Genomic DNA, 144,179 nt, shown 5'->3' on the forward strand with positions numbered 1-144,179 from the left:
AACACATAAATTACACAGCTATCTGATCATTTAACTGAGAGAGACAAACATTTATTTTACTACATCAGCGACAGATGTTTACGTAATTACACCGTTGGATAGCTTCACACTTACGAAATTGTATTTTGTCTGTACTTTGTGAACCGTTCATAATTTTTCGGAACCATTGTGATACTATGAGAGCTTTGAATGATGTATTTGGTATGGGATCATGATTTTTAAAGTACGTTTGATGCAGATGACACTATTGAAATGAACAGAGAATTTTTTTTTAGGTTTTGAAATTATTGGAGGAAGCTACGACGATTTTGAGATTTGACAGAGGTGTTATGATGTTATTATTACGATGACGATGTGTATTATGCTGTTGAGGTGTGTTTATGATCAATAAGCTCATGCTATATGAGGAATTTATTATGATGAAACATTGAAGAATTGTCAACGAATATGTATATGTGTAATAAGGTAAGGAATAATGAGTAGTGGCTAGGAACTAAACGAAAATTTTTTGGACACTGTTATATTTGTAGGATTTTGATTCTACAGATTTGTAACGCAAATATTTCGACCTGTGAAATTTTATTTGTATCAAACTGTCACTGTAATGGAAACTGATGTCATAAATATTTCGGTAAGGAAGTTAGGTCACTGTAAGCACCCAGCTGCACGAAAGTCGCCTGGGAAAAAGCCATTAGTGTGTGCCTTTCAGAGGCACAGGTGGAGAAAAAAAAGAGGCCATTATCCTCGCTATTGACATTCCTTTGTAGAAAGCATCGCAAATACGACAAGCTCATTACTTGGAAACATATTGTACTTTGTTCTACTTACTGAAATGCTTATGAACTGATGGGAAATATGCCTACATCTGCACACCTGATTATGACAAGTGTCTTTCTACGAGAGTTGAGAGAATTTCTACTAACTTATGAAATGCCACATGACTATTGACTTATATTTTTATGCTTCGCTTTAGATAGTTGCTTATTTCATTTGATATCTGGTTTCCAGCTGTGTTACAGCATTGGTTTTTTAAAATAAAATTAAATGCATTTGCTAATGTGAACACTTTCTGTCAACAGATCTATTAAATAATAATTTTATGATCCACATTCTTCGAAAAAGGAGCACTTGGAAAGGAAAGAACAACAAGAAGGGCCTAACAACAGTAACTGCATATATAATTTTCTTTTCAAGTACTTGCTATTTGATATAATCCATTATGGAGTCGAGGTAGCAGTTGTCGTTATACTGGTTATCACATTTAGTATTCAACCGCGATTTTTATATATATTTTAACAACGCGTTTCGAGAGACAATGCTCTCATCATCAGGTTGTAAAATCTATGTCGCGAAATTAAACGTACTAAAAAGACAAAATACCATCACCAATAGTTGGTGGGTCCATAGAGTAAAAAAGAATTAAAAGTATATTGGACTGTGGGTCCTCGTCTTACATTAAAGTTGTTGACGCAGGTCGATGGCCGTCCCATAGCTACCAAATATGCTGTCGACTGCGCCGGCTCGGGTGCTGTTGTGGACTAACGTGCCTAGGTGTTGTGGCGTGGTTACCGCCGTGTGCTTGACGGTAACGCTATGCTATTGGGCGCCTCATTTCCTTACTGCATTGGTCTGCCATCGTTAGCCTCTCGCAACTCCGTCATTGACATGCTACAAGTTTTAAGTCGCATGCCTGCCCTAAAATAATTCTAAAAACCCGCTAAAAAATCTCATTTCTTTAAAGTTATCTTGTGCATTTAGGATATTGCTTTGTTTCTTTTCATGGATAGCTATCTCGAATTCCTCTAGTAAGTCAAGTTTCCTCCCTTTCTTTTCTACATGCAATATTTCTACGTTGTCTTCTATGCTATTAAGGGGATGGCCTGTTTCATATATATGGTTCGCAACAGCTGATTTGTCATAATTTCCTAACCTGAACGCATCTTTATGTTCTTTATACCGGATCGCGAATGATCTTCCTGTCTGCCCTATATATTTTGCATCACACGTTCTGCACTGAATCTTATAAACTCCCGATCTTTCAAACTTATTTCTCTTCTCGCCAATATCGTGCTTAAGGCTATACCTCACTAGGTTATTAGTCTGAAAGGCTATTTTGACATCGTATGGCTTAAAAATATTTGATATCTTTTGTGAGACTTTTCCGTAGTATGGCACCGTGATAATTTTCGCTTTCTCTCCATCAGGTTTATTCTTTTTGCGCTTATTACATTTTCGTAACAGTTTTTTAACTATATCTATTCTGTAACCGTTATTCTTCGCTATTCTCTTAACGGTGTTAATTTCAGTCTCCCTATCTTTTTCACTCATAGGTATATTGACTGCCCTATGCACGAGACTACGGAAAGCAGCTTCTTTATACGCCTGCGGATGGCATGAATCATTCGGGATCACGGCATCAGTTGTAAAATGTGATAACCAGTATAACGACAACTGCTACCTCGACTCCATAATGGATTATATCAAATCGTTAGTGTCAGGCGAGACATTGAGGTTAGTGTATAAATACAAAAATTTAAGACGTAAGTTATTAAAAACTGCCGCAAACATAAACTTTAATAAAGAATGTGTTAAGAATCATGTTATCCCGAATTATGTGAAGTTGAAACTTTGTGATTGCAAGTCATGGGCGGGACGACTAGCTGTTGAAAAAGCAAAAAAGTTTTGGATACGCGCAGAAATTAAACATCTGTATAAAAAGAAAGACTTAATTAAAAAACAAATAATTCAAGCAGAGACTAAGGTCAAGGAAATATTACCAATGAACGTATGGGAAGAGGTTACATGTAGTCTTCACAAAATACTACAGAAGGAGTTTATAAAGAAAAAAGAAAAACAAGATAAAAAACTTCGTAAATTAAATAATAACACGCGCGAAGTCGAAAAAGATCAACAACAAAGGCTTTCGTCTTTTGACTTTTACCCACGGGTGGTTAACAAAACGGATATTACATTTGATAATACAGAAGTAGAAATGTTAAATAAGGCATTAAAGTTTAATATTGAGCCGTCATTTAACAAGAAGGTCGCGAAAGAAGTAATTGCCCTCACTAAAATGACAACAGAAATTGATAAATTAAATAATAATGAAACAGGCCATGTCGGTCATAAGCTACATAAAATAGTAAAAAATGAATTAAATAAGAGAAATAGTGTTAAACATAAGACTAGAGCAGACCGACTAACTGTCGATTCTATAAATAAAAAGCTTAATGAAGCGAAAGCTATTGCCACGAAAGCGGATAAGGGGAATACGGTCGTAATATTAAAAGAGGAGGAGTACGTTTCGAAAACCTTAGCGTTTTTTGTCGAAAATAGCATTACAGAAATTCCGAAAGACATAACAGCCAATTTACAAACTAAACTAAAAAATGTTCTTAAACGCACGCACTTCCTGCTGACAGAAGCCGAAAAAAGAAGATGTGTTATCATGAATCCAACGGCCCCCAAATTAAGATCACAGGTGAAGATACATAAAGATCTGCATCCGGTTCGTCCGATTGTTAACGGTCGAAATAGTCCAGCATATAAAATAACGAAAATGTTGGACCAAATTCTGAAAAAGACTTACGTGTATAATAATAATTATTCAGTGCGTGGTAGTATGACATTGATAGGTGAAATTAAAGATACGCCAGTCACCGACACTTCCCGTTTGGTTTCGTTGGATGGTAAAAACTTATACTCCAGTGTTCCGGTTAACGAAACTATAGAAATCATTAAGAGAAATTTCCTGAAATACGGTAAAATTTCAACGCAAGAGACAATTGAATTTATTGAACTCCTACAGCTCATTACAAGTTTTAATTATTTTACGTTTAATAACAAATTTTATATTCAGGACGATGGGTTAGCCATGGGGTCCAGCATTTCAGGAACTATGGCGGACATTTTTATGAATGACCTTGAAGATAAAGTTCTAAATTCTGACGAAAACATTACGGATAAAATTGTTTATTACAAACGTTATATTGACGACACTCTGTTACTTGTTGATGGTTCCAGTGAGGACATTGAGGAAATAGTAAAAAAGTTCAACGACGCACATAATAAAATAAAATTTACCGTGGAGTACGAAACTGACAATTGTCTACAGTTCCTGGACCTGAATATAAAAAAGCAGGGCAACAAACATGCGTTTTCCGTTTATAGAAAACAAACTACAACTGATGCCGTGATCCCGAATGATTCATGCCATCCGCAGGCGTATAAAGAAGCTGCTTTCCGTAGTCTCGTGCATAGGGCAGTCAATATACCTATGAGTGAAAAAGATAGGGAGACTGAAATTAACACCGTTAAGAGAATAGCGAAGAATAACGGTTACAGAATAGATATAGTTAAAAAACTGTTACGAAAATGTAATAAGCGCAAAAAGAATAAACCTGATGGAGAGAAAGCGAAAATTATCACGATGCCATACTACGGAAAAGTCTCACAAAAGATAGCAAATATTTTTAAGCCATACGATGTCAAAATAGCCTTTCAGACTAATAACCTAGTGAGGTATAGCCTTAAGCACGATATTGGCGAGAAGAGAAATAAGTTTGAAAGATCGGGAGTTTATAAGATTCAGTGCAGAACGTGTGATGCAAAATATATAGGGCAGACAGGAAGATCATTCGCGATCCGGTATAAAGAACATAAAGATGCGTTCAGGTTAGGAAATTATGACAAATCAGCTGTTGCGAACCATATATATGAAACAGGCCATCCCCTTAATAGCATAGAAGACAACGTAGAAATATTGCATGTAGAAAAGAAAGGGAGGAAACTTGACTTACTAGAGGAATTCGAGATAGCTATCCATGAAAAGAAACAAAGCAATATCCTAAATGCACAAGATAACTTTAAAGAAATGAGATTTTTTAGCGGGTTTTTAGAATTATTTTAGGGCAGGCATGCGACTTAAAACTTGTAGCATGTCAATGACGGAGTTGCGAGAGGCTAACGATGGCAGACCAATGCAGTAAGGAAATGAGGCGCCCAATAGCATAGCGTTACCGTCAAGCACACGGCGGTAACCACGCCACAACACCTAGGCACGTTAGTCCACAACAGCACCCGAGCCGGCGCAGTCGACAGCATATTTGGTAGCTATGGGACGGCCATCGACCTGCGTCAACAACTTTAATGTAAGACGAGGACCCACAGTCCAATATACTTTTAATTCTTTTTTACTCTATGGACCCACCAACTATTGGTGATGGTATTTTGTCTTTTTAGTACGTTTAATTTCGCGACATAGATTTTACAACCTGATGATGAGAGCATTGTCTCTCGAAACGCGTTGTTAAAATATATATAAAAATCGCGGTTGAATGCTAAATGTGATAACAAGTACTTGCTAATTTTTAATGTAGAGTAAGTTGTGGTGCACCACTTTAATGACAGACATTAAAATGTGAATAGACATTTTCCTTATGTGCATTGTTGTCTTTAGTGTACTATTTTTTCTGCTTGTGGGTTTGTCATGTTTAGGTATAAGTTATAGCTTTTGCTGCTGTTGTTTGCCAGGCATAGTGTTACTGAATTTGACTTTGTATTACTCTGTTACGCCAGTTTTACTACGGATTTATTTTTCTTGTTTGCTGCACATTGCCTTATATTAGTTGTAATATTGCAATTGCTTTCCTAATTTATATATACTGCTGCTTGCTTTGTCATTGCTGTTTGTGTTAATTTGTTATGTGCTGCTGCATTTCCTTGTCCCTTGGTATATATATCTGAGCTCCGTAGATTTAAGTTAGCATAAGAGGGGGTAGACTATATAAGAAACTAACTATGATGAATTGGAAGAAATGCATTGAGAAGCTATAACAGAATTGTTTGGCCAAAAAAGTATTGTACAATGAGAAATAATTATTTTGAAAGAAATATGAATAGAATACAAAAAAATGGTTCAAATGGCTCTGAGCACTATGGGACTCGACTGCTGTGGTCATAAGTCCCCTAGAACTTAGAACTACTTAAACCTAACTAACCTAAGGACAGCACACAACACCCAGCCATCACGAGGCAGAGAAAATCCCTGACCCCGCCGGGAATCGAACCCGGGAACCCGGGCGTGGGAAGCGCGAACGCTACCGCACGACCACGAGATGCGGGCAATAGAATACAGAAAGGAGGTATAGATAGGACTTTTTGGAAATAATGAAGAACGAATGGAGATCTCCAAGAGGTAAAGAAGGTTTTGTTTGCAAAATGCTGCAGTAAAACAAACCCTGTCCTTTCCTTGTGTTATCCCACTATGTGTTTGTGTACCCTTGTGTATTTGTGTTCTTCCTGTCTTTATGTGTTTATCTGATAAGAGATATGTTGTAGAATTTTTCTAATAATTTGTTATTTACTTTGTAAAGATGTTTAGACATTATTTATTCTGTTTTGTTTTAATGCTCATGTGTGAAGTTGATGTTTCAAAAGTTATTCTGATCTTTTATTTTTGTACTTATATCATAATTCTTGTAACACTGATGTATATATTAGTTCGATTCTTTTGTAAAGCCTGTATTGCTACAAATGTTATCTGTATTGTTATGTTCTTTAATTATGTATTTTGTACCTTTGTTATTGTATTCTCATGTTATAATATTGTAATTGACACCAGTTCATCAAATTAAGTAACTTGTAAGTTACATTTCACTGCACACGTTTCTGTTGGTCATAGTATATGCACAATATGTGAAAAAAAGAGGACTGTTAGTGTTTGGACATGTGTTAATAATTCAGCAAGGGACTGATTAACAGCATTGCTGGTTCTGAGGACAATTCCAAAAACTTTGTGAGTGCAAAAGTGGTGGTTTATGGACCTGCTATATTGTCTGCAAGACTTCTAAGGACAATTCCAAAAACTTTGTGAGTGCACAAGTGGTGGTTTAAGGACCTGCTACATTGTCTGCAAGACTTCTAAGGACAGTTCCAAAAACATTGTGTGGGCACAAGTGGTGGTTTATGGACTTGCTATATTCTCCGCAAGACTCTTCGATGGTGATTGTGCACCTGCACAGTCGCAACAGATGGCTGCTGGCCGTCTCTACAAGGACTACAGTGGGTCTGCATCTTTGATGGCCCACCAATACCATTATTTCGACAAGGACTACAGTGGGTCTGCATCTTTGATGGCCCACCAATACCATTATTTCGACAAGGACTACAATGGGTCTGCATCTTTGATGGCCCTCCAATACCATTATTTCTACAAGGACTGCAGTGGGTCTGCATCTCTGATGGCCCACCAATACCATACTCTCTACCAGGACTACAGTGGGTCTGCTCTGTGATGACCTACCTACCCATATTCTTCGACTTCGACTGACTCTGTGGTGGGTTTGCTCTGTTGTGGCCCATTACCTGTCTGCATGTCAATAGTCAGCACTGTCTTTCCGTTGGAAGGACAACACTACTTCTTCAAGACTGCATGGAAATCCACTACTTCTGTGTGCAATTTCTTTTACTAATGAGACTTTGTGAAAAAAAAAACTGTAATTACTATTATGATGAATGATCAGGACTGTCTTTATGGAGCTTTTGACCAACATAGTATTGATACGTGTGTGCATTTGAATTCTTTGTTATTGTAATTATGAAAAATTTTTTCAAATCTGTATTGGCCACTGCCCAAAACAATTTGTAAAAATTTTTGTGGGGAGCATGGTGGCTATGTAAGTAGGCTGTTTAGGTTTTTTTATTGGTAACGCCACGTAGCGCTCTGTATGAAAATCACTGGCTGTGCTGTGTGCAGTCTGTGGCTGGTTTGCATTGTTGTTTGCTATTGTAGTGTTGGGCAGCTGGATGTTAACAGCGCATAGCGTTGCGAAGTTGGAGGTGAGCCGCCAGCAGTGGTGGATGTGGGGAAGTGAGATGGCGGATTTTTGAGAGCGGATGATCTGGACGTGTGTCCATCAGAAACAGTACATTTTTAAGAATGGATGTCATGAATTGCTATATATATTATGACTTTTGAACACTATTAAGGTAAATACATTGTTTGTTCACTATCAAAATCTTTCATTTGCTAACTATGCCAATCAGTGGAGTAGTTAGTGCCTTCAGTAGTTTGAATCTTTTAATTAGCTGGCAGTAGTGGCGCTCGCTGTATTGCAGTAGTTCGAGTAACGAAGATTTTTGTGAGGTAAGTGATTTGTGAAAGGTATAGGTTAATGTTAGTCAGGGCCATTCTTTTGTAGGGATTATTGAAAGTCAGATTGCATTGCGCTAAAAATATTGTGTGTCAGTTTAGTGTTGATCAGAATAGGTAAAGAGCGAAATGTCTGAGTACGTTCAGTTCTGCTCAACTGTTTGAAAATCAAATAATGTAAGAGGTTTATCAGCACAGTAATTCATTAATTTTTCTAAGGGGACGTTTCAAGTCACCCTGGTGACAAACACTTTTCTCCCAACAAGAGAGACCAATGTTCAAGAAAGGAAATAGGAGTAATCCATTGAATTACAGACCCATATCACTGACCTCAATTTGCAGTAGGATTTTGGAACATATACTGTACCCAAACATTATGAATCACCTTGAAGAAAATGACTTATTGATACATAACCAACACGGATTCAGAAAATATCGTTCTTATGCAACACAGCTAGCTCTTTATTCCCCTGAAGTAATGAGTGCTGTCGACAAGGGATCTCAGAACGATTCCATATTCCTAGATTTCCAGAAGGCTTTTGATACCGTTCCAAATGAGCGACTATTAATCAAATTGCGTGCATATGGAGTATCGACTCAGTTGTGAGACTGGATTCGTTATTTCCTCTCAGAGAGGTCAGAGTTCGTAGTGGTAGATGGTAAATCATCGAGTAGAACAGAAATGATATCTGGCGTTCCACAAGGTAGTGTAATAGGCCCTCTGTTATTCGTGATTTACATAAATGATCTTGGTGACAATCTGAGCAGCCCCCTCAGATTCTTTGCAGAGGACGCTGTAATTTACTGTCTAGTAAAATCATCAGACGATTAATTTCAAATGCAAAATGATCTAGAGAGAATTTCTGTATGGTGCGAAAAGTGGCAATTGGCACTAAACAAAGAAAAGTACGAGGTCATCCACAAGGGTACTAAAAGAAATCCGATAAATTTTGGGTATACGATAAATCGCACAGATCTAAGGGCTGTCAGTTCGACTAAATACCCAGGAATTACAATTAAGAGCAACTTAAACTGGAAAGACCACATAGATAATATTGTGGAGAAGGCGAAACAAAGACTGCGCTTTGTTGGCAGAACACTTAGAAGATGCGACAAACCCACTAAAGAGACAGCCTACATTACACTTGTCCTTCCTCTGCTGGAATATTGCTGCGAGGTGTGGGATCCTTACCAGGTAGGATTGACGGAGGACATTGAAGAAGTGCAAAGAAGGGCAGCCTGTTTCGTTTTATCGCGCAATAGGGGTGAGAGTGTCACTAATATGATACGCGAGTTGGGGTGGCAGTCACTGAAACATAGGCGGTTTTCTTTGCGGCAGGATCTATTTACGAAATTTCAATCACCAACTTTCTCTTCCTAATGCGAAAATATTTTGTTGTCACCCACCTGCGTAGGGAGAAATGATCATCATAATAAAGTAAGGGAAATCAGAGCTCGAACGGAAAGATTAGGTGTTCCTTTTCCCACGCAACATTCGAGGGTGGAATGGAAGAGAAGTAGTATGAAAATGGTTCGATGAACCCTCTGCCAGGCACTTAAGTGTGAATTGCAGAGTAACCATGCAGATGTAGATGTAGATGTACCCTTCGTTGACGGAGGCACAACCTTAACTCTGTTTGCACCGTTTTCTCGCTATCAAAGTGAAGACCTCATAGTTGTTCTTTCAGTTTTGGAAACAGATGGAAATCGGACTGGGCCAATTTAGGACTGTATGGAGGATGAACGATGCCGATGTCGTGACGCTGGTGTGGAGTGTGCACTGTCGTGCTGAAGGAAAGGGTGTTCCGTTTGTGGACGAACTTTTCAAATTCGAAACTCAATTACAGCACGCTGTTTGTCACGCACCGACGTAGTTCCATTAAACACCGCCGTGTTAAACATCTGGAGCCCTCTAGCGACAGACCGTGGCAAATAACTAGACATGAAGAATAAAGATATAGAATGTTAATAACATTTATCTTAGCCAAAAAGCTTCAAAAATGTTCACGTAAGAAATTCTGAGGCGCGCGCTCGTATATCTTCCCCTCTCTTCGCAAAGGGCAGACCTCTTCCCTCTCTGCCAAGCTAATATTTGAGTTAAGAGGCTTAGCTGTCACTTATATGTCACTTGTAGCGAGCCTTGCCTCATTAGCAATGTTATGTGAAAGATAGTGTACTGCCTGTTCCACTCCACTGATTATAACCATAGTAAGCAGCATTAGTGGCGTAGAAGTAGAGTTCAAACCTTTGTTCAGCGTGGAGAAGGTTCCTACTTGATGATTCTAGTTTGACGGACTGATGGCCGTATGTACTACCTCTCTGGGTACCACCCGTACTTGTTCCTGAGGAAGGCGCTCAAATTTATGAATAAGTGTAGTGAAGCAATTATTCAACAAACTGTTGTCCTTGGTAGCAGTCAATAAACAAAGTGTATCATCAAACAGATTTGATTTCAACTGTTAGGTCTGCGTTACTCCCTTCCGGCCACAATTATTGCTGAAGTTGCAAACGGTATATGAGGGCGTTCTGAGAAGTAAGGCCTCCGAAATTTTATATTGTAACCTCAAAGCTTTTCAGATAAAACGAACGTTATTAACATTCTACATCTTTGCTCTTCATGTTGACATATCTGCAGTCCTTTGCCGCTAGAGCGCTCAGAGTTTCAGCGTATAACATTGTGGTGTGTGATGTACCTACGTCGGCGCATGAGAAAAAGGTACTCCCTATGTAGTATCAACGACAAACTAAACACACAGGTACATAGTACCTTACTGTGTACCTACATGTTTAGTTTGACGTTGATAATACATCAGAATATTTTATGGTCTGAAGATGGCAGTAGCCGAAACCGGTAATAGTGAAGTGTAAAAGTCTTTGTGATCAAGATGGACCTGTAAAATCGAGAGGTGAGATTGTGGCTGCATCAACAAAGTGAAACGTTCTACAGCGATGGAATCAACAAACTGGTCTATCGTTCGGAGAAATGTGTTCGTCGCCAGGGTGACTGAGAAAAAAATACTTAGACATGAAGAATAAGTTTGTAAAATGTTAAAACGTTCGTTTTATTTAAAAAGCTTTAAGAGTCTTCACAAAAATAGTTCAGAGGTATTACTTTTCAGTACGCCCTCGTATTTTACAACTTAACTGACAAGAATACTCCGAAATTATGCAGATCTGAAAGTGGTAATAAGTTTCCTATTTATTGAATGTTTTCTGCAAGCCAGAAATTGGAAAGCTCACGAAGAATTTCTCTCATTTTCTGAACGGTATTCATTAATTCGGGGCCTATAGTATCGAGGACATAGAGTGTTTTTAGTTCTCCTGAACAGACTGCATCTATTCATCAAGAATGTACACACTATCTCCGTAATGAAGCTGAAGTTCGACAGACTATAAATAGTGGGATAGAGAAATGATTTTATTTCATTTGAGTGGTAGGGGACTCATTTTGTTCTCGTTTCATCGTGCGACCTCACCAGTCTTGTTACCACTTCAATTTCGTCCTCTAATTCCCTTTTCGTGGTTGCAGAAACTCTGATGGGAAGCGAAATGCTGTGCAAAATTCAATTTGTACCCTAGTTTGTGATTTAGGTGGACAGCGCGGCCTGGATATTCCAGATGTGCTCTTCGTTGTCACGGCGCTCTAACGTTATCCGGCAATGGAAATCCACTGTACAGAACGCACGCCTGGAATCGCTTATTTCGCATCCCACTACACTTTATCCCTTTTGTAACGTCAAGAAGCTGACAGTTTCATACTCGATAAGAATATTACATTCAGTTTATCAAAAGCGAACGACAACTTGCAGCCAGACTACAAGTAGATCGCGAATGAACATAGCGAATCTACAAGTACATTTACACAGACGGAATCGTGGTATAGAGTCGAATTTAAAGACTTCCATCTTGTTCAGTAGGACTATGTTTTATGGAAGGCAGGTTAAAAGTTAAACTTAACAAAATTTATAATTATATATCGCTAGGTGTTTACACTGATACCTAATTAGTCTAAGTTCATAGACCTTGGGTTGAGATTGTTAAAAAATTAAATACAGGATGTCCTCTCCCTGTTTAAGCTTAGAAAATCGTTCAGGGACTGTTTTTGCATGTTTTCACTTATAACGAGTATGAACCTGCAAGGATGGTTATCCTAATAGCATTAAAAGAATATAATATTTCATTTCTCTTGGTGTACAAGGCACATAGAATAAAAAATTAAAAAGCCGTTTCAGTTTAGAACACTTTTTTTTACTAAAGAAAAGTACACTTTACCATTTTTGTTGCATTGAGTGTCAATAACAGTGCTTCTTTCATGTGTGAAAATGAGACGATGGTCTATTATTACAGTTAGAAGTAGTAAAATAACCGTTAAATACGTTACAACCCCGCATACCTTGTAATTCTTGTGTAATTTCAAATTTCCACAGTGGCCAATGTGCCCCTGACGTAAGAAATCGATGGCACATGTTCTATGGCAGTGGTTCCCAACCAGGGGGTAAATACCTCCTGAGGGGTAAAATGAAATTTTCTGAGAGGTAAAAACTAAACGATTCGACTCTGTTTTAGTCACAACACAAAATTATTTTCGAAACATCATTACTGCGTAATTTGGTAAGACTCTAAAAGTTACCAGTAATCACTTTTTCTCAGTAGCATTAATGAGGTGCCTTGTGATGACTGGGTGTTGTGTGCTGTCCTTAGGTTAGTTAGGTTTAAGTAGTTCTAAGTTCTAGTGGACTGATGACCATAGATGTTAAGTCCCATAGCGCTCAGAGCCATTTGAATCATTAATGAGGTGAAGGTTCCAGGTTCCTCACATAGTCCACACACTAGACACGTATCTTGTACTTTGTCCCGTACCTAGGTGATGATAAAAGTGCAACATATACGTAACAAATGCTAAATACCTCAGGAAAATTTCTTCTCCGACTTGTAGACAGTACTTGCAGTAGTCTCGAAATTGCTTCATTACGCGCTTCGAAACAGATAAATGAATTCCAGAATGAGATTTTCACTCTGCAGCGGAGTGTGCGCTGATATGAAACTTCCTGGCAGATTAAAACTGTGTGCCCGACCGAGACTCGAACTCGGGACCTTTGCCTTTCGCGGGCAAGTGCTCTACCAACTGAGCTACCGAAGCACGACTCTCATTCTGGAAACATCCCCCAGGCTGTGGCTAAGCCATGTCTCCGCATATCCTTTCTTTCAGGAGTGCTAGTTCTGCAAGGTTCGCAGGAGAGCTTCTGTAAAGTTTGGAAGGTAGGAGACGAGGAACTGGCAGAAGTAAAGCTGTGAGTACCGAGCGTGAGTCGTGCTTCGGTAGCTCAGTTGGTAGAGCACTTGCCCGCGAAAGGCAAAGGTCCCGAGTTCGAGTCTCGGTCGGGCACACAGTTTTAATCTGCCAGGAAGTTTCAGATAAATGAATTAATTTACAGGACGATACAGTAGTAACTACATAAGGGCTACTATAGTGCTCTACACAGTATTATTGTTATTATTATTATTATTATTAGTGGCTGTGGTCAGAGACAGCATAAAGTCTTGCAATTCCTGCCTGTTCATAAGTAAGGAGTGAAGCAATAAAGGGATTTACGAACAGGAAGTATAGTGCACCTATTTTAATCTGTTTGATTTTAAATAGGGTTGTAGTGTGGAGATCATGCAAGTACCGCAATAGAGAGAAGAATGCAGGCGAAGTGTTTTTTGTAACTACTGTCTACATTCACCGTGGGTTGTTAACTTTCTTATCTGAGAAGGAGTTACGGTTATCACTTGCGATGCACCGTGAATTCCTTCTTCATTCACTCTAACACACACACACATGCACACGCACACAAAGACAAACTAAATATCATTCATCTTTCATCATTTTAAAAATAAGTGTTCCAAGAAAAGTCTTTCATTCTACAGTTTAGTTAGGTGCTAAATTAAATTTTATGATAATGTGGGGAGGGGGTGCAGCGGTAATAGCTAATGTCTGATTGCACTCAGGGGTAATAGTCTGAAAAATGTTGGGAACCGCTGTTCTCCTGTTCTAGAGTGATTCCTGTGCTTGAATTATTTTTCTTAGAAGAAACCCCTGTGTGAGAATGCACAATGTAAAAATGGGAAATGATATAATTTCATAAATAAACCGCTCAAATAGTATGATGTAAGTGTAAGTTCTGTCTTATAAACTGAGTTGTTGATTTTTAGCTATTCCGAACAGACGATACGTAACGTTTATTGCATACGAAACTCATCATGGTAACTGGGTACAAAACTGTCTAATAGACTCTCTGAGAATTAGCTCTAACTCAGATAAAGACGGCTCGCTGTAGCTATACTTTTTGTTGCCTCAGAAGAACTTACGGAAGAAGTATGAATGGAGTGCCAATGCTAAAATGAAATGTGGTGTGTTTATTGGACAAACTCCACAACGGCTGGGGCTTTACTACGAACGATTGTTTACAAACATATTAGCACTGGTATTGGTAATTGATTTTAGTCACGCGACGGCAAGAACCACCGCAAAATTTTTAGAACATTTGGGAATTCGGCAAAATATAATAGATCTCGCATATGACGCATTATGGTGGTACTGAAGGATTTACTAAGTTTGCCGAAGTAGCAAGCAGAAATATAAAGGGATTTTTCTGGATTACAAGACACAGTGGCGTCCTTCATAATGACACAGTAGACGGCTTGATCACACTAGAGAGCCTATACGTATATAGGCTCTCTAGGTCAAACGAACAAACAACTTAGGCGAAACCCAAAATGATAGGATCTCTTACAAGTAAATTCTGCATGTATTTAATCGTCAAGCGATAATCGACTGGCAGACGTAACTGAAATGGAACACAGTCTCAAAAGGAGCGCACTGTGGCCGGTTACTATCTGGAATAGCTTTATCTCCCTGGTTTCTGATTTGAATAGAAGCAGACAATTCATAACTACATTTACGCTGCGAGTGTAGCAGGGAATGCCCCAGAGAAGAGCAATAGGAACCTTCTCATTCGCTACGTGCGTAATGTTTCTGACAGACAGGGTGACCAGCAGTCTGCAGGTGTTTGCTGATGACGCTGCGGCGTACGGGCAAGTGTCGTTGTTGTGTAACTGTACGAGGATACAAGACGACTTACACGAAATTATTTCTATCTGTTGGGATAAGTGCCAATTTGCTCCAAATGTATAAAAATGTAAGTTAAAGTAGACGAGTAGGGGAAATAATCCCGAAATGTTCGAATACAGCATTATTAGCGTGCTGTTTGACACGGTCACGGCGATTAAATAACTAAGCGTAACGTTGCAAAGCGATATGAAATGGAACGAGCACGTACGGACGGTTGTAGGGAAGGCGAACAGTCGATCTGGGGTTATTGGGAGGATTTTAGAGAAGTGTGGATCATCTGTAAAGAGGACCGCATATACACTGAAGCGCCAAAGAAACTGGTATTGGTTTCCGTATTCAAATACAGAGACATGTAAACAGGCAGAACATGGCGCTGCGCTCGGCAACGCCTGTATAAGACAAAAAGTCTCTGGCGCATTTCTTAGATCGCTTACTGCTGCTAACATGGCAGGTTATCAAGATTTAAGTTTTGAACGTCGTGTTGTAGTCGGCACACGAGAGATGGGATACAGAGTCTCCAAGGTAGCGATGAAGTGAGGGTTTTTCCGTGCGACCAGTTCACTTGTGTGCCATGAATATCAGGAATGATGTAAAACATCAAAACTTCGACATGCTGCGGTCGGAATAAGATCCTGCAAGAACGTGTCCAACGACGGCTGAAGAGAATCGTTCAACGTGACAGAAGTGCAACCCTTCAGCAAATTGCTGCAGGTTTAAATGCTGGCCATCAATAAGTGTTAGCGTGCGAACCATTCAGCGAAACATCATTGACATGGGCTTTCGGAGCCGAATGCCCACTCGTGTACCATTGATAACTATTCGACACAAAGCTTTACGCCTCACGTGGGCCTGCGAACACCAACATTGGACAGTTGATGAATGGAAACATGTTGCTTGGTCGAATGAGTCTCGTTTCAAATTGTATCGCGCGAATGAACTTGTACGGGTATGGAGACAACCTTATGAATCCATGGACCCTGCATTTCAGCAGCTGGTGAAGACTCTGTAACGGTGTCGGGGGTGTGCAGTTGGAGTGATATGGGACCCCTGATACGTCTAGACACGACTTTGACAGGTGACACGTACGTTAGCATCCTGTTTAATCACCTACACCCGTTCATGTCCATTGTGCATTCCGACGGGCTTGGGCAATTCCAGCAGGACGATGCGACACTCCACACGTCCAGAGCCGACTCCAGGAACACTCTTCTGAGTTTAAACACTTCCGCTGGCCACCAAACTCGCCAGATATGAACATTATTGAGCATATCCGGGATGCCTTTCAACGTGCTGTTCTCCACCAAATCGTACTCTTACGGATTTATGGACACCCTGGCAGGATTCATGGTGTTAGTTCCGTCCACCACAGCTTCAGACATTAGTCGAGTCCGTGCCATTCCGTGTTGCAGCAATTCTGCATGCTCACAGAGGCTCTACAGTTTACACGATATTAGGCATGTGTACCAGTTTCTTTGGCTCTTAGTGTAGAACATTAGTGTGACCCACTGCTCAGTACTGTTAGAGTGTCTGGGATCCGCACAAAATCGGATTAAAGGGAGCCGTGGAAGCAGTTCCGAAGTCTGCTGATAGATTTATTACCGACATGTTAGATCTAGCCCGCATCTCGTGGTCGTGCGGTAGCGTTCTCGCTTCCCACGCCCGGGTTCCCGGGTTCGATTCCCGGCGGGGTCAGGGATTTTCTCTGCCTCGTGATGGCTGGGTGTTGTGTGCTGTCCTTAGGTTAGTTAGGTTTAAGTAGTTCTAAGTTCTAGGGGACTTATGACCACAGCAGTTGAGTCCCATAGTGCTCAGAGCCATTTTTTTGTTAGATCTACACATAATTATTACAGAGATGCTTCGTGAACTGAAACTCAAATGTGTCCCTGGACGGAAGACGACGTCCTTTTCCGCAGAATTGTTCTACTGCCGACAACGTGCATTTCACGTACGGACCACAAAGATAAGAGAAGAGGAATCAGGGCTAGTAAGGATGCATATAGATAGCCGTTTTTCTTCGTTCTACTTGCTACTTGGGCAGGATAGGAAAAGACTAATGATAGAAGTACAAGTTACCATCCGCCGTGCACCTTACGATGGCTTGTGGAGTATGTATATATAAGGGGCAGTCAAATGAAAACGAGAAAGATGCAAATAAGTAAGTAGAGTGTTTATTGTTTCAAAAGTCATTCGCCGTAACTGTTTGCCATAACTGTTGATACATTTATCCCACTGCGACACGACACGTTCAGCGCCTTCATGGAATAATATTTGTGGTTGCCAAATGAACCATGATTGTACCCAGACGCGCACCTCTTCGTCCGAAACAAATCGAAGGCCACTGTGCTTGTGACGGCAACTGACAGATCTAACGATTTGGAATTATTGTATATGAACCATTAGATTGTGATAGACCTGTTAAACTTGTAAATATATTGCAAGCTACGTATAAGATCGAAACAAAGTAAAATACCTGTGAGTCAATAATAGATTGTGATAGCAATTATAGTGAATGATTAAAAAAAGCAAAAAGCCGTTACAGTAAAATCTGTACGAAACGAGTTGAGTTTCTGTAATACAGCAAACAATTTAGATTTTCCATGGAAGTCGCGAAAATAGTGGTCAGTCCAACTGTAACACACCAACAGAGTGCCTAATAAATTTGTCGCATGACTAGCTCTGTAACCATAATGTAACTGTGATGTAACTTCTATCATATGTACCTTTTATTATTTTATTAATGGTGTCATATAATTAAATGTCGAAGATCTGATTCAAATGAGCTAATTAAAAAAGAATGCTGTAATCATGATGTAGTAAAAACGCCGGCCTTTTCAGAGAAGTTCACTACTGCATACAGCCAAGGAACACGTTTGAAATCAGGAATAATGGCGCTGGGCGCGTGAATGCGGAGTCGGGCAGAAGTAGACGCCGGAGACGATATGCTAGAGACAAGTGGTCGAGTGTTGACGCGGTGAGAGGGATTGTAGCGAGTAAACAGCAAGATTTTTTAATACACTCCTGGAAATTGAAATAAGAACACCGTGAATTCATTGTCCCAGGAAGGGGAAACTTTATTGACACATTCCTGGGGTCAGATACATCACATGATCACACTGACAGAACCACAGGCACATAGACACAGGCAACAGAGCATGCACAATGTCGGCACTAGTACAGTGTATATCCACCTTTCGCAGCAATGCAGGCTGCTATTCTCCCATGGAGACGATCGTAGAGATGCTGGATGTAGTCCTGTGGAACGGCTTGCCATGCCATTTCCACCTGGCGCCTCAGTTGGACCAGCGTTCGTGCTGGACGTGCAGACCGCGTGAGACGACGCTTCATCCAGTCCCAAACATGCTCAATGGGGGACAGATCCGGAGATCTTGCTGGCCAGGGTAGTTGACTTACACCTTCTCGAGCACGTTGGGTGGCACGGGATACATGCGGACGTGCATTGTCCTGTTGGAACAGCAAGTTCCCTTGCCGGTCTAGGAATGGTAGAACGATGGGTTCGATGACGGTTTGGATGTACCGTGCACTATTCAGTGTCCCCTCGACGATCACCAGTGGTGTACGGCCAGTGTAGGAGATCGCTCCCCACACCATGATGCCGGGTGTTGGCCCTGTGTGCCTCGGTCGTATGCAGTCCTGATTGTGGCGCTCACCTGCACGGCGCCAAACACGCATACGACCATCATTGGCACCAAGGCAGAAGCGACTCTCATCGCTGAAGACGACACGTCTCCATTCGTCCCTCCATTCACGCCTGTCGCGACACCACTGGAGGCGGGCTGCACGATGTTGGGGCGTGAGCGGAAGACGGCCTAACGGTGTGCGGGACCGTAGCCCAGCTTCATGGAGACGGTTGCGAATGGTCCTCGCCGATACCCCAGGAGCAACAGTGTCCCTAATTTGCTGGGAAGTGGCGGTGCGGTCCCCTACGGCACTGCGTAGGATCCTACGGTCTTGGCGTGCATCCGTGCGTCGCTGCGGTCCGGTCCCAGGTCGACGGGCACGTGCACCTTCCGCCGACCACTGGCGACAACATCGATGTACTGTGGAGACCTCACGCCCCACGTGTTGAGCAATTCGGCGGTACGTCCACCCGGCCTCCCGCATGCCCACTATACGCCCTCGCTCAAAGTCCGTCAACTGCACATACGGTTCACGTCCACGCTGTCGCGGCATGCTACCAGTGTTAAAGACTGCGATGGAGCTCCGTATGCCACGGCAAACTGGCTGACACTGACGGCGGCGGTGCACAAATGCTGCGCAGCTAGCGCCATTCGACGGCCAACACCGCGGTTCCTGGTGTGTCCGCTGTGCCGTGCGTGTGATCATTGCTTGTACAGCCCTCTCGCAGTGTCCGGAGCAAGTATGGTGGGTCTGACACACCGGTGTCAATGTGTTCTTTTTTCCATTTCCAGGAGTGTATATGGCCAGGCATTTTATGTTATTGTAGATGGCCATAGTACACTGTCATCAAGAGAAATTAATATTCAAGTAGAGTACTGCGGGTCCAAACTTGTTACATGGAGCGACAAGAAAGAAGAATCTGTTGCCATACATTGTCGACGAATAATGCCTTACATCGCACCAGCAGAAACCCATGAAAATAAGGTGCGACCAGTTTCATCTTTGTATTGTACAAGGGTAGCCAGCGTATTAGTTTTTCCTAACTGAATAATAGTTAGTTTAGTGTCCGCCTGCTTAGCTGGGTGCTAACGTGCTCGCCTCCCATGGAAGCGGGCTCGGGTTCGATTCCCGGCCGGGTTGGAGATATTCTCCGCTCGGGGACTGGGTGTTGAGGTGACCTCATCATCATTTCATCCCCATCACCGGCGCGCAAGTCGCCCAATGTGGCGTCGAATGAAATAAGACTTGCATTTGGCGGCCGGACTTCCCCGAATAGGGGCCTCCCGGCTAACGGCGCCATACACTCATTTCATTTCCAGTGAGTTTAGTGTAGCAACTGTTTTAGTATAAATTAACTTTAATCGATCATTCACCTAACAGGGTCCTATCATGTCACCATTATTGATTCCCAGAATACCACCAGTGAAACAATAATAAGATATTGAAAGTGATGATATTTAATTTCGGTAATTAATATAAAGCGCAATTTATAAAACTGAGAACTAACCTAAACTAACAGCGGTGAACTTTGTGGCTTGATAGAACAAATTAGTTAAAGAATAATGACTAGGCTAAAAGCATAATTTTAATGAATGTTGACAAAATATTACTTCAGAATAATAAGTTTCATGTTTTTTTTGTGTGCACTGCAGACTTTGCTCACACTTGCAAATTACGTAACAGTGTAGTGAAAATTTACTCAATCTTCGCTGAATGTAACGTACGAACGTTCCAGAAATAACTCACTATAGTAGAAAACAAGCGTTTACGAACATCTGCGTTTCTAAAAGCACTAACTGCTGTAACGCAAAGCTACTCATTAAGTGAACTATTTTACAAACAGTTAACTGTTACGTGCCTTTGCTCAGTACAAATTATTTCGGTGGTTTTCTAATTAATTGGTAGTATTAGCCGTGTTTATACATCTGAGCCCAAGTAAGTGATTTTGTTTCCTTTCTCGTCTGATTTCAGTTTAGTGATTAGTTCTTAATTACAGTCCATAAACAATCAATAAATCCAAACCGACATCTCACGTAAGTCACATCCAATGAAAATCTGTAATGCAACCATCTGTGTGGCGTGCTTATAATTATGTATTGTTTATATTTTACGACAATTAATATGTAAAAAATGCACCACATGTAATGAAAGCATGAAAACCGTCTGAAGATGAATCATAACGATTCTAAACCGGTAACGGTACCCTTTGAATAAATAAACTGAAAATAAATTTATGGCTGGTTGCTGTCTCAGCACCATCAACTCTACAGTAATTTTTGCTCACACTGTGAGCTGGCGATCCTTCTTAAGTAATTTGCAATCTAAAGTTAAAACAAATTCAGTTCATTTACCGCAAACTTCACTAACTGTTTCTTATTTTTACCTTTTCTGTAATTTTTTTTTATCATTATCATGCGAAAAAGTTCGCTCGATGACGATTCAGTCGTAACTGTGTCTGTACTTATCCGGATTCTCGTTATTCTTCGGCACCGATGCCTTTCCTTCAAAAATCTTAATTAACCTTACATGTGGGCCAGTTATACAATATGAGGAAATTCATCTGCCAGAGCACCAGTTGTCAATAGTCGACCAGACGTAGTGTTTGGCCCACTTGATGCGTGATTTCATCGGTCATCACACTGTGCTACGGTCTCCGTTCTTCATCACGCACGTATTTACGGCTGGTTTTGTAAATCCCGGTACCATTGTCATTTTCTTCTGTCACAACACCAGAGCCAAAAACTAGGCAGAGACACTGATAAATTTAACCAACTGTAGATATATATGAAACTAGAATCTGTCTCCGAAAGAACAGATACCGTTGATGACCGTGCAACTTGTCTAGAATGAAATGATAATTAAATCGACACCCTAATTGCAAACACGCGTCGATATACATAATTCTTTCTGGAATACACTCCTGGAAATGGAAAAAAGAACACATTGACACCGGTGTGTCAGACCCACCATACTTGCTCCGGACACTGCGAGAGGGCTGTACAAGCAATGATCACACGCACGGTACAGCGGACACACCAGGAACCGCGGTGTTGGCCGTCGAATGGCGCTAGCTGCGCAGCATTTGTGCACCGCCGCCGTCAGTGTCAGCCAGTTTGCCGTGGCATACGGAGCTCCATCGCAGTCTTTAACACTGGTAGCATGCCGCGACAGCGTGGACGTGAACCGTATGTGCAGTTGACGGACTTTGAGCGAGGGCGTATAGTGGGCATGCGGGAGGCCGGGTGGACGTACCGCCGAATTGCTCAACACGTGGGGCGTGAGGTCTCCACAGTACATCGATGTTGTCGCCAGTGGTCGGCGGAAGGTGCACGTGCCCGTCGACCTGGGACCGGACCGCAGCGACGCACGGATGCACGCCAAGACCGTAGGATCCTACGCAGTGCCGTAGGGGACCGCATCGCCACTTCCCAGCAAATTAGGGACACTGTTGCTCCTGGGGTATCGGCGAGGACCATTCGCAACCGTCTCCATGAAGCTGGGCTACGGTCCCGCACACCGTTAGGCCGTCTTCCGCTCACGCCCCAACATCGTGCAGCCCGCCTCCAGTGGTGTCGCGACAGGCGTGAATGGAGGGACGAATGGAGACGTGTCGTCTTCAGCGATGAGAGTCGCTTCTGCCTTGGTGCCAATGATGGTCGTATGCGTGTTTGGCGCCGTGCAGGTGAGCGCCACAATCAGGACTGCATACGACCGAGGCACACAGGGCCAACACCCGGCATCATGGTGTGGGGAGCGATCTCCTACACTGGCCGTACACCACTGGTGATCGTCGAGGGGACACTGAATAGTGCACGGTACATTCAAACCGTCATCGAACCCATCGTTCTACCATTCCTAGACCGGCAAGGGAACTTGCTGTTCCAACAGGACAATGCACGTCCGCATGTATCCCGTGCCACCCAACGTGCTCTAGAAGGTGTAAGTCAACTACCCTGGCCAGCAAGATCTCCGGATCTGTCCCCCATTGAGCATGTTTGGGACTGGATGAAGCGTCGTCTCACGCGGTCTGCACGTCCAGCACGAACGCTGGTCCAACTGAGGCGCCAGGTGGAAATGGCATGGCAAGCCGTTCCACAGGACTACATCCAGCATCTCTACGATCGTCTCCATGGGAGAATAGCAGCCTGCATTGCTGCGAAAGGTGGATATACACTGTACTAGTGCCGACATTGTGCATGCTCTGTTGCCTGTGTCTATGTGCCTGTGGTTCTGTCAGTGTGATCATGTGATGTATCTGACCCCAGGAATGTGTCAATAAAGTTTCCCCTTCCTGGGACAATGAAATCACGGTGTTCTTATTTCAATTTCCAGGAGTGTATGTAGTTAAAATATGGCTACCCGGCCATTGACCTTGTGCGAAAACCGCACGCTATGTCCCAACTCGTACGGGACTTGGTAGATTAATCTGCCACAAGTAATTAGTGTGATGGGCAAACATCTATTAGGCGCACTACGAATTTACTGGTGTGGACTTGTTGGGAATGTGGGTCTCTCGGGGAGCGTGCAAGGGATGAGTCCCTGCAGGCACACTATCCTCTGTGCCCTCGGTGGCTCTGATGGATAGAGCGTCTGCCATGTAAGCAGGAGATCCCGGGTTCGAGTCCCGGTCGGGGCACGCATTTTCAACATGTCCCCAATGATGTATATCAACGCCTGTCTGCAGCCAGGGTGTCGATTTAATTATCACTTCAACTGTAGATACCTTAGCGCACAAAAATTAAGTAACATCACTCACTTTGCAGCTCTCTGGATAATAAATACAGACAATCACTATACTGAAAGATCAGAGACAACGAAACCAACCCATAAAAGTTGAAACTATCGGGTACAGCAGCAAACCGAGGCTGCGGCGTACTGTAAACCATGGGCGGAATCTTCCCAAGCTGTGGCCCGTTTACGAGACAGCGCTTCTATTGTGCCAGGAATCTCAGTGCTTGATACCCCACAAGGGCTTCATGGTGCGTTAGAGCTGCCGCCACTGCAAATAAAACAATGGGTTCAGAAATTGTCGGCAAGCGTGCCACGCCATCCCTGTGAAATACCCGCATTTGCATTGTTAACCGTTCTGCCCTATTAACGCGACGCCAACATCTGACTTTCGTATGCAAATTTCGCGCGATCCACTTTGATGAAAAACTCATGAAAGACTTACAAACATCCACGTTTTTTTTTATATATGCAGACTATGATTTTAGTTGTATAATCTGCATGACATATAGGTCCACCTCCGCAGCTCGGGAAGGCTAGTCGACTTTATAACATCTCTTTTCCGCCATTTTCAAGTATTTAAGTGATTGTCTAATATGATTCTTAAACTGTTTTTTACATGGTATTGGCATAAATCTTCCATATTCTGTATAAGTTTTGGTGACGTCCATACGATTGTATGCTCATAGCTAGTCTGACTGAGCTGAGAATGTTAAAGATCAGTTTCTTCCCTTAACCTGTCCCTCAAGGAGACGATTTCCTCGTGTACAGTAATATATAAAAAATTATCCCAAAAACTTGCTGATATCCTTCATAAAGTGCTATTTATGCTTCTGTAAAGATTGGAGCACATGTAATTCAAAGTGTAGTTTTTCATTTATTCATGTTTTAAGAAGTTAGAATGTCTTTAAAAAATTTTCGTCATGTTCAAATTAATTCTTTCTGGTACTTTAGTCCGTAACACAATCTTCTAGGGTATTTCTTTAACATTAGCATAATTGCAATGATCAAAGTATTTTTGTTTAATTCATTTCATGCATAACATGTGTGCATGAATAGTACACGTACTTATTATGTATTTGGAATGTTTAACATTGTTTCTTCAATAAATGTTTAAGAAAAAAACAAGTGGTCAGCGTGTCTGACTACTATGCGGCGGACCGGGGTTCGATTACCGTTGCTCTTAGGGCTGTTTTTCTTGGCCGGAGGAATGGAATGGGTGCACTCAGGCTCGTGATGCCAACTGAGAAGCTACTTGATTAGGAATTAAAGACTCTAAGGTCAAGAAATCCGACAATGATCGGGAGAGCAGTATGCGAACTCCATGACCCTTCACACCGCATCCAAAGGACGCCATGGACGCAGGATGACACGGCGATCGGTCGGTGCCGAATGGTCCGCCTAGACGTGGGGGCGGAGCTTCACTTGCCTGCTATATGTCTTCTAACCATCAACGTTCGTTTCGAAAAAAAACAAAGGCCCAACAAATTGAGTTATAAGGTTATCACGGTAGCCTCAACCTCTGACACTCCCCTTCTTCCTCGTGCTACGACAAAATATAGTCCTGTCGCCCCTACTAGAAAACTACTCCCAACCAAAAACTTCTAATTAATGCAAGGTTCAGTCCTCGTCACTGTTATTTACATACTTAATAAAAGCTTTAAAGACAGAACTGAGGGTTTCGATTAATTACCTGTTCTTTCAGAACAGTTAATATCTTCATATAGTTAAAGGCTACCCGGCCATTGACCTTCTTCTGTGCGAATGCGCTCACTTTGCCCCAACTCTTACGGGAATCGTCGCCTTAGCTGGCGCGAGTAATGAGTGAATGGGCAAATATCCTTGAGGAACATTACGAATGTAGGTTGTGGACAGCTGGGAATGTGGGTCTCACGGGAGGCGTGCACGGGATAAGTCCCTGCTGTCGCGCTATCCTCTGTGCCCTCGGTGGCTCAGATGGGTTGCCGGCACTGTAGCTCAGCGCGTTCGGTCAGAGAGCTGGTTGGCCTCTGTAATAATAAAAAAAACTGACTGGATGATCAACAAACGAACTTGAACGGATGTCATGTGACGTCTGCAACGTCCAAACACAACGATCAACAGAAAAAAAATGGATAGAGCGTCTGCCATGTACGCAGGAGATCCCGGGTTTGAGTCCCGGTGGGGTGCACATTTTCAACTGTCCCCATCAAGGTATATCACCAACACCTGTTGGCAGCTGAGGGCTTCGATTAATCATCATTACCGAACATTTTATTAGTTAGCGTTATAATGATCGCAGACTTACATTCGTATTTCGTGTGCTTTATTGAGGAGTACGAGGCGTCCACAGCCTCAACATGTTTTGAGAATGAAAACAAGATCCAGGTAGGCTATATTCTTTTTATTATCTATGTAAGTGGCCAATTTCAACCCGTGGTCATTTTCAAGCACGTATCTTAAGCTCCTAGCTTCATTTTACGTTATGATATATCGCTGGTACGTGTGAGAAGGGATATTGCGGAGACATGGCTTAGCCACAGCCTGGGGGATGTTTCCAGAATGAGTTGGTAGAGCACTTGCCCGCGAAAGGCAAAGGTCCCGAGTTCGAGTCTCGGTCCGGCACACAGTTTTAATCTGCCAGGAAGTTTCATATCAGCGCACACTCCGCTGCAGAGTGAAAATCTCATTCTGCAAACATCCCCCAGGCTGTGGCTAAGCCATGTCTACGCAATATCCTTTCTTTCAGGAGTGCTAGTTCTGCAAGTTTCGCAGGACAGCTTCTGTAAAGTTTGAAAGGTAGGAGACGAGATACTGGCAGAAGTAAAGCTGTGAGGACGGGGCGTGAGTCGTGCTTGGGTAGCTCAGTTGGTAGAGCACTTGCCCGCGAAAGGCAAAGGTCCCGAGTTCGAGTCTCGGTCCGGCACACAGTTTTAATCTGCCAGGAAGTTTCATATCAGCGGACACTTCGCTGCAGAGTGAAAATCTGATTCTGGAAGCGGTAATTTTTCTTGCCAGGTGGCCACGAACGGCCCAGTTACGTGTCCTGGGGGGTTAGTGACTGTAACGGTAGTTTACGTTTCCTCGCCTTGCCGCTGCTGTCCGGTAAGGCGCGTAGTTTTGACAGCTTTCTTTATTGTAGGCCGGTTGGTGTTTCTTCTGCTCTGGTGGTAGTGATTCCTTTCTCATTCTGGGCGCTCTAAGCACAGTATTCTGGGGACGTAGTGCAGACCGCCGGTTTCGGCTTTGGCGTATTGTTACATCGTTGCATTTGGTTTATCGGAAGTCAGTCGCTTCAGCAAGGTTACCATGAGTCATTCGTTAGACTGCCACTAGTCTGAGTTACCATCTTGTAAAGTGAATGCAACTATCTCATCTCTCGCGAAAGTGCCAGTCCAAAGGCATTCCAAAGTTTAATCTAAAAAAATAGAATAAAACACAAACCCCCTTCTGAACCGACATAATATAGTGGTATTCAAATGGTAGTCTGGCGCCAAGTTATCAAGGTAACGCTCCTTTCCTTCATAGTTCAATGCATGCACAACAGCTGGACGTATCCCAATCTTTGTCTTCATCTGCAGGTTTTACCCTCTGCAGCATATTCAGCTAGATAAAGAATGATGTAGGTAACCCTCTTAAGACTTACCAATTACAGACAAAAAGAATGGAACTCTTTAGTAAATGTACACCACAAGAGGCTAAGTTGTACTGCTGATCGCCGGCCGCGGTGGTCTCGCGGTTCTAGGCGCGCAGTCAGGAACCGTGCGACTGCTACGGTCGCAGGTTCGAATCCTGCCTCGGGCATGGATGTGTGTGATGTCCTTAGGTTAGTTAGGTTTAAGTAGTTCTAAGTTCTCGGGGACTGATGACCACAGCAGTTGAGTCCCATCGTGCTCAGAGCCATTTGAACCTTTTTTTTTTTTTTTTTTTTTTTTTGCACTCCTGATCAAGAGATTCAGCTTCTGAACATTAACAAGAACTTATTATATACGGAGAACCAGAATGAAAGTCTTCAGTAAATGTATGCCATGAGATATTGGGCTGTGTCTATGATCAAGGCACTGAGGTTCTGAACATTTCAGATTACCACTGGGTTAACCGAACAGAACTTACAGCCGCAGCTAAATACAAGACAACCTGCCCTCCACTCTGGATGCCTGGGCGTGCTCATTTCATTCCAGTTCGCACAACCCAGTAGAGGAAGCGCGGTTCTAAATCTGTTCCAAAACGCGTTCACCCTCTGTAGCCTTACGGCAAGGGCCTCCCCCAGTGATAGCACACTCAGGTAGGTGGTTGGCAAGGAGCTGTTCCCCTGGAAGACAACGGAATCGCGCCTTCCTGACGAAGAAGAATGTATCGGGATTCATCAAACCATGTAGCGCTCTGCCACTGTACCAACAACCAGTGTCGATGGTCACGTTTCCATTTCAGTCGTAGTTGCCACTGTAGTGGTGGTTACCATTGACACATGTATGAGTCGTCGGCTGCGGAGGCCCATCGTTAGGAGTGTTCGGTGCACTCTGTGCTGACAAGGGAACCTCCCCATCGCACCCCCCTCAGATTTAGTTATAAGTTGGCACAGTGGATAGGCCTTGATAAACTGAACACAGATCAATTGACAAAACAGGAAGAAGTTGTGTGGAACTGTGAAAAAATAAGCAAAATATACAAACTGAGTAGTTCATGGGCCACATAATGGACTATGTCTCTTGGAGAGCGCCGTGGTCCCGTGGTAGCGTGAGCAGCTGTGGAGCGAGAGGTCCTTGGTTCAAGTCTTCCCTCGACTGAAAGTTTTACTTTCTTTATTTTTGCATAGTTATTATCTGTCCGTTCGTTCATTGACATCTCTGTTCACTGTAATAAGTTTAGTGTCTGTGTTTTGCGACCGCATCGCAAAACCGTGCGATTAGTAGACGAAAGGACGTGCCTCTCCAATGGGAACAGAAAATTTTTGATCGCAAGGTCATAGGTCAACCGATTCCTCCACAGGAAAACACATCTGATATATTCTATACGACACTGGTGACGGCATGTGCGTCACATGACAGGAATATGTTGTCGACCCACCTAACTTGTACACTTGGCGAATGGGTAAAAGGATTCTTCTACCTTGCCCGATTTAGGTTTTCTTGTGGATGTGATGATCACTCCCAAAAAAGTGATGAAAACGTAAGAGTTTGTCACATAAACTGAAAATAAAAAAATAAACTTGTCACTCGTTGGAAGATTTGAAGCAAGGACCTTTCGCTCCGCAGCTGCTCACGTTACCACGAGACCACAGCGCTCCTGCGTTCCCATCGTCCATATTGTTGCCTATCTTCCCTTGAACTACTCAGTTTGTATATTTTGCTTATTTTTTCACAGTTCCACACAAGTTCTTCCTGATTTCTCAATTGATCTGTGTTCAGTTTTTCAAGGCCTATCCACTGTGCCAACTTATAACTAAATCTGAGGGGGGTGCGATGGGGAGGTTCCCTTGTGAGACACAATTGTACTCTGCCCAGCATTAACGTCTGGTGTTAGTCCCGCCACAGTTCGCGCCTGTCATGCTTTCACAGTCTTCCCCGCCTTCGACGTCCGACATCTGTCATAAGAAATGTAATGAGGAATAGTCGACCAACCTCATGGACGTCTGGACGTAGTTTCACCTTGGTTTCGCTGAAAAGACTCACCACAGCACTCCCCGAACACCCGACAAGTCGTGCAATTTCCAAAATGCCCGTGACAAGCATCCGGACCATTACAATCTGCACTCGGTCAAACTGAGACACATCGCTCGCCTTCCCCATTGTACACAAGGGCAGCAAGCTCACTCACATTAATTTTTTATGCATCGTGCGTGTTACTCGCCAGGTTAAGCTGCTAACGCCTGGATAGGTATATATCGAGAGTAGATCGATGGTTACAATTTTCGGGCTGATCAGTGTAGAAGACAACAGTAAATAAAAAGTAGCTGATCTGTCTGTGTCTAAATAATATGCCTTATCTGCTTGTAACGATTGAAAACGGAGAAACTAACACGAAGAATGGATTTCTTCAACCTTCGTTTTCACGCTTTAGCACCGTGTATTCGTAATGGCAGAACAGTGGTATGATTCCTGTTTACAAGATGATTTTTGAGCAAAGTTTCAAAACATTGGAATTATTAGGAGAATTCTGGTGATTTTCGTTTTCAACCACTTATCACTTTTCGAACAAAGCAACGAATGGTAGACGGACAAAGTTTTCTTCCATTTGTCCATTTAATTTAATTTTTGACTTGTATGTGTCTTGAAACTAAGAGAGTCAAAATTTTGAAGTCTTCGTTAAATTTCTATGTTTATTACAGGGCATGGAACCGAAAATCGGTTGTTTCATAAACCAGTTATTCTGAACAGTTTTAACAATCAGGTTACACTGGCGTGAAAAAAAATCAATACAACAAGATGCCGGTTGTTTCAGCGATAACCGCCATCCCCAGCTAAAAGACCGATTGGAGTTACATGTTCGTTGTTCTAGCCGGAAAACTTCCTATCTCTGCTGCGAAAGTCGTACTGAGCTCTTCAAGTGAACATGCTGTAAGGTGTCAGGCAAATCCAACACCTTCCATGAAAACCCTGACATGATAAGCAAATCCAGTAGTATGTCACATAGCTCCGAATAAATCGTGACATTAACCAAAGTAATACGAGTAACGCGTGAGCAAATGCAATACCACAGACTAACACAAGAATGCCTAAATGCATGTCATACCTTCCCACTGTGGGACAGACGCAGTTCCGAGGGGAGAAACGAGAACAGAAGCCGAGAGCAGAACCGTGTTAATCTGGAAGGCCCTACGATAAGGGACGGAAGGACACCCACGTCGCCAGCTAACTGCTATGACCACACCACCCGCAAGTTTTAGCGTGAGACTTTTTCGCGTCTCTGTTACGTCAAGACCACCCCCCAGCCAATGTTAAAAGCTAGAGCCCTCCAGAAGAACAGTATAGATCTTACGAAAACACAAAAAGGGCTACACCACCCGCAAGTTTTAGCGTGAGACTTTTTCGCGTATCTGTTACGTTAGGACCCCCCCCCCCCCCCGCCCATGTTAAGAGATAGAGCCCTCCAAGAGAACAGTATAGATGTTACGATAATGCTAAAAGGACCACACCAGCTGCAAGTTTTAGCGTGAGACTTTTTCGCGTCTCTGTTACGTTGCAAACTTTAAAAACATTGCCCCACCACGAAAAGTATAACGTTTCTCATTGGATAGACAGAATTTTTGTAGGCAGAGCTTAAGGTTAACATTGAGACCATGATTGGTCAGATGAAAACACAGCCAGATAGTTTTTTTTTTTAAACCAACTTCGGTAAATTGTAGTAAGGAGAAGTTAGGACGAGAGTTGCTTCCGAGAGGGCGAGCTGGATGGAGCTGCGCCAGCCGCCGCCCCCTGACGAACACCGACAAGGTAATGAACGCACGCGATGCCGCATTTTTGAGCACATAAGGCTTCACTCAGAACTGCAGAAGTCTCATCTGTTACATCCTCTTTTTGCGTAATACTAGTGTCGATCGTCAATTAAAGCTCATGGTGTTCACATTTGCCACTTGAAGTAAAAATCTGAAACGCGATGATTTTTCTGTTATATAGTTATTGAGAAGCCACATCAGCCACTGTAATTTACGACAAGTTAGATAAGTAATTAAAGATAATTGAGGGTCACTGTAGACCATTTTGATAGTTTTCTCTTTTGTGAAACTTAATTTAAACCTAGATTATAGATGTGATATGGCATAGGTCATCCTTCGATCCATTGTAGAACTTGGAAACCCATTCAGGGAATATTCGTTCACAGTTTTGTTGAACGCAGTTGGTTTTTACCATCCTGTATTAAAACATTTCCTTTTATCAATAGTGCAATTTATAAACGATGTTTTGTGAGTAGAATAAAATTTCTAATGGTAAACTTAACTGCTTTTTCGACGTTATTTTACCAGCTAACTAAAAATAGGAAAGCCTTGAACCCCTTCCACTAAATTTAGTTAGTATTAAGATTCCTTTACAGGGAGTGCAGTGGAGCTGACGCTGAAATCATTAAGTATTTGGTTATATCATCGTTAGTCTCACTGAACTCTTCTGAATTCTACATGTCATGTGTGGTCTGACGTCTCCTTACCAGCAACAGGTCCCAGGTTAAAACTAGTCAATTCCCTAAAAAACACGCTCAGAGCGTCGTTGTGCGAAAGTGGTAGGGAGACACGATATAGAACAAACAGACACCACGCAGAATGTTTAGAAAATGGCGACCCTGCCAGGATGGTAAAATACCATGAGTGAAGGTCGACCACATGCCCAACTAGGTCAGAAAAATATCCTGTTGAAAAATTTTCGTAGTAAAAAATTTTTTCTTAAAGTTATACATAGTCGAAAACAGTAGCTGCAGCGATAGATAGTAATAAATTATTCAATAGATAGACATTCTAGCAGAGACAACAGCATAATTAAGTTGTGCATTTTAATATTGTTAGAATTAAGTTTTCTCTCCAATGCAAGCGCACAGGTGGCGGATACATCGTTGACAAGTTGGTTCTGACCCAACAAGTAATTGAATGGTTTGTTAAGTCGTGTGTGCAAAAAGTTTATGAAACGCGTGAGATCGTATGAGCGCATGTTGACTCGAATTAGGGCGCGTGAATTGCTTTTAAAACAGAAAATAAGGGATTCGGAAAGATTAGCAATGGCAGATCGAGACGTTGACCGAATTGAGGTAGAGACCCTGCATGAAAATGGACAGAGAATAGAGGACAGTACAACAGACGATGCAGTATCGCGAGAAATAGGACATATAACGCACCATAACGAGGATAATGTACGTCAAGGCACAGAAAACCTAGGTCAGCATACGACAGAGGAGCAGGAAAGTAGAGAGACAGTCGATGAGGATTCTAACTTGCGTCTTGAATACGTAGAACCCATAGTACAAGTAATCAGAGCTCCCTCACCACGGAGTACAAGGAATTCGAGCAGAAACGTGTCACAGCACAGTTCAATGCAATCGGTTGCGAACCAACACTTGGGCGAAAACACAGAGTGTAGGACGTCAGAAGAAAACGCAATAGGACCCACCAATCTGGCAGAGTTATTACAATTAATTACGGAAACCATGACAAGACAAAATAAAGAAATTGCGAACCAAATTAAAATTCAGAATGCAGAAATGACGAAACAAATTGCAGAAACCACGAGACAAATGCGTGAGATTGAAGAACAAAACAAAAAAATTCAGTTACACCTAAGTCATATTGAAGACGAGGCAAAAGAATCTCGAGAAGTGATAGGAAACTTAATAACAGGTCACAATCAATTGTGAACAGACATTGACAAGGTACAAGTGGACGTACAAACATTGCGTAATGACATTCAGGACGAGATCAAAACATTACGTAACAACACCCAGGGAGAAGTCAAGAAACTAGAGAAACAGATAAACAAAATTACTAGACAAGCAGCAGGTACAGCGCGTGAAATTGTTGAAAACAGTGTGTTACACAAACGTATCACAAAAGCAGCGCTGAAAAGATATGATAACCGCATAGTCAAAATAGAAGCGCAAACGAAGCGACAGTTTCAGAAATTGCGAACAGAGTTGTTGCAAACCATTGATGAGCGTAGTGAACAGGATCGAACTAGCACAGAGTCTGCAACCACATCCGTATCTGTAACAGCACCGGAAAAACAAGCAATTAACGAAGATACTACGCATTTGCGATTCCAATCACAGGCGGAAAGTAACATACGTGAAATCAGACAGCCTGCACAGCAACATATACGTTTCGAAATTCTTGATGAACAAACGTCATCACAAACACATGCGGAACCACAAATGTATGTTTCAAGACAGTTTGGATCGTGCAATGAAGCAGCAAGGTTAGCCAGACAAGATACCGAACTAATGCCTGACAATGGAAAGCCAGGTCGCGAAGAGTACAGTGCAATGCATTCAGCTACACGTTCACAACCGATGGAAGAAAATTATTGCGTACCACTCCAGCGATACAACGCAAGGGTAGGCGAAAGTTACAGTGGACAATATCCAATGGATCTACCACAACCGGGAAGAACGACGGGAGAAATGATCAGAAACAAAAGTGGCGAAGAATCGCGAACTTCATATGGAACTATGACGAAGTACGACAACGAACATTTCCTCACAGTCAGAAAATTTCAACACTTTCGAGAAGGAAACCATTACATCCACGAACTTTTATTGATCAATTCCGAGTAGGATTACCAGAACACTGGACGCTAGCACACAAATTAGACTTTATATGTGCACACATGTCAGGAGCAGTCGCAGAAACCATGCAGAATGTTGCAGCGACATGCCGATCGTACGAAGATTTCAGGGAGAAGTTTCTCTCACGATATTGGTCCAGCGAAGCACAGAACAGAGTGAAGTACGAATTATTACAGAACCCATATTTTGAAAATTCAGGAGAGAAGAGTCCCGTAAAATTTTTCGAATTAATGGCAAAGAAAAATCAATGCTTAGATGTACCATACAGTGACGGAGAGTTGATTAAATTATTCGCGATGAAGCTACCATTGAAATACCAGCAACCATCAGTAGGTCGCGGAGGCAATGACTTCGAAGCGTTTAAAGGTATTCTAAGGGAACTAGAGTTCATATTTTCGGAAGATGACGCAAGAAAAAGACGAAGCGCACGTGAAAACGAAAGCAAAAAGCAATGGAATCCACAAGACACAGTACGAAGAAACAATAATTACGAACCAAGAAACGACAATAGATTTCAACAAAGAGCCGGTTATGGATTTAGAAGGGAATATGGCAATAACTCTAATTCACCCAGAAACGGCAACAACTATTACAGAGGGAATAACGACAACCGGAACGGGTACTGGAGAACCAATAGACCGACAAATTATCAACAAAGAAACCACTATCAACAAGCTGAACAAGAAAAGAGAATACACATAGAAGAGGTGGAGGTAAGACCACCAAACCCCGATAAACGTTCGAATTGACAGCTAAGCGCCCATGCCAAAGAGAATGACGCACCGACCCAGGACAATTGCAGCACCTTGAACAGAGAAGTAAATACCTTATCACGAGAAGAGAAGAAGGAAGAAACAAATCCACAGGGACCAGATGAAAACGAAGACAAGAAAATAACAATATAGGAGGAAAGTACGAAGGAATGAGTATTGCAGAGCTATTTGAGATGAAAACCAGGGAAAGCGAATTCAATGAGGATAATGCGCAGTCGACAAAAGTTGAAAATAAGTTACGAGTGGGCACACAACCCAATGTATATAATGAAGGAAGTTATGGAGCGATAATTAGAGCATTTAGATGCGATTATGTGGAAGTAGCGACGAAGAAGGAGAAGATAGACGAGGATGAGGAAAAAGTAGAGGATGCTGAAGAAAGCGTAAATGAAGGAAGAAATAGAGAAGAGGAAATAAAAGAGAGAGAAGTAGCAGTCGAAGCTTATCCTACAGAAAGTTCGAATTCACAAGGGAAATTCCTAAAAAGACTCATGTATGATTCAGTGGAGGATTCGTTGATGCAAGAAGAAAAAGAACAGAACCAACCCTTTCAAATTCAACCAATTGTGAAGGCCATGGTAAAGCATATCCCAGTCAATATTGCAATTGATAGCGGAACTGACTGCGATCTCAGAAAATTTATTCATGCAGTGTAATGCCAATGAGGAATTGCCAGTTCTGAAAACACGTAAGATTAAAGTAAGAGGTCCTATTAGAAACAATGCTGCGGAAGTTACGAGACAAACAAGGTTAACTCTTTCATGCCAAGTTCAAAAGATCGAAGCCAACTTCGTGATTATACCTAAACTAACTGTAGATTTGATTATAGGTGCAGATTTTTTAAATGAGAGACGAGCGATAATAGATATGGGGAAAGGTAGGGTAACATTCGGGAATGTCACACTTCTCTTTGAGCAAAAGCTAAAATTAGAAGAAATACCAGTTATAAACAAACAATTAAGAACGATGCGAGATAAAGAGGATGGAGAATTAGAATGGTATGCACAAAAGGGGGAATCGCCTCAACTCATGTTAGAAGTCCATAAAGAAATCGACGAAAAATTGCAAGAAGTTCAAGGTATTTCGGAACACAGTAAAAGAGAATTAGAGGGTATTTTACGAGATAAAGCAGAGGTATTTTTACCTAATACTGGCAGTATTAAACACTTTCAGTACAAGTTTGAAGATTAATTTTATTACTGGTAAATAATCAGCACAATATTTCAAGATTATGTTGCAGATAAGATCGTCAGGAGAAAGAAGAATGAAGAGAGAGGAAGGTGGGAAAAAGAAAGTAGTTTCAATAAAAACAAAAACAAAAATTACACCAATAGTACCATAGATTAAGGTGAAGGGATAAAGCGTAGATAGTCTAACAGCATGATATACTAAAGTGCTATACGCCACGACACTACACAAAAATAAAAAACGAATTTGAGGTTTCTTGTATAAGTTAAGACTCAAAATATCTTAGAATTGTAAAATGGAAAGGGCGCCGAAATTTGTAAAGCTTTTAAAAAGGCGCAAAATAATGTAGATACTAGACATATGTTAGATGATTATAAGTAAAACTTTTTGTAAGAACCATTGTTAAAACCCCAGCAAGGACGAGATGCAACAACCCACAAGTTGCAACGAGGGAAGTATCAAGAAAGAAAAGGACGTAATTAGCAAGACACGATTCCTACAAGGCAGAAGCGTCGAGAGAAGGGAAAGGACAGCGAGACCAACAGAAGGCCCTAGTAGAGTGGGCAATAAATTTAACCGCTAGGCGGAACACTGCTGGGACGGAACACCCTGCAGAGACGGGATGGGACGCCGAACGCCGAATGCCGGAAAGGTCTCCAAGCGCCCCCACTCAGCGGAGCGAGCAAAAAACGTCCCGACGAAAAGACCGCTTGGGCAAGCGACCACTGGCAAAAATTATGTGTAAAAGTCACACTACCGCTATTAAACAGCACGCTGATGCTCGAAACTGAAGAAAACGTCCACAAAGTAGAAATGACATGCCCAAACAATTTATCAAACTGTTACTAGGAGGAGAACTTCAAAGTGACTAGTTATCAATAAATATTTCCATATCCTGCCCAGAGAAGAAGCAAGTAAGAAGCAGAGAAAAAGCAGAAAGAACAGAAGTTGAAGATTCGGAAGATTGAGACCAAGAAAGAAGATGGGTGAAGAATAGACGACATACCTTCCCAAATCCGTATCCTATTGTAAACTAGTTGTCTGCGAAGTATTACAAAGAAAAAACGACCGCTTTCAACGACACGTAACGATGACTTTCACGCATACAAAGCCAGAAAACCACGAGATTCTGTACTCACAGCTCCATTCCATTATGGGACCTCCACAACAGCAACACACACTTGCAAAGCCAACAAGGAACGACGAACGAAGCTGTACATCAAATACTTGCCCATATCCGCTTCCGACGTCTAGTCACGCTAAGACCTCGGCGTGGGACATGCGCACTTCCTAGCGACCAATACCCTGTCGGGAGTAAAATCTGTGAAATGTAGGAGGATGGCATGAGCTGTCGACCTACGAGGCATGGCTTGAGTACTTCATTATGGTTACCTGTATTATCTGCGAAAAATCTGTGGTTACTGTCAACACTGTCAGCAAGCTTCTTAATATGCAGTATGAACTGCAAGGGTCCCTACGTAAAATATCCAGGGGCACACCTGAAGTTACTTGTACATGTGTCGATGTCTTCCATGCAAGATAACATACGTGTCCTCCCCACCAAGAAATCCTCTATATCGCAAATCTCACTTGATACCCCATACAATCATTGGATAATAAAAGTATGCATGATACTGAGTCAAATATCTTTCAGAGGCCACGCGGGGTAGCCGCGCGGTCTCCGGCGTATTGTCACGGTCCGCACGGCCCCTCCCGTCTGAGGTTAGAGTCCTCCTTCGGGCATGGGTGTGTGTGCTGCCCGTAGCGTAAGTTAGTTTAAGTTAGATTAAGTAGTACGTAAGCTTAGGTACCGATGACCTCAGCAGTTTGGTCCCATAAGACCTTAACACAAATTTCAATTTCAAACATTGGAGATCAAGAAATACGGCGCCTACATGATTGCCTTCATCAACGACTTTCAGTATGTCACTTGAGAACAGCGCGAATTGGGTTTCATACGATCTATGTTTTCGGAATCCATGCTGGTGGCCATTTAATGGGTCATTCTGTTTGCGATACATTATTTTGAGCTGAGATTCTAAAACAAATGGGTGTCAAGGATACTGGACTATAGTTATAAACACTCTATCTTCCCTCGAATTTCTTGCGTCATACAAGAGCCAGTGTTTTCATAATTTGGCAAATTTTGTATCTACATCTACAGCTACATCTACATCGATACTCCGGAAGCCACCGTACAGTGCATAGTGGACAGTACCCTGTACCACCACTAGTCATTTCCTTTACTGTTTCACTCGCAAATAGAAGGAGGAAGAAACAACTGTATTTTTTTTTCCTTTACTGTTAATGTCACACCTGATACAGGTAGGCCAGCAGTGGCATACTACGCCGTTCTTTGACCACAGATAAAACAAATGATACAAAAGAAGACAATCGCAGAACAGACATTGTGGATGTACAAACGTAGAAATACAAAATTAGAACACACGGAGCCCTTCACTGGCGCAGAGTCCAAAATAAAAATGTTCAGACACGTGGACACGCACAGAGATGACAGATGACACACGCGAACGTTGGAGCACAAACGATTAAACACTGGAACACTTGAGCACCAACACGACGGCACACACAAACACTAGGCGATGATCTCCGGCGCGCGAAAGTTCACTATACGTGTACGAGTCTGAGGACCCGCCAAAAGGGGAAAAAAGGGGGAGGAGGGAGAGGGGAGTGTGTAGATGCCAGTGGCAGAGGAAGCGGAATGGGGGAGGAAAGAAGGTAGGGGGAGAGGGAAGCCCATGGGGAGCAGGGAGGGAGGAAGGGAGGAGGGAGAGATGGGAGAGAGGGTGCCCTCAGGAAAAAACATGGGGTGCAGTAGAGGAGGATCAAAGTTGGTAGGTGGGGTAGATGGAAGGGATGAGGGCATCATCAGGGAGGGGGAGTTGGTGGAAGCCACCTTGGGTGAGGGTATGGAGAGTGGAGAGATGGAGAGCAGGTGGGATGGGGGAATGCAGGCGTAGCAGCGGACGGGGTTGGGAGAGGACGGGAAGACAAGCGGGTGAGGGGGATCAAGTTTGCAGGAGGTGTAGACGATCCATATCCGTTTGAGGAAGAGAAGGAGGTGCGGGAATGGAATAAGGTCATTAAGGATCCGCGTGGGGGAGGGGAGACAGATGCGATGGGCGAGGCAGAGCGCATGGCGTTCTAGGATTTGAAGGAATTTGCAAAAGGTAGGAGGGGCGGAGATCCAGGTGGGATGAGCATAGCAGAGGATAGGGCGGATAAGGGATTTATGGGTGTGGAGGACGGTGGAGGGGTCCAGACCCCATGCGCGGCGAGAAAGGAGCTTGAGGAGACGGAGTCGGGAGCGTGCCTTGGCTTGGATTGTACAGAGATGGGGGGTCCAGGAGAGACGACGGTCAAGGATGACGCCAAGTTACTTAAGGGTGAGATATAAGTCGAGGAGACGGAAAGAAGGGGTGGTTTTCCTACAATGATCGCCTGGGTCTTGGAAGGATTGACCTTGAGCAACCACTGGTTACACCAAGCGGTGAACCGGTCAAGATGGGATTGGAGAAGGTGTTGGGAGCATTGCAGGGTGGGGGCGAGGGCAAGGAAGGCGGTGCATCGGCGTACTGGAGAAGGTGGATGGGGGTTGAAGGCGGCGGCATGTCCACCGTATACAAAAGGTATAGAAGAGGGGAGAGGACAGAACCTTGGGGCACACCGGCGGAGGGGTAGAAGGTGTAGGAATCCGTGTTATGGATGGTGACATAAGAGAAACAACCGTCTATGTGCCTCAGTATGAGCTCTAATTTCTCATATCTTATCTTCGTGGTCCTTACGCACGAGCTATGTTGATGACAGTAGAATAGTGCTGCTATCAGCTTAAAATATCGGTTCTCAACAGTTCCTCGATAGTGTTCCTCAAAAAGAAGGTCGCCTTTTCTCCAGGGATTCCGACTGAGTTGCCGAAGTACCTCTTTAATATCTGCGTGTTGTTAGAATCTACCGGTTACAAAAACCAGGTGTGGAAGTATGAAACCGGGATTTTCCTATAGATGGTGCAAGCCGTCAGTGTAGAGCCTGTGAGACCACATCTGCAGCGCCATCTGCTTACTGTAGCGGCTGAAGACAAATGTCAACAAACAGTAACTCAAGTTCCATACATCGGTATCTGTTTCAAACCCCATAAACATGTCGAGTTTTGTGCCTACGAACTACGATTTTCTGTTATCATTTCAAGAAAACTGCTGCAGAACTGAATCGAATGCTTGTCGAAGCTTTCGACGAACATGATCTCGGAAAACACAGTGGTACGAGTGGTTCAAAAAATTCAAAAGATGATTTTGACGTGAGAAACGACGATTGCGAGAAACCACCGAACAAAGTTCCAAGACAACGAACTGCAAATCTTATTGGATGAAGATGATACTCAAACTCAATAGGAACTTGCGAAACAATTGAATGTGACGCAGAAAGCCTTTTCTATTCGATTGAAAGCTATAGGAAAGGTGCAGAAAGTAGGAAAGAGGGTTCCACATGCACTGAATGAAAGACAGTAGGGAAATCTAAAGACCACCTGTGAAATGCTGCTCGACAGATACAAAACAAATTTGTTTCTCCATCGAATACACACAGGTGATGAAAAATGGATCCTAAGCGTCGTAAATCATGGATGAATCCAGGTAAACCATCGACATCCACTGCAAGACCAAATCGCTTTGGAAAGAAGACAATGCTCTGTGTTTGGTGGGATCAGAAGGGCGTCATCTATTACGAGCTGCTAAAACCTGATGAAGCCGTTAACACTGATCGATACCAACAGGAAATGATCGATTTAAATCGAGCATTACGTGAAAAACGACCGGAATATGGAAAAGGCAACAGTGTGAAATTTCTCGATGATAATGCCCTATCACACACAGAGAAACGGATCAGCTATACGATCAAGGTTTTCAGTTGGGAAATAATAGGACATGCGGCTTATTCTCCATACTTGGCTCCGTCCGATTATCATCTGTTTGCATCAGTGGAATACGCTCTCGCTGAACAACGTTTCAATTCGTATGAAAATGTACGAAAATGGCTCGCTGACTGGTTCGCTTCAAAAGAAGAACTGTTTTTCACGTGGCATTCCTAGCCTACAGGAGAGGTGGGAGAAATGTATAAATAGCAATGAAGATTATTTCGAATAAAATATTGTTTATCAGTTTCAAACAACATACGTGTAATTATTGCAACCAAATTCCAGTTTCATACTTCTACACATAATATAGCAGCCCGTCTCTGAATTGGATCGATCTATTCCTTTAATCCGATCTGGTGCAAATCCCAAACGCTCGAGCAGTACTCAAGAATAGTTCCCAGCAGCGTCCTATATGCGTACGAATCACACTTTCCCAAAAGTCTCCCAATAAATGGAAGTCGACTATTCGCCTTCCCTTGATATGCTCGTTCCACTTCATGTCGCTTTGCAACGTTATGCCCAAATATTTAAACGACGTGAATGTGTCAAGCAAGACATACTAGTGCTGTATCCAAACATAACGGGTTTGTTTTTCCTACTCATGGGAATTATTTTACATTTTTCTAAATTTAGAGCTATCAGTCATTCCTTGCATCAACTGCTAGTTTGGCTAAGCCATCTTGTATCCTCCTGCAGTCACTCACCTTGGACATCTTCCCGTAAACCACAACATAATCAGCAAACAACCGCAGATTGCTGTCCATCCTGTCCGCCGATCAATTGGGGTCGTATTACTTTCCCTCTCGATACCCTTGTTTCTCATGAACGCTCGCCGTCAGCGAGAACTTTCTGGTTTCCATTACTTCAGAAGTCTTCGAACCACTCACCTATCTGGGATCCTATTCCACATGCTCGCACCTTCATTTACTGTCTGCGGTAGGGCACCTTGTCGAAAGCTTTCCAGAAATCTAGACATAAAGTCTTAAAGAAGAGTGCCCTTACTTTCGCCACAGTCGTCATTTAACCTAACGGGGGGATGTCGTGTGTCCCAACTGTCCGTATTTAATGTACTCAGTGCTTCGTTTTATCGTATGTATTTTCTGATGGGGAGATTGGGCACCAGCCTAGCATTTACCTAAAAGAGTGTGGAAAATAGCGTAAAAACCACTATCAGGTCAGCCAGTGCACCACACCGAGGGTCGTCCATCCGCCACGTCGATTCGATGCATATCTGACACACCTCCCTGGCTGACAAGCTCGCGGGCTGCGCTTTACGCTGTACGAGAAAGTTCAAATTTTAAGCAGACTTACATGACTAAATAAAACAATTGTTGTAATCGCCAAAACATTGTTATACTTTCATCCCATAACGTGTTCTGAGCATTTCCACCAAAACAAACTCAGAGTATCATTTCAAATCACACTCAATATGGACGTAACTTCTCTACTGATGTCTACTGGATCTGATGCTGGAAATATTGCGAAACCTCGTATAACGTTCAAAATGGTTCAAATGTCTCTGAGAACAATGGGACTCAACTGCTGAGGTCATCAGTCCCCTACAACTTAGAACTACTTAAACCTAACTAACCTAAGGACATCACACACATCCATGCCCGAGGCAGGATTCGAACCTGCGACCGTAGCGGTCGCGCGGCTCCAGACTGTAGCACCTAGAACCGCTCGGCCACTCCGGCCAGCTCGTATAACGTGAAAGTATTATAAAGTTATGGGTGTGTGGTGAAGTGGTGTGTTGATGTTACTTACACATAAAGCGCTTGAGCTCCTCAATTGTGTTCGACAAACTGAGCTAGAGATGCCTGGCGGCGTTGCGCTACGTGTCGACGTACGGATGGGAAAAATCGACCGGTTAAAACTGATATCAATAGTTTATCTGTGAATAACCGGTATTTTTTGGTATTTTTTCTGGTCTGGGTTATAACAGGTGTTTTACTTTTTACTGATAACGAAGAAAAAAATATTGTAATATCAATTTGCTATAGCAACAGTGCTAAAATTTTTCCTTTCTAAATAAAAATAGTTTTGAAAAAGGAGTACTTTCTATTCATAAAATCTGCCTTAGTGTGAAATCCGAAAATGCGAAAAGCGTCCAGTGCCACTTTCATAACAATCCCGACAGAAACTGGCAACAAACACATGGAGTAGGAATTGACACAGAATTGCTCCTGGGGTCGCCAGGCTTTGAGTACGCGCCTACCTTCAGTGTGCAAGACTTTCCCCTGCTGGTCTACACGGTAGTTTTTCGCTGTCATCGCCAGACATCGTCGTATTGTAGAACGCCACCAACCCTATTCTGGAAATGAGGTAGCAATGAAGTACAATGCTTCGTTTGCTTTAAGAGATTAAATATTTGTCTGCCATTCCCAGAAAGTAATATAAGAGGAAGGACAGTACGGTGACAGTAATAAATTGAAAACTTAACAGCAATTCATTCATAGTATACAAGAAAAATAGAATGTAGCTGATCTGCTGCCTTTGTCTATGTAATACGCCTTTACACGCTTGTTGCCCTAGAAAACGAACAAATTTACACGAAAAACGGAGTTCTCCAACCTCAGTTTTAACACCTTAATAATGACTATTCGTAATGCCCAAACAGTGGTATGATCCCTGATTACAACACGATTTTTTTACTCAATATTTCATAAAATTAGAATCAGTAGCAGTGCGTATTGCTGAAGATCCCCAATTATCTCATTTTTTTCTCCATTACTGTGGTGGCATGTCATTGGTTGCAGCTTAGACGAGAAATAATTCGTTGCAACAGGCACCATACTGGAGACTTATGGAGTGAAGGATGGCCCTATAACGATAACGATCCACCATGAGCCAATATAAAAAGAGAGAAAAATTTAAATACGTGGAAGAATAAATAACTGGAATGAACTGGACAGAGAGTGGCTAAAATGGATCCTGAACAACACGAGCAGAAAAGTGTATAATGGAAATAATGTATCAGTACACGTACGGTAATGATGAGACACTACAAGAAAAAAAGTGATGACTGTACGAGAGTGATCATGACATTTTACTAGTTGCGGACGTAAAGATTTGTTGCAGCTTCGTATCTTCAGTCGTACGCATTAGAGGACCCAAAGTAAAGTGCCACAACCCGTTGATAGAATGGAGTAGGTACGAGATGCAGTCGTTAAGTTTCCATTAACCCCCCCCCCCCCCCACCTCCCTCACCCCGTCCCCGGCCACGAAAACGTACTGGGTGGTGATAATTAAGTCCAGCTGCTCACCGAGGTCCTCTCTGAGCTGTAATTGTGATATGGCAGCGAACTTGCCAGTTATGCTAATGCGTTAATGTGATACCGATTTACGTTGGAAAAAAAAAATTAGTTCCAGCTGTGGCCACCGCGTGCAAATCAGGCTGCCATTCGGCAGCATGATATCCACACTCTAATTTGAACAGCCGTAACGTGAGTGAACAGTTTCCAACTAGAGAAGAGAGACTGCGTGCTGTTAGTGAAACTATTTTGTGTGATAGGCAGCAATTGCATTGCTGCATTGAGAGAGTATCACTGACTGCAAGGCCTAAGGAGAAGCCATTGTCATTAAGTTACTTAAGGGAAATTATAGTGAAGTTCCAAAAGATGGGTCTGGTTGATGTGACACCTGGAAGAGGAAGTCCTATCCAAGTTGAAGTGACTGATGAGGTTGCTGACCATGCAGCACGTGCCCCGGGTAGTGCTAGTGCTGCACGTTCTGAATTCGGTATTTGGCATGTATCGAGGTTGATGATATGTGGCCTGGTAATATTCTAAGGAGTTACAAGACACATTTGACACTACAGGTTGCAGTGAATACACAGAACTGCTGAATTTGGGCTAATGTTAAATCTCGTGTTGTGCACAAAGAGCCGATGCACTCGCGGTATGTGCAGTGTGATATGGATTCACAAGCACCTTTATTCTCGGTCCGCTCTCCTTTGAAGAGAATATACACAGATGACCTATCAAGCGACCGTGACGCCTGCACCTCATCGGGGCCTCCTTGTACTGCATGTGATTCCCGCCTTGGAAGAGCACATCTGTGTCGAAACCGCTATTTTCAAGCAAGATCGCTTGCCCAATGAAAGATCTGCTTATTACTACCTTCCACGAGGATGTTATTTCGAGAGGCTATCCAGATGCATGGCTTGAAAGATCACTTTGTAACGGTAACACCGACCACCTTCAACGGCAATCGATGCTAACGTTAGACCTCGGCAAGGAATTTTTGAGAAAGTTGTGACGGTGCGATAAACTAATGGGAATAGAACAATCAGACTGACATTCGTTTAAGAAACATTCCATCAGATTATAAGCAACAGTAAACAGGTGGGTCAGGAACGGACGTTCTCCCAGCACTAAAGTAAGTTCTAACATTACGTACACTAGTGGCCATTAAAATTGCTACACCAAGAAGAAATGCAGATGATAAACGTGTATTCATTGGACAAATATATTATACTAGAACTGACATGTGATTACATTTTCAGGCAATTTGGGTGCACAGATCCTGAGAAATCAGTACCCAGAACAACCACGTCAGCCAGTTGCTCGGCCACCATTGACCAGACGTTTTCAATTGGTGAGAGATCTGGAGAATGTGCTGGCCAGGGCAGCAGTCGAACATTTTCTGTATCCAAAAAGGCCCGTACAGGACCTGCAACATGCGGTCGTGCATTATCCTGCAAAAATGTAGAGTTTTGCAGGGATCGAATGAAGGGTAGAGCGACGGGTCGTAACACATCTGAAATGTAACTTCCACTGTTCAGAGTGCCGCCAATGCGAACAAGAGGTGACCGAGACATGTAACCAATGGCACCCCATACCATTACGCCGGGTGATACGCCAGTATGGCGATGACGAATACACGCTTCCAATGTGCGTTCACCACGATACGACCATCATGATGCTGTAAACAGAACCTGGATTCATCAGAAAAAAATGACATTTTGCCATTCGTGAACCCAGGTTCGTCGTTGAGTACACCATCGCAGGCGCTCCTGTCTGTGATGCAGCGTCAAGGGTAACCGCAGCCATGGTCTCCGAGCTGATTGTCCATGCTGCTGAAAACGTCGTCGAACTGTTCGTGCAGATGGTTGTTGTCTTGCAAACGTCCCCATCTGTTGACTCAGGGGTCGAGACGTGGCTGCACGATCCGTTACAGCCAGGAGGATAAGACGCCTGAAATCTCGACTACTAGTGAAACGAGTCCGTTGGGATCCAGCACGGCGTTCCGTATTACCTCCTGAACCTACCGATTCCATATTCTGCTAACAGTCATTGGATCTCGATCAACCGAGCAGCAATGTCGCGATACGATAAACCGCAATCGTGATAGGCTACAATCCAAACTTTATCAAAGTCGGAAACGTGATGGTACGCATTTCTCCTCCTTACACGAGGCATCACAACAACGTTTCAGCAGGCAACGCCGATCAACTCCTGTTTGTGTATAAGAAATCGGTTGGAAACTTTCCTCATGTCAGCACGTTGTAGGTGTCGCCACCGGTGCCAACCTTGAGTGAATGCTCTGAAAAGCTATTCATTTGCATATCAGAGCATCTTCTTCCTGTCGGTTAAATTTCGCGTCTGTAGCACCTCATCTTCGTGGTGTAGCAATTTTAATGGCCGGTAGTGTAGCAAAATAACTGATGACGGTCGAAGTAGAGAGGATATAAAATGTAGACTGGCAATGGCAAGGAAAGCGTTTCAGAAGAAGAGAAATTTGTTAACATCGGGTATAGATTTAAGTGTGAGGAAGTCGTTTCTGAAAGTATTTGTATGGAGTGTAGCCATGTACGGAAGTGAAACATGGACGATAACTAGTTTGGACAAGAAGAGAATAGAAGTTTTCGAAATGTGGTGCTACAGAAGAATGCTGGAGATTAAATGGGTAAATCACATAACTAATGAGGAAGTATTGAATAGGATTGGGGAGAAGAGAAGTTTGTGGTACAACTTGACAAGAAGTAGGGACCGGTTGGTAGGACATGTTCTGAGGCATCAAGGGATCACAAATTTAGCATTGGAGGGCAGCGTGGAGGATCAAAATCGTAGAGGGAGACCAAGAGATGAATACACTAAGCAGATTCGGAAGGATGTAGGTTGCAGTAAGTACTGGGAGATGAAGAAGCTTGCACAGGATAGAGTAGCATGGAGAGCTGCATCAAACCAGTCTCAGGAATGAAGACAACAACAACAAAGTGTGTTAATATCGGTCGCCAGCCTAATTAGGCATTCTTGTGTCAACCGATATAACAAAGCAGAAGGCAGTGCTAAGGCTGCCCTAACCTTCCTTGACACACACACATACACACACACACACACACACACACACACACACACACACACAAACATCTTTCTTTGTACCTGTTCACACTACAACAGCCGCGCGGAGTCTGCCGCGGTGTTTGAGTCGCTATGTCACGGACTGCCGCGGCCCCTCCTGCCGGAGGTTCGAGTCCTCCCTCGGGCATCGGTGTGTGTGTGTGTGTGTGTGTGTGTGTGTGTGTGTGTGTGAGTGAATGTGTGTGTTGTTCTTAGCATTAGTTTGATTACGTTAGTTTAACTAGTGTGTAAGTCTAGGGACCGATGACGCCAGCAGTTTAGTCCCTTAGGAATTCACATATACACATAAACACACACTACCCAGCAACCTAATCTTGCAAATAAATGTACTACTAACTTGAAAGTGAGACAAAGAAATGGCCAATGAGATAGCAAACAGAAACATATGCCTCTCAACAATACGTACCTTAAATGAACTAGATGCAACAGTTCATGCATCCAGTCATCCACAGACATGAAACTAGTGGCAATACTAAACAGGGAAGAGCATGAAATGATTGTAAGTTGAATCAGGGGGTCTGTTAATGATCATGTTCTCTAACATCACTGCTTAGTACAGGGTCTCTAAGCCTGTACAGTAACAATTAGCATTAGAATAGATAACACAGTAAATATTTTTTTCTTAAACTCGGCACGAAGGAATTAAACAGATTGAAAATCTAACTACACTGGCTCAGAAGGAGCCTTTGCTTTACTTCTTTAACTAACTAGTCTAGCACATGAAGGCCATTAATCTTTCATGGTTTGAAGAACCATGCTCATTAACAAAACTACACTCCTGGAAATGGAAAAAAGAACACATTGACACCGGTGTGTCAGACCCACCATACTTGCTCCGGACACTGCGAGAGGGTTGTACAAGCAATGATCACACGCACGGCACAGCGGACACACCAGGAACCGCGGTGTTGGCCGTCGAATGGCGCTAGCTGCGCAGCATTTGTGCACCGCCGCCGTCAGTGTCAGCCAGTTTGCCGTGGCATACGGAGCTCCATCGCAGTCTTTAACACTGGTAGCATGCCGCGACAGCGTGGACGTGAACCGTATGTGCAGTTGACGGACTTTGAGCGAGGGCGTATAGTGGGCATGCGGGAGGCCGGGTGGACGTACCGCCGAATTGCTCAACACGTGGGGCGTGAGGTCTCCACAGTACATCGATGTTGTCGCCAGTGGTCGGCGGATGGTGCATGTGCCCGTCGACCTGGGACCGGACCGCAGCGACGCACGGATGCACGCCAAGACCGTAGGATCCTACGCAGTGCCGTAAGGGACCGCACCGCCACTTCCCAGCAAATTAGGGACACTGTTGCTCCTGGGGTATCGGCGAGGACCATTCGCAACCGTCTCCATGAAGCTGGGCTACGGTCCCGCACACCGTTAGGCCGTCTTCCGCTCACGCCCCAACATCGTGCAGCCCGCCTCCAGTGGTGTCGCGACAGGCGTGAATGGAGGGACGAATGGAGACGTGTCGTCTTCAGCGATGGGAGTCGCTTCTGCCTTGGTGCCAATGATGGTCGTATGCGTGTTTGGCGCCGTGCAGGTGAGCGCCACAATCAGGACTGCATACGACCGAGGCACACAGGGCCAACACCCGGCATCATGGTGTGGGGAGCGATCTCCTACACTGGCCGTACACCACTGGTGATCGTCGAGGGGACACTGAATAGTGCACGGTACATCCAAACCGTCATCGAACCCATCGTTACCATTCCTAGACCGGCAAGGGAACTTGCTGTTCCAACAGGACAATGCACGTCCGCATGTATCCCGTGCCACCCAACGTGCTCTAGAAGGTCAACTACCCTGGCCAGCAAGATCTCCGGATCTGTCCCCCATTCAGCATGTTTGGGACTGGATGAAGCGTCGTCTCACGCGGTCTGCACGTCCAGCACGAACGCTGGTCCAACTGAGGCTCCAGGTGGAAATGGCATGGCAAGCCGTTCCACAGGACTACATCCAGCATCTCTACGATCGTCTCCATGGGAGAATAGCAGCCTGCATTGCTGCGAAAGGTGGATATACACTGTACTAGTGCCGACATTGTGCATGCTCTGTTGCCTGTGTCTATGTGCCTGTGGTTCTGTCAGTGTGATCATGTGATGTATCTGACCCCAGGAATGTGTCAATAAAGTTTCCCCTTCCTGGGACAATGAATTCACGGTGTCCTTATTTCAATTTCCAGGAGTGTATATAAACATACACTATGTGATAAAAAGTACCCAGACACCCCCAAAAACATACGTTTTCATATTAGGTGCATTGTGCTGACACCTACTGCCAGATATTACATATCAGCGACCTCACTAGTCATTACACATTGTGAGAGAGCAGGACGGGGCGCTCCGCGGAACTCACGGACTTCGAAAGTTGTCACGTGATTGGGTGTCACTTGTGTCACACGTCTGTACGAGAGATTTCCACACTCCTAAACCTCCCTAGGTCCACTGTTCGCGATGTAAAAGTGAGTGGAAACGTGAAGGGACACGTACAGCACAAAAGTGTACAGGCCGACCTCGTCTGTTGACTCACATAGACCGCCGCCAGTTGAAGAGGGCCGTAATGTATGACATCTATCCAGGCCATCACGCAGGAATTCCAGACTGCACCAGGATCCTCTGCAAGTACTATGACAGTTAGGTGGTAGGTGAGAAAACTTGGCCGGCCGCTGTGGCCGAGCGGTTCTAGGCGCTTCAGTCCGGAAACGTGCTGCTGCTACGGTCGCAGATTCGAATCCTGCCTCGGGCATGGATGTGTGTGATGTCCTTAGGTTATTTAGGTTTACGTAGTTCTAAGTCTATGGGACTGATGACCTCAGATGTTAAGTCCCACAGTGCTTAGAGCCTTCTGAAACATTTTGAGAAAACTTGGATTTCATGGTCGAGCGGCTGCTCATAAGCCACACATCACGTCAGTAAATGTCAACGACGCCTCGCTTGGTGTAAGGAGTGTAAACATTTGACGACTGAGCAGCGGAAAAACGTTGTGTGGAGTGACGAATCACGGTACATAATGTGGCGATCCGATGGCAGGGTGTGGCTATGACCGGCGAACGTCATCTGCCAGCGTGTGTAGTGCCAACAGTAAAATTCGGAGGCTGTGGTTTATGGTGTGGTCGTGTTTTTCATGGAGGGGGTTGCACCCTTTGTTGTTTTGCGTGGCACTGTCACAGCACAGGCCTACATTGATGTTTTAAGCACCTTCTTGCTTCCCACCGTTGAAGATCAATTCAGGGATGGCGATTGCATCCTTCAACACGATCCAGCACCTGTTGGTAACGTACGGCCTGTGGCGGAGTGGTTACACTACATTAACATGATTGTAATGGACTGGGCTGCACAGAGTCCTGACCTGAATCCTATAGAACACCTTTGGGATGTTTTGGAACGCCGACTTCATGCCAGGTCTCACCGACCGACATCGATCGATACCTCTCCTCAGTGCAGCACTCCGTGAAGAATGGGCTGCCTTTCCCGAAGAAACCTTCCAGCACCCGATTGAACGTATGCCTGCGAGAGTGTAAGCTCTCATCAAAGCTAAAGGTGGGCCAACACCATATTGAATTCCAGCATTACCGATGGGGTGTGCCACGAACTTGTAATTCATTTTCAGCCAGGTGTCCGGATAGCTTTGATCACATAGTGTATATGAGAAATGGTAAGTACTCTAATCAATAATTATTAATTAAGTAAAGCATTACAAACTATAATTCTTTAAGTAATAAATGTGCTTTCATAAGCAGTTTTTTAACCTACTCCAAATACAGTTGGCTGTGAAAATACCCACACAATATTACTTTCAATTTCAAACACCTTCATGAAATGAACACCTTCATGAAATGAACACTGATATAACTTGTAAATCTGATCAAAGTGCATAAACGCTACAATTAATAATCTTTTTCACTTCAGATCAATATAACTGTTCTTTTAACTAACAACTTTACTATTTTCAGCCAATTTATCAAGAAAAGCAAATTATTTAAGAAAATCACTGCAGACTGATTTAAAAATGCACTGTAAGTGAAATATTGGTCAAACTATAAAACTTAATTTCAAACACTATAACTCCACACATTAGAAAGCAATCACAACTATTTTTACAGCTGCCAAATAATTCTTTCCATAGTACATTAGGATACTTGGAATTAAATTCACTAGGATAGGTTTCCTGTCCAGGTTTTGTTTGTGATTTTGGATAATCAAGGGTGTAAGATAGTTTTTAGCGACACCACGATTATTATAAAATCAACCAAACTTCGCAAATACCTGGTCCATTTCCAGAGTACCAAATATAAACAATTTAGTGGAAGGCTGGTGGCACTGGTGGCGTAATTTACTGTGGCTGTTAACCTGGCGGCGATGCAGTCGTGGCAATACTGTTGGCCTCGCCCTGTTACAGATCTTCTTGGCGTCAGAATTATATTTTTACAGGGCCCAAACCATGCCATGGTAATAGTATCACGAAATGCAGCATCCGAGGCCCATAAATAGTACTCTTAAGCTCATCTGCCCTCAAAAAAACCACACCACTGTTCAGCCCACGCTCCTTTACCCGTCACAGAGTACGAGTTGCCACTTCCGCGCGAACCATACTTTTCCACTCCGCCAGGTTACGTCCGTAGCTGCGGGGCTTCTCCACATGTTTTACATTCAACCCTACGTTCCCTAACTATGGACCAAAGCATTTACAGTACATTATACACTCCTGGAAATGGAAAAAAGAACACATTGACACCGGAGTGTCAGACCCACCATACTTGCTCCGGACACTGCGAGAGGGCTGTACAAGCAATGATCACACGCACGGCACAGCGGACACACCAGGAACCGCGGTCTTGGCCGTCGAATGGCGCTAGCTGCGCAGCAGTTGTGCACCGCCGCCGTCAGTGTCAGCCAGTTTGCCGTGGCATACGGAGCTCCATCGCAGACTTTAACACTGGTAGCATGCCGCGACAGCGTGGACGTGAACCGTATGTGCAGTTGACGGACTTTGAGCGAGGGCGTATAGTGGGCATGCGGGAGGCCGGGTGGACGTACCGCCGAATTGCTCAACACGTGGGGCGTGAGGTCTCCACAGTACATCGATGTTGTCGCCAGTGGTCGGCGGAAGGTGCACGTGCCCGTCGACCTGGGACCGGACCGCAGCGACGCACGGATGCACGCCAAGACCGTAGGATCCTACGCAGTGCCGTAGGGGACCGCACCGCCACTTCCCAGCAAATTAGGGACACTGTTGCTCCTGGGGTATCGGCGAGGACCATTCGCAACCGTCTCCATGAAGCTGGGCTACGGTCCCGCACACCGTTAGGCCGTCTTCCGCTCACGCCCCAACATCGTGCAGCCCGCCTCCAGTGGTGTCGCGACAGGCGTGAATGGAGGGACGAATGGAGACGTGTCGTCTTCAGCGATGAGAGTCGCTTCTGCCTTGGTGCCAATGATGGTCGTATGCGTGTTTGGCGCCGTGCAGGTGAGCGCCACAATCAGGACTGCATACGACCGAGGCACACAGGGCCAACACCCGGCATCATGGTGTGGGGAGCGATCTTCTACACTGGCCGTACACCACTGGTGATCGTCGAGGGGACACTGAATAGTGCACGGTACATCCAAACCGTCATCGAACCCATCGTTCTACCATTCCTAGACCGGCAAGGGAACTTGCTGTTCCAACAGGACAATGCACGTCCGCATGTATCCCGTGCCACCCAACGTGCTCTAGAAGGTCAACTACCCTGGCCAGCAAGATCTCCGGATCTGTCCCCCATTGAGCATGTTTGGGACTGGATGAAGCGTCGTCTCACGCGGTCTGCACGTCCAGCACGAACGCTGGTCCAACTGAGGCGCCAGGTGGAAATGGCATGGCAAGCCGTTCCACAGGACTACATCCAGCATCTCTACGATCGTCTCCATGGGAGAATAGCAGCCTGCAATGCTGCGAAAGGTGGATATACACTGTACTAGTGCCGACATTGTGCATGGTCTGTTGTCTGTGTCTATGTGCCTGTGGTTCTGTCAGTGTGATCATGTGATGTATCTGACCCCAGGAATGTGTCAATAAAGTTTCCCCTTCCTGGGACAATGAATTCACGGTGTTCTTATTTCAATTTCCAGGAGTGTATAACAGTCATTCCAGTAGTTATTTAAATCCACAAGCACAGTTTAAACAACATCGTTAAAAAAGTTCACATAACTGAAATATGTATACATAGTCAAAGATTTTCCGTGACATATACAATACTCTAAATAAGCAACACTACAAATTGACATAGAAGTATTGATATAGATAAAAATAGATCGAAAATAGGTGTCACAATCTGATATGAATTCATTTGACTTTCGGGTCTGTTAATATCAAAAAGAACGTATTTACCAGAGACACTTCGGTCTCTATCTGATATTAAGGGCAGTATTCAGGAACACGCTGCTCAGATTCCACAGCAACTGCTGTGAGCAACTGTTGATCACGTCGTTTTACGGATGCAACACCTCGTCGATTTCTCCAGTGGTCATACTAAACAAATTGTGTAATTGGCAGTTAATAACATGACCAGCATGATGCCTTTCTGACTTGTTTGACCTTTTCTGCCCACACCCCGTTCCTAATTCGTTACATATGGAAACATTTCTACAGTCTTTCTTGCACTCACAGAGCCACATTTGTATCTGCTGATCAAAACTGTAATTAATTTTTTTCCAGCGTAAGTCGCTTGCGCATAAACGCATTAATATGACTACCACGTTTCACTGCCACACTACAGTGTAATTACAGCCAACACTTGAGCTCTGTGAGTAGCTGTACTTCAATTATAACCAACCGATATTTTAGTGCTTGGTAAAGAGGAGATAAACTGTGCCATTTTGCCTTGGCTCCCGTAGTAGCGGTACCTATAGTAAGAGCGAGGATTTCAGTGTGTTCCAGGACCGCCGACATGTACCTGAAAACAATCAAAACAATAATTACGCAACTTCATTTCTTTTCAAGGCAATAATTCAATTACTTCTGATGCTATGGAGACATTAACAATTGGAAGCTGTCAGGGGAACAAATTAAGGAAGAGGGAGTCCTGCAACCACACCAAAAGGGGGATCCATATTGCCCGTGCTATCTGAAGAGGGGCAGCGGCCTTTTCAGCAGTTGCAGGGGCAACAGTCTGGAGGACTGGCTGATCTGGCCTGGTAACATTAAGCGACATAGCCTTGCCGTGCTTGTACTGCGAACAGCTGAAAGCATGGGGAATTGACAGCCTTTGTTTACCCCTAGGGCATATAGCTGTGCAGTATGGATTAATGATGATGGCATTCTCTTGGGTAAAATATCCCGGAAGTAGAACAGTCGCCCATTCACATTTACGAACGGGTACTAGTCATGAGGATGTCGTCATCAGGGTAGTCTTTACATTATTCAATCTGTATTCTAATCAAACTTTGAAGGAAACCGAGGAGAAATTTGGAAAGGTAGTTATCTGCATATAGAAGAAATAAAAACTTTGAGGCTTGACGATGACATTGTAATTATTTCAGAGACCGCGAAGGACTTGGTAGAGTGGTTGAACGGAACGGATAAAGAGAATAATATTAACAAAGGTAAAACAAGGGTAAAGGGATGTAGCAGAATTAAATCAGGTGATGTAAAGGGAATTGCATACACACATACATTCAAACATAACCAGCGGTCACCTGTAGATCTCAGATACTTTCTTCACCTTTCTTCTGGCATACGGGCTACTTGACCTGCCCAGTGGATTCTTTTGCTTTTCGGCTTCTGTAGTATTGTCGCTTGTTGCATCAAGTGGTAGATTTCCTCATTCCTTCTCCTTCTCCTTTCTCCATTATCTAAGACTGGTCCCCATACCTTCCTTATTACTCTTCTTTCAAATGTTAATAGTTTTTTCTTTTCGTGTTTTGTCGTGCTCCAGGTTTCTGAGCCATGTTATAGATTCTCATCTTAGTATTCAGTGATACTGTTTTTGGGCGTCTCATGTATTTCATTCCCAATGCTATTCTTTCCTTCATGTCCATTTCGATGCTGTTGTTGGTAAACCAAGATCTCAAGTATTTGAACTGGTGAACTCTCCTGGACCTCATCTATCTCATAAAATTCTTGGTGTTCTTGCCTTCTTCCTAAATGCATGAACTCCGTTTTGTATTGACTCGCCTTTAGCCCTACCTTCTGTACGTAGTTCTCCATTTTCTTGTACATTTCCTTCAACTCATGGACTAACTTACTTATGAGTAATGTATCATCTGCATATGAGAGACTGTTGAAGTTCCCTCCATCTGGTTACACTCCCTAGCTACATGTCCTAGCTATATTTCCTTATTAGCCTACTTAGTCTAAGATGTCACTGAATAGAAAACATAAGAAGAGCATCCTCTTGTGTAGACATGTCTCAGTAACGAACCTTTCTGTCGTTACCCCTCGGAAATGCACTACTGCCCTTGATCCATCCACAGAATTCTGCACCATTCTCACCAGCTTCTCTGGGATTCAGAAGTCACGCAGTGGATTGTATAGGCTACTCCTGTGCATGCTGTCCTATGCACGCTGAAAAGCGAGGAACAGACTATAGATATTTTATCATACTCTCAGTGTTTTCAAATGATTGCCTTAGAATGGAAATGTGATCTGTTGTCGATCGGTGTGGTCGGAAACCATCTTTGTATTCCTGTATGTCGTTCTCTATAAATAGTTGTAATTTCCTGAGGATAATGATAGACAGTACCTTGTATGTTATATTCAGCAAGCTGATACATCTGTTTTTATCACATTCCATTTTTCTTCCCTTCTTGTACGAGGGTTGTTCAGAAAGTAAGTTCCGATCGGTCGCGAAATAGAAACCACTGGGAAAATCCGGTAAAGCTTTGCACAGATGTGTTGGTCAGTGTCTCTAGTATTCCCGTCGATCGTGTCGCGTCGCTCTTTCCAGTTTTGAGTGAACAGTGAGCACGTAAAGATGCGTAGGGAATAGCGGTTCCCGCCAAGTAATAAGGCCTGGTTTGAGATTTCGCCTGTGTCATGCAGCCCACATAACACAACTGTCGAGCAGTTCCTTCATCATGGCAATTCTCGGTCGCACACCGAAGGGGCAATGAAGACGCTCCTGCAGCGTTTCCGATGAGAAGTGTTTGATCACCTCCAATGCCGTCTGTAATTGGCTCCCTCTGAGTCTCATCTCTGCTCCCAAGAACCGCTGGCTATGAAGACAAAGTTTTTCCACAGACAACGATTGGAGCGTCGACTATGTAGAGAAGTAGGTGGAAGGTGTACATAACTGTTGCAAATAAAAGGTTTCTGATTTTCGCTGTGGTTTCCATTTCGCGACCGATCGGAATTTACTTTCCGGACAACCCTCGTATATCGGGCACATTACGACCAATTTCCATTCTTATGTCAATGTCGCATTCTTCCATACTGATTGGATCAGTTTATATATTTCTAACTGTAAGCTTTCACCTCCTGTTTTTGTTAACTGTCGTTTTATTCCGTCCTCCCCTGTGGCCTTCTTGTTTCGTAGTTTTTTTATTGCAATCTTTAAATCTTGTTAAAGCACTTTCCATTCTTCTCTAACTGTCCTTTCCTCCGTGGTGCCTGCAGGTAGTATCTCATGTGTGGAGTTAGATTAGAAAATGAGACAGTAAAAGCAGAAAAATAGCTGATGTTGGCCAAAGCAGAGTAGACGTCAAATGCAGACTGGGAATAGCAATAGAACCATTGCTTAGGAAGGGGAATTTGTTAATATGGAATATTTAAGTGTTAGGAAGTCTTTTCTGAAAGTAAGTGTCTGGAATGTAGTCCTGTACGGAAGTGACATGTGGAAGATAAGGTTTTCAGACAAAAAGAAAATAGTAGCTGTTGAAATGTTTAGATGGGCAGCGCAATTACTGACTCAAATGAGGGAAAAAAAGAAATACATGACACAAGTTGAATAAAAGAAGGGATCAGTTGATAGGACGTATCCTGAGGCATTAAGAACTCACCAATTTCGTAGTGGATGAAAGTGTGGGAGCGTAAATGTTGCAGACGGAAAAACAAGGTATGAATACAGTAAGCAGGTTCAAATAGATGTAGGTAGCGGTAGTTATGCAGAGATGAAGAGTCTTGCGCACGATAGAGTTGCGTGTACAGCTGCATAAAACAAGTGTTCGAAGAAGACCATCACAAAAATCATATAGCGAGCAAATATCGACATGAGAAGTATACTACAAAACAACTAACGCAACAGAACAAATCAAACTGAAAGTGTGTAAGATTTGCTGGTTAGAATATGTTTAGATACCGATAGAATAACGAAAAGAGTATGAGAGAAGAAGCACAGAAATACATCGACGAGACTGAGACATCGATCTGCAACAGAAGGAAACCAGGAAATAAGTACGCTATTCCATACATCAGTGCTCTGCAACAGAGAAGGTTACAGATATCACACTGACAAGCAAGAGAAACAAGACCCCAGAAAACCACCCAGAATGAAGGAGAGAATGATGAGGAAGCGGGAGCATGAGGGAGGGGAGGAAAGAAAACTACCAACGATGCAGGACACAAAGGGGCGTTACGAAAGAAGGAGAATTGTGTCAAAAGGTAGATTGGGCGGTAATTCACTAAATGGAAGACTAATAAAGTAAAGAAAACCACAAGAGACATTTCGAACGTGGCTTTAGCAGCCGAGCAAAGAAAACATTCTCAAGGGCGAAGAGATAACCGCATCCGCACGCCTCTTAGCCCCGCCGCTTCCCCTCTGCGACTCTCGCTTGTCTGCCGCTTGCCGCGCCGCCGTGGTAATTACTGGAACTAATACAGCGACAGAAAACTGATTACCGACCTCGGTGGCGGCAATCTGCGTGCGCCGAATGAGCTAGTTAGGCGCCGCGGCGTCGGCTTCGGCGACGCCGCGCCAGGCGTCGATGTGGCGCATCACAGGCCATCAACAGGTTTCTCCCCCCCCCCCCCCCCCCACACCCCTTTCCCTGTCACCGCTTACACCTTCGCTGTTGGTTTCGCACGTTGAGAGGGCACAGCAAACGTCGCTTCCCAGCTAAGCCCCTACACACGTTAAAGCCCCGACAACTTGGTTGTCTGCACCGCTGCCACTCGGCTCATCAAATTTGATAGCAAACTGATCCACGCTAATATGGCTGCGCTCATAACACGATTACTAATTGGGTCGTATAGTCTTCGATGCATTTCATGAGAAGATCACGTGAAGTAATTCTTCGTTGTATGTTCTTCACACTACGGCAAGTAAAAGAAGAGAGAGAGGGAGAGATAGAGATTGGGTGATATATAAGTGCGAATGATCAACCTCTATCCCTCAAAAATATTTATCTTCTTCATCCCTCCTCTGTGTTACCGCAGATGATGTCTCACTCATCTTATTGCTACTAAGACTGCGGTACACGCGAGGTGCCTTTTTGCTTCACCCGCCCTCAGTTGAATGTATAAATTCTAATAAATGTTCACCAACATGCAGTTGTTGCCCCCTGTGCAGAAAACAGCACGTACGTCGTGATTCCGTAATCTTGAAGCTGCAAGAAACACTTAGCGAGGAACTGTTGTTTTAGAAATGATTAAATTTCCAATCAGTTTTTTATACGGGATGCCACTCACACACGAGAAACTGCAAAATTACATTCCTGTTTGGACTCACAAATGATATTTATTCCTCAGAATTTCCGTAAATAGAATCACACTGTTCTCAACGATATGTCCAAATTACCATACACTGCTAATAAAGTCTTAACCTGACACTGACAGGGGCAGACTACAGGTCAGCCTTCCGACACTGTCGAACCAGCTCTGATTTACACACTAGGCATCGCTAAGTCTTAACTGATACCGCGGCAGACAACACGTCCGTCCTCCGAGAGTGCCGAACGAGCTCTGATCTTACAGCCGAACCACTTTGCCCACCCATCTAAGCCGGGCGCGAGCCGATGATCACCGAAGTGCTTCGTCTGCCTTTTCGTTTTGCAGTTGTTTATTATTCTGCTGGTTATTAATACTTGTGAAATAAAGGAATGATAGCACGCTATTGAGAGATGCTTTAATTTGAAATTCAAGTAAATACGCTGTTTAATTTTTCAAATTTTAATAATAGAAGATTACCATTTTGGCGCGCAATTTCCGAAGGCAGCAGACAATCGCGGAGAAGGACTACATTTTAGGCGGTCTTTCTCACGATACCATTACCGAACAAACCATTTGTCATCGGTACCTCACACCACATTACATTGTCTTGCCACAGCTGCCTTCTCAACTGCTGTAAAAAGAGCTTCTGGAATGATGGCTGCAAAGCCAGAAATATTACACCACCTCTCTCTCTATCTCTCCCTCTGTCTTTCTCTTTCTCTGAGCAGAACATAGGTTTATTCTATGATGATGTTAAGACTTTCAGCGATGATGGAGTAGGGTGAATTTGTTAATCTGAGGTAAGGGACCATGGTATATGTACAGGGTGAGTCACGTAAGACGTAACGCCCCTTACTGCTTTTGTTCCGTGAATGGTTACACATACCGAAACTCGATTTTCGGCTACTGTTAGAGCGTCGAGTTGCAAGTACTTTTTTGTTCATGTTTTTATCAACATAAATACTGAACAATTTACGTTTTCTAAATTGAAACTTTACACTTTTTTATAACAGCATTCAATAGCTACTGAGAAGACAATTACAGCGATACAGCGTTTGTTAATATTGACCTTGAAACCTGTCGTAAAAAATTCGCGAAATGCTCTAAAATGTGAGAGCAAGGTGGCCGGAATCGGTGTTAGCAGTGCTAACACAGCCAAGCAGAGCTCTCGTGCTACGTTGGGTCAGAATGGCAACATACAAAAATTGTTCAAATGGCTCTGAGCACTATGAGACTTCTGAGGTCATCAGTCCCCTAGAACTTAGACCTGCTTAAACCTAACTAACCTAAGGACATCACACACATCCATGCCCGAGGCAGGATTCGAACCTGCGACCGTAGCGGTCGCGCGGTTCCAGACTGTAGCGCCTAGAACCGCTCGGCCACTCCTGCCGACTGTCAACATATTTATCTGTTTACTTGCTTGCACGTCCGGCTGCTAATTTATACTCCAACATTCGTTGCGTGCAGACTTTTAGACCAATGAGAGAAACTTCTGTATCCTACTTTCATATGCTGAATGTAAACGGAATGCCGTAAAAACAGTACAGAGCTACTCGTATAAGGCTATCTATCCTGTCAGCCAATGTCTGACGCTCCAAGCAATTGCGAGAATTATGAAGACGCTAGTGAGGACAGGATATTGAAAGTCAAAAACAGGACACGAAATAAGAATGCAGTAGACATGGAACAAGAAACAGCTCATTTGGCTACGCTGCTAATGAATCCCCGCACAGTGGTATGAGACATATTGCTGAGGAATGTGGAATCAGCAAGACGACTCTCTTTCGCATCCTCCATCGACAGAATTTCCATCCCTACCATCTGTCACTTCATCAGCAACTCGACGACCGTGAGTTCGAACGTCGTACAGAATTTTGTCGGTTTACCCTTCAAAAATTGAGAGACGACCCTGCGTTTTTATAACGTGGTCTCTTTACCGTCGAAGCAATGTTTATTAACCACGCTAATGTATATATGCGTAACACGCACTACTGGGCAGCCGAAAATTCAAATTGTCTTCGTCAGGTGCAACAACAGCGGCCGTGGAGCGTAAACACATAGTGCAACACACCTGTATTGAATATTATAGAATTTATATTGGCAGGCTATGAAGGGGTTGCTTATTTTTGCTAGCAGGAATTTCTTTTATTCTTTTTGTTCCGGCCTGCTGTGATAGAACATCTTGGGCACATTCTTATTTTTTGGCGACGTAACCTTCTATGATTATTTTGCCCGTTCTTTGATTATGGTTTAGGCCCACATAAGTTTTCAGAACAATCTCTATACCGATTGAATTTATTATTTCCGCGTGTTGCTTTTCACCTGCGAACGGATAACGCAATAATATTTTGGGGGGCATTCAGAGAAAACTACGTGCTGTGAACTAATCTTGTGCCAAGAACTTTAGATCTGGGGGGCGTATTCATCAAATGCTGCTAATATGGCACTCTTTTCCGGCATGTTGAGAAATAAATTAGCGATAACGGAAATTGGCTTCAAACGACAAAATCTTTATTTTTGATTAATCTTTTACTTTTTCAGTAGTAATCTTTTTGCATTTAACAGAACATTCATGACATTTTTATAAGAGATCCTATGTATTTCTCACTTGAGAATTACAAGCCGCGTTGGCTTTAATCTGCATAGTCCTGTGGGGATGGGAAGATCTGGGGAGCACGCCGTCACTGCTCTATTTTAAAACACAGACATTCACTTGCACTAAATCCACAGGGACAAGTGAATGTCGACAGCACTTTTAGTCAGATTAATTGTATACACCTCGTGGCTGGCATCGAGCAGGATTTGCTGGCGGCATATTTTTAGCGTGAAGCGCTTGGAAACAAATCGACTCATCTTGCAAAATGCACAGTCGATACAGTTTTTTTTTTTTTTTTTTTTTTTGTAATTTAAAAATGTTCACCAAAAATAAAAATAAGAAGGCAAGCTGTAACTTTTAAGGTTTGGGTTGAGGTTTGAGGTTTGAATTTATAGACCGCGTGGTCGCGCCTAACGGAAATCACATTACTCTGTACCCGATTAAATGATCATTGCAAAAATAGCTACGAGAAAAACTGAGTTTAACAAATAACTAACCGTCACGCGGAGCTCTCCCGAGCAGCCCGGGGTGGTGGGGGAAGGCCCATAACCAACCTCTGATGGAAAAAGTTTAAATTTACACCTCTTTGGCTAAACCCTCCTGTTCCTGCTCTCTGCCTTCCACTGACACCGTTAAGGTTGGTAGAAGATTAAGAAACGCACCACTTCTCTGGTTCGGCTGCTACTACATTCAAATCAGTTACACATGACCACACACTTTAAGGAAGGGTGAAAGAACGGAAACAAGGACACAGGATGTGTACATAAGAATGAAAAAGAAAATACGTCGACCCATATTACTTCTACAGTCATGCTGTTGTTGGGGCTGGGATTATTTCACAGTTAATTAGTTGCATAAAAGATAGATTTAATTCTGATTTTGTATATCAGATAGTATGAAGATTTGTTTAAGCACTAATTTTAGTCATGTAACGACACCTATTGTGATGTTACAATGGTTTATTAGACGACGGGACCTTACTTCATCTCAGGCGCTCTATATGAACATGCGTACGCATACTTTCTGACGAACATTCTGCCGGTTCTTCTAGAAGAGGTACCACTGGATATTCGACAGTGTGGCTGCAACATGACGGTTGCCCAGCTCACTCGTCCCGCGTTGCAACTCAAATACTGAATCAGAACTTTCCTGAACGTTCGACAGTACGCAATTCTGTTGTAAAACGGCCTGCAAAGTCCCCCGATTCCACTCCTCTTGATTTCTTTCTGTGGGGAGCACTCAAAGATGCAGTCTGATGACGAAGCCCCAACTACTCCAGACGATATGTGTCGTCGAATCGCCAGTGCATGCTCTACCGTATCACCCAGTGTAATTACATCAGTTCTTTCGAACGGCGATTGAACATGTGCCTTTCGATCCAGGGTCAACAATGTTGAACGGATGCTTAAAAATGATAAAGTTATTATTTTGGAAAACAAAATTTATGTTATGTGATATGTGTGGTTACCAAAACATTGTTAGTAAATTATTTATTTCATTTACTTGTGTACGAGATTGTACTGCAATGTCATATAAGTCGACAGCTGGTGACACTGTTATTACGCGCATACGTTCAGCATTAAAACAACGTTTCGTTAGTAAGAATATTTATTTTGCGGTGTACAGATGGTCAAAAAAATTTCAAATGTGTGTGAAATCTTATGGGACTTAACTGCTAAGGTCATCAGTCCCTAAGCTTACACACTACTTAACCTAAATTATCCTAAGAAGGGAGGACTCGAACCTCCGCCGGGACCAGCCGCACAGTCCAAGACTGCAGTGCCTTAGACCGCTCGGCTAATCCCTCGCGGCCAGATGGTCACCAAGGTATTCATTATCAAATGTTAAGTTCAACGAATGTATGTCATATAATTTAGAGCAGTGCAAGTATAAACAGTTGTCGGAAAGCATGTACTTTACCTCTAAGAAGCACACAACCACGTACAGAAACAGATGAGACAAATCTTCCTTCTAACATTGAATTGAATACAGTAGCTGCTTTTTGCGGCGTATAAGACCTCTTTATTTTTGAAGAATGAACAGTTGAATTTTCTGTTTCAGGTCATGTAAAACTGGGAGGATGCACAAATATGAACTAGTTTTCATAAGCCTCTTTTAATACTCTAGATTCTAGCCTATGTCGTATTTCCATACACGACATTCTTAGGTGAACCTACATGTAGATCGTAACTTGGTTCAAGGGGAAATAAAGCTTTATTATCGTAGCGCGGAACTACCTTACGGTTTAAAACTACGCAGGCTGGACCGAGACGCCTGCTTGGCAGACGCTTCCGAGCACCGTTCTCTCACATTCAAGGGCATTTCTCGAAATTTTTTGGCAGGTTTCAACATCAGCAGTAACAAAAGCAATATCACAGTAATTTTCTTCACAGGAGCAACTGTAAGTAGTTATAAAGAGCACACGGTTCCATTTTTAAAAACCTACCTACACTACTGGCCATTACAACTTCTACATCAAGAAGAAATGCAGATGATAAACAGATATTCATTGGACGAATATATTATACTAGAACTGACATGTGATTACATTTTCACGAAATGCGGGTGCATAGACCCTGAGAAATCAGTACCCAGAACAACCACCTCTGGCCGTTATAACGGCCTTGATACGCCTGGGCATAGAGTCAAACAGAACTTGGATGGCGTGTACAAGTACATCTGCCCACGCAGCTTCAACACGATACCACAGTTCATCAAGAGTAGTTACTGGCGTATTGTGACGAGCCAGTCGCTCGGTCACCATTGACCAGACGTTTTCAATTCGTGAGAGATCTGGAGAATGTGCTGGCCAGGGCTGAGGCTGCAGTCGAACATTTTCTGCATCCAGAAAGGCCCGTACAGGACCTGCAACATGCGGTCGTGCATTATCCTGCTGAAATGTAGGGTTTCGCAGGGATCGAATGAAGGGTAGAGCACGGGTCGTAACACATCTGAAATGTAACGTCCACTGTTCAAAGTGCAGTAAATGCGAACAAGAGGTGACCGAGTCGTGAAACCAATGGCATCCCATACCATCACGCCGGGTGACACGCCAGTCTGGCGATGACGAATACACGCTTCCAATGTGCGTTCACCGCGATGTCGCCAAACACGGACGCGACCATCATGATGCTGTAAACAGAATCTGGATTCATCAGAAAAAATGACGTTTGGCCATTCGTGCACCCAGGTTCGTCGTTGAGTACACCATCGCAGGCGCTCCTGTCTGTGATGCAGCGTCAAGGGTAACCGCAGCCATGATCTCCGAGCTGATAGTCCATGGTGCTTCAAACGTCGTCGAACTGTTCGTGAAGATGGTTGTTGTCTTGAAAACGCCCTCATCTGTTGACTCAGGGATCGAGACGTGGCTGCACCATCCGTTACAGCCATGCGGATAAGATGCTTGTCATCTCGACTGCTATTGATACGAGGCCGTTGGGATCCAGCACGGCGTTCCGCATTACCCTCCTGAACCCACCGATTCCATATTCTGCTAACAACCATTGGATCTAGACCAACGCGAGCAGCAATGTCGCGATACGATGAACCGCAATCGCGATAGGCTGCAATCCGATCTTAATCAAAATCGGAAACGTGATGGTACGCATTTCTCCTCCTTACACGAGGCATCACAACAACGTTTCACCAGGCAATACCGGTCAACTGTTGTTTGTGTATGAGAAATCGATTGGAAACTTTCCTCAAGTCAGCACGTTGTAGGTGTCGCCACCGGCGCCAACCTTGTGTGAATGCTCTGAAAAGCTAGTCATTTGCATATCACAGCATCTTCTTCCTGTCGATTAAATTCCGCGTCTGTAGCACGTCACCTTAGTGGTGTAGCAATTTTAATGGCCAGTAGTGTATTTCAGTATCTCTGCTGATACCAGCGCTAAAAACACTAAAAAAACGAAAACCTACGTTCCCCTTGACTTTGTAACATTTGCCGGAAACCGCGTTTCGATACGCGTAACCGTTCATGAAATATATATATATACTATTAAGATACAGAACACAAGGTAACTGAAAGAAATAGAAAAGCGGAAAGAGAGAAACAGAGACAAACAGAAATGACGCTTTTATTGAATGGTAATAGTTTCGCTGTAGCCATCGCGATTTGATATGGTCCCTGAACATTACAAAAGGCGGGACGTGGCACTTAATAGGATGCGAGATTACCACGGTCGGCAAATCATACTCCGTAACGTGTTTCCATTCTGGCCACAAGGTTGGTAAGGAGAGCGTGAGGAAATTAGGTCCGGTTCTAGGCGCTTCAGTCCGGAACCGCGCTGCTGCTACGGTCGAAGGTTCGAATCCTGCCTCGGGAATGGATGTGTGTGATGTCCTTAGGTTAGTTACGTTTAAGTAGTTCTAAGTTCTAGGGGACTGATGACCTCAGATATTTAGTCCCATAGTGCTCAGAGCCATTTGAACCATTCCTCCACCACCGCGATTGACGACTGCCGAATAGTCATTGTTGTATGTTGACACCCTGCAGTACGTCTCCCCAAACCATCCCATAAGTGCTCAATGGAATTAGGTCGACGCAACAGGTAAGCCAGCCCATTCCCGAATATCTTCTCGTTCCAAAGGCTCCTCCACTGCGCTACTCGAGGCGGTCGCGCATTGTCATCCACAAAAACGATGTTGGGACGGAATGTACCCTCGGAAAGACACACATGGAGATAGAGTTCTGCGTCACAATAACGTTTTCAGATGAGTGTACCGTGTTCAAACGTCTGGAGGCCAGTACACCCGTGTTGCATTATCTCTCTACATACAATAGCACCTGGACCGTCAAAACGATCATGCTGGACAATCAGCAAGTCGCTAAAGTTAACAACGAGAAGGGCGCATGTCATTTAACTTTTATGTTGCTACCGCGGCTTTTAATTCTTGTATCGAATAGGTAGAATGTAGAAGAGTTGTCAAAATGCAGATTTTTTCCAATTCCTTATGAGTCTAAACCAACTTGCTAAAAACCTTTGTAGCAGAGTGCAGAACCTCATTCAGAATTTTAGACACAGCACCAGAGTCTACAGTGGATATTATTTTTTGACTTGTATTTTAGTTGTGTAAGCGATGCATGGAATGTGGTACGGAGGTGAGGAAGTGGAAGATAAGCAACATAAATTTATTCCAATACATTGTGGCGCCGTGGTACGGCAACCTTATTATGTGATTTATATTTTTTAAAAAGGCAGTCCCGGATTGCATAGTGTTCTTTATTGGTTCAAAAACAAGTTTCATCCGGGTAGAGCATCATCAGAGTATCTCGTACGATGTGGGCCATCAATCATACGAGGTTAGTGGTCTTATATTACGCTGCCATGACAGATGACCCACACCTTACGAGATAATCTGTTGATGCCCCACCCGTTTAAAACACGTCGTTTTTGAACCAATAAAGAACACTGAGCAACCAGGGGCTTTTTTTTTATATTAACAACATCAATATACTTTCTAATGTACGTGAAGGTTCGTTCAAGGCTAGATAGACTCCAAACCAAAGATATTCACGTAGAAATGAATATAAAACTAGAACTACGACAAAATGCCTAATGTAAGGAAGAATGTGTGCGAATATGTTCACGCTGAAAGATTACCAGCCAAAAAAATACCAGTCAGACTGGTAGATTCAAACGGAAGAGCAGAATAAACATCGGATAGCCTTCGTAGTAATGAGCCTACTCAGTAATGAGCCTCCTTCTAGGACCAGAACAGGTGATAAGATCTACAACGTTGAAGTAATGGTAAAGATAGTGATGGTAATTACGAGAGTCAAAATGAAAATAACAGTAAACGCTATCGGCAATGGTAATTCAATGTTAGTCTACAATATCTGTTTCAATAAATGCTTAGACGTAAATAATGCCGAAGTGTGATCTGACAATAATATAAAATTGTTTTGCGTAAATGAGATCAAATGATAATATGAAATTGTTTTGTGTATTTCAAACTGCCAAATAAATTTTTTGTATCATCACTCTTCTATCTGGTTTGAAGAGGTCTGCTACGACTCCCTGTCTCAGAGTATCACCCAACGTCCTCGATTATTTATCTTCCCCAACCGTTTTCGCCTGTTACTCCTCCTGCAATACAATGGTAGATATTCCCTGATGTCTTAACAGATGTCTAACATTCTATCCCTTCTTCATCTGTGTTTTTCGGATGTTCCTTTCCTCGCCGATTCTACGAAGAACCTGGTTATTTCTTATCTGTCCACTTAATTTTCAACATGCCTGTATAACACCAGCCTTAATTACTCGATTCTCTTCATTTTCGGTTTTTCCTCTTCCAAACAATGATGTGCTCCAGGCGTAAATTCTCAGTAATTTCTTTCTCAAATTAAGATCAATGTTTGATGGCAGGAGATATATTTTGGCCAGGAATGACCTCTATCCCTGTACTAGTTTTAGTTTGCTTCTTTGATTCGCCCGTCATCAGTTATTTTCCTTCCACGGTAGCAGAATTTCTTAACTCCGGCTTCTACGTGTTCCACAATTTCGATGTTAAGTTTATCGTTAGTTTAATTTGTACAATTCTTCATTACCTTTATCTTTTTTGGTTCACTCTCCGTCCAAATCCTGTGCTCACTTTAGTCAGTCTACAACACATGTCATTCTACCTCACTTTCACCGAGAACATCTAAGATATCGTTTCCGAAACACGGGTAGAAGTTCCCTAATCTCTCAGAGACACATATATACTACTTCTCTGATGAATCTTTCTTACTTCAAAGAACTACGTCTTGACTATCGACTAAGGCACTAAGAAACGTAGGCTGCCGTGTAGTGAGCAGCGTCCTTCGCAGTTCACTGCCCTGAGCAGCATGTGGCTTGTGGATACAGCCAGAGGATAGCTTGTTTGCTTGCTTACTTGGTGTTACGGCCTCGTGAACACCTGCATGTTAATTGCATTTGCATAGCCGATCTCACGTGAGAGGCTGTGCAGCCGGAATAACCTGGGAGAGTGGTATGCTAGCCGCTCAGTAAAGGCTGGACCGTCCAGGGGGCGCTACGCTAGCAGTAATCCTGTAACCGAACACTAGGGTTTCATAGAAAACTTCTTTCTCCCCTAGCAGTAACAGCCATGAAGTAACACCTTGACTCTCATATGTTTCACTTGTCTCCTGTGTCTCACTAGTTTTCACATTTCACTTTCAATTGATTACATTTACTAGCGAAAAGCAACGCGTTATTAAAAATGGAACTATGCGCACTCACGAAGGAAATTTTGCTTCACTCTGAACCTTTTTCTATTCGTTGTTGTTCGTATCCATCTGCACTTGGCAGTATCAAATTATACTGAAGAGCCAAAGCAACTGGAACACCTGCCTAATACCGTTAGGGCCCCCGTGAACAAGCAGAAATGCCGCAACACGATGTGGCATGGACTCGACTAATGTTTGAAGCAGTGCTGGACGGAACTGACACCATGAATCCTGCAGCCTGTCCAAAAATCCGTACGACCACGAAAGGGTGGAGATCTCTTCTGAACGTTGCAAGGCATCCCAGATATGCTCGTTAAGATTCAGTTTGGTAACCATCGGAAGTGTTTAAGCTCAGAAGACCGTTTCTGGAGCCACTCTGTAACAATTCTGGACGTGTAGGATGTCGCATTGTCCTGCTGGAATTGCCCAAATCCGTTGAAATCCACAATGGACATGAATGGATGCAGGTGATCAGGCAAGGGGAGCCGGAGGTGCCTATGCTGCCCATGTTAAAATCACTAAGTTTGAGGAACATTTATGAATAAACTACCAAATAGAAAAATTTGAATTTTTTTTTTTTTTTTTTACATTTAGAGTGGTTTAGTATTGCAGTTGTGACAGAGGGATTTTGGAGTATCTTTTCTAGTTTCCTTCCAATTATTTTTTTATTAATGACCCAAATTTTTTTACAAATAATTGCTTTATAATTAAACTGAAATGAAACTACTGAACATATTGCCAAATGGCTGTGTTACAATGTAAGTTTGACCACTAGGAGTGCTGTATAAAGATTTGAGTCGATTTTGAGAAAATGTTCCTTATATTCGAAAAATTCTAATTTACAGTAAATGACTATCAAAGTATCTCAATACATTCCTGCACTATAGGATGGATTATCAGGGTCTTCTTCTTCATCCTCCAAAAGCTTCCTCTTCTGTCTTCTTTTCTGGTCTGTTGTTCCATCATACTTCATATGCCTTTCTCTTCTTTCTGCTCCTCTTATCCTTTCTCTGTCAATATTTCTTAGTGCTCGTACACTGTTCACCCCAGCTGTAAATCCTAATGCCTTCAGAACTTCACACTTCACACTGTTCCCTTGGTTGTAGGTTGCTATTGCATCATAAATGCCAAAGTGCAGTGTTTTTGTGCTTACAAACACCCTTTTAGGAATCACTTTCCAAATCAAATTGTTCACGCTCTCATTAGGATTCTGCGTCATTTGTGGAACAATTCTGGTTGTGCTAAGTCATGAAAAATTGGTTTTATTGTTCCCTCCTGATTCTTGTACATACTGCATATTACCCGCTTTACACAAGAAGTATAATACTACCAACAACAGGCGCAACACTGAACTAATTCGAAACGGTAAACAGCAAAGATGTTCCGCGCTCTTATTCATTGTAGTATCGCAACTTGGTATTAGTGTTAATTTTCTTTTCCCTACGTTCTTCCTCTTCTTATATACACGGTTACTAAAACGTGGCATCGTAACCAGAACAAAAGTGTACGACAATATTAAATGGAGCAAGATGTTCGAAATTCTGAGGAAAATAGGAGTAAGCTGTAAGGAAATACGGGTAATATTTGTCACAGAAAACAATGTAGCCAACCCTTACACACTCGCTGTATGCGTAACATAAGGCGCTGTATGCGTAACAGGCCGAGAAAATCCCAAGCAGTTCGCCAGGAAGTCACGAGAGGGTGTTAGATGCATTCAGCGGCCGCCCATTTCCTCTGCAGGCGTGCGGGAAAATGGTAATAACTCCACTTCTAGGGCGAGTAGAACAATAATTCAAAGTTTACATTAAAGAGGAATGTTCCAATTAATTTTCGGTAGCAAAAAAAAATCGTAATTTTTTGGATTTGACCACCTCCGGCTCCCCTTAAGCACGAGTCACATGTCGGAGTCGCGTCTAGATGTATCAGGGGTCCCATATCACTACAACTGCACGCACCCTACACCGTTACAGAGCCTCCACCATCTTGAGCAGTTTCCCGCTCACTTGCAGGGCCCATGGGTTCATGACGTTGTCTCCATACCGACCAGGCAACATGTTTCCAGTCACCAACAGTCCAATGTCGGTGTTGACGGGCCAAGGCGAGGCGTAATGTTTTGTGTCGTGCAGTCATCAAGGGTATAAAAGTGGGCCTTCAGCTCCGAAAGCCCATATCGACGATGTTTCGTTGAATGGTTCGCACGCCAACGCTTGTTGATGGCCCAGCATTGAAATCTGCAGCAATTTGCGGAAGGGTTCCGCTTCTGTCACGTTAAACGATTCTCTTCAGCCGTCGTTGTTCCCGTTCTTGCTGGATCTTTTCGGGCCGCAGCGATGTTTTACAGGATTCGTGAAAATTCACGGTACACTCGTGAAATGATCGTAAGGGAAAACACCCACTGCACCGCTACCTCGGAGATGCTGTATCCCATCGCTCCTGCACCGACTACAACACCACGTTGAGACTCACTTAAATCTTGATAACCTGCCATTGTAGTAGCTGTAACCGACCTAAAAACTGTGTCAGGGATTTCTTGTCTTATATAATCGTTGCCGACCGCAGCGCCGTTTTCTGACTCTTTACATATCTTTGTATTTAAATAGCTGTTTATTTGGCGCTTCAGTCTAATTCCACAAATGCAATGGATATTTGTGTTACTGCAACAACAGGCACAGTTTTTCCATGAAACAGCTGAAAATTCCTTCCGGCATAAGGCCAAGCTGTAAGGCAAGAACAAGCCTTGTGAATAATATTGTGGAAAGAGTTCGAAAAGAATATAATTTTTACGGTTCCGAAGCTAGCAACAACGGATGGTTGTAAAAATTGCCGCGCCATCAGTCTAACATCTTACGAGAAAAAAAATAATCATGAGAATTGTTTATCGAAGAACTGAACGTGTAGTGATACAGCGCCTACAATGTACCAGAAGGAATTTTACCTCATCAGCAAGTTACGATGACGTATATAATATAATCCATTCTTATGGTTGTTAATGAATTTTATGTTCCACTACTGGCCATTAAACCGCTACACCACGAAGATGACGTGCTACAGACGCTAAATTTAACCGACAGGAAGAAGATGCTGGGATATGCAAATGATTAACTTTCCAGAGCATTTACACAAGGTTAGCGCCGGTGGCGACACCTACAATGTGCTGACATGAGGAAAACTACCAACCAATTTCTCATACACAAACAGCAGTTGACCGCCGTTGCCTGATGAAACGTTGTTGTGACGCCTCGTGTAAGGAGGAGAAATGCGTACCATCACGTTTCCGACTTTGATAAAGGTTAGATTGTAGCCTATCGCGATTACGGTATATCGTATCACGATATTGCTGCTCGCGTTGGTCGAGAGCCAATGACTGTTAACAGAATATGGAATCGGTGGGTTCAGGAGGGTAATACCGAACGCCGTGCTGGATCCCAACGGCCTCGTATCACTAGCAGTCACCGAGCGAGGTGGCGCAGTGGTTAGACACTGGACTCGCATTCGGGAGGACGACGGTTCAATCCCACGTCCGGCCATCCTGATTTAGGTTTTCCGTGATTTCCTTCAATCACTCCAGGCAAATGTCGGGATGGTTCCTCTGAAAGAGCACGGCCGACTTCCTTCTCTAATCTGATGACACCGATGACCTTGCTGTCTGGTCTCCTTCCCCAAAACAACCCAACCCCACTAGCAGTCGAGATGACAGGCATCTTATATGCATGGCTGTAACGGATCGTGCAGCCACGTCTCGATCCCTGAATCAACAGATGGGGACGTTTGCAAGACAACATCCGTCTGCATGAACAGTTCGACGACGTTTGCAGCAGCATGGACTATCGGCTCGGAGACCGTGGTTGTGGTTACCATTGACGCTGCATCACAGACAGGAGCGCATGCGATGGTGTACTCATCGAGGTAACCTGGGTGCATGAATAGCAAAACGTCATTTTTTCGGATGAATCCAGGTTTTGTTTACAGCATCATGATGGTCGCATCCGTGTTTGGCGACATTGCGGTGAACGCACATTGGAAGCTTGTATTCGTCATCGCCATACTGGCGTATCACCCGCCGTGATGGTATGGGGTGCCATTGGTTACACGTCTCGGTCACCTCTTGTTCGCATTGACGGCACTTTCAACAGTGGACGTTACATTTCAAATGTATTATGACCCGTGACTCTACCCTTCATTCGATCCCTGCGAAACCCTACACTTCAGCAGGATAATGCACGACCGCATGTTGCAGGTCCTGTACGGGCCTTTATGGATACAGAAAATGTTCGGCTGCCGCCCTGGCCAGCACATTCTCCAGATCTCTCACCAACTGAAAACGTCTGGTCAATGGTGGCCGGGCAACTGGCTCGTCACAATACGCCAGTCACTACTCTTGATGAACTGTGATATCGTGTACCTGTACACGCCATCCAACCTCTGTTTGACTCAATGCCCAGGCGTATCAAGGCCGTTATTACGGCCAGAGGTGGTTGTTCTAGGTATTGATTTCTCAGGATCTATGCACCCAAATTGCGTGAATATGTAATCACATTCTAGTATAATATATTTGTCTAATGAATACCCGTTTATCATCTGCATTTCCTCTTGGTGAAGCAAATTTTAATGGCCAGTAGTATTTTATTACAGGTATTTACCAAAGAGTATAAAATATCTATCCGTGTTTCCTATCTGCTGCATGCTCGAAGCGGCGGCATGACCCAGTCATATATGTCTTCTGGTGCGGTACGAAGTCTTCGAGTCGCAGGTGACATGCTCCGAGCCGACGATAGTCGAAGCTTTGTGAAGAATTTCGTTGCCTATAACCGGCAATGGAAGGAAAAAACTTATTAACAGTTCTCATTTAGCCACGCTTGCTACCACATATAAAGACGGTGGACAAAAGTATGGAAACTCCAAAACACAACATATTATGACGCCTTAAACGATGTAGGGTACCAGCTTCGCCGGCCGCTGTGGTCGAGCGGTTCCAGGCGCTTCATTCCGGAACCACGCGGCTGCTACTGTCGCAGGTTCGAATCCTGCCTCGGGCATGGATGTGTGTGATGTCCGGAGGTTAGTTAGGTTTCAGTAATTCTAAGTCTAGGGGACTGATGACCTCAGATAATAGCCGCGCGGGATTTGCCGAGCGGTCAAAGCCGCTGCAGTCATGGACTGTGCAGCTGGTCACGGCGGAGGTTCGAGTCCTCCCTCGGGCATGGGTGTGTGTGTTTGTCCTTAGGATAATTTAGGTTAAGTAGTGTGTAAGCTTAGGGACTGATGGCCTTAGCAGTTAAGTCCCATAAGATTTCACACACATTTTTGAACCTCAGATGTTAAGTCCCATAGTGCTTTGAGCCATTTGAACCATATTTTTTAAACAACTTCCACACATCTCGTAATGGATATAAAAGGTCCCGTTCGGTTTCCAATGGAATCTTGTAACATTCTTCCTGCAAAATAATCTCAAATTCTGGTACTGTTGATGAAGGCGGATAGTGATCACGCATCCTCCTCTCCAAACTTGACCACAAAGGCTCAGTGACATTGATATCTGGTGACTGTGACAGCCAGGGAAGACGCGAGACAATTCGTCCTCGTGCTCACAAAACGAGTCCTGGAAGATGCTAGGTTTTTGGACTGAGGCACTGTTGTCCTGCTACACAGCATTCCCAACTGGGGAACAAACATTTTATCACGAGATGAACTTCATGAGCTAAAATGGCCACAGAATCCATTCCAATAAGGCGACCTTGCAGCGTAACCATAGAGCTTATGTAACAGCACGATATGGCTTTCCAAATCACCACCAAACTACCGGGCCGTAAACTCGGCCAGAAGTTGGAAACAGCGTGAAGCAAGACACAGCCGACCAAATGACGCTCTACCTTGGCTGTTCTGTGGTGTTCCCTGATCATGTTACCCGGATTCGCCTCCCTGCTGAATATACCGTTTTCGCAGCGGAGCTCCACGCGATCCTGGAGGCACTGGAGCAGATGCATCGTGGTCGGGGCGATCGATTTCTTATCTGCTCCGATTCTCTTAGTGCCTTACAATCACTGCAGAACCTATACCCGACTGAGGAGATGGTCTAGCTGATACATGACCAACTGTACTTGCTCCAACGGCGGGGTAAAGAGGTATCCTTCTGCTGGGTGCCTGGTCATGTCGGCATATGGGGCAATGAACAGGCCGATCGGGCTGCCAAGGAGGCCTGCAGAGAGCAGGATGTGGTCCAGTGTCCTATCCCCTTGCAGTCAGTCATCGCTGCACTCCACAGGAAGTGCATGGAGATGTGGGAGGACGAATGGCTGGCGGTGACGGCCAATAAACTGCGGTCGGTGAAGTCAACAACTCGGCCGTGGCGTTCCTCCTGCCGGCTGCTCAGGCGGGAAGAGGTGGCCCTCACACGTCTTCGGATCGGGCACTGTCCTCTGACGCATAGCTATTTATTACGGCGGGAGGATCCTCCGTTTTGTGATGCTTGTGGTGTGCCAATCTCTGTCCGGCACATTTTAACAGACTGCATTTTATACCGTGATGCAAGGGCAGAAGCACAAGTTTATGGGGATCTGCCTTGTGTTTTAGCTAACGATGAGACGTGTGTGTCTAGGGTTTTTAAGTTTTGTGATGTGTCTGGACTCTGGCCTAAACTTTTAGGCTGGAGGTTTTAGTGTATTGCAGAGTGGCTGACTCCTCCCCTTTTTCCTTGCGGTCAGCCAGCCACCTCCATCTGCTACATTGTTTTAGCTCCCTCTACCTTTTTCTTCCTGTGTTGTCCATGTTTTACTGCTGACGCCTTGCTTCGTCCCACGCTTCGGTGTGGGTGAGCACATATTTTTCAATGATTGTTCCCCGTGTTTTATGTTCCGTTTTATGTAAATGTTCTGCGTTTTTTTTTTTTCTTGACACCCGTCTCACTATGATACTGAACGGGCGCTGAAGACCTTGCTGTCGTGCGCCCACCAACCCTTCTACTACTACTACTACTACTACTACTCTTGGTTCCGGCACCACGTTTTCTTGTTTTGGGCATCTACATCACTGATGAGTGGCTTAGGAATTCCAGCTCGCATTACATTTTCCAGATTATGGAGCGCCAGTAGTGTTGTTTTAGTGCTGACGGGGTTCGCGAGTGCGACATTCAGTTCTGGAGTGACTTTTGAAGCTGTCGTCCTCTTATTTTTCTTCACAATCCTCTTCCTCGACCATCCTTTACGAGCACTGAACACACCCTTTTGTTGGTATTGGGTCCTAGTGGATGATTTTCTTCGGCTTTCCCCGCATGCGGAATGGACCTTCAACACGGTGCCCCATGAAACAACAAACATTTTGGCTACCTTCGTTACAGAAGCACCAGCAATTTCCCCGCGTTCTAACACACTTATTTCGTCCACAATGCACTCCACACTGTTCTATGACTGACACTTTCAATGCACTTAGGACATTGCTCAGCTATACAATACAACAGTGCAACTTGCAGGCTGGATATTTGGATAGTGGATGTTCAGGCATGCATTTATTTCTGTGTTCCTACATTTTTATCCATCCCGTATATGTTTTAGTAAATTAAAGGTTTTGATTAAGTGGCAGCGACATGTATAGCGCTAGGTGCAATAGCTTGCATCGAAGTGTCGAAGATCAAAATATATTTCTGTGATGAATTTATTGAAGATATTTCAAAGAAATTTATTTTTTCTCTACGTCTATTTGAATGATAGTTGAGGCAAGTACAAAACCTGAATCAAATGTGAATTGAAACTATTACGGAAGATTACCACAGTATACCATCACTAATTCTCCGTGACATCGCTGAAAAGAATACTTTAATCTTTTTCGAAGAAAAGAAACTACACAGTTTGCTTATCTGAAATGTGATCAGTGACAGAAAGTGACCAAAAGCAAAAAATTAATTTGAATTTAGCTGATTTTTCCACTCTACATTCAGATATTGAGGCAACTTGCGGCGCAGTTATATTATAATACCTCTGGTTCTCATATCAACATGTAAATATTACGAATGACTTCAGTCTGAACTTTTACTGGACAAAGAAAAAATCAATTGTGCCCCTAGTCTTTCTTGAAATTTTGGATGAATCTAACTTTTTTCGGAAAGAAAATGTAATGCTAATCATGAAGTAGCCAGGTAGTTTCATTTTGAGAGTCCAATACAAAATTATTATGACGCAAAACTGCGCTATACGTGACGTAACATTTTAAAGAAAACATTTGAAAAAGATTAGAAGCTAAACCAGCTTGTTTCCATGAGGAAGAGAGACATTGCACAACCAATTTTTAGAACTAATATTGGCAGATTTAGGAAAAACATGGTAAAATACATTGCAGTCGTAGATCTGGATAAGATTTTCGATAATGTTGAATGCAACATTTCGCATTCTTAGGTAGCATCACATGCAGGTACCTAAAGGCATCTCATGTTCTTCTTGCGAAGTGGATTTAATGGTTATCATTGACCAAACAGTTCAAAATTAGGAAAAGTGTAATCTAAGGCTACTCATTGTCAACACTGATATTTTATTTGTGCATTGAGAGGCGGTTTTAGAATTAAAGATTGTCTCGATGTGGGAGTTATTTGCATAGTAAGTACGATAGGGCTCTCTTGAGACGCAGCAGTCGTCGCGTAATGGTATCTATTGGGTCGGCAAAATAAAACTGGTCCACAAAGTACTTCTTGCACCTTACGCTACGGTACCTAACGTACATCATCTGACTCAGGCATGGTGTAAGTTTGGATGCCTATCTTAAAGTGCCTGAAATATTTTATGGGCCAGTTTATTTTGCCACCTTGTATAATATGAATACCATCAAGAAGCGTGAACAACAGGTGGACGTCCTGGATGACGAAATGTTATAATTGGACATTTTTCTGGTCATGTTCGACATGGGGAAAATTGATGTCCGGGTCGCAGTTAGTGTCTCACACACTATGATTATTGGCTCTGATTGCACAAACACCATTACATACCATAGTACAAATGTCCCGGGAGTCCTCTGCGGTAGACGTCAAATATCGGTGTAACATGACGACGACCGCTAACAGATCCACATTGCGTCAGAGGCGAAGATATGAGGTCGGTAGACTGAATGACATCGTACAGCAAGCCCCTGGAGGTTCCACGAGAGACTCGGATAGATAGGGTGCGGTAACGGTGGTACAAAGTCAAGAAAACTCGTCCGTGGAGGGCTCGATGTGAACTGGCGTTCCGTGGTTGTGCGCCAGTGTAAATGTCATCGCGGCACGGGTACAGCGCTACCTATTTGCGGGGACGTAACACGGGAAGAGGAATCATTGTCCGCGATAGTATTACTGCGACCGTGGATGCACACACTGCTGTCGTCTAATCTGACGCCTTTCGTGGTGGCTGCCATGGATTTTGTGGATAATAAAGCAGCCTGTCATGTTGTCGTCCACGGTACTTACTAAGACACCAGGCAAGCGCTGAACGGTGATGGGTTGCCTTGTATGCTAGCTGCAGAGGATGGCCATTCAGAGCACATGGGTGTGCTATTTGTTGCTCTTAGGTATGTAGCTGCAGACACAGCAGATATGAGATGAAATGTCAGTTAGTGTGGATAAATCTTGAGACAGGAAAATGGTTGTTGAAAAGGCATGTTTGGAGCACAGATCTGTTTGAGTGCGAAATATAGACAATGGGTAAAACAGAAATGAAACGATTCTAAGCATTGAAAATGCGTTGCTAGAGACAAGTATTGGATTAGTCGAGAAAGGAAAGAACATGTCCCACAACAACACAATGAGAAAAAATATGCCTAGCAAATAAATTATTGTGTTACTGCCAGCGTATAAATAAGAAATCAGCCTGTTCTAGAATATTTTCTGGACCCTTTTGGGGACTGATGACCTCAGAAGTTAAGTCCCATAGTGCTCAGAGCCATTTGAACCATTTTTTGGACCGTTTTTTTTTTTTTTTTAACAGTGGCTGAACAAGTTAGTTTCAAAGTTTGCGGAATGTAGGGGCAGAAGAGTTTCAATGAGCATATTCCCAGTAAAGCACTGCGGTGTTAAACCAACTTCGCGTTGAGGACAACTTTGGTTCGTGAATAGAAGAGATGGTTATGCACATATTAGGATATTAGTCGTTCCTGAACAATGTACCCGAATGGGTGGTGCAAGGAAAGTACCTCAGAGCAGGCCTATAAGAGTCTGAGAAAACATTGAAGCACTCAGAAGGGGAAGAATAAAATTACAAATTTACAAATAACTCGGTGGTATGAGCCCACTTATCAGCCCCTCTGGCCTGAGTGGACGTACTTCTTCTGTTATGACGGGTGTTATAAAGCCAGTATCCTGAGGCAAACTGGCCAACGACTGTTGTAATTGGACGTTTATATCCCGGATGCTGGCATAATGGCGGAGTTTGCATCAAGTTTGTGCCACACTCATTCTACTCAGTGAGATCTGCGAATCTTGCTGGCCGTGGGAGTACCCCAACAAAACGCATACAGTTCACAGAGACACATGCCATGTGAAGAAGAGCATTGCCCTGTCGAACCATAGCAGCACGGTTCTTCCACATGAGAGGTAACACGCGAGTACGTAGGTTGTAAGTGACGTACCGTTATTCCGTTACAGTTCCCTCAATCACTACCAGCAGTGACAGCAAACCCTACCCGATGGCTCCCGGTACCAGGAAGCCCGGAGTAACGCCGCTCTGCCTCTCCACAACAGTGGAAGGAGAGGCTTCTACCAAGTTACCGCCATTCTCGTCGATGATGATCATCTAGGATGGTGCAGAAACTCGATTCATCACTGACCCAGTCCGCTGTAAGTAATTACCAGTCCATGCTTCCAGATCACGACACCACTCCAAATGCAAGCCTTTTCTGCTTGGTGTTAACAGCAGTCCACGCAAGGGGCGGTGATTCCCTGTTCCGACCAATGGTGCGAGATGAGACAGAGTAATGCAGGGAGTCCAATAGTTGTTCTCGGACAGCACACGCAAACGTGAATGAGTTTCGATGTGCTTGGTGCATAATACGGCAACCATATGCTGTGGTGAATAGAAGCAATCGATAGGAACCTTGACGACAAGTATGTCTGCTCTCATGTTCCCATCAAGTCCAATATCGGGCTACTGTTATACCCTAATGACCCACAAATCTCGATATTGCTCGATCCAACTAGCCGGCCAAATGCAGAGCTACAAATAGATCCCTTTCAAACTCGGTCAGATATTGATAACGCTGTCTGACGCGAGTGCCTGGCATCTCTGACTCCTTCGCTGCAGTCAGTCAACATCCCACCCTCTTCATGCCCTGTACATACCCCACCATGTCTGGTAACAATACTAAACGCGAACAACACCAATACATTTAGCTGGCTGCTCTACGTGGCACATGGAATTCCTGCTTCAATCTTTTACTTACCCGCTGATGGTGTGTACGCACACAAAGTTACACTGGCATCTGACCATTTCTTCCGAGTGCTTTGATTTTTGTTTGTTAGTTTATTTGATTAAGTAGGGCGCTGCAGTTAGACTGATCTGACGAGGATAGGTGGCAGGCGGAATCAATGGAGAAGAGCACCAAACAAAAATTAGGGCTGGTGACCTAAACAGTCACAACATTGGACTTTCAAAAGACGCGAATTCTCCTTTTCCCTGGTAGCTTCTAAAACTTTCTTCACTCTTTGGACTTACAGAAAATTAAAATATATGGACAGAAGACCCGAGACATCATTACTAATTATTGCAGTTACGTTCCAGAAAGACTGTACAGTAAGCTGTGATGAACTGAAAGCGTAACTTGTTTTCATTCTGTCTCTGTCAGCACGAAAAGTTCTTCTTGTCTTTCAGAGCGAAATTATCTACCAGTCTAGGACCCTTTCTTTCGTCCCAAAGACGTTTCACGACGTTCAGTTTGGATTTTTGAGCAGGTCACTCCAGTAAGACCAGATTGTCCTTGATTTGTGGAGGAAAACACTCACATCTTCTAGAGAACTGGGATGTTTAACTATCAGGACAGGCTTGTCATTGACTACTTTAATGGTCGTGTACCTCAGTCGGTAAAAACGGAACCCTTATCGAATCTCTTCGCTGCTCATCAGTCCGTCTGTCTGTCTGACTGTTAAAAACAGTTTTTCTCGGAAACAGGCAGACATCAATTTGAAATGTATGTCACATACTGACGTTCTGTAGTTTCTTGGTGGCGTAACTCAATGAAACATCTAAGTCAGTGCAATCAATAGATACTTCCATTTATCTCTCAAATTTTGATAGCGGCAAACTCATTCATCAAAGCCTGTAGGGTAATTTCAGTTGGCCTAAAATCATGAAATTTGGAAAAGAAAGATTTCACAGTACAACCAAAAGAAAAAATCCGAAAAGGGTAAATTTCTAACTATATCAAACTAAAAAACTTTTTTGTCATTTACTACCCGACTATCTGTGAGTCCACCTGTTAAGACTCCTATTTCTCAGGAACGCGTGAACGTATCAAATTTAAATTAATTTAAGCACCAAGATCTATAGATCCTTACCAGTGTAATAAATGTAAGCTTCTAAGTAAATGCAGCCAAAAGATACCGACATTTTGGTCACATATTTTGACGCTCACAAACTCACTCATCAGAATCTATATGGTACTTCCCGTGGGTTTAGAATCACGCAGTTTGACAAGAAGCTATGCTTTATAGTACAACCAAAGGAAAAATCCTAAAACTGCAACTTTATAACTACATCACACGAGAAAAATGTCATTTGTTGTCACAATGTTTGTCCGTCGTCCGTTAAAAACCGTTTACTTAACCACAGATAAATGTTTTAAGTTGAAATTTATCTCACATACTAGAAATTTATGTCACATTCTAAGGTCTATGGTCGGTTGGTGGCATAATAAACGTTAGCTATTAAATCAGTGCAATCGAATGGTACGGCCATTTATGTCATATATTTTGATACTAGCAAATTCACTCATCAAAACCTGCAGGTTACTTCCCATTGACGTAGAGTCATGAAATTTGGCAAGAAGCAAGGTTTCACAGTACAAGTAAAGGGAAAAAAATCGAAAATTGTTAATTTGTAATTATATCAAACGAAAAAAGTGTTTCTTTTATCACTTGTTATCCGACGTCAAACTTGAAATTGAAACAATCAGCAGTTCTTCATTCATGCTGACTGGTGCACAATGGCAGAAGTCAAACAATAAGCAAGGACAGACCCTATTGCTCTTATGACGTGTTTCGGAATATGAGTAATAAAGTCATTCCTTTCTTGATGTTTGACATTTTTCCATTGCGACCCCGACACCCTGATTGGAGAAGTACTGATTATTATAATAATGTTCACCTTCTTTTTGCATGACTTCATGTCACATTTATATTATTGAGAAATCCACGAAAATCTTGGAATCCCAATCCCTGGGACCGATACCTCAATGTCGCTAACAGGTGACAATGATCGAGAAGATTCTCGATTCCCGGAATGGATGAGCTGTCTACATACGTAATGAAGTTTGTACGGAACCCTCAATGCGCGATTCCTATTCGTGTCTGGCCAGTTTCTTTGATGGAAAACTCTTTTTCATTTCTGCTGTTAATCAAATTTATTGGTCCGATTCCAAAGCATTAAAAATAAGCACGACATCATACCTACCGAATTTCGTCGTCGGTACAGCACACACACGTTATAGACATTCTTCGCCAGACAAATGACCAGTCGATATACGCCCAGGTGTGTTCTGTTTTCCGTGGAATTTGGTGTTGACAGAACATTACTCTTGATGCCATCCACCTAGAAGTACCCATAAAAATAAAAATAAAACATGCCAGTGGAATGGTACTTATGAACTCAAATGTGCTGAACAGTGTTGCTACCGCGCTTCATGGATCTCCCGTACGGCTAAAATGGGAGTTGCGACTGCCACAACCCAAGTGGAATATTCTGTGGCAAGACCAAGATTCCAAGGTCCTATCTGGGAGTGTTCGCAACGTGGTACAAGGTCGTAACTGTTCTATTCCAACAAACTCCAAACTTTATTCAATTCACTTAGTCTGATCCATTGACTGTGAGATGTGTGCAGAAGAGGACACAGTCGAATATAGTTTTGTATGCCGCAAATTTCGTACCGTCTGGGTCATTGCAAAAGATATGCTGCGATTGGTAAATAGAGTTCCTATGAATCGCATCATGATGTCAGACGCCATCATATCATAGTGGAACCCCTATCCTAATCATCATCATCATTTAAGACTGATTATGCCTTTCAGCGTTCAGTCTGGAGCATAGTCCCCCTTATAAAATTCCTCCATGATCCCTATTCAGTGCTAACATTGGTGCCTCTTCTGATGTTAAGCCTATTACTTCAAAATCATTCTTAACCGAATCCAGGTACCTTCTCCTTGGTCTACCCCGACTCCACCTACCCTCTACTGCTGAACCCATGAGTCTCTTGGGTAACCTTGCTTCTCCCATGCGTGTAACATGCCCCCACCATCTAAGCCTGTTCGCCCTGACTGCTACATCTATAGAGTTCATTCCCAGTTTTTCTTTGATTTCCTCATTGTGGACACCCTCCTGCCATTGTTCCCATCTACTAGTACCTGCAATCATCCTAGCTACTTTCATATCCGTAACCTCAACCTTATTGATAAAGTAACCTGAATCCACCCAGCTTTCGCTCCCATACAACAAAGTTGGTCGAAAGATTGAACGGTGCACAGATAACTTAGTCTTGGTGCTGACTTCCTTCTTGCAGAAGAGACTAGATCGTAGCTGAGCGCTCACTGCATTAGCTTTGCTACACCTCGCTTCCAGTTCTTTCACTATGTTGCCATCCTGTGAGATTATGCAGCCTAATTACTTGAAACTGTCCACCTGTTCTAACTTTGTTCCTCCTATTTGGCACTCAATCCGTTTATATCTCTTTCCCACTGACATCACTTTCGTTTTGGAGATGCTAATCTTCGTACCATAGTCCTTACATTTCTTATCTAGCTCTGAAATATTACTCTGCAAACTTTCAATCGAATCTGCCATCACAACTAAGTCATCCGCATATGCGAAACTGCTTGTTTTGTGTTCACATATCTTAATCTCACCCAGCCAGTCTATTGTTTTCAAGATATGATCCATAAATAATATGAACAACAGTGGAGACAGGTTGCAGCCTTATCTTACCCCTGAAACTACTCTGAACTATGAACTCAAATTACCGTCAACTCTAACTGCTGCCTGACTACCTATGTAAAGACCTTTAATTGCTTGCAAAATTTTGCCTCCTATTCCATAATCTCGTAGAACAGACAATAAATTCCTCCTAGGAACCCGGTCATATGGCTTTTCTAGATCTATAAGGCATAGATACAATTCCCCGTTCCACTCGTAACACTTCTCCATTATTTGCCGTTAGCTAAAGATCTGGCCCTGACAACCTGTAAGAGGCCTAAACCCACACTGATTTTCATCAAATTTGTCCTCAACTTATACTCGCACTTTCCTTTCAACAATACCTGAGAAGATTTTACGCACAACGCTGATTAAAGAGATACCTCTGTAGTTGTTACAATCTTTTCTGTTTCCATGTTTAAAGATTGGTGGATTACTGCTTTCGTCCAGTCTGATGGAACCTGTCACGACTCCCACTATCCCAAAACAAAGAAAAATGCTACGACCTGGATTTACGCAATATTGTCCCTAAAAATGTCTAATAAGTTGGATTTGCTGGAATATTTGTGGAATGAACACGGTAATTAAAAAACACAGCAGAAATATAGCGACACCTTTGCAGATTTCCTGAAGATAGCATTGCGAGAAGCGAATGGTGATAAGGGACTATAATTTATTTGTTTTATCTTTTCTTTTGTGTTTTCTTTTCTCTTCATGTAAAGTGATTTCGTGAGGAAAAAAACCGCACTCTAACTGAGGTAACGAAGGTGTCCACATAACTTTTACCAGTTTCGAAATGTTTGTAGGTTCCATAAACGATTAGCTGTGAACGTGCTGAATACAGAACGCTACGGCATTCCACCGATCTCTCACATGGTAAATGTATCGCCCCAAAACAGTCTGTTTACTTCGCACCAATAAAGGCGCATCCATAAATAATCGCTCTTCAAATCTGCCGCCGCAGTTATGCAAATAAACGCGAAACGCGTGCGGAGAGAGACATAAACAAAGCACCTGAGTAGCGAATCAGCCGAGCACCGCACCATCGAGAGACAGATATACGGCAGTCGCGAGCGGCAGCAAATAACAGCCCACCATCCATGAGTCACGTCGTCAGCAGACCTCGGCGACGTCACAGGCGACAAAAACCACAGTCCCGTTCGGCCGCTGCCGTACACCTCTTGTATCACGGCGAACGAAACCACTCCGAAATCCCTGCTCCTTGTTGTTGCCGTAAGTACTTGGTTTCCAAAGATTCTACGAGGCGTGTTTTTTAAGAAAGTACCGTTTTGAAATTTAAAAAAAGACGTGCTATGATATGTCAATAATTTTATCATTGCATGAAAGCCTGTACCTTAATCTACTTTTCTACATAATTTTCATAACGTTGTATCAGTTTTTGAATTCCCTCCTCATAGAGATCTGCCGCCTGACTTGTTAATCACTGCATCACCACTGTTTTGACTTCGTCATCGTCTTGAAGACGCTGACCGCCCAGGTGTTTCTTCAAGCGCAGGAACAGATTGTAGTCACTGGGCGCTAGATCGGGGCTGTACGGAGAGTGATCTAGAGTTTCCTATCGAAAAGATGTGATGAGATCTTTGGTCTCATTCGCCACATAAGGACGGGCATTGTCTTGCAGCAAAACGATGCCCTTGCTCAACTTCCATGGCCTGTTGCTTTGATTCTCGTGTGACGTAGGCCACCCATGTTTCATCGCCCGTAACAATTTGGCTTAAGAAATCATCACCATCGTTGTGGTACCGCTCAAGGAAAGTCAATGCACTGTCTAAACGTTTGGTTTTGTGCACATCCATCAACATTTTCGGTACCCAACGTGCGCACAATTTTCGGCAATTCAAGTGCTCGGTCACAATGCCATACAAAACACTACGAGAAACACTAGGAAAGTCATCCCGCAAGGAGTAAATAGTAAAGCGTCTGTTTTCTCTCACCTCATTGTCCACTTCCTGCACCAAACTTTCATTAACGACCGAAGGACGCCCACTCCGTTGTTCATCATGCACGTTTGTGCGGCCATCTTTAAATGCTGTCACCCACTTTCTTACCATTCCATCACTCATAATGTTTTTTCCGTAAACTGCACAAATCTCACGATGAATATCGATCGCTTTTAGGCCTTTAGCACTAAGAAATCTTATAACAGCCCGTACTTCACAGTCGGCGGGACTCACGATTGTCGGAGGCTTCTTAAACACTCAGTACACAACGTAAACAAGGAAGAATCAGACTGCAATGGCGTCAGTGGGTAGATTAAGGTACAGACTTTCAAGTAAAAATAAAATTATTGAGATATCTTAGCACGTCTTCTTTTAATTTCAAAACTGAACTTATTTAAAAAACACGCCTCATATTTCTCTTGCAGTCCAAATTCGCGAGCAGCACGTTTAGGTAATAAGGCGAATGTACAGGGGGTGAAAAATGTTAAGGTTTTCGTGGCCACTTGTTGCCAGATTTCCTGTTGGCTTCTATCTCGGATTCATCGGCCGAGGCCTGAATTTGAGGAAGAAATTTCTGAGAATGTACGTTTGGAGCACAGCATTGTGTGGTAGTGAAATATGGACTGTGGGAAAACCGGAACGGAAGAGAACGAAAGTATTTGAGATGTGGTGCTACAGACGAATGTTGAGGATTAAGTGGACTGATAAGGAATGAGGAGGTACTGCGCAGAATCGGAGAGGAAAGGTGTATGTGGAAAACACTACAAAGGAGAAGGGACAGTATGACAGGGCATCTGTTAACACATCAGGGAATGACGTCCATGGTACTAGAGGGACCTGTAGAGGGCAAAAACTGTACAGTAAGACAGAGATTGGAATACATCCAGCAAATAATTGAGGACGTAGTTGGAAGTGCTACTCTAAGATGAAGAGGTTGCCACAGGAGAGGAATTCGTGGCGGGCCGCATCAAACCAGTCAGAAGAGTCATGACACACAAAAACAAAGTGAGGTCTGATGACAGTGGTGGCTGTGGGAGGTGCGACGGTTAATCCTCTTGTTCACAAAAGCAGTCCTGGACGATGGGAGCTGTTTGAAGAGGGGCCTGTCATCCTGGATGGACCCGATCAGCGAAAAGGGTCAAATAACACATGGCAATCGTGCGACCTTGCAGAGTAACCATGAGGCCCATGGAACACCACGATATGGCTGCCCAAATCATCACCGAATCCCCCCCGCCGTGTTTTACTTAAACATGGCTAGAAGCTGGAAACAGTGTGCAACAAGACTCGTCCAACCAAATGACGTTCTTCATTGCTCCATAGTCCAGGATTACGGCTTCGGCACCACGATTTCCTGTTACAGGCAATTGCACCACTGATGAGTCGCTTTGGAATTCCAGTCCACCTTGCGATTCCCGGATTATGGAGCTCCTTTCTTGGTGTTTTGGTGTAGACGGGTTACGCGAGTACGACATTCACTTCTGCAGCGACTTTCTCAGCTGTCGTCCGCTTATTTTTACACCACTGGCCATTAAAATTGCTACACCACGAAGACGACGTGCTACAGACGCCAAATTTAACCGACAGGAAGAACATGCTGTGATATGCAAATGATTAGCTTATCAGAGCATTCACACAAGGTTGGAGCCGCTCGCGACACCTACAACGTGCTGACATGAGGAAAGTTTCCAACCGATTTCTCATACACAAACAGCAGTTGACCACCGTTGCCTGGTGAAACGTTGTTGTGATGCCTCGTGTAAGGAGGAGAAATGCGTACAATCACGTTTCCGACTTTGATAAAGGTCGGATTGTAGCCTACCGCGATTGCGGTTTATCATATGGCGACATTGCTGCTCGCGGTGGTCGAGATCCAATGACTGTTAGCAGAATATGGAATCGGTGGGTTCAGGAGGATTATAATGAACGCCGTGCTGGATCCCAACGGCCTCGTATCACTAGCAGTCGAGATGACAGGCATCTTATCCGCATGGCTGTAACGGATCGTGCAGCCACGTCTCGATCCCTGAGTCAACAGATGGGGACGTTTGCAAGACAACAACCATCTGCACGAACAGTTCGACGACGTTTGCAGCAGCATGGACTATCAGCTCGGAGACCATGGCTGCGGTTACCCTTGACGCTGCTTCACAGACAGGAGCGCCAGCGATGGTGTACTCAACGACGAACCTGGGTGCAAGAATCGCAAAACGTCATTTTTTCCGATGAATCCAGGTCCTTTTTATAGCAACGTGATGGTCGCATCCGTGTTTGGCGACATCGTGGTGAACGCACATTGGAAGCGTGTTTTCGTCATCGCCATACTGGCATATCACCCGGCGCGATGGTATGGGGTGCCATTGGTTACACGTCTCGGTCACCTCTTGTTCGCATTGACGGCACTTTGAACAGTGGATGTCACATTTCAGATGTGTTACGACCCGTGGCTCTACCCTTCATTCGATACCTGCGAAACCCTACATTTCAGCAGGATAATGCACAACCGCATGTTGCAGGTCCTGTACGGGCCTTTCTGGATACAGAAAATGTTCGACTGCTGCCCTTCCCAGCACATTCTCCAGATGTCTCACCTATTGAAAACGTCTGGTCAATGGTGTCCGAGCAACTGGTTCTTCACAATACGCCAGTCACTACTCTTGATGAACTGTGGTATCGTGTTGAAGCTGCATGGGCAGCTGTACCTGTACACGCCATGCAAGCTCTGTTTGACTCAATGCCCAGGCGTATCAAGGCCGTTATTACTGCTAGAGGTGGTTGTTCTGGGTACTGATTTCTCAGGATCTATGCACCCAAATTGCGTGAAAATGTAATTACATGTCAGTTCTAGTATAAAATATTTTTTTTCCAACGAATACCCGTTTATGTTCTGCATTTCTTCTTGGTGTAGCAATTTTAATGGCCAGTAGTGTATTTAAAATCCCGGTCAATGAGCGTCCGTCACGGTGACTCAACACGCACTTTCGTCCGCATCTCGACTTATGGCATGATGTTTCTCCGCTTTCTCTGATTGAGGTATGAATTTTCGATTCAGTGCCTACTGAAATACAAAAGCTTGATTACGAGTATCAGTAATTTTGCACAGCTTCGCATTCACTTAACCCTGACTCAGTGCATTCACAAATAGACAGAACGTTGTTCTGACCACAACTGACGCTTGTAACCTATTGAGGACATTGTACAGCTGCCGTTCATGGTCAAATATACCAACGCAACCTGCAGACTTGGCTAGTATCTGCATTTATGTTCAAGATAGCATTCCTTGGGGTGTTTCCATACTTTCGTCCACTTGCTGGATGTTCAACGATGTCAACATCAGTCCTAACCTTACAAGTGACACTGGTAAATATATATACCGGTGGCCTTCAATAACGAAGTTCCAGCAAGAGCCTAAGGTCTCCGAAGTTGGTGTTGAGAGCAGAGATTATGAAGTGCAGATCTGTATTTGCAGCTCCATGATACGACTGCTCGATTTGGATTGACACACACCTTAGCATCCAATGTAGTCAGTCTCCGTGGCAGTCGGAGTTACATACCCTAGAAACTTCCTGGTTAGGACTGGCAGTTATGAGATGCAGTACCAATGATTTACCTATATTGAAGCAATATTGAACATTATCAGCCCAATTGTCACTCGTGTGATTATTGTCACAACATGTATTGGGACATCATTACCCACTTTTCAAGTGCTTAAAGGTACTTTATGCCATCAGGCCCCTCACTTAAAAACAAGATTTACCTATGTTCCTTGTAAATATGTGGTGTAATTGACTGATATTCCTCAAATTTAGAAGACTGTAGAGATTATCAAAAGAAATCAGTACTGAGAAACGGCAAGTTGGGTTTCTACATCATTGCAAGAGATTGTGATAACAGTTTTTGAGAAAGCTTTCTATGCTTCTAATTTTGCAAATAAAACATCATAGAGTGATTCTTGGAACTTTACTGACTTGCAATGAAAAAATTCTGTCTGTTGTAAGTATCATAAAACTATTTTAAAAATTTGCAATGATCACTGGTTGTAAAGGTATCTTGGACCATACTTTCCTTGCTATGATAATCTCCAGTAGAAACTAATCCATTATCAAAGCTTAATGAATATGAATGTGGTAAGTGAATGACTAAAACAAAGAGATCAACGCAACTGTGTATGTCTCACCTTCTGTAAAATCCGATTTATTTGAAATGGTCAAAAGCAACATCTTTACTTAACAGAATTCTCACTAATCGTAGCGGCTACGAGTATTATAATCTAATAACTCAATGCAGTAATTGTTAATTTCATTTGCAGTTTTCGTCATTAACACTTCTGTAGCTAGAGTGTCGCCCATCCTGCACCCAAAAAAAGAAACATGCACCTTACTGCGCTGGGTTTGCTTGCATGTCTCAATGGTTCAGGTAGCTGTACCGTAGGTGTAAAGTCATTAGAATGGTATCTATGAAGAGGCATGACTAACACAAGGTTTCTAAATGGGTACAGCTATTTCTTGAATACCTGCAGGGGCAGACAACATGGCTTAGCTATGTCGGTACTGCGAATAGCTAAAAGGAATGGGAAAGTATAGCCGTTGTGATTCAACGATGACAGCATCTCTTAAGCAAGATATCCATGGGGTAAAATAGCACACCGTTCTAATCTCCGGGTGAGGACTACTCAAGAGGTTATTGTTACCAGAAAAAAAGGAAAAAAAATCTTGTGTCCCATTACTCAGAGAGTGGCATTTTGGATCCGTTAAGCAGATGGGCAGGTTACAAAATTGGGAATATGGGATGTAAGTGAACAAAGTATGCCAGTGATTTTATTTTAATGTCACCTGTGTGTGATAACATTAACGCTGGAAACAATTCGTTCATGCGTTTCGAAGTTTTGTGGTATGCTACTCTCAATTAAATTTTAGATGAACTGAGATCTTAAGCATTTAACGCTGTCTTCCTCTTCTATGTCCTTGCCCTCGTACTTCGTGCACATGGAAGTGGAAATGTCTTCAAGTTCCTGAGTTCTCTGAAGTGAGTCGTTTGAGAGTGTGCTAACGTCCACGTGAAGTTCAGTAGAACCTCTTTCTGAAAAGGCACTTCGCTTGCTGCTATGGGAATTAAATAATGGTGTTACTGACATAGCAACAAATAACTGTTGGCTGGTGATTGGGAGAATGTGACAAACAGCGAGGTCATCGGTCCCATTTGACGAGGGAAGGAAGTCGGCCGTGCCCTTTCATAGGAACCACCCCTGCATTTGCCTGAAGCGATTTAGGGAGATCACGGAAAACCTAAATCAGGATGGCGAGACGCGGGATTGAACCGTCGTCCTCCCGAATGTGAGTCCAGTGTGCTATCCACTGCGCCACCTCGCTCGATAAATGAGTACAGCTTAAAGACTGAATCTAGAAGGGATCCACGTGCAATTATTCCCGAAGTGTATGAGGACTGTTTGATTAACTCATTAGTATCTCGTTCAGAAATCGTTTGTCTTCTGTAAGACAGGCACACTCGAATAATTTTCCCACGTCAGCTGTGTAACAACAATAGTTTGAGTTACCTAAACGGATACTACGAGTCACGTACATTGAAGTCCTTGACTAGTGCAACTATCCGTGAACTGAAGTTAACTGGAAAATAGATAAGCACAACCTACTGCAGTTCTGTTATTCGTCTGTCTAGAAAAGGAACACAAAAAATAAGAAGGAATTTCTCCCTGTGCATACTCCATCTCAAGTAGTTTCAAAATTCTTCGCTGTCCTCGTCACAATGCAGACACTTCACTTCCTCGCTCTGTATTGGCTGCGTCTCTTATGAGAATACATCTACTCCTTCAAAATACGCTTCAAACAGGGATGCATAAATCTGAAGCGTCACTCAGGAAATTCGGCGCTTATTGAGCAAACTGACATCCTCTCGGCGACCGCTACCAATTCTCAGAGTCGCTAACAATAGTCTTCAGTCATTCTATATTCTACTTTGCAGATGCTATAGAGGAGAACAAAGTTAACTGTTACGACATACTGATTCATTATTGCACCTTACAAAGCTACTAAGACCGCAGATAAGTAATGAATATGAAATCTATGTTGGTTTTTAAGTCTTATAGCTTTTTCGATCTGTCAAAATTTTGGTAACGTTTTTGGAGAACAGCGATCTTTTGAGCTACATAAAATTAGTGAAAAACAGTCTAGATCGCGATAATTATTTTAAATAAAATGAACTGTTTCGTCCTAGTCTTAGGCTGTCTTCAGAATAGCATCATGTTCTGAAGTTGACGATCTCCAGATCAGTCAATAGACCTCAGTCACTGAAACAGCTGGTTCTGTTCTGGACATCGTCAACTTCATATGATGGTGCTATTCTAAAGATGGCCTAAGACTAGGCCGAAACCGCTCATTTTAAATGGTTCTAAGCAATATGGGACTTAACATCTGAGGTCATCAGTCCCCTATACTTACAACTACTTAAACCTAACTAACCTAAGGACATCACACACACCCATGCTCGAGGCAGGATTCGAATCTGCGTCCGTAGCAGCAGCGCGGTTCCTGACAGAAGCTCCTAGAACCGCTTGTCCACAACGGCCGGCTTCATTTTAAATAAAATAACCATTGCGATCTACTTTGTTCTTCACTAATTATGTTTTTCATCTGTGCTGTACTTAGATTCGGTGCTGATTACATCGTTAACAAATGTTAAAAAAACCTATGCTCATGCCTTTTAAAGGTTCAGTGTGTTGGAGTTTCTATTAAACTTCTTACGGAAGACGATTGAAAGACATACAGCGACAACTGGCAAAACTATAAATAGTTGTCGTACACAATCACCAAACCAAAAAAAAAAAAATGAAAGTGAAATGTTTTAGGTGAAATATGCTCGAAAACGTGGAAAATCTGACCACCTCGTTTAAGTACGACAAAGAGATACGATTCCAGAGCGACATATATTTGACAACAAGGTTTCAAAACCTCGAAAGTAGAACCAAACAGTAACTTAACCTCACTAATCTTGCGCTCCAGGAAGTTGTTTCTTACTTAACAGTGGTAGAAAAAAGAAAAAAAAAAAGACTAAGACAGTACTATATCGGTAAACACGTTTATTATATGCACAGAAAAAACAGATACTACAGAACATTCAGGATACTTTGGAAAAGGAAACGATACACGTGTGATATACAAATAAACAGCCTTTTTGTTTGGTCTACTCCCATGAATCAACCAGCCAACCTAAACAGCCTTTTATCTAGTTACATAGACGCACCACAGCTTCCAGAAGACAACGTAATAATATTTTTTTATTTTAATTTTATCCATATTTTTCAGCTTAAAACGTGACTGTATTCAAATCATTGGAGGTATGAATTACACAGCGCCTTCAGTCACAACTTTTTCGTGTCTTATTAACTACACGATGCATTTCCGACCCTGTGGGTCCATCGTCAGGTGTAATTTGTCTTAATACATGTTTTATTTCTTCTCCTGAACGAGGTGAAATGCATATTCCTGTCACGGAAAGGTTTAATGTTAGGTTATGAATTTCGTAAGTCGAACGCGGAAAATTTGTGCAAAATAGTGGAAAATGAACAGTGTAAACTTACCTTATAATCCAAGGAAAGCATTTTTGACGTTTTAATTCCGGAAAACTTTCTATTCTCCGTCGTTATAGTACATGTCACTTCATTCAAGATGTACATTTGCACACACGTGCTCATAAACACTTCACAGATGTTTTTTGTACATGGTGTTGTCAAAGATGAATTTATTCGTAGTGCTAAAGATATAACTATTAAACAATTGACATATGCAAGAACTAACTTTAGAATAGGTCTTTAAAATTACTGAAATAACTATGGCTTGCGAATTCTGTTTGTTCATTTAACACTGATTCTGGTTTTTTGATTTTGTGGAGGTATATCTCCAGTTGCTCTAACAGACTTAGGATCTTACCATTGGCTTCGTTATGTAGTATTACCAAATTGTTTTCTAGACTGTTGATGACATGTTTCGTTTCCAACATATGTTGTACAATGTCTGATTTTTAGGAAATTCTTGAGCCTGAAAGCATTTACATGTTGTTGAAAACGGGTCTTGAATTTTCTGCCTTTTTTTCCCTACATAGTAGGCAGAACAACTGGGGCATGATACTTTGTACACTCCGCTGTTGTTGTATGTTTGTGTATTTGATTATACGTTATGGATGAGTAGGTTTCCTAACTTATTATTGCTTGAGAATGCAACTGTTACATTTGTTTTTCTTAAAAGGTTGGCGATTTTTTGTGATATGGGGCGCAGGTATGGGATACTGGAGAATATTTTCTCTTCTTTCACAGTTTGTCCATTCGTTGTCTTGCTTCTGTGTATTTGTCTGCTTAAATTGTCAATTGTTTTGGCTGTGTAGCCATTGTTTATGGCAATGTTCTTTATTGTATCTGTCTCATTCTTGACAGTGTTTTCTTCTAAACCAAGGGATTGTACTCTGTGTAACATGGACCTAAATGCAACATGTTTCTGTGTGGTTGGATGGCCTGATGAGTTGTCCAGTGTTATGTCTGTGTATGAGCGCTTCTGTGTATGCTGAACTTGTGTTTTTGTTGGAGGACAACAAAAGCATAAACTTCCTGGATCTTAAAATCACCAACCACAAACCGTGTAGTTAATAAAACACGAACGAGCGGTTCTAGGCGCTTCAGTCTGGAAGCGTGCGACCGCTATGGTCGCAGGTTCGAATCCTGCCTAGGGCACGGATGTGTGTGATGTCCTTAGGGTAGTTAGGTTTAAGTAGTTCTAGGGGACTGATGACCTCAGAAGTTAAGTGCCATAGTGCTCAGAGCCATTTGAACCATTTGAACGAAAAATTTGTGACTGAAGGCGTTGTTTAATTCATATCTCCAATGTAGTAATAATATACAAGCAAGTAAAGAACGACAGAAATCATAAAAATGACGACACCAATTACGACTTGCGTCCTTTGCGAGCAGGTTCTTGCACTTCCTTTGGTGTGTTGGTGAGTAGCTTTAATTTACCGAAGATCCCCAACACTGTAGGACAACTAACGTCTTCACTATGTTAGTAAGATGATCATTGCCTCGCCGTAACAATTTAATTGCTGGAAATTATTCAGTGGGTAGGGACACAGGATTCGCTCTGACCTCGTCCTTTTGCCTATGTTAGTGTAGCTTAAAAATATTACAGTCATCGTGGCACCGACACAAAATTAATCCCAGGTTATTGCTAAAGCTGCGATACATTTTTCGATCGCAGGTAGTCGCAAAGCTGCGTCCAACAATTGATTACCTGCCGTAAAAGTCAACTACACGATAATTACATTCAGTGAAATACCTCACCGTATAAATTTGACTGCACTGCAATAAAAACCAAATTGTAAATAGACAATCGTGTTTTAGTAACATTACCCTTCAATGATGCGCTGTAAATTATCCGTGAGTTGTGTACGATGAGGACTACAGTGCCGTCGCACACCTATGACGTGATTGTCTTGAAAAATAACTTCACTGTTTTAACGTCTAGCTACAACAAATTCCTGAAATCCTGCGTGGAGATGATCACAAATTCATTAAATGAATACATTTTCCAACATTGGCTGAATTCATTTTAAAAATGGTTCAAATGGTTCTGAGCACTATGGGACTTAACTGCTGAGGTCATCAGTCGCCTGGAACTTAGAACTACTTAAACCTAACTAACCTAAGGACATCACAGACATCCATGCCCGAGGCAGGATTCGAACCTGCAAATGGTTCTGAGCACTATGGGACTTAACTGCTGAGGTCATCAGTCGCCTGGAACTTAGAACTACTTAAACCTAACTAACCTAAGGACATCACACACATCCATGCCCGAGGCAGGATTCGAACCTGCGACCGTAGCGACAGATTATCATATCGCTCATTTTAAAATTTTGTCCGTTGCATAGGTTCGGCTTTTTAAGTCATTATCCAGCGTTTAGTTGCATAAAATAGCACACTACTTTGCCGCTACGAAAAGAGAGCACAATGGCGTGGACGTAAAATAACGGAAGGATAGTACCTAGAAAAAGGTGGCATAAGTATAAAACCGGCAGTGGCTTCACATTGCGTTGTGCGAGCTAAACGAAAGCTGACGTCAGTTCATATTTCGCGCCACTCACGTGAGAATGGCGTTATTAGCGCCACTACGAGAATGCATGTAAGGTCTGCTTTAAATACGCGCTGTTAGTTACCATTGATACAGTCACTAGCAGTGGCCTGTTCTCGTCCAGCCACTTTATTCTTTGACGATAGAGTTGGTGCATTACTGCACCCCTCCTCCGTACTTCCACCGTCGGAGAGTGGCGTGGAACTTAAAACTTCCACCGCCACACCTTCAACGTGATATGCTCGGCTGTTATTCAGCTGTTGGTTTGAGTCTCCTCCGACTTGTCCACCGAGACAGTTGGACCGGATCTGAACCGGTGACGCTGTGTATTAGTCAACTGCCAAAAAAAAAAAAAAATTAGACGTAGTGAGCGGATGTTAGTCAAGTCAATCTTTAAGACGACGAATACGCCATTATCAACAGCTCCCCCAGCGAGTTTGAAAGAGATTTTGTAATAGGGCTATGAGAAAATGGATGTTCCTTCTGCAATATTGCACAAGCATTTGGGAGGAACGTAGCCACTGTACATGATTGCTGGCAACGGTGGTCGCGGGAAGATTCGGTCGTTAGGAGACCTGGTCCGAACGGCTACGTGGCACTACTGCGAGTGAAGACCGTAGCGTCCAGCGTATGGCTCTGGTGAACCACTTAAACTAACTTCAACTAACGTATGCTAAGAACAACACACACCCATGCTCGAGGGAGGACTCGAAACTCCGGCGGGAGGGGCCGCGCAATTCGTGACATGGCGCCTGTAACAACGCGGTCACGCCACGAGGTATTGCGTCTGCAGCTGCAGTTCGATCACCAGTCGGCACCCCAGTGACACAACGAACTGTTACGATTCGGTTACTTCAAGGACAGCTCCGACCCAATGGTGGCAAGCGAGAGCTCATTGCAGATTGGAGTGGAGGTCTTTTGTGTTGTCTGATGAAATCTGGTTCTGCGTCGGTGCCCGTAATGTCCGTGTTCTAGTTCGAAGGAGGGCAGGTGAACAAGTACAACCAAACTGTCTGCGGCCTAGACCAGTTGGACCAACCCCTGGAGTTATGATCTCAGTGGAGATTTCTGTAAGTAGGCTGTTTATGTTTTCTTATTGGTAACGCCACGTAGCGCTCTTTATGAAAAATCACTGGCTGTGCTGTGTGCAGTCTGTGGGTAGTTTGCATTGTTGTGGCCCATTACCTGTCTGCATGTCAAGAGTCAGCACTGTCTTTTCGTTGGAAGGACAACACTACTTTTTCAAGATTGCATGGAAATCCATTACTTCCGTGTGCATTTTCTTTTACTGCTCAGACTTTGAGAAAAACACTACTATTTTACTGTGATAAACGATCAGGACTGTCTTTATGTACTGTGAGAAAGTTTAGCTTTTGACCAACATTGTATCAATAAGTGTGTGCATTTGATTTCTTTGTTATTGTAATTATAAAAAATTTTATCAAATAATTATTGGCCACTGCCCAAATCAATTTGTAAAATTTTTGTGGGGAGCATGGGGGGCTATGTAAGTAGGCTGTTTATGTTTTCTTATTGGTAACGCCACGTAGCGCTCTATATGAAAAATCACTGGCTGTGCTGTGTGCACTCTGTGGGTAGTTTGCATTGTTGTCTGCCATTGTAGTGTTGGGCAGCGGCAGCTGGATGTGAACAGCGCGTAGCGTTGCGCAGTTGGAGGTGAGCCGCCAGCAGTGGTGGATGTGGGGAGAGAGATGGCGGAGTTTTGTAATTTGTCATGAACTGCTATATATATTATGACTATTAAGGTAAATACATTGTTTGTTCTCTATCAAAATCTTTCATTTGCTAACTATGCCTATCAGTAGTTAGTGCCTTCAGTAGTTTGAATCTTTTATTTAGCTGGCAGAAGTGGCGCTCGTTTTATTGCAGTAGCTCGAGTAACCAAGATTTTTGTGAGGTAAGTGATTTGTGAAACGTATAGGTTAATGTTAGTCAGGGCCATTCTTTTGTAGGGATTTTTTGAAAGTCAGATTGCGTTGCGCTAAAAATACTGTGTGTCAGTTTAAGCACAGTCCTGTATAATTGTGCAAAGGGGACGTTACCTCACAAAAATCTTGGTTACTCGAGCTACTGCAATAAAACGAGCGCCACTACTGCCAGCTAAATAAAAGATTCAAACTACTGAAGGCACTAACTACTGATAGGCATAGTTAGCAAATGAAAGATTTTGATAGAGAACAACCAATGTATTTACCTTAATAGTCATAATATATATAGCAGTTCATGACAAATTACAAAACTCCGCCATCTCTCTCCCCACATCCACCACTGCTGGCGGCTCACCTCCAACTGCGCAACGCTACGCGCTGTTCACATCCAGCTGCCGCTACCCAACACTACAATGGCAGACAACAATGCAAACTACCCACAGACTGCACACAGCACAGCCAGTGATTTTTCATATAGAGCGTTACGTGGCGTTACCAATAAGAAAACATAAACAGCCTACTTACATATCGTATGACAGCAGGTGCGCTCTCGTGGTTATCCAATGCAACCTCACTGTAAATACGTACGTACGTCTGGTGATTCGACATGTGTTGCTATTTATAAACAGCATTCCAGGCGATGTTTTCCAAGAGGATAACGCTCGCCCTCATACCGCTGTTGTAACCCAACACGCTCTACAAAGTGTCGACATGTTGCCTTGGCCTGCTCGATAGCCAATTATGTCTTCAGTCGAGCACATATAGGACCATCACCGGACGACAACTCCAGCGTCTTCCACAACCAACATTAACCGTTCCTTTATAGACCCACCAAGTGTAGCAACCATGGAACTCCATCCCGCAACTGACATCCAGCACCTGTACTACGCAGTCCATGCACGTTTGCATTCGACATTCTGACAGCTACACCGATTATTAATGTACTAACATTTCACATTTTAAATGGCTTTCACGCGTTGTGATCTTGCAGTGTTAATCATTCAAATATGTTACCTACATAAATGTATTCCAGAAATTTCATTACTTTGAATCAATTACTTTCTTGTGTTGCAGTTTTTTTTCTGTCACTTTATGTTGAAACTCCCAGCAAAATGTGTTGCGAATAGAGTTAGTAGTAAACAGGTGATTTTGAAATTTTCCTGCGCGCCATGTTAAACAGATGTTAGTTTTTCAAGCTTCTGAATGTCTCTGACGATATCTCTCCTGATCTGTATTTTGTATAACGATATAATTTTGCAGGTACATTCAGTGGTATACTTGGGTACTCTCTGCAGACTACGTTGCGAATAGTCGGCAGTAAAGAAGTAATAAATCAAAACAACATGTCTAATGCAGAAGTTTTTCTACATGAACATAGAAAATGCAGTAAGCGACAGATTTTTTTTCCTTTTATCATTCTACATATACTTCGAGACATAATTTTTCTCTCCCATATATATATATATATATATATGGTGGAGAAAAATTATGTCGCTAAGTTTTAACCCTGGATAGCTGATGTCAGAAGGAACCAAAATTACTAATGTTGTGGAAGAGGATGAGAGTTTTCACTCTGCAGCGGAGTATGCACTGATAAGAAACTTCCTGGCAAAATAATACTGTGTGCCGGACCGAGACTCGAACTCGGGGGCTTTGCCTTTTGCGGGAAACGGCTCTACGAACTGAGCTACACAATCACGACATACGCCCTGTCCTCACAGCTTTAATTCCGCCAGTACCTCGTCTCCTACCTTCCAAACTTCACAGAAGATTTTCTGCGAACCTGCAAAACTAACACTCCTGGAAGAAAGGCTATTGCGTAGACGTGGCTTAGCCACAGCCTGGGGGACGTTTCCAGAATGAGATTTTCACTTTGCAGTGGAGTGCGCTCTGATATGAAACTTAATGTTGTGTAGGTCGACAACACACCATTTTTAAACAACGGAAACTTGGCCCCACGTGCTCCCATTGGCCGACGCGCAGCGCCATGGCTGTCGGTTCACACATACAAACGGTCCTCGCCCCGTCACTGCCCCAACGTGACACGCACACGTGTCGAATAGGTCCAACCGTTTGTCTCCACCTCACGTCAGAGGCAGTCAAACGTAAGCTTCGCTTCGGATCACAGACACGTCACCTGCGATTCAGTCATACAGTAAGCAAGGCGCCTCAGTGTTCGTATGAAGAACAACGAGATGTGGTTTTTGTTTATGGATTATCCGGCGGTAATGTCGATTAACCTCGACAGTTGTATGAGGAACAGTACCCAACAAGACGCCACCCACACCCGCAAATGTTTATAGCAATTCACCGGCGACCTGGCGAAACAGGCTCGTTTGCGGGATATCATGGTGATGCTGGAAGACCTCAAGCACGACGGGATGCTGCATTTAAAGAGACTGTTCTCTAGCGCTTCAAGGAAGCACCTACGACAAGTAATCGAGCGGTTGGACACCACATGGGGGGTCACTCCTCGGTTACTCTGGGAGGTTTTGAGGGATGGCAGCCAGCATCAATTTAGTTTTCACCCTGTCGGACCTAAATCCTGTGGCGGACTATTATAACGCCGGAAATGCATATCCTCCTATTTCCATCTATTGTACTATAATTTGTTTTCTTGTTTTGTTACCTCAAGATATGACATTTCTGTGTCTTTATATATTGTAATTGTTTTACTATATATATATATATATATATATATATATATATATATATATATATATATATATGTGTGTGTGTGTCAGTGTGTGTGTGTGTGTGTGTTTATGCATCTATGTCGATGTATAATTGGTTTGTTTTGTAAATATTATTTGTATTTTACGCTGGGTCTTGCCTAGGGAAAGCTATGCTGTCGAACGAATACATCGATAGGTCGTGTGGAGAACCAAAGTGTTTAGGATCTTTGGTAGCGTTAACTCTGCCGCGTGGAGCGCGGGCAGAGCAGAAGAGAGTCTGGCTGGAGGATTGTGGTGGAGCAGGTGCGTTGTGTGACGTTTCCGCGAGTTGCCGCACTTTCGGGGTTTGGCAGCATGTAACTGCGCTCGACTCGCTATGATAGTTTCTGACACGGTGTCGCGGACGGGAAGCATTAGCTGGCGCACATCAAGAGCCCGTTTCGCCTGGTGACCGTGTCAAGAAGAAGGCGCGCCAACATCCAGCTTCTGCAACAGCGACGGCCGACAATGAGTGACTGTCGCCACCTCCTCGATCGACGGCTTCAAACCTTCAATCAACCAACAAGGAAGACTGGAAGCACGTAAAGTTTTAGAACTGTATGGCAGACCTCAGCTTTTCAAACTGTTTCAAAATTACAGCAACGTAGCATGAACCTTTGTTGCTCATTGTCCGAATTGCATTACCAAGCAGGGTCCCTTCCTTTTCCGGAATGAACCCGAGTGTCGTTCAAATTCAAACGCCAGCATTAAAGTAATATCATTCCATTTCACTGCTTTAATTTCAAAGTTAAAGTATTCATAGCTGGCCACAATATTTAGATTACACAAGCACAAATTAAGAGTGCGAGTTTTGTTAGCATATTTTAGCTTACCTGTGACTGCAGCTCAGCTTGGTACGTACTAAATTTTACTATTGTTAATTGTTCAGAATCATTTAATTCAAGTTCAAAGTTAAATCTCTTATTCCTAAATTGCGTAGATTCAAGTAGCTTTCAAAAATGGCTCTGAGCACTATGGGACTTAACATCTATGGTCATCAGTCCCCTAGAACTTAGAACTACTTAAACCTAACTAACCTAAGGACAGCACACAACACCCAGCCATCACGAGGCAGAGAAAATCCCTGACCCCGCCGGGAATCGAACCCGGGAACCCGGGCGTGGGAAGCGAGAACGCTACCGCACGACCACGAGATGCGGGCCAAGTAGCTTTCGAAACGATTGTTGAGGTAGTCCAAGACTAACCGTATTTTACTGAATTTCGATGTGCTTCAGAAAGAAAGCTCACTTCTAACTTCAGTCACTAAATTAACTTTCGATTTTCCGGTTTTATTAATTCTTTTGCTAAATTAAGTCAGAGTGTAGCGAAATTTATTACTTCTGACAAACTTTCAGCTTTCACACTACACATGTCAACCTTCAGTTGCCACGCTTCTAGTGCTAATTGTATGTGTAATAACCTTTCTTTTTCAGTTACTATAGTAATTGTCCTTAGGACTGGCGACCGTAATTTCCCCCAAATCTCAAATATCTAATTACCGCTAGTTAATTGTTAACGTAACGGCCGCACATTTACTTTCTTTATTAACTTTACCCCTTTTCAAAATTAATTTCCACCAGTTTCATTTGCATTTTTCCTTTCATTTAGATGTAACCCTTTCCTCCCTCTTTACCGACAAATTAACTTCGGTGACGATTGCTTTTCCCAAATTTCCATTACGTACACGCGGTTTAATCTTTCACTGTCATTAAGGTCGATAAGTGAGGGGAGGTTACAGTATGAACACAGCCTAGAGTTTTGCCGGTGGTTTCTGTGACGTGTTGCACGAGATCCCAACTTCTCCGCCATTGTGTTGTTTACCGAAAAGTGCACCTTCCATCGGGATGGCCTTCACAACACTTGGAACGTTCATTACTGCGCAAGGGGAAATCTTCACGTTAGATATGTCCAAGGACGCTAGGAACGATTTTCGCTTAACATTTGGGCAGTCATTGTGGGTGACCATCTGATTGGGCCAGTCCGTCTACCTCCTTGACATACCTTCACTTTTTGCAAGAAACTCTACCCGACCTGCTGGAAGATGTTCCCCTGGACATACGGCTACACATGTGGTTGCAGCATGTTGGGGCGCCTACCCATAACAGTCGTGCTGTGTGCAGATGTGTACATGAACTCTTTGACGGTCGGGTAATTGGCAGAGGTGCTCGTAGGACATGGCCCCCGCGATCACCAGACCTCATGCCACCGGACTTTTTCCTATGGGGATTCTCCAAGGTTCTAGTTCACGAACCCGGACGCAAACCACATAGAAACGAAGAGTAATTAACTGATCGCATTCAGCACGCCGCCAATCACATGAGGGCAATGCCAGAAATCTTTCAAAGACTTCAGCAAAACACAGTTCGAATTTACCAAGCTCGCGTCGCGTCAGAGGGTCGCCAGTTCGAGCACCTGCTTTAAGTAAAAAATGTCCTAGCTACAGAAAAGGTCCTTTTCAGGGCCGACACAATTTGTAAAAGAGCGAACTAACAGCTTTTGACGGGTTTGTTCCCGGTACCTCTTGTCATGAAACTAAAATTGATGCGTCGGGACCCCGCCGGATTCGCCCCCAGAGAAAAGGCTGGCGCGCTACCACCGACCATGTGGGCCGCCTTGGATACATCGAGATCCCCGGCAGGCAAAGCATACCCAGTCATGCGTTCTCCAGAGCATCTGGCAACAGGGAAATCCTGCGGCCAATCGGAGTACATGGCACCAAGATTACGTAGTTTAAAAACTGCACGTTGTCGACGTGCACAACATTAGTGATTTTGGTTCCTACTGGCATCAACTATCCAGAGGTTAAAATTTCGTGCCATGTATGTATAGGGTCGAGAAAAATTGTGGCGCATATATATATATATATATATATATATATATATATATATATATATATATATATATATATATATATCTCAAAAAGAGGTTTGCGTCACCCCCGTTCCAAAAATTCCGGAACCTGTACAGAAAATTGGAATAGAGATCAACATTAACATCATTTCCGCCCTTTTTATTGCTCATGAGAACCACACATTGCATGTTGTACCACCATACAGCGAGACCTTCAGAGGTGGTTGTCCAGACTGCTGTACACACGAGTACCTCTAATAAACAATAGCATGTCCTCTTGAATTGATACATGCCTGTATTCGTCATGGCATACTATCCACAAGTTCATCAAGGCACTGTTGGTCCAGGTTGTCCCACTCCTCAACGGCAATTCGGCGTAGGTCCCTCAGAGTGATTTGTGGGTCACGTCGTCCATAGACAGCCCTTTTCAATCTATCCCAGGTATGTTCGATACGGTTCATGTCTGGAGAACATGCTGGCCACTCTAGTCAAGCGATGTCGTTTTCCTGAAGGAAGTCCGTCCATGAAGACGAATGTCTCGCCAATATGCTGCCAATGTGGTTGGGCCATCGGTCGGAGGATGGCATTCACGTGTCGTACAGCCGTTACGGCGTCTTCCATGACCACCAGCCACATACGTCAGCCCCACATAATGCCACCCCAAAACTGCAGGGAACCTCCACCTTGTTGCACTCGCTGGACAGTGTGCCTAAGGCGTTCAGCCTGCCTGGGTTGCCTCCAGACACATCTCCGTCGATTGTGTGGTTGAAGGCATATGCGACACTCATCTGTGAAGAGAACTTGCCAATCCTGAGCTGTCCCTTCTACATGTTGTTGGGCCCATCTGCACCGCTCTGCATGGCGCCGTGGTTGCAAAGATGGACCTCGCCATGGACCTCGGGAGTGAAGTTGCACATCATGCAGCCTACTGCACACAGTTTGAGTCGTTACACGACGTTCTATGGCTACACTAAAAGCATTATTCAACGTGGCGGCGTTGCCTTCAGGGTTCCTCCGAGCCACAATCCTTAGGTAGCGGTCATCCACTTCAGTAGTAGCCCTTGGGCGGCCTGAGCGAGGCATGTCATCGACAGATCCTGTCTCTCTGTAACCCCTCCCCCTTTGGTTCTCCCCGAGACGCCTGGACACTTCCCTTGCTGAGAGCCCTTCCTCGCACAAAGTAATAATGCGGACACGATCGAACCGCGGTATTGACCGTCTAAATATGGTTGAACTACAGACAACATGAGCCGTGTACCTCTTTGCTGGTGGAATGATTGGAACTGATCGGCTGTCGGACCTCCGCCGTCTAATAGACGCTGCTCATGCATAGTTGTTTACATCTTTGGACGGGTTTAGTGGCATCTCTGAACAATCAAAGGGACTGTGTCTGTGATACAATATCCACAGCCAACGTCTATCTTCAGGAGTTCTGGGAACCGGTGTGATGAAAAACTTTTTTTGATAAATACACTGACGGGAAAAGCCACAACACCAAGAAATACTTAATGGAATAACTATATGCGCATATACAGGGGCAGTAGCATCGTCTATACAAGCTATAATAGGGCACTGCATTGGCGGATCTGTCATTTGTACTACGTTGATGCATACGAAAAGGTTTCCGCGGTGCTTATGGGCGCAATGCGGGAATTAACAGACTTCGAAAGCCGAATTGTAGTTTGAGTTAGTTGCGTGGGACATTCCATTTCAGAAATCGTTAGGGAATTCAGGAATGTACCGAGAATACCAAATTTCAAGCATTACCTCTCACCATGGACAATGCAGTGGCTGACAGCCTTCACTTAACGACCGAGTATAGCGGCGTTTGTGTAGAGTTGTCAGTACTAACAGACAAGCATCACTGCTTAAATGTATCGCAGGCAGCAGTGTGGGGCATACGACGGACGTATCCGTTAGGACAGTGCGGCGAAATTTGGCGTTAATGGGCTGTGGCAGCAGAGGACCGACGCGAGCACCTTTGCCTGCAAACGCCTCTCCTTGGCTAGTGACCATATCGGTTGTACACTAGACGACTGGCAATCGTGGCCTGCTCAGATGAGTCTCGATTTCAGTTGGTAAGAGCTGATGGTAGGGTTCGAGTGCAGTACAGTACCCACGAAGCCATGGGCCCAACTTACAAAAAGGCATTGTGCAGTCTGGTGGGGGGCTCCGTAATAGAGTAGGCTGTGTTTACGTGGAATGGATTGCGTCCTCTGGTCCAACTGAACCGATCATAGACCGCATACGGCTATGTTCCGCTACCTGGAGACCATTTATAGCCATTCATGGACTTCATGTTCCCAAACTACTATGGGATTTTTCTGGATGACGATGCACCATGTCACCAGGCCACAGTTGTTCACGACTGATTTGAAGAACGCTCTGGACAATTACACCGAATGGTTTGGATACCCAGATCGCCCGATTGATGGTGAAGTCAGTTCGTGCAAAAAATCCTGCGCCTGCAACACTTTCGCAGTTATCGATGGTTGTAGAGGTTCCATGGCGCACTATTACTGCAGGGCATTTCCAACTTCTTGTTGAGCCCATGCCACGTCGAACAGCTGCACTACGTCAGGAAAAGGAGGTCCGACACGATATTAGGGGGTATGCTATGACTTGACGCGTGATTAAGAATGTTGGCGTGATACAATGTATCTAATGAACAATTTTATGACTGACATAACACTGCTTTTGAAAATGACGGAAAGTCGAAACGCGTAAGCTTGTTGGAAAGATAAAAGTGGTGTCAATACGTAAGAAAAGTAATTAAAATTGCATCCAAATGAGTATTCTCGCAACATTTTCATACAAATTGCAGCTCCTAGGATTCTAGTTGAATTTGCGGCCTTTACATTTGACTCATTTACCGTTTAACCGAAGTTCGACGGATTCCTTTTAGCATTCATACGGATGACCTCACATTTATCGTTATTTAGGGTCAATTGCCAGTTTTCTCACAACACACACACAGAGATATATATATATATATATATATATATATATATATATATATATATATATATATATATATATAAACATCGACAAAAGCAAAACGAGGATAATGGAATGTAGTCACATTAAGTCAGGTGATGCTGAGGGAATTAGATTAGGAATAGAGACACATAAAGTAGTAAACGAGTTTTGCTATTTAGGGAGTAAAATAACTGATGATGGTCGAAGTAGAGAGGATATAAAATGTAGACTGGCAATGGCAAGGAAAGCGTTTCTGAAGAAGAGAAATTTGTTAACATCGAGTATAGATTTAAGTGTCAGGAAGTCGTTTCTGAATGTATTTGTATGGAGTGTAGCCATGTATGGAAGTGAAACATGGACGATAAATAGTTTGGACAAGAAGAGAATAGAAGCTTTCGAAATGTGGTGCTACAGAAGAATGCTGAAGATAAGGTGGGTAGATCACGTAATTAATAAGGAGGTATTGAATAGGATTGGGGAGAAGAGACGTTTGTGGCACAACTTGACTAGAAGAAGGGATCGGTTGGTAGGACATGTTTTGAGGCATCAAGGGATCACAAATTTAGCATTGGAGGACAGCGTGGAGGGTAAAAATCGTAGAGGGAGACCAAGAGATGAATACAATAAGCAGATTCAGAAGGATGTAGGTTGCAGTAGGTACTGGGAGATGAAGAAGCTTGCACAGGATAGAGTAGCATGGAGAGCTGCATCAAACCAGTCTCAGGACTGAAGACCACAACAACAACATATATATATATATATATATATATATATATATATATATATATATATCGCTTTGCAATTAGTTTTGATCTTCTGATAATTTTACTAGACGACAAACGATACCACCGTCTGCAAATAATCCAAGGCGGCTGCTCAGCTTGTCTCCTAAATCGTTTATACAGATAAGAAACAGCAGAGGGCCTATAACACTACCTTGTGGAACGCCAGAAATCACTTCTGTTTTACTCGATGACTTTCCGTCGGTTACTACAAACTGTGAGCAGTCAGACAGGAAATTACGAATCAAGTACCATAACCGGAACGATATTCCATAATCACGCAATTTGATTACAAGCCACTAGTGAGGTACTGTGTCACAAGCTTTCTGGAAATGCAGAAATACGGAATGAGTCTTGAATTCCTTGGCGATAACACTGAGCACTTCGTGTGAGTAAAGAGCTAGATGTGTTTCATAAGAACGATGTTATCTAAATCTGTGATGACTGTATCCATAGACCGTTCCCTTCAAGGTAATTGATAATGATCGAACACAATATATGTTCCAAAACCCTGCTGCAAATCAACGTTAATTATACGGGCCTGTAATTTAGTGTACAACTCCCACTGCCTTTCTTGAATATCGGTGTGACCTGTGCAACTTTCCGGTCTTCGGGCTCGCATCTTTCGTAGAACGACCGGTTGTATAATATTGTTAAATTTGTACGTATTGCATCAGCATACTCTAAAGAAACGTAATTGGTATACAGGGTGATTCAAAAAGAATACCACAACTTTAAAAATGTGTATTTAATGAAAGAAACATAATATAACCTTCTGTTATACATCATTACAAAGAGTATTTAAAAAGGTTTTTTTTTTTCACTCAAAAACAAGTTCAGAGATGTTCAATATGGCCCCCTCCAGACACTCGAACAATATCAACCCGATACTCCAACTCGTTCCACACTCTCTGTAGCATATCAGGCGTAACAGTTTGGATAGCTGCTGTTATTTCTCGTTTCAAATCATCAATGGTGGCTGGAAGAGGTGGCCGAAACACCATATCCTTAACATAGCTCTGCGAGTCGATTTTCCTGGGCTGCGAACAATTGCTTGCTGGATGCGTGCTACATTTTCATCACTCGTTCTCGGCCGTCCAGAACTTTTCCCTTTGCACAAACACCCATTCTCTGTAAACTGTTTATACCAACGTTTAATACACCACCTATCAGGAGGTTTAACACCATACTTCGTTCGAAATGCACGCTGAACAACTGTCGTCGATTCACTTCTGCCGTACTCAATAACACAAAAAGCTTTCTGTTGAGCGGTCGCCATTTTAGCATCGACTGACGCTGGCGCCTAGTCAACAGCGCCTCAAGCGAACAAATGTACAACTAAATGAAACTTTATAGCTCCCTTAATTCGCCGACAGATAGTGCTTAGCTCTGCCTTTTGTCGTTGCAGAGTTTTAAATTCCTAAAGTTGTGGTATTCTTTTTGAATCACCCTGTACAATCCGGACTGGACGACTTGATTTTATTAAGAGATTTAAGCTGCCTCACTAATCTGAGGATATTTACTTGTAAGTTGCTCATGTTGGCAGGTGTTTTTCATTTTAATTCTGGAATATTAATTTCGTCTTTCGGAAGGCTATGTTTAGTACCTCTGTTGTAGCAGCACTGTCATCGATAGCATTTCCACTGCTACCGCGCAGAGAAGGCATTAATTGTGCCTTGCCGCTGGCATACTTTGCACGTGACCAGAATCTCTTTTGATTTTCTGCCAGGTTTCGAGACAAAGTTTCGTTGTGGAAACTATTAAAAGTATGTCGCATTGAAGTCAGCGCTAAATTTCGAGCTTCTGTAAAAGATTGCCAATCTTGGTTATTTTGCATTCGTTTGCTCTCCCATGTTTTTTTCGCGGTTTTTGGGGTGTTCTCAGCTGTTTTGTCTACCACGCTGGATCAGCTTCGTCTTTTGTTAATTTATTTAGTACAAATCACTCAGTTGCTGTAGATACTATGTCTTTTAATTCAAACCACATGTGGTCTACACTTATTACATTTCATTGTTAATTTGTAAGGAGCGGAGATTTTCTCTCGGGAAGACCTCAAACAAAATTTTAACTGCTTTTTCAATAGTTATATTCTTCTTCGCTTGTTTTCGGTGGATTTGGGAGTTCCGGTATTTTGTCTCGCTGCGATAACCCTGTTTTCACTAATCCCTGTATCCGTTTTGATAATCGTTATTACCTTATGATTATATGTTGCCAAGATGTCAAGGGTATTTTGACAGCCGTTTACTATTCGAGTGGGCTCATGAACCAACTGCTCGAACTAGTTTTCCGAGAATGCGTGTAGCACCATTTCGGATAATGTTTCATACGTACTTCCTAATTTAAAACTATATTTCCGCCGATATATCGAGGGCAATTTGAAGTCACCACCAACTATATTTGTATAAGTTGTGTACGTGTTTGAAATTAGACTCAATTTTTCAAAAATATTCAAATGTGTGTGAAATCTTATGGGATTTAACTGCTAAGGTCATCAGTCCCTAAGCTTACACACTACTTAACCTAAATTACCCTAAGGACAAACACAAACACCCATGCCCGAGGGAGGGCTCGAACCTCCGCCGGCTCAAATGGCTCTGATCACTATGGGACTTAACTTCTGAGGTCATCAGTCCCCTAGAACTTAGAACTACTTAAACCTAACTAACCTAAGGACATCACACACATCCATGCCCGAGGCAGGATTCAAACCTGCGACCGTAGCAGTCGCGCGGTTCCGGACTGAGCGCCTAGAACCGCTAGACCACCGCGGTCGGCACCTCCGCCGGGACCAGCCGCACAGTCCATGACTCCAGCGCCCTAAACCGCTATGCTAATCCCGCGCGGCTCTCAATTTTTCTTTGAACCTCTCAGAAAATGTACCTTCTCAGTTAGGGGGTCGGTAAAAGGATCCAGTTATTTTATTCCGGTTGCCAAGAATGTCCTCTACGCATGATAACTCGCAGCAACTATCTACTTCAATTTCGCTACAAGAAATCTACTCCTGACAGCAGCAAACATGCCACTGCCATTCGCATGTACTCTGTCCTTTGTTAACTCATCTGATAAACTTCGGCTGAACGTGTCTCCGGCGTCAGCCAGCTTTCAGTGCCTGCAACTATTTGAGCATCAGTGGTTTATATTTGTGCATGGAGCTCTCGAGCTTCCGAACACATCTACGACAATTTAAAACTTTTATACCGATGGATCCTAGCCATACGCTCTTCCTGTTTTCGACCTGCTCCCTTTGAGACTGAAGCCCTTTTGGCTTTCCCCGAGACCGTCTAACCTAAAAAACTAGCAGTTCACACCACACAGCCCCCACTACCCGTGTAGCCACCTCCTGCGTTAATCGATTCCCAACTATAAACAACCTATAAAACTGTTAAGGCTTTTTTGGTCACTTGCTGATAAAGTGTCTCTTGGCTTCTCTCTAGGGTTCTTCGGCCGACGCTCGTTTGATGATTTTTCTGATGTTTAGCCAGCATGAGCAACTGATATTGTCAAAGCTTCACTCTCCATTTCTGCAGATCGACTGGAGTCGAGCTCGCGGCCGCAGATTATATGTAACTGGCGCGCCAACTGGGATGTAGGGAAATTCCCACCTTTTGAAGAGCGGACTGTTCCTCTTCGCTCAGTCTACACCAACTCTAAAATCACCATCCGAGCAACTGAAGAGGTATAATTAATACGGTCGTAACGTGAGAAAGATCAATATGTGAGCCACAACACCTCAGATGAGAGACACCACTCTTGTAATGGGTTCTAAGAAGCTCTACCAGTTGCACAAAAAGTGTCACAGAATCAAATACTAGGCGAAGTGATACACCTGAAAAAGAACTGTCGGCTACAGCCTTGCTGCCATACAGTTCAAGAGTAATGGACGGAATTGTTCAGGGAAGTTATAGGAATACACAAGCATGAGAATAACTTCAACAAGAAGAAAGCCTGAAGGCGAATGGGTCCTGTATTCCCATGATGCAGCGAACGACCGTTGCAGGTAGCAAGGGGACAACAGCAGCGGTAATTATCGTGGAAAAGCCCTTGGATGTTGGTGTACCAGGTAAATACGTATAATCTGCTGCCGTGAGCTCGACTCCAATCCATCAACAGCAATGGAGGGTGCATCTCTCTATACCAGCCACTTGTGATGGCAAAACGTCAGAAAAATCATCAAACAGACCTCGGCTGAAAAATCCTAGATAGAAGTCAACATACAGTTTCCCAAGCAACCTACAGTCAGGTGTCCGTAAACATCACAGCACAACATCAGTCCTAATAAAGGTAACAGATGATCTGAAGCTTGCCATGAATGCACAAGAGGTGACTATCATGTGCTTCTTAGACTTCGTGAAAGTCTTTGACACTGTCGACTTCAACATTTTATTCGCCAAACTTACCACCATAGATTTTTCTTCAAATGCAGTGAATATTTTCACTCGTACCTGAAGTTTCACCAGCAAATGGTTACATTCGGCACCGTAAACTCACAATGGAGGCAGGTAGTATCAGATGTCCCGCAGGGTTCGGTATTAGTTTCGATAGTGTTTCCATTTTGTATCAATGGTGCATAATCAGTTTCCTACTATTTCAAATGCCACACATGTACACTGATGTCCTCCAGTTGTATCTAAGTGCAAAACAAATAAACCTAAAGACAGCTATCGAGATTCTCAACATCGAACTGTGTGCACTACTAAAATGCGCGCACGATAAAGGATTAAAGCTTAACTCATCCAAAACCCGAGTGGTACTGGTTAGTCATTTTACGGTCATTAGCCCACCATCTTTCACCCCAAATGTGACAAATATCAACTTATTTCTCTCAGCAAAGAGTCTAGGACTAATAATAGATGAAAATCTAAATTAATCTGAGCACGTAACTACAATGTGCAAGAAGGCATCAGCATATTTTCAAGCCCAACAAAAATATATAAAAGCTCTTTCCTCCTGACTTGAAAAAGAAACTTGTAGTTTCTCGCTCTTCTCGTTCCTACTAATTCTCATTACCTTCGTCATTCTTCGATTTACTTTCAATCCATACTGTGTACTCATCAGACTGTTCATTCCGTTCAGAAGATGATGTAATCTTCTTCACTTTCACTAAGGATAGCAATGTCATCTGCGAATCGTATCATTGATATCCTTTTACCTTGAATTTTAATTCCACTCCTGAAGCTTTCTTCTATTTCTATCATTGCTTCTTCGATGTACATATTGAACAGTAGGGGCGAAAGGCTACATTCTTGTCTTATACCCTTTTTAATACGAGCACTTCGTTCTTGGTCGTCTACTCTTATTATTCCCTCTAGGCTGTTTTACATATTGTATATGACCTGTCTCTCCCTACAGCTTACCCCTACTTTCTTCAGAATTTCAAACATTCTTGTACATCCTAAGAAATTTTGGTCTTATGTCAAAGCGGTAGGTGGATCAAAACAAAATGTCCAGACACTCTGCGACCAAAATGGTACTGAAACAGAGGATGACAGACTCAAGTCCGAAATACTAAATGTCCTTTTCCAAAGATGTTTCACAGAGGAAGACTGCACTGTAGTTCCTTCTCTAGATTGTCGCACAGATGACAAAATAGTAGATATCGTAATAGACGACAGAGGGATAGAGAAACAATTAAAATCGCTCAAAAGAGGAAAGGCCGCTGGACCTGATGGGATACCAGTTCGATTTTACACAGAGTACGCGATGGAACTTGCCCCCCTTCTTGCAGCAGTGTACCGTAGGTCTCTAGAAGAGCGTAGCGTTCCAAAGGATTGGAAAAGGGCACAGGTCATCCCCGTTTTCAAGAAGGGACGTCGAGCAGATGTGCAGAACTATAGACCTATATCTCTAACGTCGATCAGTTGTAGAATTCTGGTTCAAAATGGTTCAAATGGCTCTGAGCACTATGGGACTCAACTGCTGAGGTCATTAGTCCCCTAGAACTTAGAACTAGTTAAACCTAACTAACCTAATGACATCACAAACATCCATGCCCGAGGCAGGATTCGAACCTGCGACCGTAGCGGTCTTGCGGTTCCAGACTGCAGCGCCTTTAACCGCACGGCCACTTCGGCCGGCCGTAGAATTCTGGAACACGTATTATGTTCGAGTATAATGACTTTTCTGGAGACTAGAAATCTACTCTGTAGGAATCAGCATGGGTTTCGAAAAAGACGGTCGTGTGAAACCCAGCTCGCGCTCTTCGTCCACGAGACTCAGAGGGCCATAGACACGGGTTCCCAGGTAGATGCCGTGTTTCTTGACTTCCTCAAGGCGTTCGATACAGTTCCCCACAGTCGTTTAATGAACAAAGTAAGAGCATATGAACTATCAGACCAATTGTGTGATTGGATTGAAGAGTTCCTAGATAACAGAACGCAGCATGTCATTCTCAATGGAGAGAAGTCTTCCGAAGTAAGAGTGATTTCAGGTGTGCCGCAGGGGAGTGTCATAGGACCGTTGCTATTCACAATATACATAAATGACCTTGTGGATGACATCGGAAGTTCACTGAGGCTTTTTGCAGATGATGCTGTGGTGTATCGAGAGGTTGTAGCAATGGAAAATTGTACTGAAATGCAGGAGGATCTGCAGCGAATTGACGCATGGTGCAGGGAATGGCAATTCAATCTGAATGTAGACAAATGTAATGTGCTGCGAACACGGGGAAAGATAGATCCCTTATCATTTAGCTACAAAATAGCAGGTCAGCAACTGGAAGCAGTTAATTCCATAAATTATCTGGGAGTACGCTTTAGGAGTGATTTAAAATGGAATGATCATATAAAGTTGATCGTCGGTAAAGCAGATGCCAGACTTAGATTCATTGGAAGAATCCTAAGGAAATGCAATCTGAAAACAAAGGAAGTAGGTTACAGTACGCTTGTTCGCCCACTGCTTGAATACTGCTCAGCAGTGTGGGATCCGTACCAGATAGGGTTGATAGAAGAGAGAGAGAAGATCCAACGGAGAGCAGCGCGCTTCGTTACAGGATCATTTAGTAATCGCGAAAGCGTTACGGAGATGATAGATAAACTCCAGTGGAAGACTCTGCAGGAGAGACGCTCAGTAGCTCGGTACGGGCTTTTGTTAAAGTTTCGAGAACATACCTTCACCGAAGAGTCCAGCATTATATTGCTCCCTCGTACGTATATCTCGCGAAGAGACCATGAGGATAAAATCAGAGACATTAGAGCCCACACAGAAGCATACCGACAATCCTTCTTTCCACGAACAATACGAGACTGGAATAGAAGGGAGAACCGATAGAGGCACTCAGGGTACCCTACGCCACACACCGTCAGGTGGCTTGCGGAGTATGGATGTAGATGTAGATGTAGATTTTACTTTGTCGACCGCTTTTTCCAGATGGACAAATCCTATGAACGTGTCTTGATTTTTCTTTAGTCTTGCTTCCATTATTAACCGCAAGGTCAGAATTGCCTCTCTCGTGTCTTTACTTTTCTTAAAGCCAAACTATCGTCACCTATCGCATCCTCGATTTTCTTTTCCATTCTTCTGTATATTATTCTTGTAAGCAACTTGAATGCATGAGCTGTTAAGCTGATTGTGCGATAATTCTCTCACTTTTCAACTCTTGCCGTATTCGAAATTGTGTGGATGATGCTTTTCCGAAAGTCAGATGGTATGTCGCCAGACTCATGCATGCTACACACCAAATTTAGTCATTTTGTTGCCACTCCCCACAATTATTTTAGAAATTCTGATGGAATGTTATCTATCTCTTCTACCTTATTTGACCTTAGGTCCTCCAAAGTTCTTTTAAATTCTGATTCTAACACCGGATCCCCTCTCTCTTCTAAAGTGACTCCTGTTCCTTCTTCTATCACATCAGACAAATCTTCTCCCTCATAGAGGGTTTCAACGCTTTATTTCCGCCTATCCGCTCTCTCCTTGAAACGCTGGAAATACATATCCTCCTATTTCCATCTATTGTACTATAATTTTTTTTTCCATATTTTGTTACCTGAAGATATGACATTTCTGTGTCTTTATATATTGTTTTACTATTTGTATATATACACTCCTGGAAATGGAAAAAAGAACACATTGACACCGGTGTGTCAGACCCACCATACTTGCTCCGGACACTGCGAGAGGGCTGTACAAGCAATGATCACACGCACGGCACAGCGGACACACCAGGACCCGCGGTGTTGGCCGTCGAATGGCGCTAGCTGCGCAGCATTTGTGCACCGCCGCCGTCAGTGTCAGCCAGTTTGCCGTGGCATACGGAGCTCCATCGCAGTCTTTGACAATGGTAGCATGCCGCGACAGCGTGGACGTGAACCGTATGTGCAGTTGACGGACTTTGAGCGAGGGCGTATAGTGGGCATGCGGGAGGCCGGGTGGACGTACCGCCGAATTGCTCAACACGTGGGGCGTGAGGTCTCCACAGTACATCGATGTTGTCGCCAGTGGTCGGCGGAAGGTGCACGTGCCCGTCGACCTGGGACCGGACCGCAGCGACGCACGGATGCACGCCAAGACCGTAGGATCCTACGCAGTGCCGTAGGGGACCGCACCGCCACTTCCCAGCAAATTAGGGACACTGTTGCTCCTGGGGTATTGGCGAGGACCATTCGCAACCGTCTCCATGAAGCTGGGCTACGGTCCCGCACACCGTTAGGCCGTCTTCCGCTCACGCCCCAACATCGTGCAGCCCGCCTCCAGTGGTGTCGCGACAGGCGTGAATGGAGGGACGAATGGAGACGTGTCGTCTTCAGCGATGAGAGTCGCTTCTGCCTTGGTGCCAATGATGGTCGTTTGCGTGTTTGGCGCCGTGCAGGTGAGCGCCACAATCAGGACTGCATACGACCGAGGCACACAGGGCCAACACCCGGCATCATGGTGTGGGGAGCGATCTCCTACACTGGCCGTACACCACTGGTGATCGTCGAGGGGACACTGAATAGTGCACGGTACATCCAAACCGTCATCGAACCCATCGTTCTACCATTCCTAGACCGGCAAGGGAACTTGCTGTTCCAACAGGACAATGCACGTCCGCATGTATCCCGTGCCACCCAACGTGCTCTAGAAGGTGTAAGTCAACTGCCCTGGCCAGCAAGATCTCCGGATCTGTCCCCCATTGAGCATGTTTGGGACTGGATGAAGCGTCGTCTCACGCGGTCTGCACGTCCAGCACGAACGCTGGTCCAACTGAGGCGCCAGGTGGAAATGGCATGGCAAGCCGTTCCACAGGACTACATCCAGCATCTCTACGATCGTCTCCATGGGAGAATAGCAGCCTGCATTGCTGCGAAAGGTGGATATACACTGTACTAGTGCCGACATTGTGCATGCTCTGTTGCCTGTTTCTATGTGCCTGTGGTTCTGTCAGTGTGGTCATGTGATGTATCTGACCCCAGGAATGTGTCAATAAAGTTTCCCCTTCCTGGGACAATGAATTCACGGTGTTCTTATTTCAATTTCCAGGAGTGTACTTGAATCTACGCAATTTAGAAATAAATGGTTCAAATGGCTCTGAGCACTGTGGGACTCAACTGCTGAGGTCATTAGTCCCCTAGAACTTAGAACTAGTTAAACCTAACTAACCTAAGGACATCACTCACATCCATGCCCGAAGCAGGATTCGAACCTGCGACCGTAGCGGTCTCGCGGTTCCAGACTGCAGCGCCAGAACCGCGCGGCCACTTCGGCCGGCTTTTAGAAATAAGAGATTTAACTCTGAACTTGAATTAAATGATTCTGAACAATTAACCATAGTAAAATTTAGTATGTACCAAGCTGAGCTGCAGTCACAGGTAAGCTAAAATATGCTAACAAAACTCGCACTCTTAATTTGTGCTTGTGTAATCTAAATATTGTGGCCAGCTATGAATACTTTAACTTTGAAATTAAAGCAGTGAAATGGAATGATATTACTTTAATGCTGGCGTTTGAATTTGAACGACACTCGGGTTCATTCCGGAAAAGGAAGGGACCCTGCTTGGTAATGCAATTCGGACAATGAGCAACAAAGGTTCATGCTACGTTGCTGTAATTTTGAAACAGTTTGAAAAGCTGAGGTCTGCCATACAGTTCTAAAACTTTACGTGCTTCCAGTCTTCCTTGTTGGTTGATTGAAGGTTTGAAGTCGTCGATCGAGGAGGTGGCGACAGTCACTCATTGTCGGCCGTCGCTGTTGCAAAAGCTGGATGTTGGCGCGCCTTCTTCTCGACAACGGTCACCAGGCGAAACGGGCTCTTGGTGTGCGCCAGCTAATGCTTCCCGTCCGCGACACCGCGTCAGAAACTGTCATAACACGTCGAGCGCAATTATATGCTGCCAAACCCCGAAAGCGCGGCAACTCGCGGGAGCGTCACACAACACACTACACACTTGCTCCATTGCCATACTCCCGCCAGACTCCGCTCTGCCCGCGCTCCACGCGGCAGAGGTAACACTACCAAAAATCCTAAAAATCCTAAACACTTTGTTCTCCACACGACCTATCGATGTAATCGTTCGATAGCATAGTTTTCCCTAGGCAAGAGCCAGCGTAAAGATACAAATAATATTTACAGAACAAACCAATTATACATCGACATAAATGCATAAATATACACTCCTGGAAATTGAAATAAGAACACCGTGAATTCATTGTCCCAGGAAGGGGAAACTTTATTGACACATTCCTGGGGTCAGATACATCACACGATCACACTGACAGAACCACAGGCACATAGACACAGGCAACAGAGCATGCACAATGTCGGCACTAGTACAGTGTATATCCACCTTTCGCAGCAATGCAGGCTGCTATTCTCCCATGGAGACGATCGTAGAGATGCTGGATGTAGTCCTGTGGAACGGCTTGCCATGCCATTTCCACCTGGCGCCTCAGTTGGACCAGCGTTCGTGCTGGACGTGCAGACCGCGTGAGACGACGCTTCATCCAGTCCCAAACATGCTCAATGGGGGACAGATCCGGAGATCTTGCTGGCCAGGGCAGTTGACTTACACCTTCTAGAGCACGTTGGGTGGCACGGGATACATGCGGACGTGCATTGTCCTGTTGGAACAGCAAGTTCTCTTGCCGGTCTAGGAATGGTAGAACGATGGGTTCGATGACGGTTTGGATGTACCGTGCACTATTCAGTGTCCCCTCGACGATCACCAGTGGTGTACGGCCAGTGTAGGAGATCGCTCCCCACACCATGATGCCGGGTGTTGGCCCTGTGTGCCTCGGTCGTATGCAGTCCTGATTGTGGCGCTCACCTGCACGGCGCCAAACACGCAAACGACCATCATTGGCACCAAGGCAGAAGCGACTCTCATCGCTGAAGACGACACGTCTCCATTCGTCCCTCCATTCACGCCTGTCGCGATACCACTGGAGGCGGGCTGCACGATGTTGGGGCGTGAGCGGAAGACGGCCTAACGGAGTGCGGGACCGTAGCCCAGCTTCATGGAGACGGTTGCGAATGGTCCTCGCCAATACCCCAGGAGCAACTGTGTCCCTAATTTGCTCGGAAGTGGCGGTGCGGTCCCCTACGGCACTGCGTAGGATCCTACGGTCTTGGCGTGCATCCGTGCGTCGCTGCGGTCCGGTCCCAGGTCGACGGGCACGTGCACCTTCCGCCGACCACTGGCGACAACATCGATGTACTGTGGAGACCTCACGCCCCACGTGTTGAGCAATTCGGCGGTACGTCCACCCGGCCTCCCGCATGCCCACTATACGCCCTCGCTCAAAGTCCGTCAACTGCACATACGGTTCACGTCCACGCTGTCGCGGCATGCTACCAGTGTTCAAGACTGCGATGGAGCTCCGTATGCCACGGCAAACTGGCTGACACTGACGGCGGCGGTGCACAAATGCTGCGCAGCTAGCGCCATTCGACGGCCAACACCGCGGTTCCTGGTGTGTCCGCTGTGCCGTGCGTGTGATCATTGCTTGTACAGCCCTCTCGCAGTGTCCGGAGCAAGTATGGTGGGTCTGACACACCGGTGTCAATGTGTTCTTTTTTCCATTTCCAGGAGTGTAGCTTTTGAAATGATTGTTGAGTTAGCCCAAGACTAACCTTATTTTATTGAATTTCGTAGTGCTTCAGAAACAAAGTTCACTATTAATTTCAGTCACTAAATTAACTTTCAATTTTCTGGTTTTATTAATTCTTTTGCTAAATTAAGTCAGAGTGTAGCGAAATTTATTACTTCTGACAAACATTCAGTTTTCACACAACATGTGTCAACCTTCAGTTGCCACGATTTTAGTGCTAATTATATTGCATTAATCTTCCATTTTCAGTTACTATAATAGTTGTCCGTGGGACTGGCGACTGTAATTTTCCCCAAATCTCAAGTATCTAATTAACGCCAATTAATTGTTAACGTAACGACCGCACATTTACTTTCTTTATTAACTTTACCCCTTTTCAAAATTATTTTCCACCAACTTCATTTGCATTTTTCCTTTCATTTAGATGTAACCCTTTCCTCCCTCTTTACCGACAGATTAACTTCGGTGACGATTGCTTTTCCCAAATTTCCATTAGGTACACGCGGTTTACTTTTTCACTATCATTAAGCTCGGTAAGTGAGGGGGAGGTTACATCCTCTGCGTTTAACAGTCGAATTACCGTTGCACTCTTAATGCTGCCACCCTTGCTTTTAGCCGACCGGTGTGGCCGAGCGGTTCTAAGCGCTTCAGTCTGGAACCGCGCGACCACTACGGTCGCAGGTTAGAATCCTGCCTCGGGCATGGATGTGTGTGATGTCCTTAGGTTAGTTAGGTTTAAGTAGTTCTGAGTTCTAGGGGACTGATGACCTCAGAAGTTGAGTCCCATAGTGCTCAGAGCCTTTTGAACCATTTTTATATTCCCCTTGCTCCGTCCACTATGTGTTATTTAGCTACTACGATAGTAGAATTCCTTCATCTGTTTCGTGATCAACAATTTTTATGTTAAGTTTATTGCTAATCACATTTTATGGTATTCCTCAACACTTTCGTTTTCCTTCGGTTTATTCTCAATCCAAAAGTTTGCCAACAGCCGGTAGCAAAAACACAGATAGCCACAGAAATGGAAGAAGAAAAACGTACACCATACAGATTTTCTGATGAACGGAGCGAGTGATGATTTACGTTCTTTTCTGTTAGCAAGAGGCCAGAAAATGAAGTAAATACCATGTCTAATAAGTTATACTTTTCCTTCAAATGGCTCTGAGCACTATGGGACTAACTTCTAAGGTCATCAGTCCCCTAGAACTTAGAACTACTTAACCCAACTAACCTAAGGACATCATACACAATCATGCCCGAGGCAGGATTCGAACCTGCGACTGTAGCGGTCGCGCGGTTCCAGACTGTAGCGCCTAGAACCCCTCGGCCACCCCGGCCGGCCTATACTTTTCTTTCTTCGCAGCCAGGCCTCAGCGCATACAAAGACGGAAAACTCCTACATTAAGATCAACGAGTGTATTCAAATTAAATGTCTTTGTATTGTCAATTTTCGCCTGATGATGAAATCATACCTGAGAACATGTTCCAATATTAAATAATTTAAGCAAGTCAACAAATAATTGTGACTGGTAGTGGCGCTGAACAATTTGTTTATAAATTTCAAGGAATTGGCAAGGTAGAATAACGGCCAGCATAACTTTGAATTACATCGTTAATGCTGCTAACGATGTCAAACGTATCGCCAATTACGCCTTTCGAGTACGCCTACGCCTCACAGAGCAAATAAAAGCCATAACTTCATTGTTGACAGTCTATGCTGCTTCACAGATATTTCCATATGCAATCAATAACGCCTTTCTATTACGCCTCACAGATCGATGAAAGCCGTAACTTGGCCGTTTACAACTGTACTGTTTCACTTATATTTCCATCTTGACCCAAAGAACCACGTTCAAGCTGAATAAATGACGGTTAATGCGACACTCATTAACTGATCTCTCTCTGATATATTGCACTTTCAAACTAACTTGAGTAAGGGACTATGACTTACTGGTTAAGAATGAAAACTAGAGCACAATAAATATGCTTTTAACGACTGTAGACTTACGGAACATTTACAATCACACAAAGGGATGTAATTTTAGACAGCATTAATTACAATGTTGCATTCGTTCTCTTTTTAGTTTTGAATTTACTTTCAACTTTTCCATCAGTTATTTTCATTCAAGCGCTGGTATGACCAATGAATAATACTAACAGTAATAATCATCATCCTAATGTGTCTCAGTCCTACGAAGATTGTTAGTACCTAAAATTAAAATTTTCTCTCAGCTAAAGTTCCTAAACTTTACCAGAAATCTTATGCTTCGAAGCACACAGAGCACTGCCTTGTGCAACAAGTAAGGAGCAAATCACCTTGAACACTTTACAATCCATTTCATGTGATAATTAATTCGACAAAAGTCCACAAACTGATATTTCAGTTTTAATCTTATTGCTAAACGTGTTTTCCTACTAATTTCGTTACATGTTGGAAGTATTTTTACCGTACAGTTATCGTAATGCCTCCTATGAAACATTATTAGAGCTGAAGTAGACGCCGTAATGATCAAATACATGTGTACATGTTCTGAAACATAACCCCGATACAAATATAGCAAGTCTTAAAGCAACTAAAATTACGTAAATCTTATTAAGTTACTTCGTTTTGGAGTTCCTCGACGTTTTAAAAAAAAAGAGCCCTGGCTATAATTCTTTAACCATTATTATATATATATATATATATATATATATATATATATATATATATATATATATATATATATATATATACACATCTTGAAAACACTTCATGAAACTTACACAACCGAATACAATCTCCTGACAACGCATCAGTGGTAACGCAATGTAAACTGACGAACTGTAAAGTGTCTAGATGGTACCTGGCGGGTATTTCATCGAAGCGCAATTGCGCACTTTTATTGCTGATTTTGCTGGCGCCAGAGATAAGCTACGGCGCTTGTTTATTCGATGTTCAGTGCTGTTTGTTCCAATTAAATCGGAGTGCTCTCGCCACGAGGATAAACTCTGACAGTGCGCTATTGAGCGAGCAGATAGCGACAATAAAACTGAATTTTCTGCTATGTGAACGATGTCATTATACACACGTAATCGGGTGCGTATTAGATCAGACATTCAACGCATATTCGTCGATGCTTTTCATACGTGTGAATACGTTCAATAATGCGCTGCATCAGACCTTCCTTCACAAATGAACTGTCATTTAACTTTGACTATACTGTGTTCGTACAGCTCAGTAGTTTAAACACACAATGGGTAAATACTTTCCGGCGGGGTCAGGGATTTTCTCTGCCTCGTGATGGCTGGGTGTTGTGTGCTGTCCTTAGGTTAGTTAGGTTTAAGTAGTTCTAAGTTCTAGGGGACTGTTGAGTCCCATAGTGCTCAGAGCCATTTGAACCATTAAATACTTCCTTAACTGCTGTCGGTAATTTTTCTTAAATTACTCGAGTGACAGGTTTCGAGACGTTCACTCTCGTTAGCAAATGCTGCCTCTTCGAACTACTATACAAGACAGATCAAACAGTAAGAAACGTGGTAGGTCATCAGTAAAATGAGAGGGCTCTAAAGCCAACCAAATGACTAATAAAACCGTTAGACATAGGGCCTACACCGGATAGGGATCTGAGTAACGCTCATCCCAAACAGCATTTCGCTGCTTTAATCAATATACCGCTTCAATCTCAAGATCATTTTTAATTTTCCAAGTCCGTGAGAGCATGGAGGATTATTGTACGACATAGTCCTATTCGACCAAAAATCTCAGTTGGGTGTAATTTGAGCAGAGTTCGTGATTTGTGCTTGGATAGCTCCACCGACAGATCATTTGCCCAGGAAAGACAAAGGTCCCACTTTCGAGTCCCGATCTGGCTCATAGTTTTAATCTTCCGGGAAGCTTCAGACGAAATCCCAATAGTTAATCCTTGAGAGTGGATTTCCGGTTTCGGAATCCATCTGAAGTCAAAAGGAAACCTTCTGAAAATGTTGGCAGAACTAGATTATTGTGAAAGCGGCCACTACATTATTTCAGCCTGTGAGTACAGAGCATGTTACGGCCCCAGTTTCAATGCCCTGAAAACATTCCACTTTCCGTGAAATATGACGTAGTTAAAATAACGCGATCTGACTTCCTTTAGTGAATATGCTGTAGTGAACCAACTTCCTCATAGCGCAACGCAATAGAAAAAATCCATTTAACCTAAAGTAAATCGAGATAAATTGAACCCATAATATTTACGACTGATCTAGTGCAACCTATTACGGTTGATAAATCACCCGTTACAGAATTGATCTGCGCACTGCAGATGGACCTGTACCAGTACACTGCAGCTGGACCTGTACCAGTACACTGCAGCTGGACCTGTACACTGCAGTTGAACCTGTACACTGCAGATGGACCTGTACACTGCAGATGAACCTGTACACTGCAGATGGACCTGTACACTGCAGCTGGTCCTGTACACTGCAGATGGACCTGTACACTGCAGATGGACCTGTACACTGCAGATGGACCTGTACACTGCAGCTGGACCTGTACACTGCAGATGGACCTGTACACTGCAGATGGACCCGTACACTGCAGATGGACCTGCACACTGCAGATGGACCTGTACACTGCAGATGGACCTGTACACTACAGATGGACCTGTACACTGCAGATGGACCTGTACACTGCAGATGGACCTGTGCACTGCAGATGGACCTGTACACTGCAGATGGTACTGTACACTGCAGATGGACCTGTGCACTGCAGATGGACCTGTACACTGCAGATGGTACTGTACACTGCAGCTGGATCTGTACACTGCAGATGGACCTGTACACTGCAGATGGACCTGTACACTGCAGATGGACCTGTACACTGCAGATGGACCTGTACACTGCAGATGGACCTGTACACTGCAGATGGACCTGTGCACTGCAGATGGACCTGTACACTGCAGATGGTACTGTACACTGCAGATGGACCTGTGCACTGCAGATGGACCTGTACACTGCAGATGGTACTGTACACTGCAGCTGGATCTGTACACTGCAGATGGACCTGTACACTGCAGATGGACCTGTACACTGCAGATGGACCTGTACACTGCAGATGGACCTGTACACTGCAGATGGACCCGTACACTGCAGATGGACCTGCACACTGCAGATGGACCTGTACACAGCAGATGGACCTGTACACTGCAGCTGGACCTGTACACTGCAGATGGACCTGTACACTGCAGCTGGACCTGTACACTGCAGATGGACCTGTACACTGCAGATGGACCTGTACACTGCAGATGAACCTGTACACTGCAGATGAACCTGTACACTGCAGATGGACCTGTACACTGCAGATGGACCTGTACACTGCACATGGACCTGTACACTGCAGCTGGATCTGTACACTGCAGATGGACCTGTACACTGCAGATGGACCTGTACACTGCAGATGGACCTGTACACTGCGGATGGACCTGTACACTGCAGATGAACCTGTACACTGCAGATGGACCTGTAGACTGCAGATGGACCCATACACTGCAGATGGACCTGTACACTGTGCTCTGTAGCACAATACCTAACAAACTGTAAATGACTCATTTAAAGGTGAGTTATTGACGTCTTCGTCGCTGCAAAAAAGACGTCTTGATGATCTACTGCAGCCCACATTTGCCTTAGCTGCTGAAAAATATTATTTAAAGTTACGAAACGTCATGCGTTTAAAAATACAGCGTTGGAACGTATTTCTTCCAAGGTTTAAACGGGCGCGTGTGAGGATTATGAATAATGAATGGAAGATTTAAAAGTAATCCCTTAGGAGAACTATTTGAGAATTAAATCTAAACTGTAATACTGTTCAGGAGGTGGATACAAAAGGTCATCAACAGTACACTATACCCTGAGATACAGTGAGGATTGATTTTTAGATATTTTAAGAGAACTATTTGAGAATTGAATCTAAACTGTATTACAGTTCAGGAGGTGGATATAAAAGGTCATGAACAGTACACTATACTCTGAGATACAGTGAGGATTGATTTTTAGATATTTTAAGAGAACTATTTGAGAATTAAATCTAAACTGTATTACAGTTCATGAGGTGGATACAAAAGGTCATGAACAGTACACTATACTCTGAGATACAGTGAGGAATGATTTTTAGGGCCACATGCTCAGAATGAACCCAAACAAACCAAAAAATTTCTTGACTAATTCTTCAACAACAAAGAAACAAAACCAAACTGGTTTAAGAAAACGGAAAAAAGACTAAAAAACTCAAACTTAAAAAAACTCAAACAGAAAATATACTGTAAGGTAAACTGCAAAAAGAAAACATCACCAAAGCTAAGAAACAAAAGTTGCAACTTAAAATCGAAACCAAACGAATGATCCAAATCTTTGAAGAAGAAAGAAAAGCACTCTGAGTGCTCCAGGTCAAAACCCTGTAGAGTTCCTCTGAGACGTCATAGAATCTAAGTTCAATATATAATGAAATCAAAAAACCCAAACTAAGAAACATGGCAATAATTTGCAAAAGAAATTCGTGAATTCCGCAGCCAAGTGGTTCATAAATCTGTTCGTACTGTTGAAGAAAACAAGCGACGAACACGGGAACTTGATCTGACTCAATCATGATTATCTCCAACCACTGAGTACACCGCCCCCATAGTCAACTAAACCATGCACACAAAACAATTTTAGCGAGAAACAGAAAACAGATACACCAGAAAATAATAACTGTTGAAATAACGAATATGTAATCCTTTAAGGTGCAAACACCTTGCACATTTATGATGGTGTGAGTCAACGAGCATTTCGCTCTCATTTAAGTATATGACCGAGAAAGTCAGCCTTCAGGAACTGTGAAACGAACCCTGTCGTCCAGGAATGTGTGGCACAAAGAGTGCAGAGATGGGGAAATTTACAGGAGTCTACTGTGCTCAATGAATCCTAAGCGATATAGTGTGTCAGTGAGACAGACGGGAGCCTACGTCATAGGGAACCCCGTAGAAGCTGTTTGTGATCGAGGAGCCGTAGCAGTGTTAAATATGGCGGACCTAAGATCGGCCATACAGGGAAACATTTAGAAAATTATTTAATTCTGTAGTAGTTCAGGGAATGAAGCCATAGTAATTTTAATCTACCATGCTCCCTAAATTTTCATGGTAATCACAATATAACCTGAATGTCGATCATATCTATAATAGTTTAGAATTTACTGTTAAAGTGAAATTAACAAGTTTTGTAACAAAGACCTGAATGCTAAAATCACAACGCTTTGGTCGGTCTTAACGATCGACATTTCATATAGAAACGGATCAGTAAAATTACAAATGTTGTAAATATTAACTCTGTAACTTTGTTTATCAGATATAGCACACTACTGGCCATTAAAACTGCTACACCACGAAGATGACGTGCTACAGACGCCAAATTCAACCGACAGGAAGAAGATGCTATGATATGCAAATGATTAGCTTTTCAGAGCATTCACACAAGGTTGGCGCCGGTGGCGACACCTACAACGTGCTGACATGAGGAAAGTTTCCAACCGATTTCTCATACACAAACAGCAGTTGACCGGCGTTGCCTGGTGAAACGTTGTTGTGATGCCTCGTGTAAGGAGGAGAAATGCATACCATCACGTTTCCGACCGTGATAAAGGTCGGTTTGTAGCCTATCGCGATTGCGGTTTAGCGAATCGCGACATTGCTGCTCGCGTTGGTCGAGATCCAATGGCTTTTAGCAGAATATGGAATCGGTGGGTTCCGGAGGGTAATACGGAACGCCGTGCTGGATCCCAACGGCCTCGTATCACTAGCAGTCGAGATGACAGGCATCTTATTCCCACGGCTGTAATGAATCGTGCAGCCACGTCTCGATCCCTGAGTCAACAGATGGGAACGTTTGCAAGACAACAACCATCTGCACGAACAGTTCGACGACGTTTGCAGCAGCATGGACTATCAGCTCGGAGACCATACCTGCGGTTACCTTTGACGCTGCATCACAGACAGAAGCGCAAGCGATGGTGTACTCAACGACGAACCTGGGTGCACGAATGGCAAAACGTCATTTTTTCGGATGAATCTAGGTTCTGTTTACAGCATAATGTTGGTCGCATCCGTGTTTGGTGACATGGCGGTGAACGCACATTGGAAATGTGTATTCGTCATCGCCATACTGGCGTCTACCCGGCGTGATGGTATGGGGTGCCATTGATTACACGTCTCGGTCACCTCTTGTTCGCATTGACGGTACTTTGAACAGTGGACGTCACATTTCAGATGTGTTGCGACCCGTGGCTCTACCCTTCATTCGATACCTGCGAAACCCTACATTTCAGCAGGATAATGCACGAACGCATGTTGCAGGTCCTATACGGGCCTTTCTGGATACAGAAAATGTTTGACTGCTGCCGTGGCCAGCACATTCTCCAGATCTCTTACCAATTGAAAACGTCAGGTCAATGGTGGCCGAGTAACTGGCTTGTCACAATATGCCAGTCACTACTCTTGATGAACTGTGGTATCGTGCTGAAGCTGCATGGGCAGCTATACCTGTACACGCCATCCAAGCTCCGTGTGACTAAATGCCCAGGACGGCCAGAGGTGGTTGTTCTGGGTACTGATTTCTCTGGATCTATACACCCAAGTTGCGTGAAAATGTAATCAAAAAAATGGCTCTGAGCACTATGGGACGTAACATCTGAGGTCATCAGTCCCCTAGAACTTAGAACTACTTAAACCTAACTAACCTAAGGAAATCACACACATACATGTCCGATGCAGGACTCGAACCTGCGACTGTAGAGGGCGCGTGGTTCCAGTCTGAAGCGCCCAGAACTGCTCGGCCACATCGGCCGGCAAAACGTAATCACATGTCAATTCTAGTATAATATATTTGTCCAATGAATACCCGTTTTTCATCTGCATTTCTTCTTGGTGTAGCAATTTTAATGACCAGTAGTGTAGATTTAAATTATCAGTATTTCCAGTTAAGCATCAGATCATCATTTCCTCGACACAAAACACATTGTACGATGACAGCATGGCACCTTATTGAATCATCAGTTAACAGAATATCTGTTGCAAAGTTTAGTGCATAATAGTTACCTTTGTTCTTTATTTATTTATCAGAAAGGACATTGGTGCAAGGCTACTGGACATGACATTCAAAGTTAAGAAGGAAATTGTATTGGTTTTACGTAAAGGAATTTACCGTTTATTATGTAATGGATATTATTGCTGGCCGGCAGCGGTGGTCTAGCGGTTCTGGCGCTGCAGTCTGGAACCGCGGGACTGCTACGGTCGCAGGTTCGAATCCTGCCTCGGGCATGGGTGTGTGTGATGTCCTTAGGTTAGTTAGGTTTAAGTAGTTCTAAGTTCTAGGGGACTTATGACCTAAGATGTTGAGTCCCATAGTGCTCAGAGCCATTTGAACCATTTTGATATTATTGCTACTTTACTTAGAACGTGAAAGTGGTCAAGCTTTGATTATTTACATATGTTGAAATGTAAAATAATGTAGAATAAGCTGTATCCAATCAGATGAACGGCTTTAGGGAAGGGAACTGCCCCAGTCAGTTGAGCGAGGAGGTTCGGCGCACGGGAAACGCGCCCGGAGACTGGCAGAGGGACAGTGCTGGTGGAGACGCGAAAGCGGACGGTCGGTCTTCAGGTAGCTAGGAACTGGAAGCACTTAGAAAATTCGCGTTGTGTGGTATCGCGGAACTTAATCTGTGAGCGGCGAGCAGCCGCGCCTTGTGTGAACTCTACCTTTTCGCGCAGTTAACGAGGTGGAGTATTGGACTTGTAATCCACGATGAGATTTTGAATGATCTAACTCTGTCAAATGGATATGCCCTCGAGTGTAACAGTAATTCTAAATATGGCCACTTTCGGTATTAGATTGCTTTCTGAATAAACATTATTCTAACCAACTCGCAACTGTGTGGCCTACATCATTTATGGGTCGTTAATTTGGTTCCCGATATTGTTATTATCGTTGTCATATGTTATATTAACGTTGTATGTTTCATACAATTTCGCAAACGTGCCAAAAGCCAGATCATTTAACCAAAGGATCACAAGTGTCTAATTTAGGGCGTGTAATGCTACTCGTGCAGTTCGTCCCTTAGACGAGTTTGAGCCAAGACATTTCGACGAAGAGGAACTGTATGTGAGCCCAAACATCTTTGGGATGTTAGCTCGAAATGGAAAGGTAGCAAGTAAGATCGACAGGAAGTGCAAAATGGCTAAGCAGGGATGCCTAGAGGACAAATGTAAGAATGTAGAGGCTTATCTCACCAGGGGTAAGATAGATACTGCCTACAGGAAAATTAAAGAGACCACTGGAGAAAAGAGAACCACTTGTATGAATATCAAGAGCTCAGCTGGAAACCCAGTTCTAAGCAAAGAAGGGAAAGCAGAAAGGTGAAAGGAGTATATAGAGAGACTATACAAGGGCGATGTACTTCAGGGCAATGTTATAGAAAGGGAAAAGGATGTAGATGTAGATGAAATGGGAGATATGATACTGCGTGAAGAGTTTGCCAGAGCACTGAAATACCTAAGTCGAAACAAGGCCCCGGGAGTAGACATCATTCCATTAGAACTACTGACAGCCTTGGGAGAGCCAGTCCTGACAAAACTCTACCATCTGGTAAGCAAAATGTATGAGACAGGCGAAATACCCTCAGACTTCAAGAAGAATATAATAATTCCAATCCCAAAGAAAGCAGGCGTTGACAGATCTGAAAATTACCGAACCATCAGTTTAATAAGCCACGGCTGCAAAATACTAACGCGAATTCTTTACAGACGAATGGAAAAACTGGTAGAAGCCAACCTCGGGGAAGATCAGTTTGGATTCCGTAGAAATATGGGTACACGTGAGGCAATACTGACCCTACGATTTATTTTAGAAGCTAGATTAAGAAAAGGCAAACCTGCGTTTCTAGCATTTGTAGACTAAGAGAAAGCTTTCGACAATGTTGACTGGAATACTCTCTTTCAAATTCTGAAGGCGGCAGGGGTAAAATACAGGCAGCGAAAAGCTATTTGCAATTTGTACAGAAACCAGATGGCAGTTATAAGAGTCGAGGGGCATGAAAGGGAAGAAGTGGTTGGAAAGGGAGTGAGACAGGGTTCTAGCCTCTCCCCAATGTTATTCAATCTGTATATTGAGCAAGCAGTAAAGGAAACAAAAGAAAAATTCGGAGTAGGTATTAAAATCCATGGAGAAGAAATAAAAACTTTGAGGTTCGCCGATGACATTGTAATTCTGTCAGAGACAGCAAAGGACTTGGAAGAGCAGTTGAACGGAATGGATGGTGTCTTGAAGGGAGGATATAAGATGAACATCAACAAAAGCAAAACGAGAATAATGGAATGTAGTCGAATTAAGTCGGGTGATGCTGAGGGAATAAGATTAGGAAATGAGACACTTAAAGTAGTAAAGGAGTTTTGCTATTTGGAGAGCAAAATAACTGCTGATGGTCGAAGTAGAGAGGATATAACATGTAGACTGGCAATGGCAAGGAAAGCGTTTCTGAAGAAGAGAAATTTGTTAACATCGAGTATAGATTTAAGTGTCGGGAAGTCATTTCTCAAAGTATTTGTATGGAGTGTAGCCATGTATGGAAGTGAAACATGGACGATAAATAGTTTGGACAAGAAGAGAATAGAAGCTTTCGAAATGTGGTGCTACAGAAGAATGCTGAAGATTAGATGGGTAGATCACATAACTAATGAGGAGGTATTGAATAGAATTGGGGACAAGAGGAGTTTGTGGAACAACTTGACTAGAAGAAGGGATCGGTTGGTAGGACATGTTCTGAGGCATCAAGGGATTACAAATTTAGTATTGGAGGGCAGCGTGGAGGGTAAAAATCGTAGAAGGAGAACAGGAGATGAATACGCTAAGCAGATTCAGAAGGATGTAGGTTGCAGTAAGTACTGGGAGATGAAGAAGCTTGCGCAGGATAGAGTAGCATGGAGAGCTGCATCAAACCAGTCTCAGGACTGTAGACCACAACAACAACAAGAAGTAATGTCAAATTACACACAACAAATATTTTAATGTCAATTCTTTTTGTCCTCTGACCCCTTCAAAAGTTAATATTTTAGTCGTAACTGTATTTCTTATAGTTTTTGATAGAAAGTAAAAAAGTCTCAGATCCTTTTCTTAAATTTCTTCTTGTAGATATGTATAATCTGCATCTCTTCAAAATTATGTTAGGAAATGCGCTTCGAATTCACATATATTACAATGTACTAATCTGTAGGAAAACCACACAGACAATCAGCTTTTAGTTCGAAATCGTTTCCGATGCCAAATCAAATGGGAGACATGCAAGCACGCGCCCTGTAGTCCTGATCTCTCCCCAAGCCATTAACACGTCTTTGGTCCCTTGAAGGATCGGCAGTTCCAATCGGACGAGGATGGACAGCAGGCAGTTACGGACTTCTTCAGGCAGAAAGATACGTTGTTTTACCAGGCGGATATCTTTAGCCTGGTGTGTCGGTTGAACGATTGCCTCAATGCTCACGACAATTTTGCCTGATTTTCACACCGAGTCTCGGTTGTACGGCCTTCGAACGGAAACATTTTCATTGCTCCTTATAGTTAGGCATGTTTTCTATTATTTGACGATGAATAAATCAAGTTAAAGGACATCATCTTTTATTTCAGAAGAACCTAACCATTTTTAGTAACCAATTTTGTAGTAAACAATTATACAAGGCAAGTACAGTAAGGCTGTAGTTTATCGTTTTCTTTCCGCTCAGTATTGGGCCACGGCTAGGGTTTCTTTCTTGTGCAGCCACAAATCGCTGAGGTTTCATCTGTATGGACAATTTGGACAGGCCAGGAGGTATTCCATGTCTTACACCGCACCACAAGCGCCTTTGACGCCATCCACATTACGATGACCGATCTGATCATGTTTGCTTTCACCGGATCCACCCCTGTTCTCGTGTGGTTCATCTTCCTCGATATTTTCCAGTTTCTTGTGGAGCCCCCAGGCACTACCTGTGCTAGTAGGTAAGTCAGGTGGTTGTTCTTCAATGGCCGAACTTACGAACACTTTCTGGATCTAAGTAGTCCAGGCTCGCACTCAGTGCCAAGTAGAGGATGTCGATCATCGACGTTTTTGTTTGAGTACCTCTGTGAATTCGTCATGTATTCTTCAGAAGTTAGGCCTTGCAAGACAGCAGCTCGGAGCCAAGAACCACATACTAAGAATCCTGACCGGTGGGGTGTGAGATCAAGGGTGTCACTTTGCTATGTTTATGTAATTCGAAAAACACTGCTTTTAGCGAAAACGGTCCCCAGTACAAAATTAAACTAAATTAAATTTCCTATAAAAAAAATGGTTGAAATAAGTCTCTGAACGAACAGTTCAATAGTCAGCCATTAGGATCACGGTCAGAACTCTTAAAATTACGGGATGAGAGCTTATATACTTCCTACGAGGACTTTCAGAAGCTCTTTTACAACCGCTGTTGTGAAACCCAAGTTGTCACGGGAATTACTCGCCCTTGAGATCAGACTTGTTCCGTAACCACTACCCATTGCGAGGATTAGGGAACTACTAGCCAATCAACTCCACGCTGGAGAAAGGTTCTCCTCACCCGCCCAGTTAGCAGTGCGGTCTAACGCACTGCTTTCCATGCGGGAAGGCGTGCCTGTCCCCGGCACGAATCCGCCCGTCGGATAAGTGTCGAGGTCCGGTGTGCCGGCCAGTCTGTGGATGGTTTTTAAAGCGGTTTTCTATCTGCCTCGGCGAATGCAGCCTGGTTCGCTTATTCTGCCTCAGTTACACTATGTCGGCCATTGCTGCGCAAACACTGTCTCCACGTACGCGTACACCACAATTAACTCTACCACGCAATCATTTGGGGTTACACTCGTCTGGTGTGAGACGTTTCGGGGGGGGGGGGGGGGAGGGGGGGCGGGGGGGGGGGGGCACTGGGGACCGAACCGCACAATAACCCTGGGTTCGGTGTGGCGCGGCGGCGGGGTGAGGGGACTGCTGTAGCCTGTTGTGGGGTTGTGAACCACTGAGGGTCACGGCAGGGACGAAGCCCCTCCGTTGTTTCTAGGTCCCCTGTTCCATACAATACAATACAATACAAGTTGCCCCCAACCCTCCCACCCCCCGCGTCCTCCAGGACCAGCCCTGTCTAAGACAATAACCGCAGGGAGACCACACAGGAAATGAGATGTTACAAGGTAGCAGTCATGCGACATAACATAGTTTACAAAACTTTTAAATGTCGGTTCTAGGCGCTTCATTCTGTAACCGCGCGACCGCTACGGTCGCAGGTTCGAATCCTGCCTCGGGCATGGATGTGTGTGATGTCCTTAGGTTAGTTAGGTTTAAGTAGTTCTAAGTTCTGGGGCAGGGGTCTCCAAACGTTTTAGTCCGCGGGCCACATTGACTCCTCCACGAAGCCATAAGGGCCAAGATCTACCATAGTGGGATTAAAGCACCCTAGCACTCCACGATCACCGCAATGTAAGGCTAAAGGAAACATGAAATCGCAAAAATGTAAGGTTGTGGGAATAGCTAACACTGAAACGAACTACGATTTTTATTTAATTACATAATTTTTATTGGTAGACGTACCTGACCGAGATTCTGGCGTATTTTATTCTGGCGAATTTCACCGACAAAAAAGTATGTCACTGCACATTCTTCACGAAAGCGTCCTGCAAAGTTAACGAAATCTCAAAATCATTGTTAGGAACACTATTACTGCAAGACGTCAAGGTAGAGAATGTCAACGCATTGTTATTTCAAGCGGCGCAACAATAAGTTTAGTTATGTACTCTTGTAGCGAGTAGCAGAGCCAGAGCATATATTAGATAGTTCTGTTGCGTGATTGTGTCCGACAATGTTGCGGTGTATTGGTCGCGATAGGTCTCGAAATTCAGTTGTTGGCAGTATAGGTACCACGTCAGATATTTGGCGGGCCGGATACCGGGGATGTCCGGCCAGCTAACGCGGACCGGTTTGCCGGCCGTCGCGGGCCGGTTTCGGCCCGCGGGCCGCAGTTTGGAGACCCCTGTTCTAGGGGATTGATGACCTCAGATGTTAAGTCCCATAGTGCTCAGAGCCATTTGAACCATTTTCAATATCTAAAACTGGCCACACTCTACGAATTTCTGTTTATTTTCTCTCCGCGGGGTTAACAGTGAAATACGAGAAGTCGCGAGGCAGGAGGGCCTGAATGGCTTCCGCCGTGGTTGCGGCGAGAGCCGGCTCGCCTTTGATTTATGCCGCAGATACGTGGGAGACGCCCCGGCGGCAATCTTTATTTACGGCGACAGGCAGAGGCGGAGCTCGCGCTGCCAGACTTTCGACAAGGCGCGTATCAGAGCTGCGTGGCACCCGCCTGCCGTCACGAGTCACTCACTGCTAGAGATGGGCAAACTGAGACACTTAACTGTTTCGAAACAAATGAAACAGTACAATGCAATGTACACAGTTTGTGTTTTGTAATCTAATAAACCTACACATTTGATCATCTTGAATGTCTACTGTATAAGTATGTCCATATAAACACAAATGAGGTGCGAGAGCGCTAATCATATCGCAGAAAGTATGAAACTATCACTTAGGCGTATTGGCAGTTTCGTATTTCCTGCAGCAAATGCACTGCTTTAGTGTCGTGTGACTTTCATACTTTTCAATTGGCTGAGGACAGCCATAGCTGAAGACAGAAGAACCACCACGAACGGAAATGGAGGTGGGAGCAAACTGCAGAAATTACCGATATACTACTGGGATTCCCATATTCCGTTAGTATGGGTAATATACCCATCCTGCTAATTTCCATGCACACAAAGGGAATCATTGTGGATAATAGGCACGTTGACTATAGACTTACAAATAACGCTAAACAATTCGAATAAATAACAAAATATAACAGAAAAAAATTTTGTCTTTCAAGGTGTTTCGAACCGTTACTATAAATTCACCATGCTCCCCAGCACTTCCCGTTCACCATTACACTATAAGTGATATGTCAGACAGATTGATTGCAATCATACCTACATCAAATTTATGTATATGTCTAATAACTGTCACTCTACGCCTTTTTTTATTCAGAATGTTGTAGGCTTACTTGCGTTTCTTAATACGATTACTGTACATGAACGGAGAAGCGTATGTTATAAAAAAAGTGTAATTTATTTGAATGATTTTCACATATTTATTATTTTGAATGTGAACAGTATGCGTTGTTTTATTGTTTGGTTGGTGTTTATAAAGCAGATGTTACGCCATTTCGGAATAGGACAGTCAGCTACAAACGAAGCTTTATTTTCGGATATCTTAAGCTTCATGCGATTGCCTGTCAAAAAGATTTCGACACTCATTGAAAGTGTTTCATGAAGTGATATGTTGTGTTTCAGTACCTGTGCCGAGCCCGAATCTCGTCCGACACAGAGCTGAATGAAACACCACTGTTTCGATACAATTAGTCCGTTCCAAGAACAGGTGGACTGAAACAGCCTTATTTTGAAACAACGATACAGTTTGTGTGTCTCGCTCGAGATCGAATCCGAGACAGGGGCGGAATGAAACACCACTGTTTCGAAACAGTGAACCACAGCCGTTCCGAAACACTGAAACAGTTGCACGTATCGATACACTGTATCGAACCATAGAAACATTGGCCAAGTCTACTCACTGCTGATGAGGCGAAACAGGCGCTGTTATCACCGTAAGAGGCGTGAAAGGGTACAGTACCGCCCAACATTGAAAATAGGTACGAAATTCTTGTCAGAACAACACATTTTTTGTGTAAAAGTAACTCAATTTCAATTAATACAGCGAAGCCGGATACCAGTGTGGGAAAGAATGACAATTTATTTATTTAATTGATCACATGTGCACTCCCTCAAAATAAATCCCTACATCCAGTTTGGTGAGATCTGTGAAATGAATGAATGTATGGTCGTCTGCTAACCACAGATAGTGAATGGGAATATATGATCATCTTTGAGTCGATCCTTTGGCTACCTTTGGTGAGATCAAAGAGATGGAAGTTACCAGAGCTTTGGAGCGTCTGAAAGGTGGCTGACCAATAAGGTAGCAAGGCGCTTCTCCCACTTCGACAGAGGTGCGAGAGAACCGGAATACGGCCATGTTTCGGCACTCTGGCGCTGAACCTTCTGCTGTAAAGACCTGTTTTTTTGTTGTGCTCCGTAATGAAAGTGTGGAGGCATGGTATGGATGTGGAATATTTAAGAGTAGTTAGAACTAATCATTTCTCTTTCCCAGGAACTTTTGTGGGGAAAATTACAAAGTGAGGCAGGTAATTTTAAAGGGATTGTAGTAAACCAACGGTCACAATGAGCCCACGTGTAGTTATAAGTTGAGATACTAGCGTGTGTACAATAAGCTGAAATATTTAAGAATTAATAGCGTGTGTACAATAAGCTGAAATATTTAAGAAATAGCGTGTGTATCATAAGTTGAAATATTTAAGAAATATCATTCCGTGTGACGCTAAATTTAAACTCTGAGAGAGAATCAAGGTGAGTCAGCCGTTTTTCCAGCAACGCCACTTGGCTTGCATTGCACAGGAAGACGTGCGTTTATCTCCAGAGTTCACAGTAGGAAAGTAGAATTACAAAGTGGGGCAGTGTCGTGTAAAACTGGGATAGATATTGATTGAAGTGGGAAAGCGGAAAGTGATGATGTTGTAACAGTTCTTTGTGGTGCATTTCATATTGTTGTGTTGTATATGACGTGTAATTTGGGTATGTGTGCTTTGCATGGGGGTAGCAAGGTAGTTTCGAAAGATTTGTGGGTATGCCTGTTCCTTCTGTATCGCTCGATCTGGAGGAAAGTTTCGTGAGGATGATTGTGAGAGGCGAAGTGTGAGGAATAATAAAAGATCCACCATCCGATCCAGAGAGTGCACTGTTGCGGTAAATAGATTACGAGACCATAGTATAGAGATTCACTAACGTAAAGCCATGCCCACTGGGCGGAATTTCTCATGTGATTTTGTTGTAGGTTGTAGAATTTGTGTGTTTAGGAATAAATCAGATAGTGAATAGAAAGAGATTGGTGGCCTTTTTCATTAAATTGTATGTTGTCATAATGTCCCGAATTTATATAAAAGCCGTTAAATCAAAGACAAAAAGTAAATGTGGTATTGCCAGTGCGTAGTGTGCAGTCAGAGTTCTATAAATCACTGATAGTCAGATGCGTGTTTCCGTTGCGTATTATTCATGCAGGAGGATAATTTATAACTAAATAGTAAGATACGAGAATTCATGTTGCTCGATAAATTAAGGAAGAATCCACTCGCTTGGCAAACCACTCATATTGTAGGCCTGACTGCTTGATGCCACAGTATGAGAAAGGCAAGTGGGTGCCTCTTATAATTTCGACCCTGCCAGGATTATTTTATTGGTTAGGATATTTTGTTGCCAGGATTCCGTTTTTGTCACGATAATTTTGTTACCAGGATCATTTTTGTTAGGATATTTTGTTGTTAGGGTTTGCTGTTAAATTTTTTTTTTTGGAATGTATTGTGATAGCGCTAAGAAGTAAAATTTTTTTTCTGTTTGCAATTTCTTTCTGGATTGGTGAGGATCTTTTATTTGTTTTATGTAATTAATTGCGGTATCGCACAAGGCTAGAAGATCGTTTTATAATTTTTTTTGCGTGATGTCCGTAGTAACTAGGTCGCAGGCTAAAAGTATAGTCACCATGGAGAATAACGATTCTGGCGTGAACGTAGCAGTGCAGCAGGAAGTATCTGTGGACCATGGGTTAATGAGGGAGAAAGACAAACACTCCGAAGAGGCCGTATTGTTCAGTGGACCGCTGCAAGGGGATCCTTTATGCGGCGGGCTTTGTCCACAAACGCGGGCTTTTCCTGACGACGCGGGCGAGCAGGGACTCGGTCAGGTAGAGAGTGAAAGTGCAGCTACCCTTAGCGAAGCTACGGTCTCTCAGGCGCACGAGGTGAGCGCGTCGAAAGTTGCAAATGACGATATGATGCTACAGTTGTTACAGAGTTTGGTGAGAGATAATAAGGAGAGAGATAGGGAGGCTAAGGAGAGAGATAGGGAGGCTAAGGAGAGAGATAGGGAGGCTAAGGAGAGACATAGGGAGTTGATGGAAATGATGGACGCGATGTGTAAAGATAGTGAGGAAAGTATGGAGGCATTGGATAAGGGAAATAAAGAGGCAATGAGGAAGGTACACTCTGTTACCGATGAGCGTCTGCCCGCAGTTAATAATCGGTTAGATGAGGGGGAGAAGAATCTGGGTGCGTTGAAGCAAGTAGGTGACGCAGTGAAAGAAAAAGATAATAATTTGGAGGCACAAGTATTTGCAATAGAGAGTGATACTACTGAGCGTAGGGACGTGTTGCCAGGTGAGCGAATCAAAGAGGTAGTGGTCAGAAAGAATACGATTAGTGCAGATGCAGAAAAGATCAGTACAAGAGGCGAGACAGGTTCTAACAGTACGCAGCGAGAGGTTTGTGCCGATCAGGAGGAGATACGACCACCATTACAGTTTAAAGAGGCACAATTAGAAACAAATAGGAAACATAGGGAAGAACTAGCACAGTTGCAATTAGCGTGCAGAAGCGAAGGTGAAACACCACCAGGTAGATTGCAGGAGGAGAGTGAGATAAACTCAAAAGGCGAAAATAGGGAGAAAGAGGAAGACGAATTCAGAGAGTCAGAAGAACGGTTGTGTCAGATAAAACAGGTGGCAGACCCAACTGGGTATAGTCCAAGGGTGTCTCAGTTTCAAGATTCATTACCTTCATCGAGGGGACTGCTCCGCAAAACGAAGTTTGTGTATAACTATTTGAGGGACGAGGCTAGAGCGAAAATGCAGGAAGACCTTAAAGACTGTAGTAGCTATTTAAATGAATTCAGGCCGAAAAGTAAGCAGGACCAGGTTACGCTAAGCATATTGATGATGCAAAATCGTAACGAAGGTGGCATAAGGGATTCAGTGTCATGCTATCAGGAGATGTTCAGACGAAACAGGTATTTGAATGTGACATACGAACCTGGGGAGCTCATTAGGATCTGTATAACGAAGTTGCCAGTGAAATTGAGCAGAGGTATAGCGATGGCAGGCAGAGGCTTAGACGATTCCGCGTCATTTCAGCACTTGTTACAAGGATTGGGTAATGAGAGCAATATCGTGAACGGAGACACGACTCATAGGTCACTTAGTGTCGAGGATAGGAACGGCAGAAACTATCATAATGACAGGAGAGCGTGGAATCCAGGCATTTCATTCTTGTCATAATGGATTCAAGAATAGGAGAAACTAATCCAACATATCAGCCCTTAATATCTTGCTCTTAAAACACATGCAGCTGGCACTGAAAATTGTCTATGTAGCAGACAAACTCAACTAATATGTAGGAATGCAAATACCATACTTCTGATCAGAGAATAAAACGCCAGTAATGGAATCTGTTAGGCTGGTATCTCAGTAAAATTTGCAACTTTTTATTTCGAACAGTAAAGTAAAAGAGCGGTTTCCCCAAAGAATCCAGTTGCTAAAATGTTATGTAATAATGCCAATGAGTCCAGTTTAATTAGTGTGATTTGACTATTGTAGATACTAAACACGTAATGTAAGAAGTAAACATTGTGATCGAAGTTTTTAAATTAGATGCCATCTGATCTATAGTATGTCATTGTCGTGGTGACAGTTATAATGAAGTGCTGTGTATGGTTGTTCGGAATCTGGTGTTAGTGAGAGAGGCCACTAGCACCTAAGTTTCTAACACTTGGGCTGCCCAATTCTCCCAGCTTGTATATTCTCTGCACACATTTAATTTTCGTGTAAGCACATATTCCTAACTAGCGAATTCTTTATTGTGTATAGTGGACCATTCAGAGTGAGGCGGATTGTCCATGAAAATGCTGTACTGATTGAGACGATCAAGGGAAAACAATCTCGTGGGCTTCATCACATTTCTAACATCAAATTATGGAAAAGTTAAGGATAGATCTAAGGTAGGCAATTTATGGTAGATAGTCAGTGTATTTATTTGTGGTGTGTAACGTTGTGCAGGGTCAAATCGAACATAAGAATTTTCAGGCGGGATGTCAGGAAGTATGACAGAACAGACTGGTCGAATGAGTCATGAACAGGAGTCGACAGAGTGGTGTATGTACGTATTTTTGTCATATGAATGAGGATCAAGCAGAAACGACGTGATGATTAATGAGTGAATAAAGATAGTAGATAGAGAAGCGACGTGATAAATAGTAGTGGATAAAGGTGGTATATGAGGAGAAGCGACGTGAAGCAAGGTGATTAATAAAGAGAGATTCGACGTGATGAAACAGTGGTAAATAAAGGTGAGTAGAATTGAATAATGTGGAGATGTCTTAGATGTATGTTACAGAGAGGCCTGTGTATGCTGCGATAGAGATTGATGCCAATGGCGAAGGAAGACCAGGAAATGATGGAGTAATGGACGGACGGAGAGCCGAAATACGAATGAAGAGATGAGGACAACTGCACAATGTGAAAGGACGTAAAGGGAGTATGAGACCCAGATGGTGAACGTTGTGGAATACTGACGTAAGATGTAATATAGGTGTAGATCTAATTCTTAGCATAACAATTGCGATTTGAGAAAAATAATATTTTTTGTTGTTGTTGAAGCCTCGTACCAGTATAACTAATAAAACGGTACCAATAATGTGTACAGTTATTTTGCAGGTTGATTAATTTGTGTATTTTTTGTTCTTAGATGAAATGTTGCAATTCTAAGTTGAATGATTAATGGGTAAAGCGAATGCGGAGGTAAGCCGATGGAGAGAGGTGCCAGAGTGAAAGGACGAATTCGGAGACTGGAAAGCTATCTCCGAAGCAGCTTCATGTGTTATGTGGTTGAGTATAAGGGAGCAAAGGTATGGTATGTTGTAGTGAGTGTGGTGGTGTTAAGGTTAGCTGACTTCTAGACCTATTCTGTTAGTGTATTAATGGATTGAATGAGAGGGAAAATGTGATGTCTGATGAGTGAGAGTCGTAGAGTAGTGTGATCAATGCGCACACTCCTGTAAAAGGGATGCTACCGTTCTGTAACTACAACATTATTATGTATTGTTTGATTGGGATGAACCTCGATGGCAGGTCAGGATCTGACATCATGTGGATGGTTCATACATGTCCTAGAAATGTTGTTATATATAATAAAATGTAAAATATGTAAAGAGATACTAATTTCAGTCAGTCACAAGCACAAAGGTGCATTGTATGTTGTAGATTTAGAGTCATCAGTTTCTAAAGTGTTTGTTGTGTTAGGATGTTAAAGTAGTTTACTATTTAATAACATGTGGTAGGTAATTGTGAGCCTGGTGGATTATTCTTATTTTTTTGTTAGAGCACTTTCAAGGGGTATTAATTTCAGTCTGTCACAAGCACAAAAGTTCATTGTATATTGTAGTTTTAGGATAAAGTTTCTAATATTTTCACTGTGTTAGGATGTTAGAGTAGCCTACTCTTTGATATTGTAATTATGAGCGGTATAGATTGCTTATTATTCCTTTTGTTTTATTTTACACTTTCATGTTTTGTATGAGGGACGACAGGTACAATGAATAGCACGAGTGTGGGCTGTCTATAGAAAAGAGATAAATGTTGATGTTGTATGTGTAGAAAACTAGGGTGTATAATTTTAATGTAAGAATTTCCTTATGTCTGTAATGTTGCGAGATGCACGGAAGATCTGGCTAATTGGGTGTCGTAACGCCCATACCGCTAACGGGCCGAGCTGACGTCGCCATGGCGACAGGCGACACGGCCGCGGCACTCCCCACTCCACTGTCGGACGAGGTACACTCCACGCGCCCGCTACAGCAGGTCAACGGCCTGGGGCGACACGCACGTATCACTGGCCATTCATGAGTTCCGCCACCCTTACGACTGGGGAAGGTATCCCGCGGAGGCAACAGCGGGTGGTTTCTTCTGCTCAACGGCGCGCGCAGCGGCGCTACTGCAGAATGGATGAGGCGCGGCAGAGCCCGGCGAGCATTTGTTACCAGCAACTATTAACTAGTACTGGACTGTGGAGCCGTGAAACAAGATGACTGCGACTTTCTATAAGGTGGAAAGTGAAGGACTGGTGATTCCACGCTGTGAGTGGTGGAAAAGATTTTGTCTTTAGCAGACAGGACGATTGTTTTGTTTTGTCTTGACCACTGAATGGTGGGATCCATAAACTTTTGACAGTGACTTGTTAAGTGTGCTTTGTGAATTGCATGTGGGACACTTGGTATACTTAGAGGACAGTTGTCGTATGGTGAACAATTATTGTATGAAGGCAAGAAACTAGAGTGGGACATTGACATTTGCGTCTGTAGTAGGAGACATTTCTTGAATTGGCGCGGGAATAAGTGCTGTTTGTTGAAACCTACGACTTTTAATTACACCATGAACTGAAAGGACAGAACCGTGGGTAATAGTAGTTGTAGGGCCATTTTTTGGACGAACAGATTCGTGTGGATGGTACTCTGAGAGTGACTATGACATTTGTGTTTAATGAGAGATACAGTTTACTGTTCAGTGAGTGTTCAAAATGCCGAATTGAGTGACTCAAAGACTTTCGTCCGGGTAACCATGGGAGAGCTTTGACACCGAGACAGTGGTTCTAGGAAAACTATCAGCAACCTTTTGACCCCAAGAAAATCACAGAATGAAATGTTTCCGTGTGACTCGCAAGATAGGGAATAATGTATTTGTAATTGTGTAAATGTTTTTTTATATGTTTCATTCCTGAAGGGACAGCAAGCGTAATTGTATTTTATTAATATTTGTGTTTAGAATAGTTAGTGTTTTTTTTTATTTGTTCTGGGTTATCAAGTTCACGTAGCATGTTTATTAGAATATTTGGTACAATGAAGCTTTAATTATAAGCCAGTGGCGTAATACTAACGTAGCGGTTCATGTAGCATTGATCAGTAAGATTGTCACAGGGGACAAGAGTTTGCATTGCACAACAAATATCGGAATTAACTGATGTATTTTGATGTCGTACATAGTAATAATCTTGTTGGTGTTTTGACTGAAGCCACTTATTTTTATTATCACAGTTGTGATATTTCACATTAAAGTGTAACGAAGGCTAGTCGAAATGCAAGTTCTTGTCGTCTATATGTGTGACAACAGAGAAATGAACAGTAGAGTAAGATAAGAGAGCTACTGGTAAATTCAAGCACTTATTGCTAACTATTTGTTCTGGGTTATCAAGTTCACGTAGCATGTTTATTAGAATATTTGGTACAATGAAGCTTTAATTATAAGCCAGTGGCGTAATACTAACGTAGCGGTTCATGTAGCATTGATCAGTAAGATTGTCACAGGGGACAAGAGTTTGCATTGCACAACAAATATCGGAATTAACTGATGTATTTTGATGTCGTACATAGTAATAATCTTGTTGGTGTTTTGACTGAAGCCACTTATTTTTATTATCACAGTTGTGATATTTCACATTAAAGTGTAACGAAGGCTAGTCGAAATGCAAGTTCTTGTCGTCTATATGTGTGACAACAGAGAAATGAACAGTAGAGTAAGATAAGAGAGCTACTGGTAAATTCAAGCACTTATTGCTAACTATTTATTGCGAGTATTGATCAAAGTTGATGGACTGACTAGCTCAGCAGCAGGTATTTGTACTGATGGATATAGGATAAGGTTAAACTCACTGTCGAGTAGCTGTGGCAATTGTTTAGGTGATGATAGTTAATGAGGTATGACATGATGTCTTAGACGAACTATATTACGTAACCAGTATGTAACTTGTGGTATATTTCATTGTTTTTCTTCTCAGTTTTTATTTCTCTGTAGGTTTGAGGTATATTTTAGAGTAATGGTATGGAGCCTGACATTCTACGTGTAACTAGTGTACGAATTTTTTTTCTTTTGTTGATTTTGTTTTGTATTTAGACTTTGCTGTGTAAGGGTTTGTACAGCGCAATTTATGAATGTCAGATTACTTGCTCTGTGTTTGGACGGTGAGCTATTTAAAATTTCATGAGTACAATTAGTATTTTTTTTATTTGTTTTACAATTATTGAAATTTGGATTACTCATAAAAATAACGAA

This window comes from Schistocerca nitens, chromosome 1 (genome assembly GCF_023898315.1).
Source record: "Schistocerca nitens isolate TAMUIC-IGC-003100 chromosome 1, iqSchNite1.1, whole genome shotgun sequence".
NCBI lineage: Eukaryota > Metazoa > Arthropoda > Insecta > Orthoptera > Acrididae > Schistocerca > Schistocerca nitens.